The sequence below is a fragment of the Rhinichthys klamathensis genome, unplaced genomic scaffold, assembly GCF_029890125.1.
Source record: "Rhinichthys klamathensis goyatoka isolate OS25496 unplaced genomic scaffold, OSU_Roscu_1.1 h1tg000437l_1, whole genome shotgun sequence".
Lineage (NCBI taxonomy): Eukaryota > Metazoa > Chordata > Actinopteri > Cypriniformes > Leuciscidae > Rhinichthys > Rhinichthys klamathensis.
Genome location: NW_026606933.1, coordinates 689,739 through 827,500, shown reverse-complemented (window position 1 = coordinate 827,500; position 137,762 = coordinate 689,739). Strand labels below are relative to the sequence as shown.

Sequence of the window (137,762 nt, the reverse complement as noted above, 5' to 3'; positions counted from 1 at the left end):
TGGCGAGACGCAGCACAGCGTACTTTTGGAGCGAGGTCAGTAACGTTACCAGCACCAAAGCGCAAACAAAGGCGATCGCTATCTGCCCCGAACTATTCATTATCCGCGTGCTGCTGTTGTTGTTGTCTTTGGATACAGGAAGAAGAATCGGAAATGACGCATATTGCGTCTTAAGGTTGTCCGTACGTCCAGACGCTAACCGCGCGTCGCGTTTACATCGGGATATTGCAATTCCATGTATACAGGAGTAACTCTCTCTGCTCACGCATGTAAACGGGTTATCCCTAATGTTTCAGAAACCCGAATAGTGACCTTAACCCGACCATAACCCGAAATTTGGCTGCATGTAAACGTAGTCAGTGACATTTTACTCTACCTCAGTCGTCAGCATTTATGCGCTTGTCTCGTGCTCTGCCCACTAACCAAGGAAGAACAGTAAAAAAAGTATTTGCCTCTCGCTCAGAGATCTAGTTGGTCTGATGAAAAAAAAAACCCAGCTTCATCAGTTATAGTAACGCGCCGCATTTTTTGGCAGTAACGGGAACGGCGTTATTAAGATGAGAAGAGTAATCAATTAGATTACTCGTTACTGGAAAAAGTAATGCCGTTAGTAACGGCGTTATTTATAACGCCGTTATTCCCATCACTGCTAATCATATAACACACTAGTATACTATATACTAATCATATAACACACTAGTTTACTATATACTAATCATATAACACACTAGTTTACTATCAATCAATCAATCAATCAATCAACGTTTATTTCTATAGCGCTTTACACAGCCGTCAGGAATCCAAAGTGCTTCACATCATAAAAACAATAAAACATATACATATAACAAAAAAGGAAAGAAAAAGTCAACATAGACAAAAAAAGAATAATTGTCCCACCACTACTGCGTATTAAAAGCCATTCTAAATAAGTGGGTTTTAAGTTTAGATCTAAACGTAGTTTCATCTGTAATTGTGCGAATATCAGGGGGTAGCTTGTTCCAGAGTCTCGGCGCAGCAACAGCAAATGCCTGATCACCCCATCGCCTATACTTCGCCCTTGGGACTTCCAACACCATTTGTTTTGAAGACCGTAACAACCTGCTATGCTCACGCAGGGTTAACATCTCAGATAAGTACTCCGGGGCCAAACCATTTAGGGCCTTGAAAACAAACAGCACAATCTTAAAATCTATATACTATATACTAATCATATAACACACTAGTTTACTATATACTATATACTAATCATATAACACACTAGTTTACTATATACTATATACTAATCATATAACACACTAGTATACTATATACTATATACTAATCATATAACACACTAGTATACTATATACTATATACTAATCATATAACACACTAGTATACTATATACTATATACTAATCATAGGCCTACTATACACTAGTATACTATATACTATATACTAATCATAGGCCTACTATACACTAGTAGGGCAGCTCAACAAGAAATACATGTTAATGTATGTGTCTTATTTTGTGTAATTATTCTGCTGTCTGTCTTTTGCCAGGACACTCTTTTAAAATAGTTTTTTGGGGGATTTTCATCGTTTTATATTATCAGTAAGGGACAATTTTACACCATCATCCCTATCACCATGATGTTCTATTGATCATTGAAAACATGGTATTTGTAGAAAAAAGAAATCAGCATTAACTTTCTTACAAACAGCTTGAAGTGACCTCTAGCACAAGCCTTTATTTCTAAGCTCCTGTAAGACGTTTGCATCGTCAAGATCATGGGTTGGATTCAGGGAATGCATGAACTGATAACATTTCAATGCGATGTAAGTTGCTGTGGATAAAAGTGTTTGCATAATGCATACACTGAGATGGACACAATGCTATTCGTTAACACTTAGTTTACTCTGATAGAACAGTTTATGTACAGAAATATAAAAAGAAAACGAACTGGAAAAGCACTTTTCCATAGAAAGAGCCGGTCGTATTTGAACATGGTTCTCCTTGACAGCTCAAGTCTCGAACTGCTGTCTCTGCATGGCTTGTTGGTTTGATGGGTCTTGTGTAAAGTGTCTTTGTGCTGGACTGAGTCCCGACCCCCCCTCGGCCTAATAAGAGCGTGAGCAGGAACGGGTCATGAACGCCCGTAAGAAAGGAGTGAACATATGGAGGATCCTCAGCTGGCCTGGCAGATGGACGAGTGTTTCTCTCGCTTTACTTCATCCAGCACGCAATAATGGACATTTCACAGCAGGATTCATGATACGTTTATTGGTCTTAAATGAAAAGTACTGAAAAAGCAAGAAATACTCTTTTATTTTACTTTATTCATCCATGTATCAATGTTCCAAACCACTTGTCCGTACGTTATTCATAGCTCAAACCCTCATAATGGGTTTGGTATGCTTGATCAAATGTATTCAAAAGCATCAAACACAAGGGCTATGACTGGGCTAAGAAGGAGAGGCACACTGGGAGACAGTCAAACCAGCATCAGACGGACTGTAAAACTGCCACAGGAAACCAAGAGAACAAACTCAGAGTCCATTTGGCCGATGCATTTATCTAAAGAGGCTTTGGTGTTGTTTCAAACCTGTGTAAATTTCTTTCACCAGTGGAGCACAAAATGGGTTGAGTTTCAGGGAATAACGCTGTCGTATGTCTTCAGAAGAGCTGAGGGTTATATAATGCACATGTCGTATGCTGTGAAACTGGGCAGAGATTTGGTGTTTTTGTATTTTTGAGCTTGACAGACGTGTTCATAATATTGTCGTTTTTTTATATATATATTTTTTAATCACTTTTTAGGTAACACTTTACTTGAAGGGGTGTGCATAAGACTGACATGACACCTTCATAATCATGACAGGACACATGTCATGAATATGAAGGAGGTTTCATGCATGTTTATGACAACTGTCATTAAGTGTCAATCGCTCAATTATGACATTTTTAATGCAAATATGACATTGTTTGAGATGTCTTTGTTATGAAAACTTGACATTACTAAGACAACACAACCTAAATATGTCATAAATATGACATAGCAGATTAATTATCAAACTTAAGAAACTTCAGCTTTATGGGTTAACATTACATTAAACTGTCATATGGTTGGTTTTGACATTGGCTGTCATAAGGCCATTATAACTGTGTCATGAATATGTTTCTTGACCTCGACTACAGTGGTACACATCGAATTTGTCATTAAAATGTTATAATGGCCTCATGACAGCCAATGTCAAAACCAACCACATGACAGTTTAATGTAATGTTAACCCATAAAGCTAAAGTTTCTTAAGTTTGATAATTAATCTGCTATGTCATGTTTATGACATATTTATGACAGGTTGTGTTGTCTTAGTAATGTCAAGGTGTCATAACAATGTCATATTTGCATTAAAAATGTCATAATTGAGCGAATGACACTTAATGACAGTTGTCATAAACATGGATGAAACCTCCTTCATATTCATGACATGTGTCCTGGGATGATTATGAAGGTGTCATGTCAGTCTTATGCACACCCCTTCAAGTAAAGTGTTACCGGTTTATGTTTTAATGCACTATAATGACCCTGAAGTGTAGCGGTGTAAGAGGAAGGTTCCTCAGACGTTCTCCTCGTGTGTTCCTCCACAGGTTTGTGTCAGTACATGATGACAGATCTTTCATTTTCGGGGGAACTCGTTCAGTGTGAGTGTCCCTATCATGGTGAACTCCACTAAGCCGATGCAGCTTTTTACCATTCCCAACATTTTTTTACATCAACAATTCAATTTTCACCAGTTAAAAGGATGAATTTCTGATATGTAAAACTAGAATTTCAACTAGTAAGAAATTAATTATTGATTTATTTGCATTTGAATGGCAGATCATTGTGATATTTAACTTGTGATACAATTGTAGATGTCAAGAATCACATTTTATACTAGTTGAAATTCAATTTTTGATATCAATAATTCATATTTTACTAGTGGAAATGTAATTACTATGGAAGCTTGTTTCCGCCACAGAATGAAAAATATAAAAGGTAATTGCAACTTTTTATCTCACAATTCTGACTTTTTTTTTCTCACAATTGCGAGTTTACATCTCGCAATTCTGACTTTATTTCTCAGAATTGCGAGATATAAAGTCAGAATTTATTGATATAAAGTCGCAATTGCGTGTTATAAAGTCAGAATTGCGTGATATAAAGTCGCAATTGCGTGTTATAAAGTCAGAATTGCGTGATATAAAGACGCAATTGCGTGTTGTAAAGTCTGAATTGCGTGATATAAAGACGCAATTGCGTGTTGTAAAGTCTGAATTGTGAGATATAAACTATTCTGAGGGGAAAAAAGTTAGTATTTTTCCCCCTTAGAATTGGCCTGATAACTCGCAATTGCGAGTTTATATCTCACAATTCTGAGAAAACGTGTCAGAATTTCGAGATATAAACTCGCATTTATGTGTTATAAAGTTAGAATTGCGAGATGTAAACTCGCAATTGTGAGAAAAAAGTCAGAATTGTGAGATAAAAAGTCGCAATTCTGTCTTTTTTTCTCGCAATTGCAACTTTATTTCTCATAATTGCGACTTTATATCTCGCAATTGCGACTTTATTTCTCAGAATTGCGACTTTATATTTCGCAATTGCGACTTTATTTCTCATAATTGCGACTTTATATCTCGCAATTGCGACTTTATTTCTCAGAATTGCGACTTTACTTCTCAGAATTGCGACTTTATATCTCGCAATTGCGACTTTATTTCTCACAATTCTGACTTCATATCTCGCAATTGTGATATAAAAAGTCGCAATTATTATTTTTTATTTTTTTATTCAGTGGCGGAAACAAGCTTCCATAAATTACTGATATCAGAAATAGTAAAAACAAATAATTTTCGCTATCAAGCGAGAGAAAATCAAGAGTGATTACATTCTTTATTTCCAGATATCAAGAATGACCATTGTTACGAGTACAAATTTCATTCCTGACATCATGAATGATCAATTTAACTCTTTCCCTTCCAGCGTTTTTTATCATTTTCACAAAAGTTTCATGGCCTCCAGAATATTTTGTTGTATGAATATCTGAACGTGCAATATCATGGATATCAAAATAAAGAACAGACCCTCTGCTTTTAAACAAAGTCTAGCTTTCTTTTCACTTATTTTTTATCAACACTTCAATGTGGGAAAGTTTCATTAAAAAAGCAACATTTTGGGCAAAAAGCTGAGAAAATCATGTTTTTGTGAAAGACTCGAGTCTATCAACTCCCCCAAAGCTTCACATTTAATTCAGTAACGTTAGGCAGTTTTGATTTATATGCTGTTTAATGCTGATGATCGCGTTACTTTACATATGCATATGATTACATATGATCACTTGTTTCTGCTTCTTCTTCTCCTGTGTTTTGATCAGGAGATTCAGTTCTCTTTCAGAAGATGTGTGATAGCGCCCCCTACCGTATTACCAGAGCCCGTCTACGGAGAGCCTGGCCACTCCTTATTAAGTCCTATTGTACCGAATTGTGGTTGTAGTTCCACCAGAGTTCCACTGGGGGCGATCGCCCGAGTGCATGAGTGAATGGGAGTCTATGGAGCTAGACGGCTAAATGTGTCTTTCACCCGATTGCCGTTGAGAAATCTCAGATTTGATTGTAGGTTTTGCAAGTTCAACATGGGTTATAGGTCGAAAGTTGAATGAACGAGTACTTATGTCCTTTCGATTTCTTACAGGTTGAGTTGTTGTTGCCCATAACACGCTAGCATTCTGCTAATGGACGCTGGTTGGTCAGTGAAGGACTGATTACGACCAGAGACACCGCTTGATGGCATCCGAAGCGGGACCAGAATGTTAAGAACTTTAGTTTTACAAAAACTCAAGCGGTGTCCGCTGTGTTGTCGATGTCTCGAGAGAAAAGAAAGAGCAGAGCGCGAACGCACCAAAGTGACTGAAGGATTGCCGTTAAGCAGAATCTCTGGTTGTACGATGTGTATGACGTCATTGACATTTTAAAAGACTTTTTAAAGCAAATAAGTGACTCTAACACCCAACAATGTGTAATTTCTTTGCCTCTCGTTTCGAATACAACATTCAAATTACTAGACAAAAAATGATATCCTGAGAAAAGTGGATTCTGAGGGGTGTATCTCCATAGACTCGTCCTGTGAGCGCCCTCATGTGGAGCCAGAGTGGAACTGCAACCAGTCCAGGAGCCGTAAGTTCACTGAGAGTGGAGGTTCTCCCCTTATTAGACATTCTCTGCTATTACAGTGTAAACACGGAAAGCCTGAAATCTCAGTCAATACCGTGGAAGCGTTTTCTCACAAATGACGGAAATCTCCAACCAATGGCGTGGAAAGAGTTAACTAGTGAAAACTGTTGCTATCAAAAAATCCAATCCAGGGAATTATTAAAAATCTAAATGGTGTGTGAGTGTGTCGGGTGCCCTGGAGTCTCCCCGACCCCTGACCTTCCCTGCCGCCCGAGGACATCTCCCAGCAAAGACCCGTTCAGATTCAGATAAGCCCATTTCTTTTCTTGCAGCATCTCTTTAATGTCAGGCCTGAAATATGAAGTCATTAGGCGATATTAAAACAGTGCTGACAAACTAATTAACAGAAGACATTATACGGGATGGGCTCGATTAATCCGCTTTAATTGCTCTTTTAAATGGAGGCCCCAATTAAAATTAATAAAGATTTACCGGTGATCACACAAACCCACGGCGAGGAGTTTGCGTGTGAAGGTTAGGCAGAAGTCAGGAGTCTGTGAGCTCAAGTTCTGCTCTCTGAGCCCTCGCCGATCCACTCGGAGATCAGTGTCATCCTCGACACCACACACACTTCTGGAGGACAGTAACGTCAGCGGGAAGCGGAAGCTCGGCAGTCTTTTCTTCCCGTATATCGAGTGAAACATAGATATCCATAATAAAGGCAAGATGTCTTACGGCGGAGTCTCTATCGTCATCACCGGCGGCCATCTTGTCACAGGCAAGCTTTCTGGCGGGCTCTGTGGTGCCTGATGTAAGATGAGTGATCAGCACGAACACAAATACTCTTATCTCGTTGAAATCTTGACGGATTTACAAACGGTTTGGTTTCTTACAAACGTTATTAACGTGGCTATAATTCTGGATGATTATTTATTTATACACTTTTTATTCATAAGTATGCACTGCAGTGTCATAACTACATCTCTGACGTTTATAACAAACCAAACCGTTTGAAAATCGGTAGAAAATCGAGCAAGTTATGGTTATTTAAAAAGTACATGCACCATTAAAACACAATGTTACGAGTGAGCGAGCTGCCTGTGGCAAGATGGCCGCCAGTGTGGACGTCGACCTCCATTGGCCAGCAGCGCGGACGAGACATCTAGCCTTTATTATGGATATCTATGGAGTGAAACGCTTTTGGAACAAGAGCACATGTGGGCGGGGCTTGATTGTGTCTGTGGGGAGTTGATTGGATGGTTGTGGTTTGCTATTGGCTGATCTCATGTGAGTGACAGGTTATAGCCCCGCCCTCGTCATCAGAGAAGAGAAGAGATGCTGCAACTTATTCTCATTCAAGATTATTAACACAATAATGATGTGCACCGATAAATCATTAAGAATAAATCCTATAATATTCCATAAAGAAATAAGAATGGTCCATTGTGATTTCATGGTGAGTTTAAACACGGCCAGGTTGAGTGCATTGGCTGCATGTAAACATAAGTTAAACTCGTGTTGCCATATTATAGTTTTACATTCAGTGAATCCAATAAACTGATGTGTCAAATCATTCAGATCAACTTTCTGGTGATCCTGCACATCCACAGCGAACTCACAGTCCAGGGTTTCCCTCTTGTGGTCAGAGTTATGAAGCACAAGTTTATCTGGATCATTCATATGCTGATATTTCAATTGTCCCCTTTATAGGGTGAACCGTCCTGAACGTGAATATATCAAAACTACATTTAATGTTGATTCTATGCGTTGCATTTCACTTCAATGATTTGTTTTCAGGTGAGGAGGAAAAATGTATTTATGTTTTACATTGCTGAAATTTAATAACTAGGCCTACAAAAAAACTTTGTTGAATCCTGTGAAAAGGGAAAAAAAAAGATCATTAATAGAATTCCAGGTGATTTTTCATTGTTTCTTTCTCAAATCTAAAACCTGTGTTTTTTGTTTTTTTGGTCATATGTTTTTCTATCGTCAATATCAAGGGTTAGGGTTATAGGGTAACAAACAAAAGCCTCATGACGTCATCCTGCAGGAAATGAGGTCATTTTGGAGGGAAACCAGTGAGATGAATTCTGTGATTTCCTTCATGTTTTATCATATGGTTGATGTTATTAACATTTCGAAAGATGGTTAAAATTAATTTCAAGTTGACGTCCTCGTGTAAGAATAGTAAAGCTCGACCACACGTTTGGTAAACCCTTATAAAATAATTGAATGAGTCGGACACATTCTAACCGGAGGCAGAAGTTTTTATATTTTATTCTGGTCAAAATGTTCATCTGGCTTTCTGTCCTGATAGATACTCACATGGTTATATGTGTGTGTGTGTGTGTGTGTGTGTGTGTGATTCACATGATGGCGCTGTTTCATCACACTCTAAAAAATGCTGGATTGTTTTAACCCAATTTTGGGTCAAATATGTACAAACCCAAACGTTGGGTTAAAAATGTAATTAAAAAAATGTAACCCAACGGCTGGGTTTGTCCATATTTGACCCAAAATTGGGTTAAAACAACCCAGCATTTTTTTAGTCTCTGTTCTGTACATGTGTGTGTTCTTCATCCTATAACCTTTGAACCCTGTTGTTCTAGACACACACACACACACACACCTGGTTTCCCTCCTGTACAGTCATTGATGTCAATATCTGCCATGGTTTCAGGAACATGATGCTGGATAAAAGCTGTAATGGTTTCCATTCAAAACACGTCGCATGGTTTTCATGCAATTTTCACTCAGAAATTGCTAGTGAATTTCACAAATCATTACTAAGAAACAGCAACACAGCGAATTAAACTTGAAATTTTATTTTAAAAAATTATTTACTTGAAAATGATTTTTACAGGACTGAATATCTCCTCTTATTCTTCACTGGACAGAAGCAGACCTGTTCCTCGAGTTGTTCTTTATGTGAAAGATATGATTCATATGTGCATATGTTTGGTGATCAGTTATGAGCCTGAAACGCTCTTGTGTTTCGAGAGTCAGAGAACGTCTGCAGAAAGAAGAGAAGCGTATGAACTCATCAGAGAAACGTCTTGCACTTCACAAAATAAGTCACAACAAATTAATCCCAGAGACACACCTTGACACAACTGTGTGTACATTTTAATTGGAAACAAATCAATTAATGTGTAGTAGATTGATCTAATTGGAAGAGAACGCTGCTTACATAATTACTACGTTTGTATTTTGTACTCTTCCTCGCAAAGCAATTAAACTAATGTTTTAATTTCTTTAATTTTATCATTTCAGAAGTAATTGCTGCTTGAGTGCCTCACAGGGCCTCGGGTTTAATGTGTTCACTGCCGACATGAGTGAAACATCCATGCAAAACACGTAAGCATTAATAAACTGGCTTCTTCTGAATCTGCACACTTATTCCATATAGACGCCACACTTATTTGGCACTTTCAAATATTTGAATATTTCTCAGGGTTGAGTTTGTCTTTGTGTCACGTTTTGGTTTTGTTTCATGTCTGTCATGTGATCCCCTGTTCTAGTCATGTGATCTGTGTTGTCATTGGTTCATTGTGTCTAGTCATAAGTCAATACAATTGTGTATTTAAGCCATGTGTCCTTGTCAAGTATTGTTTCATGTAACCACTGTTTGTTGAGCTTCATGTCCATGTTTTTGAGTTCATACCATGCTTAGTTATGTTTTATGTTTGCCTTCAGTGGACGTTCATCACACTTTGGAAGTCCAATTTTGTACAGACAGAAACTTTAAAGTCTTGACTAAATATGTTTTTTTAAATAGATCTGCTGATATTGACCAGAAAAGTACAGAAGCGTATTGCATTCACTTGAGGAAAAAAAATCTACTCTGTTTTTCTGAATTAACGAGTTAATTATCTCAGAATTACGAGATACTTTTTCATGGAAAAAAAGTTTGTGCTGTTTTTCTGAGGCCCTGTTTACACGAAAACGATTCCGGGTGAAAACGTAATAATATTTTATCGGATGTGCCTTTCGTTTACACGGAGACGGCGACGGCGTTTTTGGGGCTTAAAAACGCAAAAAAGTGAAACCACCCTCCAAAGTGGAAATCTTAAAAACGCTCCACCGTCGCGTTTCCGTCTAAACGGGTAAAAACGCAAATCTGCTCATGGCGGCTCTCGTCGCGTACGCATTTACGTCACAGGCATGCGCCAGTACAGGAAAATAACAACCAACATGTCGGATTATTTCCATACGTCGGACCTTCAAGTTGCCCTAGCAGCTCTAATAAACGTCCAAGATTCTTTTCAATTTCGCGCTACTAGGGAGAGAAGTAGAAGGAAGGTTGTACGCAGGCGCACGGACTTGTTGTTGTTGTGTGGCAGTGCTTCACATTGCCACCTAGCCGCCTGGAGTGCACACTACATCGCATTTCTAACACTTTTGCGTCTCCATATGCACGCAGATTTCCCACCCATAACGCTCGTCTAAACGCAGAATAAAAAGTGAAAACGAAACGCCACTTTTGCGTTTTCTCTTCAGATCGTTTCCGTGTAAACATGGCCTAAATTAATGACTTAATTATCTCAAAATTATGAGTAACTCATTAATTCATAAAAACAGAGTGAAAAAAAAAATGTTTTTCAAGAAAAATCTATCTCGTAATTCTGAGATAGTTAACTCGTTAATTCAGAAAAAAGAGCAAAAACTTTTTTTCCATGAAAAATTATCTCGTAATTCTGAGATAGTTAACTTGTTAATTCAGAAAAAAGAGCAAAAACTTTTTTCCCATGAAAAATTATCTCGTAATTCTGAGATATTAACTCGTTAATTCAGAAAAAAAGAGCAAAAACTTTTTTTCCATGAAAAAATATCTCGTAATTCTGAGATAATTAACTCGTTAATTCAGAAAAAAGAGCAAAAACTTTTTTTCCATGAAAAAATATCTCGTAATTCTGAGATAATTAACTCGTTAATTCAGAAAAAAAGAGCAAAAACTTTTTTTCCATGAAAAATTATCTCGTAATTCTGAGATAATTAACTCGTTAATTCAGAAAAAAGAGCAAAAACTTTTTTTCCATGAAAAATTATCTCGTAATTCTGAGATAATTAACTCGTTAATTCAGAAAAAAGAGCAAAAACTTTTTTCCCATGAAAAATTATCTCGTAATTCTGACATATTAACTCGTTAATTCAGAAAAAAAGAGCAAAAACTTTTTTTCCATGAAAAAATATCTCGTAATTCTGAGATAATTAACTCGTTAATTCAGAAAAACAGAGTAGATTTTTTTTCCTCAAGTGAATGCAATACGCTTCCGTGGAAAAGAGACATGTTAACCGGGCATGTTGTCGGTAGGTTGTGTTTGGACCGCTCATAATATCTTTTAATCTCTTAAGCCCCTTTTTTGAAAAAACATGAAAATGCACAATCTGAACTTAAATGGTTGTAATTCAAGAATGCTTTGGAATATAGATGTAAGATTGGTCTTGTTTTAAAGAAGACATTTGGCAGATAAATTAAATAAATTAAGAAAGTGAAAGTTATAGAAGTTTGAGTTTCTGAAAATGTAAAATTTAAAAATTTAATTATTCATATTTTATATAAAAATATATATTTTCAAAACCTGGTTGACTCTAAAACTGCAAGAAAATCAAAGCCAAAACTCTGAACAAGTTGTGTTTCAAATTTTAGTTGATATATCTCAGTAAATGAGCTTTCAGTGAGTGCGTGTGTTTGGGCGCAGTACTGAACGCTTCCACTAGGGCACAACCAGACTCCATTACTGCCCACATGCGGACGCCTCCATTTCCATTTGTGTTTTGAGTGATCTGAACCATTATTTCCACAATTTTCATACAATTTATGAAGTAGGCATCCTATTCAGAAGTAGTAAGGGAAGTTTGGCATATTTTTATATGAATTCAACCTCAATAATCACAAACAAAGAACATGCACATGCGTTATAGCTCGCTGCCACATCCCAAATGGTGAATCTATCATTTTTTTCTTTATATTTAAAACATTTTCAGACCTTTTTTTCTAAAAAAAATGACTGGATGTTATCTTTTTAACTATTGGCATGAAAACAAACTGAGGTTTCTACCCTTCTTTCATGATTTTCATGTTCATCACTATTTCAAAATAAAGGTCTAAACACGCCTCGGGAGTATGAAAATATTCTTCTTGCAAATTGATAGATTATTTTGAAAATCAATCACCAAATATGAAAACTACAGATTGTAAGCTTTCAAATGATATATAGTTTGTCAATATTAGTATAGGTTTGGTACAGGATATTACTGTTTTAAATATGTAATGGCTATAACTTAAGGGGTTAAAAGACTCATTTTCAAAAAACGTAAATATCAATTTTCTAAAAATGTCTCTGTTTATTAGGTGCAAATGACTTTAGTGAAGGTTAAACTAAAGACTTAATATCTGCCTATGTAAGTAGAAGTATCATTGCTAAAGAAACTGGGAGTAATACTCTGCTAAGTTTTTCATCAGGATCACAGACTGCCAGATATTAGTTATATGTAATGGTCAAACGACCTTTATGTTAATTATTTATGGAATCACAAATGCACAAAAAAAAGCATATTGGCCCATATCTCCCAATTGATTAAATGACAGTTAAAACGATTAAAAAAGTTTTGTCAAGAGTTTATCCAGATTGTGCGTACCAAATCTTGTGCTAATTGGACAAACGGCCAAGGACGAGTTTGTAAAAGAAGAATAAGTCCGTGCCGAAGAGAATTTCTCATGCAAATGGATAAGAAAAGTATTCTTCTAGCATCATGGTTACAGATTTATTAACCAAAAACATAAATGATCTTATTATACCACCACCTCACCAACTGTAGTCACTGTAGCCTCATGTGGGTGCTTTACATTAAATGCTAAAGTCGTTCACATATTAGCCGCTGGAATGTATCAAGTTTTGTTAAGTTTGAACATTGCATTGACCAGATATAGGCCAGACCGTTTTATTGGCTGAAATCTTCGCAAAAAATATTTTTTAAAATTTTTGTCATGAGGGTCTTGACAAGTGTGCCAATTTTTGTGCAAATTGAAACAACAACCAATATGCAGTTTGAAAAAGTAAGTTATGGTTCTGGAGTTATGAACTATGTAGCAAAAAAACTATTAAAGCGCCACCTAGTGTCCAACAGATGTGTGTGTGTGTGTGTGTGTGTGTGTGTGTGTCTGAGTAATTAAATAATTCACATTTATTTGTATAGCGCTTCTCACAATACACACCGTTCCATGCGTGTCACACACACCTGAAACTGAAATTCCCAATTTAAACTGTCGTAAATGTTGGATGTTTTGGATCACAGACTGAAGTTTGGTCTCTTTTTTTAAAGACGACACTTGACAGATTATTGCTGAAGTGAAAAAAGTTTAAAAAGTAAATAATAATAAAAAGTTACTGATAAATAAATTTTTTTATTTTTTATTTAACTATAAATAAACTATAATCCGACAGAACAACATAAATAAAGTGGTTTTAGAAAAAAACCCGAGCTTCTAACTCCACCTGGAGCTGTTATTTGTTTTGGAAAAATCCACAGCTCCCGGATCATCATGTCCAATCAGCGCAGGGGGGGGTGAGATCTGACTGTCAATCACAGATCGGGCACACGCCACCCCTCGCGCACGCTACAATCACATGCACACGCCTGAAGTTTGCAGAAGTAACGAAGAGTGATGGCGGATGTATCTCGCTTTCAAAACACTAACAAAGTAAGCTCATTTAGAGTATAAATGACGTTAGCAATTGCAATCTATCGGTAGATTAGCCAGGACAGCATACCTCCAAATACTCCATGGTGTTGATGGATGCTGATGAGACGGGCGCGTTCACAGATACCTGGTGCACACGCACTGACGAGCACGAACTCTGTGGGAGGGTATCCGTTGATAGTGGGGGAGGGGCATGAGAGTAAACATTCAAAATTTTGCGTAAGTCCACTCAATCTGCCAGACTTGCCGACTTCAGCTTTAATATTCTAATTTAAAATATTCATTCTCTAACACACGTTTTACTCTAAAACTGAGAAAATCAAAGCCATGAATCTAAACAATTTGTGATCCGCATGTGAGGCTGATCTCTCAGTGAATGAGCGTTCAGTGAGAGTGTGTACGGCTGCAGTACCGAACGCTTCCACTAGAGGACATTAGTGAGGAGCTCAAGTGTGACTGTATTTCAGGACCATTTAGCCTGTTCGAATGATGTCCATGATTTTTTTTTTTTTCACACAGCAAGTGTCAAAACCTTTATCAAGTTTTGTACCGTTCCGATGAAGTAAAAAAAAAAAAAAAACATTTTGCATTTGAAAATTACCAAAGAGCATCAGAGGCCATAACCTTCAGTGCAATTAATAGAAGTTGCACTAGCAACACCAAGGTCATGGGTTCGATCCCCAGGGAATGCATGAACCTATAAAGTATAGACCTTTGGATAAAAGCAAAATGCATAAATTTGACCCTGGACCACAAAACCAGTCACGAGTCGCACGGGTATATTTGTGGCAATAGCCAACAATACATTGTATGGGTCAAAATGATAGATTTTTCTTTTATGCCAAAAATCATTAGGATATTAAGTAAAGATCATGTTCCATGAAGATATTTTGTAAATTTCCTACCGTAAATATATCAAAAAGTTATTTTTGTGAGTGGATGCAGCAAAATCGCGAACATAAATGCACAACTTTAAAGGCGATTTTCTCAATGTTTAGATTTGTTATAGTTGTATCTCGGCCAATCCTAACAAACCATACATCAATGGAAAGCTTTTTTACTCAGCGTTCAGATTATGCATAAATCTCAATTTCCCAAAAATGGCCCTTATGCCTGTTTTGTGGCCCAGGGTCACAGATGCGCATGTTTGCGGTGCTCTACCAGCTGAATCAGATGCTGGTGTCTGGTGTGAATGACAGGAGTGATGAGTCGACTGCACGGGTGCTTGGAGGAGGAGCGCATGGGATTCTGCTGCGCTTGCACATCTCTGCTATGAGCTCATGTTGCACATTACTCATGAGGAGAGAATGCATTGTTGTTGTTTTTAAGACACGGCCGTAGTGAGCGCTCGCGTGTCCCTCACAATGAATGCGGCCTTAGAAATGTGCCTTGAATTGGCCACAGGAAACAATGTGAGCAGCATACTTTCCTGAACAGCCTTTATTTGGTGGATTAGTTGCACCTTAGTGGCCTGGAATCGGGGAAAGATGTTTTGAATGGAGCTGTAGGGATGTCCAGTTAGCAGAACAGGAACACAGCCGTCAGGAGCTTTGAAAGGGGAAAGGAGGCCTAGTGGTATCAGTGTCATTGTGCCAGACACATTTGCTGCTGTTTGTTCGGTTAAACGCTAAAGGAGAATCTTCACGCAGTGACCACAACTGTCCAGACACTGAACACACATTCGTCCTGGAACATCAAGTTCAAATAACCGTATTTATTAAAAAAAACGTATTTATACATCACTCATCATGGAACTGTTTTTCTGAAACGTTTCAGTTGGACTTTCGTCAAACTTTTTTTAAATGTTACAACTTGTTGTTTCGGAATGTTCAGAGAACATTCAAAAGTAACATTCTAATAATGTTTGAGGAATGATGAAACGGAATGTTCAGCAACATTTTCAGCTTGTTGAGCAAATATCTCGTGAATATACGCACTGCGCATGTGCACAAGGAAGGTGTTGATGCAGAAAGCATTTGGATTCAAAGGTTTACATATTATTCACTCAATATTTTAAGATCTACTCCTTTCGATCAGACTGAAATCCGAATCAAGTTTATTCAGATCGTTTTACATGAAGGAGCCATCAGTCCGATTATTAAAGTCCCCCTGTAATCAATCATTTTATCCCGTAAAACTCATCTTTGATCACCAAAATGACATATTTAAATGTTTTCTTTGAAAAAAAAGTGTTTTCATGCCTTAAAATATCTTGAATGTAACTCGATACCCTCGCCTCATTTAGTATACGTGGTTCTATGAATATGCAAATGAGCCCCGCCTCCACTCACTCACTCAGCTCAGAGATCCACTGGTTGACGATCACACGTTGATCTGATTGGTTACAAGGTCGTTTGTGACGTCAGAAACACCAGCGATTTCACACCGTGTTTTTGAGACTGTCTTTGGTTCACTGCAGTTTTAAGCAGAAAATACTCAGCAATGCTGTCGACTTATGAACTTACACATGGTGTGTCTTAAAGCGTATTAAAAACACCACATACACACATAAACAACATTAAAAGCTGGATTTACACCACAGGGGACTTTTACAGATTAGTGTGCATGTAGAAATTGCCAATCATTGTTTGCATTTTGGTACCAAAGCATAAAGGCACCATTTTTAACCTTTTGGTTCTCTTTGCATGGCGGTCAAATATGACCAATTTTTTATTTTTAAATCAGATGAATGTACTATATTTTAATTCGATAATGTTTTTATTTAATATTTTGAATTTGTTATGATACTACATAATATTTATGCTTCATTTTTTCACTTTGTGAGCGTAGACCTGAAACTGAAATTCCCAATTTAAACTGTCGTAAATCTTGGATGTTTTGGATCACAGACTGAAGTTTGGTCTCTTTTTTTAAGACGACACTTGGCAGATTATTGCTGAAGTGAAAAAAGTTACAAAAAAATTAATTAATAAAAAAAAGTTATACAATTTTGTATTTATTGTTATGAAAAATGCACATAAATACTATTTAAAATTTCTTATATGAAATATATATTTTCTAACACATGTTTTACTCTAAATTCTCTCTGATTTCTTTAAGTTGAAAGAAAGCGTTTAGAGAACCCTCAAACAATCAGAACCCTCAAAAAATTAACCCCATATTAACTGCAGCAATATGAATCTTTTATTATTAAATTAAAAACCACACACTCCTAGATAATCATAAACAAGAATACATGATATTGGCAAATTTTGAGGGAAATGCCTCTTACATGCAATATGATTAATCTGGGGTCCCACATAAACAGCAATATTCCACCTTTACTCATATCATACAGCTAAATTATACTTATTTACACCTTTTTTTTTATAATTATTACAGATGCTTCATGAGACGCTTCACTGAAGAAACAGATGCACATTAAAAACACAAATCATAACTGCTTTTCCATTTCATTACCAGGACTACAGAACACACCACACATTTGTCTACAGTGGCATTATAAAAGCAAAATATATTACATTGAAAAACCAAATTCTCCAAACTATTATTATTTTTAAACAAGCCTATTCCACAGACAAAATGAAACAAACTCGCTGGCAGTCAACAGCAAAATATTTAGAATATATATTTTGATTTGTCTATAAAGCTTGACGATTCACTTATAAAAAGAAACATGTGTGATTGACACTCATGATAAATACAGCGTCCTGTAGGGGGCGCTCTGGGTTCACAGGTAGGAGGAAGATTTGAAGTCCTCGGGGACGTCACTGTCCAGTTTGCAGATGACCTTGTAGATGGCTTTCTTCCAGGAGGGGTCGGAGTCTTTGGAGAGGGAAACGGCGCTGAAGAACTCCTGAAGTGTGATTTCAGCGACCTCCAGGAATCTGTCAGGAACCTGAGGAATAAACGTTCGAAACACACCTCAGTTAAACACTGATTACACACTCAACAGACCCTGTTTGACAAACGTCACACTGTTTACTAACTGAAAAGCGGCCTATAATGCAGTGAGTGAACCCTCACTAGTGCTACTGTGATCGGACTGAGTGTGTAAGTGCAACTGTCATCATGAGTGATTCTTCAAATTATGTGTTAATGAGAACAGCAAACCAGATAGCCTTAGAAACACCTTAGTTACCAGCCAGAAACACAATGCCAGCACCTAGCAACAACTCAGGACACACTAGCAACAACATAATAAGCATCCAGAATACCCCAGCAACAACCTAAAATGCCTTAGCAACCACTTAGAGCATCCTAGCAACCACCTAACAACCACCCAAAATACCCCAGCAACAACCTAAAATGCCTTAGCCTGTTAAGCTTCAAGCCCATTTTTGAAAAATCCCCAGATATGGCATTCCCAAACTGAAACAGATACAGTTCATGAACCCTTTGTACTAAAAGCACAAGTAAGATCTCATTTGAAAGCTGACACCTGGAAGTTTATTGTAAATGTAGAATTAATTATTGTCATAATGAAAAAAAATAGTTATAAATAGCTTCAAAGTTTTGTAAAGTTATTATACATGTATTTTTATGAAACATCTTCATGAAAATAAAATTGAAGTTGGCATTGTAGCAATCTAGAAATGCACTGCAGCTAAAGCCACATGTCTAACCATGTTATATTTAAAATCTGAAGATGATAAGTCTAAAACTCTGTATTTAGTTCAATGTTTTTCAAGATCATGTCATATGACTTTATTTTGATTAGACTGGTGTTTATTGTCATCTTATAAGCATCTATTCAGTCTATTGCCTCTATTGTTTTGTGATGCAAAAACGAGTCCCATTCAGTCTCAGGCTCCCCTGCACATATTCACACCTCTCCAGCCTGTTTATTGCTCTAAATATGCTTTTCTTTTGTCTGCATTATAATCACTAACGACTAGCAATTCACACTGTTTCAATCCCTCATTTATTTTATAAAAGTTCTCACTTCACAGTGAAACTGTATCAAATGCCCTTTTTGAAAAACGAAACATTTCAGTAAGCATTCTTATTTAGAAAAAAAATCATAAAAATTACATCGAAGTTAGGTAGCAGGTGCTCAGTACTAGCTAGCATGTTAGCTTAGCACACCCTCAATACACGACAATTTATGAGAATAAAACTATGTTTGTGCTCCAACTTACTTTATAGCGCAAGTCGAGTGTTTTAAATAACTTTCTGTAATCTGATTTGGCTTCAGATAAAAAAATCAGATAGAAAATATATTATTTTATTGTATTCTGCACAATTTGAAAGTCTATCTCGATTAGCATTACATTATACATATAATCTATTATTATGAAAATACCTGACATGACTCGAAGAACACAGGTAAATCAAATATCATTGCAATCATGTTTATTGTCTTCAAAACATCTTTATCTGCACTTTACAGCGATCTCGGATAGCTTTGTTTATGAATCACGACTTCCTGAATGTCACATGATTATGGCTCTTCTTCATGTGATCCATATATGGACTTTACTGTGCAACAGCGCCCCAGACTTCAGTATGAATGGATAACACAGTAAATCAGAGTATACAGCGCTCAAAATGATTACATCGACGCATTTGGGTATAAATTCAATAAATATTATTCCTGTCTATAGAAGTCTGATGTAAACCTATGAGAATCTATCAATATTTCTCCAAATCTGCACATGTTTGAGCTAAAAGCCCTGAGGGACGTTGTTTTGTGAATCGCTGTCATGACGATCGCAGGGGAGTTTTTTTCTGAATGAGAGCAGCTGACGCTCATAATTCATATTAAAGGTAACGACTCATTTTTTTATTTCATAACTCCTGACACAAATTAAGACATAACTGTCACTATAAGTTTCACAGAATACAATAGTGGTCAAATACTGAAACTTGAGTCTTATATCGTTTTAATGATGTATAGTTTGTCAAGTTAATCACATTAAATATGATAGTAACTTTGAACTATTTAAAAAAAAAACGCTTCAGAGCGCCCACGCACTGGTGACGGTTAACAGGTTAGCAACCACTCAGAACACACATGCCTAGAAACCACTTAACAATGCCTTAGCAACAACTATTTTAAATTTCAGCGATCTCCAGGAATCTGTCAGGAACCTGAGGAATAAACGTTTGAAACAGACCTCACTCAGAGACTGATTACACACTCAATAGACCCTTTTTGAAAAAACGTCACAATGTTTACTAACTGAAAAGGACAATACTGCAGAGTGAACCCTCACTAGTGCTACTGTGATCAGACTGAGTGTGTAAGTGCAGTGCAAGTGTGTTGATGAGGACAGCAAACCAGATCACCTTAGAAACGCCTTAGTAACCAGCCAGAATGCCATGGCAACCACCCAGAACACACTAGGCTTGAAACCACCTAGTGATGTCCTAGCAACCACCAAGAACCACAATGCTAGCTCCTAGCAACCACCCAGCACACCCCACCAACTACTTAACAAGCATTCATAATGCTCCAGCGACCACCCAGAACACAACACCCTAAAAATAACCTTAGCAACCCTTAGTAATCTCTAGTAATGCCTTAGCTACCACTCAGAACACCCTATCCTATAAACCATCTAACATCAACCCAAAATACCCTAGCAACAACCTAAAATGCCTTAGCAACCACACAGAACACACATGCCTAGAAACCACTATGCTAATGCTAATGCCTTAGCAACCTTAAACATGCCTTAAAACACTTAACCAACCAGAATGGCCTAGCAACCACCTTACAACCACCGTAAATACCCCAACAACAACCTAAAATGCCTTAGCAATCACCCAGAACACACTAAGTTTGAAACCACCTAGCAATGCCTTAGCAACCACCCAGAATGGCATAGCAACTACCTAACAACCATCCAAAATACCCTAGCATTGACCTAAAATGCATCAGCAACCACCCAGAACACACTAGGCTTGAAACCACCTAGCAATGCCTTAGCAACCACCCAGAATGCTTTGGCAACCACCCAGAACCACAATGCCAGCACCTAGCAACCACTTAACAACAACCAGAATACCCTAGTAACAACATAAAGTGCCATAGCAACCACCCAGAACGCCCTATCCTATAAACCACCTAACAATAACCCAAAATACCTTAGTAACAACCTAAAATGCAACCATCCAGAACACATATCCAGAAACCACTTAACAATACCTTAGCAACCACCCAGAATGCCCAAGCAACCTCCATAACACCCATGCAACCACCTAGCAAACACCTAACAACCAACAAGAACACCATAGCAACAACTAGAAGTGCCTTAGCCACCACCTAGAACACCCTAGCCTATAAACCCCCTAACAACCACCCCAAATACCCCAGCAACAACCTAAAATGTCTTAGCAACCAATCAGAACCAAAATGCAAGCCCCTAGCAAAAACCCAGAACACCCTAGCCCATAATTTATTTAATGTATACAGCGCTTTTAACAATATAGCAGCTCAAAGCAGCTTTACAGTGATAATAGGAGATTACAGTAACAGAGATTGTTTAGGCTTTACAGCAGCTCTAGAATAAAGTTATTGTCCAGCTAAAGTTAGTTTTGATTGATTCACTTCCGTTGTAAAGATCATTAGTTATTAACTTACCGGCCGCTCAACGCAAAACGCAAACTGTGAAACAGGTTCAAAGGTGCAAGCTTTGAAAAATTGTGAAAAACGTTATCGTCTCCGTGTAAACTTCAAAAACGTGAATCTGAAAACGGTGACGGCGTGCACATTTTGTCTGTTGTCTTCCGGTTTGTATTTTCACTGCGATCTTATGTATTTATGAATGAACGGCTCATTTTAAAATCTTCCCGATGTACTGACATTTGTTAAGACATCTACTTTAAACATTACAATGCTCATGATAACTTTCGTTAACTCTACAATAAGTAAACCCCTTCACCAGCTAATCACTCCTCGACAGTGACGCCATAGAGATACACAGAGCGACCGCAACAACGCTAGTTCAAGGACAATATTCTAAAGTCTTGTTTCTCTGGCGCATACGGTCTATAGGTATAAGGTCTATAGGTATAAGGTATAGGTATAAGGTCTATAGGTATAAGGTATAGGTATAAGGTCTATAGGTATAAGGTCTATAGTTATAAGGTATAGGTATAAGGTCTATAGGTATAAGGTCTAGGTATAAGGTCTATAGGTATAAGGTATAGGTATAAGGTCTATAGGTATAAGGTCTATAGGTATAATGTCTATAGTTATAAGGTATAGGTATAAGATCAATAGGTATAAGGTCTATAGGTATAATGTCTATAGGTATAAGGTCTATAGTTATAAGGTATAGGTATAAGGTCTATAGGTATAAGATCTATAAGTATAAGGTCTATAGGTATAAGGTATAGGTATAAGGTCTATAGGTATAAGGTATAGGTATAAGGTCTATAGGTATAATGTCTATAGGTATAAGGTCTATAGTTATAAGGTATAGGTATAAGGTGTAGGTATAAGGTTTATAGGTATAAGGTCTATAGGTATAAGGTATAGGTATAAGGTATAGGTATAAGGTTTATAGGTATAAGGTCTATAGGTATAAGGTCTATAGTTATAAGGTATAGGTATAATGTCTATAGGTATAAGGTCTATAGTTATAAGGTATAGGTATAAGGTCTATAGGTATAAGGTATAGGTATAAGGTATAGGTATAAGGTTTATAGCTATGAGGTCTATAGGTATAAGGTCTATAGGTATAAGGTATAGGTATAAGGTCTATAGGTATAAGGTCTATAGGTATAAGACCTATTGGTATAAGGTATAGGTATAAGGTCTATAGGTATAAGGTTTATAGGTATAAGGTCTATAGGTATAAGGTATAGGTATAAGGTCTATAGGTATAAGGTCTATAGGTATAAGGCCTATTGGTATAAGGTATAGGCATAAGGTATAGGTATAAGGTATAGGTATAAGGTCTATAGGTATAAAGTCTTAGGTATAAGGTCTATAGGTATAAGGCCTATTGGTATAAGGTATAAGTTATAGGTATAAGGTATAGGTATAGAGTCTTAGGTATAAGGTCTATAGGTATAAGGTCTATAGGTATAAGGTATAGGTATAAAGTCTTAGGTGTAAGGTCTATAGGTATAAGGCCTATTGGTATAAGGTATAAGGTATAGGTATAAGGTATAGGTATAAGGTATAAGGTATAGGTATAAGGTCTATAGGTATAAAGTCTTAGGTATAAAGTCTGATCTTTACGCAGCATCTTTAATGTTCTCGTTTTAAACCAAATACAGTGTCAGAGTCATTAGCTGAGCAGCGTGGATGGACGCTTTGATTGTTGCTTCGAACTTAACTGCTCGGAAAATGCATGAAAGGACTGGGTTCCCATCGCAGGAATCCAGGCGGCTCGTCGCTTTGAAGGACTCGGGCTTGTGTGTGTGTGTGTGAGGGTGGGAAGAAGGTGGATCTATCCGGTGGCATTATTTCCCGGAGAGTAGCTCCGCTTCGCTGTTGACAGTTTTGTTTCTCGTGCATCTCCAGACACAAAAGCGGGCCCTGGGAAAGGAATGTCTTGGTGCTGAGGTAAAGACAACTGTCTCGGCTCGTTCCCATCGGCCGGCCCGGCACTCTTGGGATTTCTGGCTTCTTTCGCATCAGTAGCAATCCGAACGGCAGTCAGGCGTGGCCAGGGCATAATCTCAAGTTGTTTTAGCAGATGCTGCAGCTTCCTCTTCCCACAGTTTGGATCTGAGATCTGGGATCATGCGCAGATACAGGTGCGGATCCACTCACGGGTCAGAACGAGGACACCCGACTGAGAGAACCGGCTCGGACCAGCCTCAATCTCTCCGAGGCTTCGTCTACGCTAATCCGGAGACATTTCAAAACGCCGTTTTCGCTTAAAAACGCTCTGTCCACACTGCGTTTTCAGGCGTTTCAGTGCGGATGAGAAACTTTTGGAAAACGCCTGAAAACGCTAAATTCCCCTTTACTGCGCATGCGTAAACCCTCACGGAAGCTCACTGAGATGATACAGACGGGAAAATAAATAATAAAGTTATCGCGTAATTCTTCTGGCAGGATAATTTTATTTAGCAGAATATCTCAGCATTCACTGAAGCGTCCGGTCGCTCTCACTCACCGTTATATGTTTGGTCTAAAACACTAAAACTGCTCATGTTTAGCAAATGCGAGTGAATTCTGTCATCTGTGCAGGACTGTGATATGAAGAGTGTGTGAAGTAACATATTTTAGCGACTGTGTGAAAGTGAACCGCACATAACAGGCACAACACCGCTATAAACATGAATATCTATGGGTACAGTATGTGTCACATGACTAAACTTACATCATCGTTTTCCAATACCTCAGTTTTGACGTTCCACACTACAACACGTAGTGTTTTCAAATGTGTCCACTTTGGAGAGCGTTTTCAAAAAGCGTAGTTTTCATTAATAAAAAGGCCGGACGGAAGAACAAAGCGGTCGACTGAAAGAACCAGCCCGAATCTCTCTGAATCTGGTTTATGATGCAGATCAACATGCTATACGCTGAGATCCAGTCTTGATATATATGGGTTTAAATATGTGACCCTGGACCACAAAACCAGTCATAAGTCGCATGCGTATATTTGTGGCAATAGCCAACAATACATTGTATGGGTCAAAATTATCGCCAAAAATCATTAGGATATTAAGTAAAGATCATGTTCCAGGAAGATATTTTGTTATAAAAAAAAATATTTGTGTGAGTGAATGCAGCAAAATCGCAAACATAATTGGCCAACTTTAAAGGCGATTTTCTCAATGTTTAGATTTTTTTTGCACCCTCAGATTCCCGATTTTCTCTGTTGTATCTATGTATAAATCTCAATTTAAAATATTGACCCTTGTGACTGGTTTTGTGGTCCAGGGTTACATTTATCCTCTATTCTTACTAGAGGGTTTGTTTAATGAGGTTTAAATATGTAAGGTATATATTTAAGTGTAAATATGGAAGGGGTATTGTTTGTACAATCATTTAATTTTCTTTTTTCTTTCACCTTTTTTCAGATTGATTTATTGGAGTGCTGAGCCATAATAATAATAGTAACTTCCTTTTTCTTTTTTCCTTTCTCTGTGTTGTTCTCTTATTCAATTTTAGGTTATGTTTGTAATGCTTGAAAATTAATAAACACATTTAAAAACAAACAAAAAAAAAACATGCTATACGCTGGAGAGCAGTAACACACAACCCTCACCAAATCCTGATGTGCATTTAAACAGTAACTGAACTTTATCTAGCAAATAATCATTGTACTTATGTCATTTATTAACAAAATAGCGCATAAAAGTACTGATGGGAGTGGAAAGTTATGCGCGTGATCTACTGACGACACGCAAATTAAAGAACAAGATAATTTCCATAATGACCAACACAATCTACCAGGAGCAGCGCAAATTACTGTCTTGCTTTTAAATAATTGCACAAATACCAGTAAATTGACGAGCGCAAACTTTAGTAAATCACCCTGCATGATTCATTTAAATACTCTCCTCCCATAAATACGTCTGAAAGGGAGACAAATGCAATAAAGTCGGCCGCTAAAATAACCCAGTCCACGTCTTTTCAGCACTAATTTTGCACTGTGTGTCTTCAGTAAATCCTGACAGCAGTTTTTAACGCCAAAAGAGGGTTTGCGCTGAAAGCTGTTAGTAAATCAAGTAAGCTCAAGTTGAGCTCAATCGACAGCATTCATGGTATGATGTTGATTACTGCTAAAAATATTATTTTGGTTTGATCTTTTTCTTAAAAAAAAGCACACACGTGGCACTTACAACGATGCCAATCTGTAAACATTAAAGTCCCCCTGTAGTCAATAATATTATTCCTTAAAACTCATCTTTGATAACCAAGTCCCCTGTGGTGTAAATCCAGCTTTTAATGTTGTTTATGTGTGTATGTGGTGTTTTTAATATGCTTTAAGACAAACCATGTGTAAATTCATAAGTCGACAGCATTGCTGAGTATTTTCTGCTTAAACTGCAGTGAACTGGCCTGGGAAAACACAGACAACTTCCGGCAAATTTAGATTTGCTCTGAAAGTTAGTCTGGCAAAGCTCATTCAAGCCCATTTCCAATCCGCCGAAATCGCGGCACCAATCAGAAACGTCGGGGCGGGCTTTACACGATGACGACAGCGCTGGGATTTTGAAGCAGATTTTGTAGCCTACATTACAAAGATGGATGCCGCCGTCGAACATCACTCGTTCCAATCAGCTATCGCGTCTGTTTTAAGCCATTTGAACGTTTCCTTTTAGTTAAAAACCGAGCAAAGAACAACACTCGGAGATGTTTCTCCGCCGCTCTGCATACGTCATCTCCTTCATCGCTCTGATTGGGTTTAGGTCTATCCGCGACGTCCGTTGGTGACGCCCCTCTGGAAATGATTTGTCTATGACGCTTTGCCAGTTACAACTGAGAATGGTCTGGTTTTAACCAGGCTAGCAGTGAACCAAAGACAGTCTCAAAAACACGGTTTGAAATCGCTGGTGTTTCTGACATCACAAACGACCTTGTAACCAATCAGATCAACGTGTGATCGTCAACCAGTGGACCAGTGAGTGAGTGGAGGCAGGGCTCATTTGCATATTCATAGAACCACGCATACTAAAAAAGAAAAACATTTAAATATGTCATTTTGGTGATCAAAGATGAGTTTTAAGGGATAAAATGATTGACTAAAGCGGGACTTTAACAGATTTTACCATATTTACATGCATTCCACCTAAAACCAGTGCAGTATCTGCTTGAACTGGTCTATTTAGTTTGTAAAGATGTAAAGGCGTGAGTACCTGGAAGTCGTTGGCTTTGTTGTAGTGCATGTTGAGGGCGCGGAAGAGCTCGGACTCTCTGGTGATGGAGATGTCTTTCACATCGGTCACGCCGTCTATGATGGCCTGGCGAGCAAACTTCTCCATCTGGATGTAGTAGAACTCCCTGAAGTTGCTGAACCACTTGATCAGCTGGGACGTGATGCAGCGATTGAACTAAAAACATTCAAAAATGATAAGAGGGATTGAGAGGGACAATAAATCCAATCCAACTTTATTTGTAAAGCACATTTAAAACAACCAGGTTGACCAAAGTGCTGGACATTGACATGATTTCGGACAGATTATAAACACATGAGTAACACAAACAAACCTTTAAAACAAGGGACAAACTAAAAAATAAAAATGCAGAATACAACTCTCAAGCAGGTTTAAAGACCAATGAATAAAAGTGAGTTTTTATTGTGTGATATCTTTATATTGTATATTGTATATTGTATATTTATATATTATATTGATATTGTGTGACTCTTATAAGCAGTTTGCATCAATGTAATACATTTTTTATCATTGGTCTGACAGCGCTCGTCAATGTCAGAATGATTGAGCTGACCAATCATAAAGAAGGGGGGCTTTACTCTTCACAAAACTCAAACATGTATTCCAGCGCGACTCGTATCTAAACTCGTATCTAAACATTTAAAATCTGTTTGCGATTCAAACTACTCTACTTTTTTTTCCTATTTTGCCATTTTGAATTTAAAATATAGATGTGACAAGAGAAGAAACCTTAACTTAGTCGTTTCCGCATATTGGGCTTATGATAAAGAGTGAATGGTGCGTATTTTAAACATAAAACATACGATCAGCAAGGGTGTGAAAGTTGAACGGGGTCATTTCTGTGAATTCAGTCCTTTATTCTGTCTTGTGGACGATAGAAACTGAAAATCTGTTACGTGAAATAGCTTATTCAGGGCAGTGCTATATATAAACAACAACATGCAATTAATGATCCATCTTAGTTTTTTTTAATGATTGACATTTTGCAGATTCTGCGAGGTGTGTGTCTTCAACAACACATAAGGCTATTTAAAAGAGTGCATTTGATAGAATATTTTAGAGCTGAGCAAAAACTACTTCACTGGAAACATCACTGGAAATCACAATTTTAAAATTGCCTCAAGTTTCGAGGTTGACCATGTTTCAACGCTTTGACTATAGAGACTATAAAGCTGTCATGTGCTCAAATGATGACGTCCTGAGAAGCGATCGGAAAAACATGGGAAAACTGGATGGAGAGCAGGAGAAAACCCGTAAGGAACAAGCGTGGCACTACTTCTTTCATAAATGTTTGTTGGGTGACACTTTATAATAACGGTCCGTCATTAATAAGTAACTATGCAGGACGAATGAGTAGTCATACATTAACACTTCAGCTACTACTATTAACTACTATAGAAACACGCTCAGTTTTAAATCAAATTTAGGAGATTCCTTATTAGGTAATCAATGATTACTTGATGGGATTTGCCTTATTAATAGCTATTAACTAAATGACAAATTATAAAGAACATTATCGTGTGTCTGAGACGTAATCAGTCATCATGTTTACTCTGATTATAGTTATAAAATGCATCACTAATTACTCAAGTGTACCTATTTTACTTTATTTATACATCTTTTTCACTTTAAAATAAACTTGAGTAATTAGTGATGCATTTTATGACCTCGTTGAGAGTAAAAAAAAGACAATTGCTAACGTCTCAGACACGTTAATGTTGTGATTAGTAATTAAATAATAATTCTTATGATTATAATTCTTATAATGCCAATCTCATTAAGTAATCATTGATTACCTAATAAGGAACTATCTTAGTCCTAAATTTGATATTACTTACTGATTAGTTGAGCGTGTTTCTATAGTAGTTAATAGTAGTAGCTGAAGTGTTAATGTATCGCATTAGTCCTGCATAGTTACTTATTAATGACGGACCGTTATTATAAAGTTGTTTGTTGTTGTTGTTGTTGTTGTTGTTATTCTAGCGCTGGCTTTCCACACTATTTTCACATTTAATCGGCTGTAGTCACTCCTCGTCTTTCCCAGGCGATGTCTTGCACACAGAATAGCATCTATCCAAACAGCAGATGAAACTGCCATTCACATCAGCCCTGTTATTACAGCACTGATCCGATCTCAGAGCTCGAGCTGCCCAAGGCCCAGAGACGCTTCTTCTGGTGGAGTGTGAGAAAGGGGTCAGGAGGAGAGTGGCTTCGGCTGACGGGAATGGGATCGGGCACTGGGATTAGTCCAGGCTTTGTGTGCTGTGACTTCCCACAGGACAGCGAGGAGTTCGCCGGGACTCTCCTTGCTCCTTGATTCCAGTTCACATTGATACGCGGAAGAAAAAAATCTGTATAATTCATTTTTAAGGCCAGACAAGTAATTTGGTGAGGTCAATTTGTAGAGCAAGAGTACACGCCTGCGCACATATATAATCAAACGCGCATGTACACGCTGTCAGCGCTTTCACAGATCAGCGTTTTTGAAGTTTACACGGAGATGATAACGTTTTTCAACGCTTGCACCGTGAAACCTGTTTAGGGTTTGCGCCGAACACTGTTGTGTGAATGAGCGGCCGGAGCCGTTAAAGGGATAGTTCACTTTGGAATTCATTTTTGGTATGTTTTAGCTTACCTCAAGGGCATCCAAGATGTTTAAACCGTCGTAAAAGAAAAGAATTAAAAATAAAAACAATTGTATGAGTGACGTACACAAGCGAGAGATCACTTCCGGCGCTTGCCGGAAAAGACCGAAGCACCGGCGCCCTCAGATCACTTGGACGTGGCTGTGTTTACAAGAGGTAAAACGATATAAATACTGTTCGTTTTCTCACACAAACCGCTCGTTTCGTGTCTTAGGCCCCTAAGTTAAAGTCCCACTCCGATCATATTTTGAGCTATTTTAAAACATTCCCAGTGGTCTTTAAATTATGATTATGCCATTTTTAGCCAAAATCACAAAACCTGTGCCGTTTTCTGGGACTTCGCTTCAGCAGAGCGGCAGTTGCTCATTAGCAATTCGCCTCTGCGTTGTGGGCGGAGCCGTTGGCACGGAGACGCCCCTCCCCCTGCCCGTTGCTGAGAGCTCTGTCTCTCCCGCTAGCTTACACCCCCAATACCGGTGGGGCAACAGTATTATATACACGTTAATTATTATTATCCGAAGTTAATCAAAGTTATCACCGATCATTATTTCACTCCAAGACGCCGCGTGTGGAGACGCCCAGTGGAGTTAATACGTCACAACTCCAGTCTATTTTAGCCGGCATTTTAGCGTCTGCTACTGATTCACAGCCATTTGAATGTAGAAATACTCAGAAATACAACTTTGAGCTTATTTTTCTCAAGATATGTCCTCTAACATCGGAAAAATGCCACAAGAACATGTTAACACCTAGAAAAACATTATTTTCATCGGAGTGGGTCTTTAATAACTAATGATCTTTGAATCAAGTGAATCAATTAAAACTAACTTTAGCTGGACAATAACTTTATTCTAGAGCTGCTGAGAAGCCTAAACTATCTCTGTTACTGTAATCTCCTATTATCACTGTAAAGCTGCTGTGAAACAGTCTGTGTTGTTAAAAGCGCTGTATAAATGAAGCTGACTTGACTTGCTGACGATCAGTGGAAAGCTCCTCATCTTTTACAGTGAACTTAATTCTCTGAGCCATTTTTCTGCTTTCTGTGTGTATCATTTGCTTCCTTAAAGTCCCCATGAAATCAAAATTGTAATCTTGAATCAGAATAACTTCCTTTTTAGAATAACCAGAATAACTTTTTTATTTATTTATATATATTAGTATTTTTTCTAAATGATTTATAGGTGCACATCATCATTATTGTATTAATAATCTTGAATGAGAATAAGTTGCAGCATCTCTTCTCTTCTCTGATGACGAGGGCGGGGCTATAACCTGTCACTCACATGAGATCAGCCAATAGCAAACCACAACCATCCAATCAATCCCTCACAGACACAATCAAGCCCCGCCCCGCTCTTGTTCGAGAAGCGTTTCACTCGATATACGACACAATAGAGGAGAATAGACTTCAGTTTCCGTCATGGATTTGTCACATACTGTTGTGGTCATATTTGTTGGGTGAAGAAACATCCTCATGACTGATTACTGATATAACCAAGCCTTCATGAAACATCACTTTCAAAACCAATATTATCAGACAAGCTTTTGTGCTTTTCTAATATTAGTCTGTGGAGAATCTGTGATGTAAAACAGCATTTAATAGAAATTATCTAAATACACAGTAACACTTTATTTGAAGGTGATGTAGTTACACGTTACTACATGTACTTACAATAGTAATAACAGAAGATTATGCATAATTACAAGTAACTAACGCTAAACCAAACCCTAATGTAACTCTATAGTTAGTACATGGTTAATTAATATTAGTACTTACGTCACCTTAAAATAACGTGTAGCCAAATACACTTCCGCCTTTAAAAATAACATCTCTATCTAGCTGACATTATATCTTTAACATCATCAAATCTGTTCGTCCACATGATTCAGACTAAAACAGTTTCTCTCATCTCTCGTCAGTATTTTATGTTCCTCAACCTCACCAATATTGGTGTGACGAGGTTTAGTATAAATTGTGACTTTCAACAATGAAACAGGGTTTTACAAAGAGATTTTTCTTCAATAATGTGCAATTTATTATAAAGAACAAAACAAAACTGAATCTTATTTAAATAATATATAATATAGTTCTATGTAATATATAATGTTTCACTTCAGGGTTTGGCTTGTGGATAGTAATTGTAGATAGCCTTAGAAAGGCTGTAAGCACATATTTAAGACTGTGGATAATAGTTTAATCTGTTAACTGTAAAATTAACTGTAAAAAGTTGATATCACAAAAAATTAGGTTCCTGTGAAATTTAGTTTAGGCGCTGTACCAAAAATAGCCACTGGGTGACGGCCACAGTTTATTGAATTTTGTTTAGGCAGCGGCTAAGTGAAAATAGCGATAGATTCTAAAAATAGCAGTATTTTCTTTGCAATAAGTAGTAGTTAGATGCTATTTATACTTATAAATAGTGGCAGATAATATTTGCAACTCAGTGTTGTTGTACATTAAACGGTATGCAATAATAACATAGAGAGTCAATTATTATATTCATTAAAATCATTAAATGGATGCGCTTCCTACACCTACCCCTAACCTTAAACACTTTATTATTAAACACGTGTTAGACACTTTATTATTTACACTTTTTGAATATTTTCTTAATTTTTATTGAAAATAAATGCCTATCTGATCTGATATGTGATGGGAAAAGCGAGTAAGTGGGTCAGTGGGCGGAGTTAGTGTAAATAAAATTAAAATATTATGATATTATTATAATATTAATGATATTATTTCTGTCACAATATCACTTCTATCAAAACAGCAACCGATATGCAACCTTGAGTCTCCGCCCTTTCCGACCATACATGTTTTGTCAAGATTAGAAAAAGATTTGGTTATAAAATAGTGAAATAAATGTTGTAATATGAAACTTGACACCGCCCACAAGGGGGAGGAGCTTAATCAAAGTTATTAAAGTACCAATTTCAAAATGTTTTTCACAGGATGATTTATGATGAGTACTGAAATATGTGATGGGGAAAATTGACAGTTAACAGGTTACGAATCGTCCATTTAAAAACACATTTTTCGAAGGATGAAAAATATATTTAACAAAATTATTCGTTTTTTTGTTTTTTTTTTTGAAATATTCAAGCATGACACTGATGAAGGGTTGAACCCGAAAACGTTTTGCACTCTTGCACTTTATTTGTGGCCTCAGGACAATAAAATCCCGTGGGCTTTTTGGCCTATATTGATGTGCCGATCTCTTGTTTCCTATTTTTGATTTACTTTTGGATCTACGCACCGCGAGAAGATATCACTCATCAGTTTGGGACTAATGCTTGACGCTACGCCTTTCCATCCTCTTGAAATATTTAATCACAAATGTTACGGTTTTCTGACTGAATATACACTTAACAAAATTATACTGCACATTTTAGAGTGGCCTTTTATTGTGGGCAGCCCTAAGGCACACCTGTGCAATAATCCTGCTGTCTAATTAGCATCTTGATATGCCACACCTGTGAGGTGGATGGATTACCTCGGCAAAGGATGCTCACTAACACAGATTTAGACAGATTTGTGAACAATATTTGAGAGAAATAGGCCTTTTGTATAAAACGTCAGCTCGTGAAAAATGGGGGCAAATACAAAAGTGTTGCGTTTATAATTTAGTTCGGTGTGTGTAGTGTCTTAAACTGTAGGGTTCATTGATGTGCCGTCTGATTGAGAACCAACGAGAGAGTCATGGAATAACACACAAGCTTTTCCCTGTTGTGTTGACTCATCACAACACTTGTGCCTCAGGACACGTTACACACTCACAGGATATGCCGCTAGACACACACACACACACACACACACAGCTCAGCGCTCTGCTATTGTAGTCTGGTGAAAGCTGGCGGGCTGAAGGGTTAACGCTGAATAGAGGAGGTTGTGCTCCTCTCCACAGACTCTTTTGTCTCCTTTTGCTGACTTGAGAAACTCTTCTTTTAACTTTGTCAGAGTTAAACCAGCAGTTCGGGAATTGCCACCCCAACACACACGAATATTTGCTCAAGCGTCTAATTTTGTGTTATTTTTCTGTATTTCTGCTAAAGCAATTGAACGTTCTTTTCTGAATTCACAATCCATCACTCAATGTGAATTTATTTTATGTTTAACTGATTATTAGGATAAATATAGATTAAGATACAAAGAGATAAAAGTAATAATGTTTTACTTATAATTAGGGCTGTCAAATGATTAATCGTGATTAATCACATCCAAAATAAAAGTTTTTTTTACATAATATATGTGGGTGCACTGTGTATAATTATTTTGTATATATATAAATACACACACATGCATGTATATTTAAGAAAAAAATATTATTTATATATAAAATATTTATATTTATATATAATATAAATTATATATAAATCTATATACAGTATATACATGAAAATATTTCTTAAATATATACAAGCATGTGTGTGTATTTATATATATAAAATAATTATACACAGTGCACCCACATATATTATGTAAAAAAAAACTTTTATTTTGGATGTGATTAATCACGATTAATCATTTGACAGCCCTACTTATAATATAAATATAAATAATTGGTTTACTGGACACAGGTTCTATATGGAACCATAAGGCTCTTCATATAAACAACCTTCCATCATGGGATCATTTTATGGATCAGTTTTAATATGGTCCTATGATGACGATGCAGAAAACACGGACGAAATCGCGTAATTTACTGTATAATTTAACGGAATTTGTCAGATTTTTGATGTATAAATAAAAAGCAGGTCAGTACACTTAAATCACGATATAGACTAATGTCTGTGAATATTAAACTTCAAAAATACTATTTCAAAATGAATCCTGCATGTTCTGCGTGTCACTGAATGGTTTCATTTCAACACGTCAAAATAAAAGTTCGGTTTAACTTGAAGAAATTGTGACAGAAAAACATTACTGGTGTACAGTAGCTTTTAGCTACGTCTCAATGTAATAATAATACGAACACTAATTATTATTAAAACTTTATTTTTTAATAATGTTGTCCATTTGTTTGACAAAAAAGTTTGTTTAATTTCATATGATTAAATTATAAATTAAATTAATGTTTGATTGCCAGAAAAAGGCACAAAAAAATCATAGAAATGAAAAGAAAAGTAAAAAATAAAAATAATTGTTTTTGTGAATTCAATTTATTAGACATGCTTTTTTGATTATTTCAATTTAATTAAACCAGTAAAATGGAATCCACAGAATTTAGTAAAAAATAAATAAACGGAATTAGAGAAAAAAATAAAATAAAACCCTACACAATGTAATTTTTGTTAAACTTTTTTTTTATAAATTGTTGTTAAATTGTATACGTTTCATGATTTCAATTAATCAGACATGCTTTTTGATCTCTAAAATTTAACTAAATCACTAAAATGGAACGGAATTTGAAAAAAAACTAATAAAACTGATTTAATAGGGCCATAAATTATATTTTTTATGAATTTTTAATAAAACATTTTTTTTTTAATTAAGCAGCTCATAAACATACTTTATCACTAGAAAAAACATGAAATTATTATGCAAGACATTCCTCCTTAACCTTTTTGGCATAAATGGTTCTTCAAAATTGAGTCGAGATTCTATAAAGAGTTCTGATATAAAACCCTACTTTTCTAATAGTGATCACAATATAGTAAATAGGAGAAGCAATACTGACCCATAATTTGATAACACAAGTGCTCATGTAAATGACTGTGCATTGTCCCTTTGGAAATAAAGTAAAGATAAACGTATGAGCCATGATTGTGTGAAACACAGTGACATACCTTGACATCGGGGAAGAAGTTCTTGAGTAAGTTTGAGCTCGGGTAGCGTGTGTAGAAGAACATCAGTTTGGCTTTCTTCAAATGGTTTGGGGTTAGACCTTCCTGAATGTGAAGAGCGTCAAGGCCTCAAAAACCTCACGATAAATAAAGATCTGGCGAATATGACCTCGATTCAGCGTTGCGCATTAACACACACTCCCAAACAAACACGCATCAATTTGTCCAATTCATCGGCCCAAATGAATTAACAGCTCTGTGTTGACCAGAGAACCGATTAAGACACGGCAGCAGAAAAGACAAAATAATTAGATTAAGGGCATCCAATACAAGCCGTTTGCTCCATATCTGCCTGTAATAATTGCTTTGCTGCAAAACACACAGATGATTTTCCTCAGTGAGGATGAAGAGGATCAGCTTACGTCGTTTCACACAGTGAAATAATCCAGAGTTTCTTTTTAAAATACATTGTTTAGCTCAAAGAGACAACGTAAAAGACAAACAGCTGCTATTATTAAACAATCAATCACTTTGAAATAGGAGCCACAATATTGAAATCATAACCAAAGTGCATTATACAAATCTAATGATGTTTAAAAGCGAAGCATCCTGCAATATTGTCACATATGTGTGTGTATATACAGTCAAACCCAAATGTATTCAGACTCCTTCAACATCTCTCACATTATCACAGTTTATTCGCTATAGTTTAGAAAATGGTGATAAATATGAGCAGAACTCAGTGGATATTTGACTGGTTTTGTCCGTCCTTCTGTTAGACTCTCACACATGAATTATGTTGAATATCTGTCAGCTGTTAAATTTAACTACACAATTAGATAATACCAGTTTAGCTCAACCAGTGACCAAGCAATGCTTCATGTTGTTCAGTCTGTGTGTAAAAAGAGCATTAGCAATTACAGAAAACATGATCAGCTCAAAGTGTCTTAATCTTTTTAGCTCCCAAGTGTGTATAAATGTAACCGGTAGTCACTGTATGAAGAATATTTGGGTGTAATATGTCACAGTTTACTTTATTTTGCTCTCCTCACTTACATAAATGAACTATACTGTCCTGCACACACTAGTAGAAAAATATCAAAAATTACATCTGGTGTCTGTATAATTTCTGGTTTGACTGTATATCTATATGTGACTCTGGCCATTGATGCTGGTGTATAATGATGGCTGAGAGCTTGCTTTTCACAAACAACCAAAAGTGACCTCTCTCATCCACTCCGATCGCATTGAGAGTGCAGAAACATATCCCGCACCTTTTCAAGTCCGAGGGGGGAAAAAATCAGAGAATTTCCAGAAGAGAAACTGTTGCTTTTTCTGCCTTTGAAAATTGGCTTTTGTTCCTAACAATTCTTATCAAAGCCTTGTATTCCTTTTTATTTGTCTTTTCCTGGACTTAAAGTCATTACTGAGCCCAGATTAAAGAAGATGCTACAATTTTCTTTGGGGTTACCGAGATCAAAGCAGAAATTCTCCTTGAAGTCTGCGTCGGTGGAACGGCTCACCGCTGCACTCAATCCTGCGATTGTTCGCCGAGCTCGAGAGCTGGTCGTTTGTTCAGCGCTATCTCAATGTTAACTACTAGATATTAAATAAAAACAGTCAACTAAACAAAGGGGGGGCTTTTTCAAAAGCAGCTCAAGCTAAACAAAGAACATCATCCGCGGATAAAACCCTCTCCTGAAACATGGAGCGTGTTTCTTTCTTGCAAACAACTTAATGAAACTATGAAAAGGAAAACCAGCAGTGAGATTTCTTTAATAAATCTCAGTGGCAGCAATATGGCTAAATAGAGGCTTTTCTCTGTCATCTGAGATGTTTCTCCTGAGAAAAAATAATAATCAATAAGATTTGCAGATTTGCAGAAAACACTTGAACTCTAAAGACTGTGACCTCAATATATAAACGCATTTCTCATCTGCTATCCACGTTCAACACTCCCACTTTTGACTCACTACATTAAGGTTTCACTTGTCATGAGTCTACAGCCTTTATAAATTATCTTAATTTTAACATTTACTGATATGTTTTTAAAGTTGTAACATTTGTTAATGCACGGTGAACTAACACAAACAACTGATTTTCTATTATCTGGCATTAACCAATATTAATAAATGCTTTAAAAATATATTGCTTGTACTTATTGCATGTTAGATAATGCATGTTGACAAAATAGACCTTATTGTAGTGTTGCCATTTTATTAATATTATATTATTTATATTTTATATTTTATATATTTTATTATAATAGTAATATTTATATTACTATATTTATTAATAATATAATTAGAATTTCAGGAGAGAGAAAAACCATACTTCAAAAAAACATCAATCTCCTTCTGGGCGATATTTCCACTCTATTTCAGAACTGTAAAAGGCGCTTCTTATACGGAATTATTTAGAGTTATTTAGAACTTTAGAGTTCCATTTAGAACCCTAAGAGACACTTTCAGCTTAGATGAGAGAGATTTAACTTTACTCAATCACTTTTGATATCATTTATTGTTCTGTTTGGGCATTAAAGGAAAAGACTAGAGATGCACCGATATGAACATTTTGGCCGATACCGATAACCGATAATTCTTTATATTTGAAAGCCAATAACCGATAATTTTGGCCGATAAATCCAAATTTGTTTATAATTTTTGAGAGCCTGATTATAAAAACAAAAGTCTCATAATGTCCCAATCACACAATTATAATAATGTTCTCAATATAATTGTATGTAGCCTATATGACAGACTTGTGTTGTACTTTACTGTATTTTCTTTTTTTGAAGTGATTCCAATCATATTTCAAGCAATTCAAAAGCATCATGTTGAACAGTGCGCATCTGAAGTGTCTCAGCTGAAGGAAATAATACATTATTTATCGGCTTTAATATATCAGCTAAATTTTCTTATCAGGGCGATAATGGTAACATTAAAAATGATCATATATCGGTGGATACCGATATATCCGCCGATATATTGTGCATCCCTAAAAAATACTTTTTTTCTTCTGAGCTGAACCCTAAGATATATTTTCAGCTTAGTTGAGAGAAATTTAATTGTACTCAATCACTTTTGATATCATTTATTGTTCTGTTTGGGCATTAAAGGAAAAGACTAGGGATGCACCGAGTAGATAACCGATAATTATTTATATTTGAAAGCCGATAACCGATATATCGGCCGATAAATCTTAATCCAAATTTTTAGATAATTTTTGAGAGCCTGATAAAAAAAAAAAAAGTCTCATAATGTCCCAATCACACAATTATAATAATGTTCTTCGATAAAAATAACATTAAAAAAATTATCATAAATCGGCCGATACCGATATGGTGGCCATTATATTGGCCATCAACACGCACCAATGCTATATTTTCTAAATGTCACAATCATTTGTTAACAAACAAGTATTCATTACTTCAATGAGCTCATCGTTTCTGCATTAAATTATTACATTGTTTAAATTAACACAATTTTAGCTAACTGTGACTTTGTACATTTCTGAAATACTTAACTTAGACAGTTCCCTCTGATAACAGATCACTAAATTGTAATGTGGACTCTTGCACTTTCTGTAAAGCTGCTTTGAAATGAAGCGCTATACAAATAAACGTGAATTGAATTGAATATATCATGCATCCCTAAAAAAGACTTTTTTCTGATGTTTTGAAGATTGTTGGTTTTTGGTCGGACTAATACAGAAAACACTGAAGAATAATAAAGTGTTACAGGTTGAAAGGATATATTGAGCGCCATTTAAAAATGATTGGTCAAGTCACCTTCATTTATATACGCTTTTAACAACACAGACTGTTTCAAAGCAGCTTTACAGTGATAATAGGAGATTACAGTAACAGAGATTGTTTTGGCTTTACAGCAGCTCTAGAATAAAGTTATTGCCCAGCTAAAGTTAGACTGGAAACACTTTACAATAAGGTTCATTAATTAACATTAGTTATTGCATTAACTAACATGAAGTAACAATGAGCAATACATTAGTTACAGTTTTTATTAATCTTTGTTAATGTTAGTTAATAAATATCCAGGTCTTCATGTTAGTTCAAAGTGCATTAACTAATGGTAAATCCAACCTTTGATTTCAATAACGTATTAGTAAATGTTGACATTAATATTAACTAAGATTAATAAATGCTGTAGAAGTATTGTTCATTCTTAGTTCATGTTAACTAATTAACCTTATTGTAAAGTGTTACCAAATGATCATATATTGGCCGATACCGATATGGTGGCCGATATATCGTGCATCCCTAAAAAAGACTTTCTTTCTTCTGATGATGTTTGGAAGGTTGTTGGTACTCAAACCCTTTTACAAAATACAAAAACACTGAAGAATAATAAAGTGTTACGGGTTGAAATAAGACGGGTTGAAAAACCAATAACCGATATATCGGCCGATAAATCTAAATCCAAATTTTTATATAATTTTTGAGAGCCTGATTACAAAAACAAAAGTCTCACCATTTAAATCCACATCCCAATCACACAATTATGATGTTCTCATTATAATTGTATGTAGCCGATATGACAGACTTGCGCTGCACATGTTGCACTTTACTGTATTTTCCTTTTTTGAAGTGATTTCAATCATATTTCAAGCAATTTCAAGCAGTGCGCATCTGAAGCGTCTCAGATGAAGGAAATAATACATTATTTATCGGCTTTAATATATCGGCCAAATGTTCTTATCGGGCCGATAACAATAACATTAAATATTATCATATATCAGCCGATACCGATATGAAACCTAAGAGACACTTTCAACTTAGATGAGATAGATTTAATTGTACTCAATAACTTTTGATAACATTTATTGTTCTGTTTGGGCATTAAAGGAAAAGACTTTCTTTCTTCTAAGCTGATGTTTTAAAGATTGTCGGTATGGTATTGTAAAGTGTACCGATACCGATATATTGTGCATCCCTAAAAAAGACTTTCTTTCTTCTGAGCTGATATTTGGAAGGTTGTTGGTACTCAAACCCTTTTGATACAAAAACACTGAAGAATAATAAAGTGTTACGGGTTGAAAGGATAAGACCAAAAAGCCGATAACCGATATATCGGCCGATAAATCTAAATCAAAATTTTTATATCATTTTCGAGAGCCTGATTATAAAAGCAAAAGTCTCATAAGCTCCCAATCACCTGAACCTTATTGTAAAGTGTTACCAAATTATCATATATCAGCCGATACCGATATATCGTACATCCCTAAAAAAGACTAAACTGATGTTTTCCAAACCCTTTAGGTCGGACTGATACAAAAAACACTGAAGATTAGCCTAATAAAGTGTTATTTATTATTGAAAGGATATATTGAGGGCCATGAAGGAGCTCCTCTCCATGCTCTGCAGATCCGCACACTCCATCTTCACATGCGGGAGACAGAGCGAGTCCACCGGGACCAGTCCTGCGGGATGATGGTGGTGCTGACCCAGATGATGAGCCTTGGACCTCATGGCCACGCTTTCCCAGGAATGCTCCATGGAGTCCGGAGACGCCCTCTCCAGGGAAGCGGGAACACAGGGGAGCCCGGAGAAGGCCGAGTGCGGGCCGTACTTCAGGAGGTGCTCGAGGATCTGGCTGTCGTGTAAGGGAGTGTTGTAGCCGAACTGGAAAGGGGTTTGGTGGAGCGGGAATGGTCGCTTAACTCCCGGGATCATCTGGGATTGGGAAGGCTTACGGACTACTAAGGATAACGCTTCGGTTTGGCTGTCGCTTTCAAAGTGCTCCCTGCCGACCTCCTCCGAGTCGGATATCTCGGAGCGGGAGTCGTCCTGGCTCGGCTTGTACTCCGGACTCGTGCTCGGCTTCATCGCGAGCTTCTTGAAGACTGAATCGATGCTTTCGCTCACGGTCCGGGTCAACTCGCACTTTAGAGTCTCCTGGAGGTTTTTGGCGGTGGATTCGCGGCTCAGTCCCGGTTTGGGCTCGCCCTCGGAGTCGTACACGTGCGAGATCTTCTCCTGGAGCTGATGCAGGAGTCTCTGCATGCTCTGAAGCTGCTCCTTGAGCTTGTGGCACTCCTCGTCTTTGCTCGTCTTGGGTTTGGCGTCGGGCTCCTGGTGGAGCGGCAGCTTCTGCTTGCGTTTGTCTCGTCGGGAGCGAACGGATTCGCAGTCTCGTTCCGGATCCCCGTGTGATCCCGCCATTCCTCGGATTATGTTTTCCACGCGTGCACGCTTGGCTTGTAGATGTTGCTCGACATCCGCCGACAGATCCTCGCCCCCGCTCTGCTCCTCGTCCGTCGCACCGGACTCGTTCGCGCAGTAAAGCATGTCGAGCGAGCTCAGCTTGCTGTGGATGGTCTTCCGCAGGAGGTGGGATATGACGGAGCCGTTGTAGGGAGCGAGAGGCTCGTCGTACGCGCTCCTGCGGAAACAAGGGAGCATCTGCTCGGATCGGTTGCCCTCCGCACACCCGTCGCTCTGCTCTGCTGGACTCAGATTCATGCTTGTCACAGTCCGTCTGAGCCTTAAAAATCTGTATTAGAAGTAAATAAAATCAGAAATACATTAGGCATTGCAATAACTTAGCATTCTGCACCACACACACGGCTGTCTTATCCTTTAATGCACATGAAAAATTGTTTTATTAAACATATTCATTGAATTGTGAGAATTGTTTAATATATATATAAAATAATTCGGTTCATCTTTTTTTAGTAGTGCATAAAATCAGAAATACATTAGGCATTGCAATAACTCTGCATTCTGCTGTTGGTTTTCTTACTGCATTATAAACATATAACGACACCTTAAAATGAAGTGTAACCAATATGTTTAATAAAAAATAGTTTTGCGTGCATTTAAGGATGAGATGCCGTTTGAGCCTTAAAAATCTGTAATAGTAGTAAATAAAATCAGAAATACATTAGGCATTGCAATAACTCTGTTGGTTTTGCATTATGAATATATAATTACACTGTTACAATGACACCTTAAAATAAAGTGTAACCAATATGTTTCATAAAAAAAATGGTTTTGTGAGCATTTAAGGATAAGATGCTGCTAATATGCAATGCTTATATATATATATTAATGCTGATAATATCTCTGCTGGACTCAGATTCATGCTTGTCACAGTCCGTTTGACCCTTAAAAATCTGTAATAGTAATAAATAAAATCAGAAATACATTAGGCATTGCAATAACTCTGCATTCTGTACCATGCATCTTATTCTTAAATGCACACACAACTATTTTTTATTAAACATTGAATTGTGAGTATTGTTTATTATATATGTTTTACTTTTTTGAGCTGATTCATGTTATTCAAACAGAACAGAGAAATAACACAATATTATATTACATTAAAATAACATACAATAACATTATATCATAAGATAGTTACAAGAGCAAAAAAATAATGTTTTTTTCATTTATATTTAAAGTGCGTTTCATATCAGTTAGACTTTCTAATTATCTCTATATATGTCAATCTGAATACATACTCTATACATACTTTGAACGTTAATATTCAATGTAAACACGAGTTATATATATATGTTTCATATCTAAATATGAAACATAGCCTACATTTTCGACTACGTGTCTTTATGAAACTAATTATGTTCAACTTTTTTGAGCTGATTCCTATGTTATTCAAACAGAACAGAGAGATAACATAATATTATAATATTACATTAAAATAACATTATTTCATAAGATAGTTACGAGAGAGAAAAAAATCATGTATTTTCATATAAGTGCATTTCATATCAGTTTGGATTCATCCACAGATTTTCTTCTAAATCCCTCTATATATGTCGATCTGAATAAATATCTATACACACTTTAGCACTCTTTACACACTTTGAACGTTAATATTCAATGTAAAAACACGTGTGAAACAAAGCCTACATAAACGACTACGTGTGTCTTATGCCTGTGACTGCATATGCGTTTCGTTATATCAGTGCTATAATAAAGAATTACAACCTTCATATCGCAAAGTATGTTTTTGCTCACAGAAAAAGACGTAAAAAACAAAGTTAAGCCAATCAAATCTGCAGTTTTATGAGAGAAACTTCAGCACATGATGAGAGAGAGCGCGCGCTTACCTGTTGCTCTGGAGACGCTTGACTGACAGTGAGCGCTCGCGGCGGCGCGCACTCTGATCTCGGTCTTTTGCTGTGGGCGTGGCCAGAGCCTTCCGTCATTAACATGCCAGCCAATCAGAGACCAGACACACAGCCGAGCGTTAAACAACTCGGTCACTTAAGTCGTTTCGTGGATTTTATTTTAACTTTTATGTGAACAATTCATTCATTTATTCATTTATTTTATAAAAATGTGATATACACATGCTGCAATGAAAAGATGAAATTCGTAATAGTATACATGATGATACACAATAACCTTTAACAAGCATGCACTGTCTATAATGTGTTATTATAAGTATGCTAAGTTTTATTATTAATAGAAACAAATTAATAATAAATAGTATAAAACAGTAGACAATATGTATACTTCACAACAGTAACTATCTATTGCGCATAGAGTCGTTTCGTGGATTTTATTTGAACTTTTATTTGAACAATAATTCATTCATTCGTTCGTTCATTCATTCATTCATTCATTCATTCATTCTATTATCGGAATAACATATTTTTTGTTAATCATTATTGCTGGAATTGCTGAAATGACTGGCTATTTGACTTTGATATACTTTGATATGGATGAGGTTGATGATACAAAATAAAAATGATAAAAATGGGGACAAATAAATATAGTAATTCCCCATTTATGAGTATAGTGGAGTTAACTTTACTTGAGATTACTTAACATAATAAAATACTACATTACACACAGTCATGGACATGGGCAGGACGGTATTTATGAAAATGTGTTATACACATGACATGTTGCAACGAAAAGAGAAAATTCATAAAACTATACATTATATAAACATGATGATACACAATAACCTTTAACAAGCATACATGATCATGCATTACATTGTGTTAGTATTACCATTTTGTATGCTAATTGAAACAAATTAATAATAAATAGTATAAAACAGTACACAATATGTATGGGTCACAAAATTATCTATTGCGCATTTAGTGTTACAAATGCAGATTGAATTTTAAACAATTACAATTATCTTTACATTAATGCTACGCTATTGAATTGAAATAAGAGTAACAAATCAATGGTACATTCCATTCGCGCTCCCCCCTCTCTGATTCGTGATGGTATGATCCGGACTGCTTCCGGTTTGCGGCGGCGCTGTTTCCGGTGCTGTGCTGTGTGAGAACTGCAGTGCGCGCGGTTCACCCCGACGACATGTTGTCCCATTCCCGCTGTCTCTCCCGGAGCCTCGGGCGCTCGATCACCGCCCTGCGGCAGGTACGTGTGTCTCTGCCCGTGTGTGTCCCGCGGAAAGACCGACCGGTGATGAGCCGTGAGCGTAACGACCGTTGGTGATGACGACAGCGGTAGGCCGCGCGCAGGCCCAAGGGCAGCAGGACACTCGCGCACAAACTCATATCTTTACATTATATTAATGACACTTACACGAGCTTTTTATGATTTATATGATGCGTTCATCAAACTGTAAATACATGATGTAGATCGATAAGATCATTTGAGAAACGTCTGCTGTCAAAGGCCTCATGTGATCAAGCTGTCACCTCTATAATAACACGACACGCGCAAAACGTGTTAATATTTTTTAATATTTATGTTTGTTGTCATGTGTTATGCTAATGCATTAGTAGTTTTGTGTGTGTGCTGCTGTCAGACGCGTGCGTCAGTCTCTGCTGTTTCAGGGCGTCACTTTCTCATTATCTTCTAAAGTGACTGTATTAAATAAAACGTTATTTTCGTTATTACTAATTATTAGTGATATATGCCGTAATTTGGTCATAAAGATTACTGACTAATACTATAGCTGCATTTAGCACTGCTTCCCACCCAAATTAACAGTAGTCAATCTACTGTGGGTCAGTTTCAAACACACATACATTTATAATTATTTATTGTAGTAACATTTGAGGAAAAATAAGTGTTTAATTTCAGTTTATGCAAACATCTTATTTACAGTAATTAAAATGTACTATGTATCTATATATAAATCAGTGTTTTAAGGTCATGAATCAGAAGTTAAGATGTTCCTCTGGAACAAGAACACATGTGGGCGGGGCTTGATTGTGTCTGTGGGGAATTGACTGGATGGTTGTGGTTTGCTATTGGCTGATCTCATGTGAGTGACAGGTTATAGCCCCGCCCTCGTCATCAGAGAAGAGATACTGCAACTTTTTTTGATTCAAGATTAAAACAATAATGATGTGCACCCATAAATAATTTAGTCTAAACACTGTAATATTCCATACAAAACAAGATTTGTTATTTCAAGGTGACTTTGACAGTGGCAAGATTTACTGAGATGTTATGAGAAAGAGGAAAATCCCCAATATAAGTCCGTAATTTACCAAAACTTTAAACGCATATTGATAACCTTTTTACTTTAGTAGATATGAGTCCTTCCCGGTGACCCTGTGACACGCACAGATCACATGACTCGCACAGATCACATGACTCGCATGTGTGCCTGACTGTCACTCTTCACATGCCGACACATGGATGTTTAACGGCCTGTCAAATGCTCCTGTTTTCCCACTGATTTATTAGATAACGATGTAAGATTAACTATAGAACAATATGACGTTATAGTATTACATTGAATATTACTTTTTCAGATATAAAATGGCAATGCAGTTTTTGCAACTTCACAGGTCCTGTTTTTCTGCACATGATTATTTAATGCAGACATTTGCTTAGTTTTCCATGTGTATTTGATAAGTATGAAATATTAAGGTGTTCATAAGTCACGTGCAGCTTTAAATTAACATATTTTGGTCAAAAATAGTCTTTGATGACAGACGAACACGGTCATCCACACACACACACACACACACTGCAAAGTTCCCGACTCCATGTCTGGTACTGAAAATAAATGCTCAAACCATTTGTAATATTATCAACTTATCCTGTTTATTCATTAAATAAAAAATAAGTCAGAATAGATCATAAAACAAAGTGCTTAGAAGTATATTAAAATCTGAGTGACTAATTGAAAACTTAGTGATAAAATGAACAGTAAAGGTTATTTTGCATTCACACTCATTTACACAGATAATTTGACATCCAGTATCAGATTGTTTGTTCCATCCATTGCTATTGTTTACACTGTTAATCGGATTCAATTGCGCATTTAAATAGTCGTCAATCTAGAAACTTTGCAGCGTAAGTGTAGTTAGCGTAGTTATGTTATATATATATATATATAGCTGTCAATCACAACGCGAGGTACACAAAGCTGCGGAAAGTCCTGTTATATCAACGAAGCTGTGCACTGAATCTCTTATTGACATCGTGTTGGTTATAATGAAAGGATTCGCGCTGAACAAAAACTGCCGTGTTTAGCGGATTCTGAACTTAAACGCTTCTGATTGGCCGTTGGGTTCATGCGCTCAACAGATATGTCTGTGATTGGCTATAAAAGCTCAAAGACGGTGTAAATAGAAACCGTTGATGCTCTTCAGAGAGCGCTTGCACACAAACACTCACTCAGATGGCGATTAGTGGGTACCGGCGCTGTATCAATTATCTAATAAATCTTTGGCAGGAGGACTAAGGTGGATTTTGACATCCGCCAAAATATTTTCAATGTAAGAAAAACCCATGCTCAAGAAGACTGAAGTTCAGTTATGACAGGCGAACCCGATGTTAAAGTCCCCCTGTGGTGAAAATCCAGCTTTTAATGTTGTTTATGTGTATATGTGGTGTTTTTAATATGCTTTAAGACACACCATGTGTAAGTTCATAAGTCGACAGCATTGCTGAGTATTTTCTGCTTAAAACTGCAGTGAACCAAAGACAGTCTCAAAAACACGGTTTGAAATCGCTGGTGTTTCTGACGTCACAAACGACCTTGTAACCAATCAGATCAACGTGTGATCGTCAACCAGTGGATCTCTGAGCTGAGGGAGTGAGTGGAGGCGGGGCTCATTTGCATATTCATAGAACCGCGTGTACTAAATGAGGCAAGGGTGTCGAGTTACGGTCAAGATATTTTAAGGCATGAAGGAAAAACATTTAAATATGTAATTTTGATGATCAAAGATGAGATAAAACTATTGACTACAGGGGGACTTTAAGTTGTTTGTCAAAGTCTGGCTAGATGAGATTATCTTGTTTGTTGAACATTGCTCTTTGATCGGTACAGTGAGGACTGACTCAGTCCAGTGCTGTTAGCGCTCGCTGATGGACTTGTTTCATTTTGTTCTTCCAGGGAAACGGTGTTCTTGCTAGACGGGCTACTTCAGGTGAGTCCTGCTGATGTTTCCTCTGTTTTGCATGACATGTGGAGTTTTCTTAAAGGAACACTCCGACTTTTTGGGACTTTAGAGAGATGAAAAAGGTATGTATGGACTTATCTAACTCCGGGGGATACGGTGAATAAGCTAAAGTCCCAAAAAGTCGGCGTGTTCCTTTTAAGGTTTTAACACTCTTGTATCTTTCTTGTTCTGCAAACAAACATGATTAGATGTTCCTGTGTCTCCTTTTTCCTCCAGGTATATCATCAGCTAGTCAGTGCGTCTCCTTCAAGAACAGCCCGTAAGTATCACTGCAGTCCGACTTTTCACTGATCCCAGAGGGTTTGTTTGGAAAGGCAGATCCTCGGTGACGGTGTGACACACAGATGCCAAATAAAAGATCTCACTGGATTGTGCTGTTGATTTCTAGGAGGAGTGAGACCCGGTCAAGCGTCTATCAGATCAGATACTTCAACACCACAGCCGCTCACAGTACGTATCAGCTCATGCTCTGGGTCTGGAAACTGAGGGTAAAGCTGCTAAAGTGTTGCACGGCATCATTAGCTGTGTTTCATCCACATATTTTTATGCCCATTTTTGGGAATGCCCGAGATATGCATAAACGCACAAACAAAAGATGCACGAAATCAAGGCGGATAATTTATCCTTTATAACTATAATGGAAACACATTTACGTAAAAAATCCCTCGATGCACAACAATAAAGTCACGTGACTTTGACCTGAGACTGTGATTGGATAACTGGAGTAGCCAGTGGACCAATGGCATCGCAGCGTCTGGTGTTTCTGAAACGCCGGAGTCGAAGTGTGTGAATAGGATTTGGTTTAATTCCCTCCAAAGGTTTGGGGAAAATACATGCATGCAAAACGTTTTCGAACAGTCATGGAAATTTGTAAATTTCACAAATATCTGTATATTGGAAAAAATATTTTTGACACATTTATGTAACCATCTTACTGGCGTGTCGGCGTTATTTAGATGCATGTTTATTTTGTATTAAATCGCGTAGCTTATTAATTTTAGTTAAGTTGTGCTGTGGTCAATTTGAACATGTATTTTTACTCTTATTTTAGAGTTATGACGTTTCATGGAATGGTTGGTCATGAATATTTGCCTCAAAAGTCATGGAAATGTATTGGTAAACGTGTGTGAATCCCAAATTATACATTTAAGTAATTAATTATATTAATTAATTTAGGAATAAGGTTTGGTTTAGGGTCAGATGTATGTGATTATGCATAATTTACTGTTACTATAGTAACAAGGACACTGTACAATAGCGTGACCCTGAGCTCCTCATACGTGGTTTTCACTGTTAATTACTATTGCTGAAATAACTAAGTTAAAGGTGACCTATAATTCAAAATTGAATTTACCTTGGTATAGTCAAATAACAAGAGTTCAGTGCATGGACATGACATAGAGTGAATCTCAAACTGGACTGTTTTGGCGTTCTCATTTAATTCACGTTTATGAAAAACACCCCTGAAAAACGGTCGGTTCTCCACACAATACCGACTGTGACGCAATAGTCGGGATCACTAATATGTACGTCTCCAAATATTTGCATAATGCCAGCCCTCAATGCCAGGCGGAACTGCGCAGCCGAAGCATGGCAGTTGCTCAGTGTGGATGTACACATGAACACAAAAGTATTTTTTAGTTCCTTCATCTGAGCCTCTGAAGAAACAATGGGTTAATTTTATTTTCTCTGGAAATTTCCAAACATTTCACCGACTGTTTCCTCAACTTGGGCCAATACAGAGCTGGCCTCGGATCGAGCTACCAAGCAACACTTTCTGATGTGTAATTGTTCAAGTTCAGACAGGTAATCTTTCTCTCAAAATCGTTCAATACTGTTTATGCATCAGTAAGTCAAGCCAGTGACTAAAATATCAGCTTCACATCGTTTCTTTTAGTAGGATGAAAATAATCGTATTTAAATTGTGAACAAATTATATACAGAAAGCGATCAAAGAACAATCTTTCCACACAGCGCGAGTTTATCTGGACACTTGCCAGACTCGTTATGAAATCAATGACGCACGTTACTGCACAACGAAGCTCTTACTGTATTTACATCATCGTGTTTGCATTGGTGAAAGCAGAGAGAGTGCAGAAACTGCTTTGCAATGATAAGATCTTCATTCTCGCGATCAACACACCGTCATCTGCTCAATGCTCATCACGGCAACATTTTATGTGATGGGAATAGATCTAAATACTTTAAAAACATCTCACGATTCGTTAATCTCGATAGCTGTTATAGTAAAAACGTATAATAGCAGTAGTAAAAGTATTCGGGAGAGAGTTTCACATGTAATGCGTAGCTATTTCATATGCAAGCATGTCAGCCAATCACAGCAGTGGCCGCGGTTACACTGAATCCCACAGCAGACACGCCCCTTCAAACAGAGTGTTCAAATCAGAGGCTCAAAGCAGGCTAGGAAAAATGCCATTTATTTCTAAATTATGATTATTTTTTATCTAAAAAACATACTAACATTATAAGGGTAACCCAGGAAACATTATAAAATAATAAAAAAAAACATTCTAGGGCACCTTTAAAAAAAAATAACAACGAGATAACGAAATAAATAACGAGTCTGGAGGTTATTTCAAGGTCAGTTTTAGATTCAGATTTTTTAAAATAGACTACAAAATTTATTAATTGAACAATAATAACATTTATTGCATTTCAAAAACTTTAAAATACTGTAAAAATACAGTCTATTTAATTAATTAATATGAATTAATACTTTTAAAAACGGTTCAATGCATAAATGATTCAATGACTCACTCATAAATACTTGTTTCATTTTGAAAAAATCTCTTGGATGAATTATTAAATGACAAATACGTTGTTTAACAGCCACTTGTCGGTGCAACGGTGAAATCAATATCATCATTTGAAGCATCAAGTTACTTTCAAATGATGATTGACTCCATTTTGATTGCTTCCATACACATCAGTGTCAATATCTGGCCTGTAGACTTGAATTGTAAGACAGAAATAATGATACTGTGTGACATCAGCAGCGCAAACGCAGATTTAAATGTTGGTGTTTGAATCGAGATGGCAATCTTTTAATGATTAATCGTGCAGCTCTAGTCTGACTTTTGTTTTGTGAAATGACTGAATGAAATGACAGATTCACTCTCTGACAGTAGATGGCGCTTATAGAACAGCAATAAAGCGTGTCCTAGTTTACACAGTCTTATAACACTGCTGTAAACAGCTGAAGAGGACAAGAAAAGGTCATTTTCTGAAGGCGGATCCCTTCACAAGCCGCGTTTCCATTACAGATTTGCGCAAAACTTTAACGATATTTTCTAAATGTCGATAAAGAACGATTGCGAAACGACGACGTTTCCATTAACCGATGTTATGCGATAGGAGCGTATTTTTCCCCTCTCGCGTTAAGTCGTTTCAGACATCATGGCAACAGATGTTGGTAGGTGTGTGTATATCCCAGCCGCCGCACTAGACATGTTTAATGGAAGGAGGCGGAGACGTGTATTCAAGCATTAAGGCCCTTTCACACCGGACGCGTAACGGAAAAGCGAAACGGAAAAGCGAATAGTTCGCGTCAAAACCATTCACATCAGCCGCGACGCGAATTTGCGACGTTCAGAGCTTCAACATTCCAAAACTTTCGCGCCGACAGCTGAGAAAACACACTTCATCATCATCATCATCATCCAGTGAAGACGAGCTTTTCGTTTTCTTTAAGACAGAAACGAAGGTTTTGTGTGCACCCAATCTTAAAGAACAGAGAGCCTGAAGGGGAGTGTGCTAATCTTGTAAAGTAGCTAAAACTTTGCCACAAAGAACCGGCCAAAGTAAGGATTAAGCATTAAACATTTGAATTGTTTATTAATAAAGTGTTTTCTGTCAGTTTTCGGTATGAGACGCGCTCCAGTTCACGCGCCGGCGCCTCCGTGTCCTAATTATATTGTCTACTATATTTGCTTCTTATTCCTATTAATCCAGGCAATTTGTTGATGAAACATTGATTAAAATTAAGATACAATTTATACAAAACGAAATTCACTTTAAAGAAAGGCTTTCTACAAAACAAAACTTAATAAGTGGCCAAAATTATGTCTGACCCATTCCAAATGCTTTCGATATATATCTTAACTGGTCCCTATAAGCAAACAACGTCATGTTATGAATGATAGGGTATGCGTGCGTTGAGATGTGGAATAGGCAATATAAAAATGCTGTCATTATAAAAGGTTTCTAGTTTTAACGTATTGCTTGTTTTTAGTTTACATTTCATGTTGTGACTCTTCTCTTCTCTCGCACATAATGCTGCCACGTCAGAGCGGCCAAAGCGTCAACAAGCTTCGGCTTTGTTTCCTTGTATGTGATTGGCTGAAGCCTTTTCTGTCGCCGCAAAAGTAAAAAAAAAATCGACATCGAAGCGAAAAAAATAAAAGCGTTTTTTCGCCGCAGCACATTCGCGTTCGGTGTGGAAGCACTCATCACACAAACAGCTGATCAAAAAATAAAACTATCGCGCAAATTATTCGTGCGTCAAAATCGCGTCCAGTGTGAAAGGACCTTTAACGGCAAGGAAAGAGCCGTATGCTCTATGAGTGTTTCTGGGTGTTTCTCCCTCATATCTGCTTTAAGGTCTTTTGATAAATTGTGGCATTTCCTAGTGGTTTAGAGTCCAAGCAGTTTGTGTGCAAGTAGTTTTTAAATAAAATTGATTCATCACCCGTGCTTTAAATATAAAATGTATTTTTACATTTATACATCCATTTTTATAAATGTATATTTATACAAATGGAAGCAGCCTTTCAACTTCTTATCAGCCGTAGGATGGGGTCTCAAATATTTTTGAGATATTTCTCATTATTGCACATCTCCGTAATACTTGATTCTAATTCGTTAATCTCAGCATTCAGGGACATTTATTATTTTCTCATTTGTCTTGGCTGAAAGCTGCTTGTTTTCTCGCAAAAACTGAGCTAATAAAAGATTTAACGTTAATTAACTCAAATCAATATTTTGTGTAAAGTAATAAGCGGGATAATATACAGGCACAGCGTTGCCATGGATGCTGATAAATATTTCAAATGTGAGGAATCATGTTGCGTATATGAAGCTAGAATACAAATCACAACACCTGGAAAAACCTGAAATGTTCTGAGTTGCACTTTAATTCATTTGGTGATGTTTATGGAGTTATTAGCGCTATTAATTATTTACCTTACATGTAATAAACTCTGCTCAGTGCTAATGCAGACGTACTTACAGCGTTTCTTATGATTGTGTTGCTGAAGTGTTTGTGTCCACTGCACTGTAATCCTCTGAGGTGTAAGGGCATTTTTTCACTTCGATTTTACATATCTTATTAAATTCACCTTTTAAAGGCAATTACATAGCATAATCCCATGTGTTTTATATCAAAATGTGCAGTGGAAAACCAGCTCTCTTACTGATGGGCTGACCATTTGTCCTAGAGAGAGGGATAATTTGGCTCTAAAAGGTTTTTTGAAATTCTTACCAACATACCATTACTCATGTGGATGAATTATTTTGGTCCTTGAAATGGGTTTCCCAAAGTCTTAGGGTCACAAAAGTAGTGTAATATATTAGGGCTGACTTCTAATAGTCGAGGATTCGACGATTCGATTCGGAGAGGTCTGATTCGACTATGAACCTCATAGTCGAATAGTAGGCAAGTCTTATGAGGGGTGTGACGTTATTATATAACCGTGAGACCGACGGTTATAGTTGAACACCATCAATAGAACTCTATAACCGCCAAAACCGTGCTATTAAAATATTTTTTACAAACATTTTTTATCATAGAGAATGTTTAAATACTAATATCATCTTACGAGGGAAACGGAGGTGGAGTTAGTGGTGCGATCGGAGGCTGCTACTGCTGGAGATGATTCGGGAGAGGTCTGTGCACCTTTACCGATAAGAGCGCGCGCTGACACGGAGTAAAGCCAAACATTCTCTGGTAAAGCCTTGTTTATGCTCCACGCGTCCGCACGAGCGCGAAGGTGCGGATGGCAAAAAAATGACGCGTTGGGTGCGCAAGACCGGCAAGACCCCATTTCGCTTGGCTGTGTGCACAGCTTTTTTTGTAACAGCGCGCGCGACGCCGCATCCGAGGATGAACGACTTCAAGCCGAATCAGCATGTAGGCTACGTCTCACCGCACCGGCACGCAGTTTGCGCGTCTAAATTGCAAAGTTCATTGCAAAGTTTTTTTGTTAAGGTTTTGTTTACTGTGTGTGATTTATTTAAAACAAAGCACGTTCATTGCAACGTTTTTTGTGTGTTAAGGATTCATTTAATGGAAAGCACATTCACTTGTCTTGCTGTTCATTTTAAATAAACGTAGAGCGAGTTGTCCTATAACAGACGAACAGTTATTCAACCGAACGTCTAGCTGCTATCAAAAAAAAAAAAAAAAAAAGGTTCGACTATCAGTCGACTACGGCAAAATCTAACGAATCAGATTCGACTATGAAAATCCTTAGTCGAAAACAGCCCTATAATATATGAATAAAATAGTAGATAATGAATAATAATTGTCTAAAGTGACTCGTTTTTTAGTGTAAGTTTGGTCTGTGACTCTACCTTCACCAAATATTAGATAAAATAGGACTAAAATCACTTCCTACTACATATCAAGCTTTATGGGATGTGTGCAAATGAAAAAGTTGCACTACAACAGGTCTTTCTTTCAAGCAAAACATGTACTTTGTGAAAAAAAACTTTTTTTTGCCATGTTTTTCTTTCGAAGACTTTTTTACTCTTTCTCTATCCATGTCAGCTTGGTATTTTCCTCACTGTGAGGAGATGGGAGAGGGTACTTAGGGATTTCAACCCCATCTATTGGTCGGTTTCACACAAAATGCAGACAGGAAAGCTAGCCCACCCATCACGCAAGGTGAACGGCCATCTTGTCTTCCCTCTTGCTCTCTGTCAGTGTGTGAGTCACGTACGATCTCGTGAGAATAAGGACGTTGAAGCTGAGAATCTATCGATTACGGCAAAATCAGACCCATTTATGTGTGTTGCACAATCGCGGAGATATTAAAGGATAATTCCGGTATTTAACACTTTGAGTCTATTTTGTAGTTTGTTTTGGATGATCTAGAGTGGTGGACTTAGAAATGTTGACGATGGGTCCTGTCTCGACTTTTTGACTATTTTAGAATCGCCTCTGAGCGCTTCAGAGTGGCTGTCTATGGGCATGCTCAAACATGTCCTTAAAACAACCCTTAACGTTCGTTTTCAAAACTGTGCAACTCACCGAGTGGTTAGTGGTGTTCGTTGATGATTAAAAACAAATATAGCGGCGCAATGTATGCTTTCAATCCGTGTTATTTGCTATACTGGAACTATTTTTTCAGATACCTCACAACCGCGTATAAACTTCCGCTCGATATTTGAGTCTGAAGCGTTAGCACACCCCCGACCACTTGATGGCGACAACCACTTTGCCGCAGCTGCTCAGCTCACGCTAGCCTTCTGAGAGACGGAGAACCGAGCGAAAAGACTACAACCAAATGTAAACAGACCCCTTTCCGTTTCCGGTAGCGCAGTAATATCAACGAGCACTGAGTCCTCCAGCAGACATCAATTCGATTTAAAAAAATGGCAAATAAAACTCGACAGAAACTGTATTTCGCTACGCTACTTGTTTTGGAACATCAACGAACACCACTAACCACTCGGTGAGTTGCACAGTTTTGAAAACCAACGTTAAGGGTTGTTTTAAGGACATGTTTGAGCATGCCCATAGACATCCACTCTGAAGCGCTCAGAGGCGATTCTAAAATATTAAAAAAGTCGAGACAGGACCCATCGTCAACATTTCTAAGTCCACCACTCTAGTTCATCCAAAACAAACTAGAAAATAGACTCAAAGTGTTAAATACCGGAATTATCCTTTAATAGAAACATTTAGTGAACATTGAGGTGTCGCGCCGCCGCGTCATCCGACCTCAGGGGGTTAATCCAATTGACTCAATTTCACTTTGTTTGTTTTAAATTTGAGGCAAGCTTTTCTTTCTGTGCAATCACGTCTTCAGAGGTGTGAACCGAATGGAAAGATCTCTATTGGTTAACACATTTCTACGGTTGCACACCACATTAAATGTCTCGTGTGATTGCAGGGAATGAAGTTATCACGGTAAAAACCCCAGCGTTTGCGGAGTCTGTCACAGAGGGAGACGTCAGGTGGGAGAAAGGTAAGATGTGTGTAAGATCAGGTGTGTGTTACACACGGTTGGACCTCGCTCACCCTGTGTGTGTCTCCTTTAGCTGTCGGAGACTCGGTCTCTGAGGATGAAGTCGTCTGTGAGATTGAGACTGATAAGGTAAGGAGCTCTTGCTCTTGTTTTGTCTGTTTTAGGGGATTTTAGGGATAAGTTTTTAGTGTGATTTTGAAACTTCATGGGTTGCAACTAAGAACCGTTCTAATAATGGATATCATATTTGTCACGCCAGTGCACTCAAACTATGTGCACAATGAAAGTCTGTATGGTACAAAATTATTAAAATCATTATACAAGAAAATAATACAAGCTGATCAAAAAAAGCTCTCAGTCTGAATTCAGCAGAAGAGTTGCAAACCACAGACCAAGAAGTGGTTTTGCAGGAACACGTTTACTGCTGTGAACTCAGTCAGTACTCCTGCAGTTATAGTGCAGAAACAATCATCACTTTCATATGTCAATTTTCAATTATGGTCAGTTTTAAGTCTAGATTTGATGTTAAACATTAAATGTTTTGATTAAAATGTTTACGCTCCTTTTCTTCTGATTGAGGTTCTGACCGTTTGTTAGTATTTTTTAAAGGGGTCCTATAATGCCCTTTTCACAAGATGTAAAATAAGTCTCTGATGTCCCCAGAGTGTGTGTGTGAAGTTTTAGCTCGAAATACCCCACAGATATTGTTATATAGCATGTTAAAATTGTCACTTTTTGAGGGTGAGCAAAAACACACCGTTTTTGTGTGTGTGTCCCTTTAAATGCAAATGAGCTGCTGCTCCCAGCACAGAGGGCGGAGCTACAAGAGCTTGTGTCCATTTATCACACACACACACACACATGCACTGAACATTTCAAAAGTTCATGTAGTTCCTACCAGCCGTTTGTTGTAGTCCTTATGAAGCAATTTCTTTAAAATAAAATATCTCCCTTTGCTTTGAACTGTGAGCGTCGTAACTTTGCAGATGTTGTTTATGCTCAAACAGCAACATTACACACTAACTAAAGCTAGAAAAGTGAAATCATAATCAACCACCCCTTTAATAAGTTGTAGGGCTAGATAAATCCTTAACCTATGTGCAAACCTAACTGGCATAATGTAGCATGTTCATAATATTCTGCGTTTGTTCCCATTATACATGTAGTGTACATTATGTCAAGTCAGCTTAATTTCTACAGCGCTTGTATTCAAAGCAGCTTTACATGGATAAACAGGGAAAAAGTGATCAACGATGCTGACAGAATCAGTGTTAAGAATCATTTTTGTCCACAACATTTTTTCACTGATGGAAACAAGACGATATCTAAATAAAAACCAGTTATCCATTACAAAAACTTTGACAAAAATCTGTTGACTTTTTTTGTCGGTGAATAAAAACGAGGCTAAAATCTTAAATCTGAGAGCTGGATCACTCCTCCATAGGCTTCTAAGGGATCGAAACTGGCCGGCCCAGAAAAGTTAAAGACATCGTTAAAATAGTCCAATGTTGATTCAGTTTCATCAATGAAACGAGTTGAGTTCAGCTCTACAGAAGACAGTAGTGTGGTGGGTGAGCGTGTGTGAGGGCCTGAAGTGTGTGTGCCTGAAGTGTGTGTTGTGCCGCTGCAGACGTCGGTGCAGGTTCCCTCTCCAGCTGCCGGAGTCATCGAGGAGCTGCTGGTTCCCGACGGAGGGAAAGTGGAAGGAGGAACGCCTCTCTTCAGACTCAAGAAAGGAGGTCAGACACAAAACATAATAATAGTCGTATATTAAAGGAATGTTCTGGACTAAATACATCTCATATTTTATCCTTTTATTGTACTCCGTTAAATCACGGGCTATAATCATTGCCTGACATGTTCGTCGTGTTATGATGTTAACGATCCACATAACTTTATGTATATTACTGCCAAATGGACATTACTTTGACTCTTCCGTCTCTGATTTTAACATTGAAGCATTTTCTGTGATGCTGTTTTGAGATAATATATTGTTTAGAAGTAAAGTTGTATTCAAGTAAACTAACTTTTGACATCTTTATTAGGGCAAAGTATATATGTATACCCACATTAAAAATTTCCATCTTCATTAACCACAGCTATAAATAAAGTATCGGGTCATCGTGTCCTAGGAAGTGGTTATGATTGTAAGAGAGTGCTGTTCTGCGTCAGTGGTGTGAGCTGTGAGTGTGCCATGTTTCAGCTGTAGCTGCTAAGACGACGGCGGCGGCGGCTCCTCCTCCTCCAGCAGAGACGCCTGCGCCTGCGCCTGCTCCTCCGGGTCCGGGTCCTGCGGGCCCCATGCCCTCCAGCATGCCCCCCGTGCCCCCTGTGCCGGCCCAGCCCATCCAGGCCACGCCAGGTTAGCTTTACCCTGCTGACATAATCAAACCTCATCGGTGATTTCAAACGTCATTTCTTTTGCTATGTGGTGCTTATAGAGCCCTATGAAATCTGTTTTATTTTTTTCCCCAAATTCTATTTTATTTTTTCCCATGTTCCATTTTATTTTTCCCCAAATCTCTTTGTATTTTCTTTTTTTTAATTCTTTTTTTTTTACCAAATTCAGTTTTTTTCTGTTTTAAGTTTTCTGGATTAAATCTTAATGGTTTGATTAAATTGCCCTATGAAACCTGTTTTTCCCAAAATACATTTTATTTTGTTCCCAAATTCCATTTTATTTTTTTACTAAATAATTTTTTTTAGGTTTTCTGGATTCAATTTCAATGGTTTAATTAAATTGTAATATTCAAAAAGCTTGCTAATTAATTGAATTCATAAAAACAACAGTTTATTTTATAATTTTTTATGAAATGACGTCGTCGTCTTTTTTTTTTCTTCAGAAATTCCATGTTGTCTATTTAAAATGTTCCGGTTATCAAATGAAGGAATGAAACAATTTAATTTATCTTTTAATCATATGAAATTTAACTTTTTTTTTTTTTTTTTTTAAACAAAGTGCTGCACAACAGAGCTTTACTGTTCAAATTAAAACATGGAAGAAAATGTTATTATTCCTTAAAAAATAGTTTTAATTTATTATTATTATTAATGCTAGTATTATTATTACATTGAGATGTAGCTAAATGCTACTGTACAACAGTAATAATACATTTCTGTCACAATTTCTTCAAGTTAAACTGAACTTATTTTGCAGTGAAGAACTTTGAGTTTCTGTGTGTTATAATGTAATGATAGTTTTTCTCAAATGAAGCAGTAAAATGCTGATAAAGTTACTCTCAGAGCGGCTCTGGAGATGAAGTTCATGTAGAGGCTGAATACACTGCGGGCGGGTGTGTGTGTGTGACACGCAGAACATGCAGGATTCATTTTGAAATAGTCTTTTTCCGGTTTAATATTCACAGACACTAGTCTATATCGCGATTTGATTTAAGTGTACTGCCCTGCTTTTTATTTATTCATCAAAAAGTTTACAAATTTTGTGAAATTATACATTATCCGTATTTATGACTGGATTCCGCAGTTCCGTCCACATTTTCCGCATTGCAGAAATCATAGGGCCCTATTATTGTGATGTTAACTTCGGTTGGTAAATCTAGCACTAATACCCTGTGGGTCCTTTAAGTCTTAAATTAAGTTTTATCAAATTTAAGGCCATAAAAAGTCTTAAAATCTATAAGAAAAGTCTTAATTATTTCAAGAGGTGCTTTATTTCACAGATGCTTAACACACAGGGTTTACCAGGGTAACCGCTATATTCCTGTTGTTAGGGTTTGGAACTGTGAAGTTGTTTAAATTATCGTTTTATGGTTTAGGATGTTACAATAGATATTGCTCTACACTCACCCATCCATTTTGTATAAATTTTTTTATTCTGCAGGTCTTAAAAAGCCTTAAATTTGATATCCAGCTTTTGTTACTGAACATTGCAGGACTGAACGGCCCTAAATCTCTCTTCTGTTGTGTCTGTCGACAGTTTCAGCCATTAAGCCCACTGCTGCTGCTGCTCCTGCAGATACTGGGGCCAAAGCCACCCGATCAGAGCACAGGGTAAGACACCCGTTAGCACGGATAACCTGCCGTCTGCAGGAACACAGTGCAGCTCATACACAGCTCAAGTTTTGCATACTGCTATAGACTGTTTTAATAGCCCAGTTTGACGGCCCTTGCTGCGTGCGACCCTAAAGTGCTCATTCTGTTAGGATCTTTATTGGGTGATATTTAGGGATGCACGATATATCGGCCACCATATCGGTATCGGACGATATATGTCCATTTTTTTATGTTATCGTTATCTTCCCCATAAGACATTTTGGCTGATATATTAAAGCCGATAAATAATGTATTATATCCTTCAGCTGAGACGCTTCAGAGGCGCACTGTTCAACATGATGGTTTTGAATTGCTTGAAATATGATTGGAATCACTTAAAAAAAAAAAGAAAATACAGTAAAGTACAACATGTGCAGCGCAAGTCTGTCATATCGGCTTCGTAAAATTATATTGAGAACATCATAATTGTGTGTTTGGGACGTGGCTTTTAATGGTGAGACTTTTTTTTTGTAATCAGGCTCTCAAAAATAATATAAAATGTGGATTTAGATTTTTCGGCCGATATATCGGTTATCGGCTTTCAAATATAACGAATTATCGTATCGGACAAGATTTTCATATCCGTGCATCCCTAGTAATATTGGACCAATTACATCAAAGAAGACTGACTAATTTAGGGCTAATTAGACTGTGCCACAACATTTGATTACTTCAGTCACCTGTGCAGTTGTTGTATATTAGCATGATCATGTTAGACCACAAAATGTCAACGCCTTCAGTTTCACCTGTGACTGTGATGTGGCTCAAATTATCTTATCAAATTATCTCGACACTCTTCATCTCTGATGATATTCAGAAAGTTTATATTTGATCTGAAATCACTTAAAAGTAGGGATGCACCGATATGAAAATTTTGGCCCATACCAATCATTCTTTATATTTGAAAGCCAATAACCGATATATCGGCCGATAAATCTAAATACACATTTTTGTTTAAATAATTTTTGAGAGCCTGATTACAAAAACGAAAGTCTCACCATTAAAATCCATGTCCCAAACACACAATTATAATAATGTTATCATTATAATTGTATGTAGCCGATATGACAGACTTGCGCTGCACATGTTGCACTGAACATTATTTTCCTTTTTCAAAGTGATTTCAATCATATTTCAAGCAATTCAAAAGCATCATGTTGAACAGTGCGCCTCTGAAGCGTCTCAGCTGAAGAAAATAATCATTATTTATCGGCTTTAATATATCGGCCTAATTGTCTTATTGGGCTGGTGACGATAACATTAAAAATGAACATATATCGGCCGATACCGATATGGTGGCCGATATATCGTGCATCCCAACTTAAAAGGGTGAATTTTTTATTATTTTATTTTTTGTTATTATTATATATAAATCATCTCCCAAATCAGTAGATCATGTTGAGCTGTTGCCATTTGATTGATAATGTTTAATGCAAGATAATGAAATATGACCAATGCGTCTTATACACCAAATAAAATGCACTATTTACATGTGCAACATGTTAAATGCCATTGGGAGATTTCTGTTAACATTTTGAGTCATGCAAAATTGTTGAAACGATTAATTGAAACAGACAGTTTACAAGAAATAATTCCCAATTCAACTCGATCATCCTTTTTTTTCACTGTGGTTTTAATCCGTTTCTGTTATAATAACTCTGTCTTTGCTCTTAAAAAATTCTATAGCCAAATTAAAATCATTGTTATATTTACATATGAATGTTATATCACAGATGAAACAACTGAAAGTAGCATAAATTCTGTGTGTAAATGCTTGGCTGTGCTGTGGTTTTGTTGCAGGTGAAGATGAACCGCATGAGACTGCGAATCGCTCAGCGGCTGAAGGAAGCGCAGAGCACCTGTGCCATGTTGACAACCTTCAATGAAGTGGATATGAGGTTGGTTCCTGTAACATCAGACTACGACTCGAGATTAAAGGGTCATTGGTTCTTTTAAATGTGTTTTTAATGCCCCACCAGTCAAAAGTTTGTGCACACCTACTCGTCAGGGGATAACAGCACTTATATTTGAGCTGCTTCTTTGACTAGATGTCTGCTCCAGCTCAATGCATTTAAACAAACAAAAACATGTACAGGTATGTTTGTTAGAGATGCACGATATATATCGGCCACCATATCGGTATCGGGCGATATATGGGCATTTTTATCGTTATCGGCCCGATAAGACAATTAGGCCGATATATTAAAGCCGATAAATAATGTGTTATTTCCTTCAGCTGAGACACTTCAGATGCGCTCTGTTCAACATGATGCTTTTGAATTGCTTGAAATATGATTGAAATCACTTCGAAAAAGGAAAACACAGTAAAGTGCAACATGTGCAGCGCAAGTCTGTCATATCGGCTACATAAAATTATAATGAGAACATCAATATAACTGTTTGGGACGTGGATTTAAATGGTGAGACTTTTGTTTTTGTAATCAGGCTCTCAAAAATTGTATTCAGATTTATCGGCCGATATATCGGTTATCGGCTATATCAGATATAATATATATTCAAATATAACGAATTATCGGTATCGGCCAAAATGTTAATTTCAGAGCATCCCTAATGTTTTTGTATCGAAGAGTCTTAAATTAATCTCTGTCTATATTTGTTCTTTATGCTTGTAAGTGTTAGATCCCCACTTGTACTAAAGTCTTTCAAACACTTTCTTAGAAAAACTAAAATCTGGAAGTTTATTGTACTGAAATATGTCACTAGCATTATAATTTTATATTTGTGTACAGAACTGATTTCAAGCGTTCGGGCAAGTGTGTCCAGACACTGACACATAGGAAATCTGTCGATGGCCTGTGAAAATGTTGCTTATTGCCCAAACCTGATTAGAAGCTCCGCAATGCCCGTCCAAATGGTTATAGATTGGAATCTGGCCTACAGGAAGAGATTTCTGAAACCCAATCGCCACTTAAAGCGCGGAATGTAAATATTTGGTCCTAATGTTGGTCAAAACAAAGATAAGAAGGGTAAAATGGGCTTTATTAATTTACAAGGAAACGTTAATGTCCACAGCCTCCCTCGCTCGCCCCTGAAGATGACACTTTGAGGATTTCTCCCCAGCGCAAATGGCCGTATTGCCTTTCAGCTGCTCGGGGTTCGTGTTCGTGCGCTAATCTCGTTGGCATTGATGGGATGGAGGAAGACTGTGCCGGTCTGGAGTCGAAGGAGCGCGCTAGTCTGCGGCCTGCTAGCATCTGCGCGGGACGTCCCCTGGGACGGGCCTTCGGAGGGAGCGTGCGAGGCAACCCGGACCGTTATGGGCTATTATGACAAGCCAATAAGATTTGAAGGCTTTGGAAAGTGAAGATTTTTATCGCGTCTTCTCTCCTTTCTCTGAGAGCGCGTGTCTTGGGACGGTCCTAATTCCGTTAGCGGAGAAACCGGAGAGGCTAAACGGCGTTAGAGACAGGAAAATGGAGAATTACCGTCTCGGCGCTTTTCACTCAAAACCTGGGCAGACTGTCGTCCACAACATCCTTGATTGGGGTTTTAGGAGGGAAAGTTAACCTGAAACGGCACTGGCCTCGCAGACAGAGGTTTCTGACTGTTGTGGATCATCGCTGAAGAGTTATTAGTGGGGTTATTTGTGTCCGATTGGATTGTGCTTTTATGTTTCAAGGAATTTTAAATCAAAATTAGGGATGCTCGTTTCTGTGGTGTGTGCATGTCGTCGTGGCGACCGTTTAACGATAATCAAAATGTACTTAAATTACATGGCATCGTTTTTCATTTTTTGGATATTCCAATCATATTCAGTAATGTCGGCATTGCCTTTTTAGCTGTTGATTAAAAATGAGGAGGAAAATATCACATGGATTAGATTATTAAAATATATAATCAGTGTTTTTGTAAATGTAAATATTTCAATTATGATTTTAATACATTATTGCCGTTTGGTATGCATGAGCTGAAGCTGAATGAACACGGGTACACTGAAGTGAATACGAGATGAGATTTATCAATCAAAAATCACAGCCAATCAGAAGGGAGTGTGGGCGGAGTCTCTGCTAGCGCACTGCATTAAATCAGCCAATCAGAAGAGTGTGGGCGGAGTCTCTGCCAACGCACTGCATTTGCAGATAAATCAATCAAAGATCACAGCCAATCAGAAGAGCCCATTTGTCATAGAATACACTTGTTTGTTCACAGTTAAACGTTCAGGTGAATTTGATCATTGTATCTTCCAGTACGGCTATAAAGCTCACACAGAAAATTATTATTCAAACTCGCATTAAATTCTTAAAACATTAAATAAAGCACATAATCAGTGGCTGCGATGTCACAGAAAGAGAAACCATTTCTAAAATAAAATCGTTGTGTATCGCCATCGCGGCTGCTTAGTACAGAAACTCTCATTAACATGGAAAAGATGCTTTTGATCACGTGTCGCGTTTAGTTAAACTACGGTGTAATTTACAACATGTATCTATCTACACAAAATTACACTAATTAGCATGTGCTCTTATTTATTTTCCTCATTATCAAAGTGCTGATCTTAACTAACTAATCAGACCTCAAGGTACTGTCCAAAATGCCGCCATAACCAGAAAAGCAAATTAAAAATAATTAATTGGATGGTAAAGAGCAGCGTGAACATTCTGCTAAACATCTGCTTCAGGGTTTCATGGTTGAAACTCATGCCGGTTTGGGCTGACACAAGGTTGAGTAACGGTTCCTTGTTAAGTGTCTTACGTGTTTCTTTATTCCTCCATGACAGCAACATTACAGAGATGAGGAAACTATATAAAGATGCTTTCCTGAAGAAACACAGTATCAAACTGGGCTTCATGTCTGCGTTTGTGAAAGCTGCTGCTTACGCTTTGACAGACCAGCCTGCCGTCAACGCTGGTATGTGTCTCCACACACACACACACACACACACACACACACTTCAGATTAAGCCACTGTGTGGTTATGTGGTTGTCTGTTCGCGTCTAAAGAACATGTTTTACAGATTACCTTTCAGTCGCCCCCTCCTCTCTTTCCTTCTAAACCTCATTGGCTTGGCCTACATAGACGTCCACGTTTAACACGGTTTCATCAGGCCAGTGTGTGTCTATATTTGCCCAGAGACACACCATTGCCTGTTCTTCATCGGATGCTTGCATGTCCCTGCTGGTGTCTGACTGAAACAGATCACGATCCGGGTTATCACTGTCCACTGAAACTCTGAAACGAACCAAACTTTAACTGAAATAAAATGTTAAAATTTGTCATTCAGTTTAACTTGATGTACTAAAGTAACTAAAACAGAAATAAAAATTAATTAGACTAATAAACTAATAAAACATACAAAAACGCAACAAAATTACCAACAATTAAAATGAAAACAGAAAATATAACAAAAAATTTAATTACTATTTTGAATTATTAATTTAAATAAAATATAAGAAAACATTGTTTAACTTGGATTACTAGTATAACTAAAAATGTTTTTAAAAATCTAATAAAAAGGACCAATTAACAACAAAATTACTAACAATTACAATGAAATCAGAAAATATAAAAAATAAAATTGTCAAAATATTAATAATATAAAGTAACATAATAGTTGAACTTGCTTTACTAACATTTTCTTAATAAAACTGAAATAAAAATTTATAAAAACCCACAACAAAATTACAAAAATCTAATAATTAAAAATGCTAATAAAAACTATAGTAGTATCTCAGTCACACCAACACTTCAGTAGTCCAGTGAAACATTTCCACTCATTAACACACAATACACTAATATGCTTAAGGATTTAAAAAGGCAATTATTCATGTGTGAGAAATAACAAACTAGTGACATTTCTTCAAAGGAAGTCCAGTGTTTTTCAAGTAATTAATTGAGTCATATATATATATATATATATATATAAAGCTGTTCTTCTATCTTTATCTGTGCAGTCATTGATGACACAACCAAAGAGATTGTGTATCGGGATTATGTGGACATCAGTGTGGCCGTCGCGACACCAAAGGTAATTCCTACAGATTCATTCCTCTTATAAAGACTCTGAAACGCTGAATCTCATGAGAACATGTCCATTTATACATTTATATTGCGCTTTTTACAATACAGTAAAGCTTTCAAATACGCTTTACAGAGAGAATAGGAAAATAATGCAGCAAAGTGTGTTTCTGCTGCACAGCTTAAGTTCGTTCAGTGACGGTTCACCAGCGGATCAGTAAGATAAAAAAAATTGGTAACACTTTATTTTAGTGTCCTTGTTACATGTACTTACCGTAGTCATAACAGTAAATTATGCATAATTACATGCAACTAACCCTCAACCAAACCCTAACCCTATAGTCAGTACATGTAGTTCATTAATATTACTCAGTACTTAAATATATAATTACACTGTAACAATGACACCTTAAAATAGTGTAATTTATAGTGCTAATATAAGTTTAATATAAAGACATTTATATTCTTTTTCAAATAAATGCTGTTCTTTTGAAGTTTACATTCATCTAAGAATCCTGAAAAATAAAATGTATGACGGTTTCCTCAAAAATATGAACTAAACAAAAATGTTCCACATTGATAATAACCATAAATGTTTCTTGAGCAGCAAAACCTCATATTAGAGTGATTTCTGAAGGATCATGTGACACTGAAGACTGGAGTAATGATGCTGGAAATTCAGCTTTGATCACAGGAATAAATGAAACTTTACTATATATTCACATAGAAAACAGCTGATTACACTGTAATAATATTTCAAGTGTTTATGATCAAATAAATGAAGCTTTGGTGAGACTTCTTACAAGAACATAAACAAATCTTAACATTAAAGAGCCCCAAATGTGACATAATTCTCATGGCGATGAAGATATTCTGCTTCTTCTCTGTGTTCTGAGTCTTAGTGTTATTGTCCCAGTGCATCCGAGCTTCATCTCTCTTCTCTTCCTCGTCTCTCAGGGTCTGGTGGTTCCGGTGATCAGAGGAGTGGAGGGAATGAACTTCGCAGACATTGAGAAAACCATCAACGAGCTGGGAGAGAAGGTGAGGCCGACGGGAGCCGAGCGCTCGATCTGAAGACATGCTTGTTTATCTGCAACTGGAGCAACTCACCAGAAATCTTTATTTAGGCAAATGTTACATGACCTAAAAAAACAGCGGTGGTGGAGCTGATGTCAAGTGAAGGGAAAAATCAAACCATGTAATTTCTGAAAAACGCTGCGGTTTATTCCTCTGACTCGGGCCGGTACCAGAGCACCTTTCACATGTGTGTTTTTAGCACAGGGGTTTCAAAGGGGTCGGCGAAATGACTCGCTAGACCGTATTTACGAACTTCAACTTTTTTTATTATCTGAAATGTGCTAAGATATACAGTCAAAACTAAATGTGTTCCCACTAGGGATGTCCCGATCAGGTTTTTTTGCCCTCGAGTCCGAGTCATTTGATTTTGAGTATCTACCGATACCGAGTCCCGATCCGATACTTATATAATACATAAAAAAAGAATAAAGAAGAGAGAAAAAACAGATCCAGGATGTTCCTTATTTTTTATTTAATTCACCTTATTTTAACATTCAACAATTCTGTTAACAAACAGAGCACTTCTGTGAGGTAGCTTCAACAATCAAGTAATAAATAACATAAAATCTTCACTTTTGGACTTTAGTGCAACAGTAAATATAGAAAAAGTCTAATATAAAAACAAATAGCACCTCAACTTAAAATACCCGGCAGGCATGTAAAAAAAAAAAAAAAATGTTTTAAAAGTGTATAAAAAGATAATGAGCATATATATATATACATTAGGGGTGTAACAGTTCACAAAATGTGCGGTTCGATACGATACAGCAAAAAGAAAGAAATGCCAGAGAAATTTCCTATTTATTAAAAGAAAACCTTTAAATAAGTTTGAGTTTTCCTACATCTTGAAACTTTCAGGTTTATAAATGGGGGTAATCTTTGAAGGATGAACAAATAATGTTTTGGTAATCACATTAAAAATAACATTTAAATATTTGAGTTTTGAAGTGCAACATTAAATCCATGTTTCTCCTGGTTCCCACGTCAGCGCTGTTTGATCTAATAGAGATCTACGGTTAATAACGGAGAAATGTGAATGCTTCTCACTAGATCTCGCAGCGATGTTATTACTTCAGTGGCGAACTCAAATGTTTTCTTCACTGGATCTCTCAGCACAGTGTCGCTTGATCTCACGCTGCACAGATGTTGCTGGTCCGGACTGATAAATGGTCCGTTAAGCACAATATAATGAGTAGCGAAGATTCGTTCCGCTTTCATTACGTTTGCCATTTGATGTTGCGCAACGATGTGGTGATCGCGCCAGCGCGGATTTTGTCTGCAGGAAAAATGGTCCAAGGAATCGTTCGGTTTGTATGTGTACCGAACCGGAAGCCTCGTACCGAAACGGTTCAATAATTACGAATACATGTACCGTTACACCCCTAATTTACATATATCCGAGTCCTGATCGGGAGGTAACATCCGATTCCGATCGAGTCTGAAACCACGTGATCGGGCCCGATCGGGACATCCCTAGTTCAGACACCTTCAACATCTCTCACATTATCTCAGTTTATTCCCTATAGTTTAGAAAATGCTGATAAATATGAGCAGAACTCAGTGGATATTTGACTGGTTTTGTCCGTCTTTCTGTTAGACTCTCACACATGAATTATGTTGAATATCTGTCAGCTGTTAAATTTAACTACACACTTAGATAATACCAGTTTAGCTCAACCAGTGACCAAGCAATGCTTCATGTTGTTCAGTCTGTGTGTGAAAAGAGCATTAGCAATTACAGAAAACACACTGAAGAAAACATGATCAGCTCAAAGTGGAGGAATCATGTTTGCTCCCAAATGTGTATAAATGTAACCGGTAGTCACTGTATGAAGAATATTTGGGTGTAATATGTCACAGTTTACTTTAGTTTGCTCTCTTCACTTACATAAATGAACTATACTGTCCTGATCACACACTAGTAGAACAATATAACAAATTACATTTTAATTGTTGGTTTGACTGTATATAGTGCAAAGTGAATTACTCACTTAGTCTCCGATAGCTCCTATTGTCTCCTATTAATCTCTGGGAAAGCCAAGCTAAGCTACAGCAACATGGCAACAGTAGTGGACTACATCCAAGCTACTTTCTAAAATGTCTTTTTTATATTGAACCAACTTCATTCCAAGTCAATTCATTCTCAGTGATCAATAAAGCTGTCAGTCAAACACACAGACAGGCATAATTGTCCAGTTCAATTGATTATTCAACAACTGTTCCAACAAAAACACAAAACATGTGATCCACATAATAACAAAATCAGTGTGTGTGTGTGTGTGTGTGTGCGTATGAGTTTGCTCAATTTAGACTTGGGCACGTTTGCAGGACAAAGTGTGACTTAATTTAGTTAAGTGAACAAACTTAATTTATCTTAAGTTACTTAATATTAAATGAGCAAATTACAGTAGCATAACAATTAAGACCTGCTCCAAAAAGTAAAAAACATGTCCTCTAAATAAGTGTGTGTGTGTCTCCGCCACAAAGAGGAGGGGGGATTGCTGCTATAGTGACGAACAATTTGTTGTGTGTGTAGTGGATATCTAAAAAAAAAGTATCGTGTAAGTGGACTTTTTTTGTAATCGCGGCTTTGAACGATTACGTAATCATAATGGCCATTAGAAATTGGATAATTGAGCAGCGCTAGAGTTTGTTAATGTTTTGTTTTATTTACCAGTAGTTTACATTATTTTTGAATCTAATAATAAAAAACACTTATCTGTGTTTTTCCCTCCACTATAAATGTTCCTGCCTCCAAAAAAGTTAAAAAAATCCAAATTTATCCAAAGCGACTCACAAAAGAGGAACAAAAAGCAAATTAACCACAGTATTAGGAATATGCAATGCCAGGTTTAATAGCCGAGTAGAAGTGTTGTGTAAGCTTGTGCTCTCGGCTCCCGCAGGCTCGTAAGAATGAGCTGGCTGTGGAGGACATGGACGGCGGGACGTTCACCATCAGCAACGGAGGAGTGTTCGGCTCCATGTTCGGGACGCCCATCATCAACCCGCCGCAGTCGGCCATCCTGGGCATGCATGGCATCTTCGACCGGCCCGTGGCCATCGCTGGGAAGGTCAGATGTCCTAAAACTACTCTCATTATTTATTATTAACAATAACTTCTCAAGACAGGCGAGGTCAGAGGTTGTTAACCGAATGTTAAAGCCGTCCATTCACATTCTTTTTTAAATAATCATGTTTAACAGTGGACTTTGGGCTGAAAACTACATTACCCATGATGCTGTACAGAAGATTCAGTGCAGTGAGCAGATGAGCACTTTAGCTCTATAATTGCAACAGTAAACCTCTGTTGCTACACTTGTTTGCCAAATAAATGAAAGGGCTTGTTTAATTTTCATTTGAATAAAAGATAAGATTAATGTTTCATGCCTTCATTTCATTACCAGAAAAATGTAAATGCACAACAAAGAATATATATATAAAAAAAAAATTCATAGGGCCCTATTATTGTATACAAATTAATAAATTAAGTTGTTTTGTGAATTAAATATTAGATATTTTATGTTTTTGATTTAACTGGAATATAGATTAAATAAAATGGAAAGAACAGAACTGGGGAAAAAAGAAAATGGAATTAAAAAGAAAAACATTAAGAATGTAATTTCTGTTCAAATGTTAATAAATTTAACAAGTTTCATGATTTGAATTACTTCATAATGCTTTTTGATTAATATAATTTTATTTAACCATCCAGAAAAATTAAAACGGGAAGAAAAAAAAATTAAATCCGGAAAAAAATTAAAATGTGAAAAACAGAATCAACTGGCATGAAACTCTGCGTCCTGTGAAGTGTGCTGGTCTCGGTCGGCTGCCTCACCCCTTCAGCTTTCCCTCCTCAGTAATATTACAGCCTCCGTTATAACACGATGTGTGTGTGTGTGTGTGTGTTCAGGTGGAGATCAGGCCGATGATGTACGTGGCTCTGACGTACGACCACCGCTTGATTGACGGCAGAGAGGCGGTGACCTTCCTCCGAAAGATCAAGTCTGTGGTGGAGGACCCTCGGGTGCTGCTGCTGGACATGTGATCACACACACACTGATACGTCACACACCGATACGCCACACACACACCGATACGCCACACACACCGATACACCACACACACACACACACACACACCGATACGCCACACACACACACAAACACCGATACGTCACACACACACCGATACACAACACAAACACTCATACGCCACACACACACCGATACGCCACACACACACCGATACGTCACACACGCACTAAACACCAATACGTCACACACACACCGATATGCAACACACACACAAACACCGATACGTCACACACACACCGATACACAACACAAACACTCATACGCCACACACACACTTATATGCCACACGCACACACTGATAGGCCACAGACGAGTGAGCGATGGCAGCGGGGACTGGAGTGGGATCCGCATTGATTATCTTCATCTCGACTTGTTCTGCCATGTAAATGTGTTTCAGATGATGGAGTTTGTTGCCCTCGCAGAACCTGCTGTTCTGTGTACAACTCCGCACACAAACATGACCTGTGCAATTATGTTTCTAAATGATAGTAATATACAGTATGTTGTATTTAATCTCTTCTGTGTAATGAACACTATGTTCCAGAAGTGTGTCGCGGGTGTTTTGTCTTTCACACCACGACGTGTCCCGCACAACTCCAGACCTTCAGATTCTGCCCTGTAAAGAACCAAAACTCAGATTTTAAACAATAAAATGGAATGAAATGCTCCAGCTGTGTGTGTCTGGCTCTTCTCTACAGCAAACACAAGCGAACTCACTCCAGCTTCTGACGGCCTTCAGTGATTAAAGTCCTCCTGTGGTGTAAATCAAGCTTTTAATGTTGTTTATATATGTGTATGTGGTGTTATTAATACGCTTTAAGACACACCATGTGTAAGTTCATAAGTCGACAGCATTGCTGAGTATTTTCTGCTTAAAACTGCAGTGAACCAAAGCCAGTCTCAAAAACACGGTTTGAAATCGCTGGTGTTTCTGACGTCACAAACGACCTTGTAACCAATCAGATCAACGTGTGATCGTCAACCAGTGGATCTCTGAGCTGAGTGAGTGAGTGGAGGCGGGGCTCATTTGCATATTCATAGAACCGCACATACTAAATGGCGCAAGGGTGTCGAGTTACGGTCAAGATATTTTAAGTCATGAAAAACATTTAAATGTGTCATTTTGGTGATCAAAGATGAGTTTAAAAGGGTAAAATGATTGACTAAAGCGGGATTGTAAGATTATTCACACCAAGAACGACAATAACAATAAAGATATTGTTCTAAAAATAGCTCTTAAGTGTAACAGAATAGCAGAGCCATAACGGCGATACCAACACAGGAACGATGTCGTTGGAATCGCTTTCAGAACGATTTTTTTTTTCCAGCTGATGAACGATAAAAACGTTGACAGCCAATCAGAATCCATCCTGCTTTCAGAGCTCGAGCATTTAAAGTGACAGGCGCCGAAACTGAGCGATATTGTCCGCTGGTGTGGATGCTAATATAGTAATGGTTCTCAAACCTTCACTGACAGTCACAGTACCTGTGGAGATGAAGCAGGGCTGTTCATTCATTAAACTGTGTTCACGTTACATCGCTCCATCTTAAGCTAAATACATTTAAATAGTTTGGACAAAACCGGTTCCTTCATAAACCGAACAGATTTACAGTGTAATTTGATCATTTGAATAATTCTGATATTTGTGCAAAAACCCACTTTCAATAATTTGATAATTATGGTATAATAGGGCTGACACACACAGAGAATAAAGAGACCTTGGAAGGCTTCACTTCCTGAAAAGAATGGGTTTATTATTAATATTCTATATATATAACAATATATAGATAGTAGGGCTGTCAAATGATTAATCGTGATTAATCACATCCAAAATAAAAGTTTTTGTTTACATAATATATGTGGGTGCACTGTGTATAATTATTTTATATATATAAATACACACACATGCTTGTATATATTTAAGAAATATTTTCATGTATATACTGTATATAGATTTATATATAATTTATATTATTTATAATATATAAATATTTTATATATAAATAATATTTTTTTCTGAAATATACATGCATGTGTGTGTATTTATATATATACAAAATAATTATACACAGTGCACCCACATATATTATGTAAACAAAAACTTTTATTTTGGATGTGATTAATCGTGATTAATCATTTGACAGCCCTAATAGATAGTAGTATTATTATTGGAATATTTTTAACTCCATTGACAGAATTTTCCGGTGATGTTGCATTTTTATGAAACTTGCCCACATTCAAGTGTTGATATAAAAGTAATGCATGAAGCCAGAATAAGACAGGCTTGTTTGTTTAAGAGCACAGGGTCTGTTCGTTCTTATGATATATTGCATATTCAGATCTAAAGAAAATATTCTGGGGGGCGTGAAACTTTTGTGAAAATGATCAAAAATGCTGGCGGTGGCTGGCAACTTATTAACTAATGCTGGGAAAGAGTTAAGAGGGGAAATATGAGCTTGTCAGGTTTGATGCATGACTTGGTTATTTTGGTATCATTGATATACTATTATAGTTTTTGTTAATATTTTGTATTGGATTTTAACTTTAAATTTTCTGATTTCATTTTAATTGTATAGTTTTACTAATTTGTTGTGTTTGTCATTTTTATTCTTGTTTTTCTTCTCCTAAATGTGTCGTTTTATTAATTTTTAGTTTTAGGAGGCGGATTTTGATGAGCACAGAACCTCCTAATGTCAGATAAATTGAGGTGCATATTTAAAAATTTTAGGATATGATATTTATTACCTTTTTTTTAATTATTATTAAAATAAGGAACTTTTGCTAATAGCGGACAAAGGAAAAAAATCTTAACAGGAAAAAAAAACGTATAAGCTTGATTCTGCCAGAGAATAAAAATAAAAAAAATGATTTTTTTTATCTCATAATTGCGCCTTTTTTTATCTAAGAAATTGCGTGATATAAAGTCGTAATTGTTATAAAGTCAGAATTAAATGATATAAAGTAGCAATTATGTTATAAAGTAATTATGTTAAGTCAGAATTGTAAGATATAAAGTCGCAATTGTGTTATAAAGTCAGAATTGCGTGATAGTTGCAATTATGTTATAAAGTCAGAATTGCGTGATAGTTGCAATTATGTTATAAAGTCAGAATTGCGAGATATAAAGTCGCAATTGTGTTATAAAGTCAGAATTGCGTGATTGTTGCAATTGTGTTAAAGTCAGAATTCCGTGATAAAGTCGCAATTGTGTTATAAAGTCAGAATTGCGTGATAGTTGCAATTGTGTTATAAAGTCAGAATTGCGTGATAAAGTCGCAATTGTGTTATAAAGTCAGAATTGCGAAATATAAAGTCAGAATTGTGTTATAAAGTCAGAATTGCGTGATAGTTGCAATTATGTTATAAAGTCAGAATTGCGAGATATAAAGTCGCAATTGTGTTATAAAGTCAGAATTGCGAAATATAAAGTCGCAATTGTGTTATAAAGTCAGAATTGCGTGATAGTTGCAATTGTGTTATAAAGTCAGAATTGCGTGATAGTTGCAATTGTGTTAAAGTCAGTATTGCGTGATAAAGTCGCAATTGTGTTATAAAGTCAGAATTTCGTGATAGTTGCAATTGTGTTATAAAGTCAGAATTGCGTGATAGTTGCAATTATGTTATAAAGTCAGAATTGTGAGATATAAAGTCGCAATTGTGTTATAAAGTCAGAATTGCGTGATAGTTGCAATTATGTTATAAAGTCAGAATTGCGAGATATAAAGTCGCAATTGTGTTATAAAGTCAGAATTGCGAGATATAAAGTCGCAATTGTGTTATAAAGTCAGAATTGCGTGATAGTTGCAATTGTGTTAAAGTCAGAATTGCGTGATAAAGGCGCAATTATGTTATAAAGTCAGAATTGCGAGATAGTTGCAATTGTGTTATAAAGTCAGAATTGCATGATAGTTGCAATTGTGTTAAAGTCAGAATTGCATGATAGTTGCAATTGTGTTAAAGTCAGAATTGCGTGATAGTTGCAATTGTGTTATAAAGTCAGAATTGCGAGATATAAAGTCGCAATTGTGTTATAAAGTCAGAATTGCGTGATAAAGGCGCAATTATGTTATAAAGTCAGAATTGCGAGATAGTTGCAATTGTGTTATAAAGTCAGAATTGCATGATAGTTGCAATTGTGTTAAAGTCAGAATTGCATGATAGTTGCAATTGTGTTAAAGTCAGAATTGCGTGATAGTTGCAATTGTGTTATAAAGTCAGAATTGCGAGATATAAAGTCGCAATTGTGTTATAAAGTCAGAATTGCGTGATAAAGGCGCAATTATGTTATAAAGTCAGAATTGCGTGATAGTTGCAATTGTGTTATAAAGTCAGAATTGCATGATAGTTGCAATTGTGTTAAAGTCAGAATTGCGTGATAAAGTCGCAATTGTGTTATAAAGTCAGAATTGCGTGATAGTTGCAATTATGTTATAAAATCAGAATTGCAAGATATAAAGTCGCAATTGTGTTATAAAGTCAGAATTGCGTGATAAAGGCGCAATTATGTTATAAAGTCAGAATTGCGTGATAGTTGCAATTGTGTTAAAGTCAGAATTGCGTGATAGTTGCAATTGTGTTATAAAGTCAGAATTGCGAGATATAAAGTCGCAATTGTGTTATAAAGTAAGAATTGCGTGATAAAGGCGCAATTATGTTATAAAGTCAGAATTGCGTGATAGTTGCAATTGTGTTATAAAGTCAGAATTGCATGATAGTTGCAATTGTGTTAAAGTCAGAATTGCGTGATAAAGTCGCAATTGTGTTATAAAGTCAGAATTGCGTGATAGTTGCAATTATGTTATAAAATCAGAATTGCAAGATATAAAGTCGCAATTGTGTTATAAAGTCAGAATTGCGTGATAAAGGCGCAATTATGTTATAAAGTCAGAATTGCGTGATAGTTGCAATTGTGTTAAAGTCAGAATTGCGTGATAAAGTCGCAATTGTGTTATAAAGTCAGAATTGCGTGATAGTTGCAATTGTGTTAAAGTCAGAATTGCGTGATAAAGTCGCAATTGTGTTATAAAGTCAGAATTGCGTGATAGTTGCAATTGTGTTATAAAGTCAGAATTGCGTGATAGTTGCAATTGTGTTATAAAGTCAGAATTGCGTGATAGTTGCAATTGTGTTAAAGTCAGAATTGCGTGATAAAGTCGCAATTGTGTTATAAAGTCAGAATTGCGTGATAGTTGCAATTGTGTTATAAAGTCAGAATTGCGTGATAGTTGCAATTGTGTTATAAAGTCAGAATTGCGTGATAGTTGCAATTATCTTATAAAGTCAGAATTGCGAGATATAAAGTCGCAATTATGTTATAAAGTCAGAATTGCGTGATAGTTGCAATTATGTTATAAAGTCAGAATTGCGAGATATAAAGTCGCAATTATGTTATAAAGTCAGAATTGCGTGATAGTTGCAATTATGTTATAAAGTCAGAATTGCGTGATAGTTGCAATTGTGTTATAAAGTCAGAATTGCGTGATAGTTGCAATTGTGTTATAAAGTCAGAATTGCGTGATAGTTGCAATTGTGTTATAAAGTCAGAATTGTGAGATATAAAGTCGCAATTATGTTATAAAGTCAGAATTGCGTGATAGTTGCAATTATGTTATAAAGTCAGAATTGCGAGATATAAAGTCGCAATTGTGTTATAAAGTCAGAATTGTGAGATATAAAGTCGCAATTATGTTATAAAGTCAGAATTGCGTGATAGTTGCAATTATGTTATAAAGTCAGAATTGCGTGATAGTTGCAATTGTGTTATAAAGTCAGAATTGCGAGATATAAAGTCGCAATTATGTTATAAAGTCAGAATTGCGTGATAGTTGCAATTATGTTATAAAGTCAGAATTGCGTGATAGTTGCAATTATGTTATAAAGTCAGAATTGCGAGATATAAAGTCGCAATTATGTTATAAAGTCAGAATTGCGTGATAGTTGCAATTATGTTATAAAGTCAGAATTGCGAGATATAAAGTCGCAATTATGTTATAAAGTCAGAATTGCGTGATAGTTGCAATTTTGTTATAAAGTCAGAATTGCGTGATAGTTGCAATTGTGTTATAAAGTCAGAATTGCGTGATAGTTGCAATTGTGTTATAAAGTCAGAATTGTGAGATATAAAGTCGCAATTATGTTATAAAGTCAGAATTGCGTGATAGTTGCAATTATGTTATAAAGTCAGAATTGCGAGATATAAAGTCGCAATTGTGTTATAAAGTCAGAATTGTGAGATATAAAGTCGCAATTATGTTATAAAGTCAGAATTGCGTAATAGTTGCAATTATGTTATAAAGTCAGAATTGCGTGATAGTTGCAATTGTGTTATAAAGTCAGAATTGTGAGATATAAAGTCGCAATTATGTTATAAACTCAGAATTGCGTGATAGTTGCAATTATGTTATAAAGTCAGAATTGCGAGAAATAAAGTCGCAATTGTGTTATAAAGTCAGAATTGCGAGATATAAAGTCGCAATTGTGTTATAAAGTCAGAATTGCGTGATAGTTGCAATTGTGTTATAAAGTCAGAATTGCGTGATAGTTGCAATTGTGTTATAAAGTCAGAATTGCGTGATAGTTGCAATTGTGTTATAAAGTCAGAATTGTGAGATATAAAGTCGCAATTATGTTATAAAGTCAGAATTGCGTGATAGTTGCAATTATCTTATAAAGTCAGAATTGCGAGATATAAAGTCGCAATTATGTTATAAAGTCAGAATTGCGTGATAGTTGCAATTATGTTATAAAGTCAGAATTGCGAGATATAAAGTCGCAATTATGTTATAAAGTCAGAATTGCGTGATAGTTGCAATTATGTTATAAAGTCAGAATTGCGTGATAGTTGCAATTGTGTTATAAAGTCAGAATTGCGTGATAGTTGCAATTGTGTTATAAAGTCAGAATTGTGTGATAGTTGCAATTGTGTTATAAAGTCAGAATTGTGAGATATAAAGTCGCAATTATGTTATAAAGTCAGAATTGCGTGATAGTTGCAATTATGTTATAAAGTCAGAATTGCGAGATATAAAGTCGCAATTGTGTTATAAAGTCAGAATTGTGAGATATAAAGTCGCAATTATGTTATAAAGTCAGAATTGCGTGATAGTTGCAATTATGTTATAAAGTCAGAATTGCGTGATAGTTGCAATTGTGTTATAAAGTCAGAATTGCGAGATATAAAGTCGCAATTATGTTATAAAGTCAGAATTGCGTGATAGTTGCAATTATGTTATAAAGTCAGAATTGCGTGATAGTTGCAATTATGTTATAAAGTCAGAATTGCGAGATATAAAGTCGCAATTATGTTATAAAGTCAGAATTGCGTGATAGTTGCAATTATGTTATAAAGTCAGAATTGCGAGATATAAAGTCGCAATTATGTTATAAAGTCAGAATTGCGTGATAGTTGCAATTGTGTTATAAAGTCAGAATTGCGTGATAGTTGCAATTGTGTTATAAAGTCAGAATTGCGTGATAGTTGCAATTGTGTTATAAAGTCAGAATTGCGAGATATAAAGTCGCAATTATGTTATAAAGTCAGAATTGCGTGATAGTTGCAATTATGTTATAAAGTCAGAATTGCGAGATATAAAGTCGCAATTATGTTATAAAGTCAGAATTGCGTGATAGTTGCAATTGTGTTATAAAGTCAGAATTGCGTGATAGTTGCAATTGTGTTATAAAGTCAGAATTGCGTGATAGTTGCAATTGTGTTATAAAGTCAGAATTGCGTGATAGTTGCAATTGTGTTATAAAGTCAGAATTGCGTGATAGTCGCAATTATGTTATAAAGTCAGAATTGCGTGATAGTTGCAATTATGTTATAAAGTCAGAATTGCGAGATATAAAGTCGCAATTATGTTATAAAGTCAGAATTGCGTGATAGTTGCAATTGTGTTATAAAGTCAGAATTGTGAGATATAAAGTCGCAATTATGTTATAAAGTCAGAATTGCGTAATAGTTGCAATTATGTTATAAAGTCAGAATTGCGTGATAGTTGCAATTGTGTTATAAAGTCAGAATTGTGAGATATAAAGTCGCAATTATGTTATAAACTCAGAATTGCGTGATAGTTGCAATTATGTTATAAAGTCAGAATTGCGAGAAATAAAGTCGCAATTGTGTTATAAAGTCAGAATTGCGAGATATAAAGTCGCAATTGTGTTATAAAGTCAGAATTGCGTGATAGTTGCAATTGTGTTATAAAGTCAGAATTGCGTGATAAAGTCGCAATTGTGTTATAAAGTCAGAATTGCGTGATAGTTGCAATTATGTTATAAAATCAGAATTGCGAGATATAAAGTCGCAATTGTGTTATAAAGTCAGAATTGCGAGAAATAAAGTCGCAATTGTGTTATAAAGTCAGAATTGCGAGATATAAAGTCGCAATTGTGTTATAAAGTCAGAATTGCGTGATAGTTGCAATTGTGTTATAAAGTCAGAATTGCGTGATAGTTGCAATTGTGTTATAAAGTCAGAATTGCGTGATAGTTGCAATTGTGTTATAAAGTCAGAATTGCGTGATAAAGTCGCAATTGTGTTATAAAGTCAGAATTGCGTGATAGTTGCAATTATGTTATAAAATCAGAATTGCGAGATATAAAGTCGCAATTATGTTATAAAGTCAGAATTGCATGATAGTTGCAATTGTGTTAAAGTCAGAATTGCGTGATAAAGTCGCAATTGTGTTAAAAAGTCAGAATTGCGTGATAAAGTCGCAATTGTGTTATAAAGTCAGAATTGCGAGATATAAAGTCGCAATTATGTTATAAAGTCAGAATTGCATGATAGTTGCAATTGTGTTAAAGTCAGAATTGCGTGATAAAGTCGCAATTGTGTTAAAAAGTCAGAATTGCGTGATAAAGTCGCAATTGTGTTATAAAGTCAGAATTGCGTGATAGTTGCAATTATGTTATAAAATCAGAATTGCGTGATAAAGTCGCAATTGTGTTATAAAGTCAGAATTGCGTGATAAAGTCGCAATTGTGTTATAAAGTCAGAATTGCGTGATAAAGTCGCAATTGTGTTATAAAGTCAGAATTGCGTGATAGTTGCAATTGTGTTATAAAGTCAGAATTGCGTGATAGTTGCAATTGTGTTATAAAGTCAGAATTGCGTGATAAAGTCGCAATTGTGTTATAAAGTCAGAATTGCGTGATAGTTGCAATTATGTTATAAAATCAGAATTGCGAGATATAAAGTCGCAATTATGTTATAAAGTCAGAATTGCATGATAGTTGCAATTGTGTTAAAGTCAGAATTGCGTGATAAAGTCGCAATTGTGTTAAAAAGTCAGAATTGCGTGATAAAGTCGCAATTGTGTTATAAAGTCAGAATTGCGTGATAGTTGCAATTATGTTATAAAATCAGAATTGCGTGATAAAGTCGCAATTGTGTTATAAAGTCAGAATTGCGTGATAAAGTCGCAATTGTGTTATAAAGTCAGAATTGCGTGATAAAGTCGCAATTGTGTTATAAAGTCAGAATTGCGTGATAGTTGCAATTGTGTTATAAAGTCAGAATTGCGTGATAGTTGCAATTGTGTTATAAAGTCAGAATTGCGTGATAAAGTCGCAATTGTGTTATAAAATGTTTTGTTCTGTGGCGGAAACGAGCTTAGTAACGTGTTCACGTTTTTGTGAATTGTTTTTTGCACATGTATTAAGGAGCTCGAGATGCTGCTGCACTGGGACTCCAGACGGACACACATATCATGAGATGAGGTTTCCCTCAGAGCGTGTGTGTGTGTGTGTGTGTGTGGTTGTGTTCAGCACGCGCACAAGACTTCTGGAGAATATGAAAGTAAGGTACAGTGCAGGTCTGGTGTGTGGTGAGAGGCTCACATGCTGAAGATGCTTTGAGGTCACTTGGTTTTTTATTCTCACGCCTGGAAAGATTACAAAGCACACACACACACACACACCTGCTTTACACTTCCACAAACATGAGATCAGCGGGGCTTTTTAAAAAATAATCTCAAAGATCACATTATGCTTCTAATCAGATTCACACTTGCTAATATATTTGCTCTGACAGATATGCTTCTGTGTTTGTCTTTCAGAATAATTCACAACAACTAGTAAGAAATGAGTGGTTTTATTGAATGCAATCACGTAAGATCAAGAAAAGACATTCATTTGAAAATGGAGAGGATTAAACACGTGTTTGGTGTTCGGTAATATTGCATTTGATCTGCAGAACAGCAAGTGCAAAGTTTGAATGCCCCGAATCGACCTTCAGACCATTTATGTCACATAAAGAAAAAAGTCATGCCGTGGCAAATCTAATAAAAAGTCATAATTATAACGTACAGGCCTGGTTTCACAGACAGGGTTTAGATTAAGCCAGGATTAGGCCTTACATATATGCAGCTTTTATAAATGTGCCTTAAAAACATTACTGATGTGAATCTAGAGATGAATCAATGGCACTGACATATTTTAAGAAATGCTTTTCATATCAAACAGCTCAAAGATGCATTATAGTCTGAGACTCGATTAAGCCTGGTCTGTGACACCGGGGGAGAAAGTCATAATCATGAGATTAAAAAGTCAAAATTGACATAAATCAAAATTATGACATACTAACCCATAATTTCACATTTTTAAGTTATAATTGATTTTTGCCATAATTTTAACTGTCATAATTTAGACTTTTTATATCATAATGTGACTTTTTGAGTCAGAATTTCAACTTGTCATAATTCTTACTTTTTAAGTCAATGTCGACTTAGTATGTCATAATTTTACTTTTTTAATATCTTAAATGTCATAATTTTGACTTTTTGTCATAATTATGATATAAAAAGTCATAATGACATGTCAAAATTGACATGCTAAGCCATAATTATGAAAGTTAAAAAATTATGAGTCAAATTATGACTGTTATAATTTTGACTTAGTCTTTATTATGACAAATCATAGATCTACTTTTCATCTCATAATTATGACTAATAATTTTGATTTTTCATCTATATTAAATATGACATAATTTTGACTTAGAATGTCAGATTTTCTACTGTCATTATGTCAACGGTGTCAATTTAGATTTTTTTGTCCTAATTTATGACCCTTTAAGTCATACTTCATCTCATGACAATCATTATTTTGACATCTCTTAAATATGACTTAATATTTCATAATTTTGACTTCTCATCTCTTAAATAAGAGTGTCATCATTTGGACTTTTTGACATAATTATGATATAAAAAGTCATAATCACAAAAGTCAAAATTGGCATACTAAGCCACAGTTATGAAAATTACAAAATTCTGAAATAGTCGAAATTATGACTTTGTTACAATATAATTCTTTATCATCATAATTATGATTTTTTAGGTCTTTTATGTCCAAATTTCTACTTTAAGTCAAAGTTGACAGTATGATGTTTGTCATAATTATAACTTCTTAAATCATTATCTGCTTTTTATCTCATAATTATGATTGTCATAATTTCGACTTTTCGTCTATTAAATATGACAGTATGTCATAATTTTGGCTTTTTATGTCAGATTCTTTACTTTTAAGTCATAGTGTTGACTTTTGTTTTTGAATTATGATTTACAAAAGCATGATTTTTCTTCTTCTCTTATCTGGCAGAGAAGGGCTTCCCTGCGATCCAGCTGTTCAGGTCTGTGTGTGATGTAGAAAACTGCTGATGTGGAGAAATATCTCCTGGTTCCACCAGATGGTGGTAAAAGTACACGATGAATCCATAAATCCTCCAGGAATAAAGGCTGTGATCCACTTCAGAGCTCCAGTAAAGATTCACCCACATTCATTGTTTCTGCCGTCTGGTCTAATAAAAGCTTGCCGAGGTGTTTCCACTCTCACCGGGAATGCTGACATATACCAGGGAAACTGACGTATTGATAACCTGACACTTTTAGCTCATGTTTAGAATAGCATACTAGCTCACTACACTTACCATTTCATTAGTGTGCAGTTTTTTATAATGCCTAAAGTATGGTAATTTATTAAATGCAGAAACGCCCAAATATACAGACTGTATATTTGTGAAAATGTGCAGTATAGCACTAACACATGTCAGCTTTTCACATTTATCATTTAGATATTTGCTTGACCTGCCAAAAGTGAAATAATTTAACTATTAAAAATAAAAAGAATAATGCAAGTTTCAGAAACTCAGCCTCAGTGTAATGGATACTGTGCTCAACACACATCTTTAATGTCAGCAGAAACAGATGTAGGGGGTGAATACTTTCACACGGCACTACGGCGTGAGTGTGAGCCACGGGACGGAGGTGAAGAACGGATGGCACTTGATGTCGCTCACGCCACCGCCTCCTGATCCCAGACGATAACACGCTTCACACTGGAGCAACTGCGGGAAACAAGGAGAAACGCTTGCTTTCAGGGAACCGTCAGCGGTGGCTCACAGTTATGCAGAAAATACAAAGACAGAAGAGAAAAGATTGTATATACTAATATGAGAAGCATTAGAAAAAGAGGGTGATACACCACATATGGTACATCCGTACATGCGGATCATTGATTAGTACAGTTTACACACTGCATTCATGTTCTTATATTCCATGCAATATCCATGTATGTTTTAAGGCATATTTATGTACATATGTTTATGATGATTTTAAGTTGCTCGAAGGAAGTCTAGATTCTGACTACTCAGAAACCACTAGTTTAAATAACTTCACTTCAACCGGCTTGAGTGGAGTGACTGGGGAAGTGTTCACAAATTTACACAAAGATACAGCGTGAACTATATTGGACTCGTTTAATAAATATTAGGGCTTCACAATATATAGAAATTAACGAAATATTGCAAATCTCCGCCCGTCCGCCACCAGGAGGTCGACCTCTGCGACAAGCGGACGGAGGGTCTGCGGCGGCCACCACCCAGGCCTCAGGGTGGAGCAAGCCGCAGGATTCGACCACCTCCATCCAGGAGGCAAGCGGAGGTGCAAACGAGCGACCCAGAGGTGGATCAAGTTGCTCTTCAGGAGATGGTGAACGTGCCGCTCTTTCCCCCAGCGAGTGCCAGGTGAAGAATCTTTTGTTTCCTTTTCTTTTTGTTACGCCACTGCCCCCCGGGTACCCACAATTTCAATAAAAGAGCAATTTCTAAGACCTCTGGGTCCCAAGACACTCAGACCCCACTCCGGGCCGCTATGCCGTCAGAGTCAGGTCCCTGCATTCCGCCTCGCTGCCCCACCCCGGGTACGTCTGTGGTGCCGTTGGTCCCGCTTGCACGGTGTCTGGGAGCCTGGCTAGCGCTTCCCAGCCCGTCTCGCTGGCTCATCCGTACTATCAGACTCAGCTATGCGATTCAGTTCGCCCGGCATCCCCCAGCATTCATTGTGCTCAGGGCAGAGATCGCTGTCCTACTGGTGAAGGACGCTGTCGAGCCGGTGTCTCCAGCCGATATGAAGACCGGCTTCTACAGCCTGTACTTCATTGTTCCCAAGAAAGGTGGGTTACGACCAATTTTGGACCTGTGTGTCCTGAACCGGTCCCTTCACAGGCTACCGTTCAAGATGCTTACGTAGAAACACATTTTCAAGTGCATCCGTCCCCAAGATTGGTTTGCAGCGATCGACCTGAAAGATGTGTACTTTCATGTCTCGATTCTCCCTCGAAACAGACTTTGCTTTGCGTTCGAGGGGCGGGCATATCAGTACAAAGTCTTACCCTTCAGGCTGGCCCTGTCACCCCGTGTCTTCACGAAAGTCGCGGAGACTTTCGAAACCATTGCTCCCAACCAGCATGGTGCGAGCATGGTGTTCGTGTCCTCAACTACCTCGACGACTTGCTTATCCTAGCCCAGTCGCGAGAGCAGTTGTGCGAACACAGGGACATGGTGCTCATTCACCTAGGGCTTTGGGTGAACTGGGAAAAGAGTAAACTCACCCCCGGGCAGAAGATCTCTTTTCTCGGTATGGAGCTGGACTCGATCAATATGATATCTCACCGAGGCCCGCGTCCAGTCAGTGTTGAACTGTGTGAGCACGCTCAGACGGAGAACAGCGACACCACTGAAACTTTTTCAGAGGCTCCTGGGGCATATTGCATCTGCAGCCGCGGTAACCCCACTCGGTTTACTTCATATGAGGCCGCTCCAACACTGGCTCCATGATCGAGTCCTGAGATGGGCGTGGCAGAGCGGCTCGTGCTGGGTCCAAGTGACCCTGCATTGTCGCCAAACTCTCAGCTTGTGGTCGGACCCTTCATTCCTGCAGGCTGGTGTTCCCCTACCCTAAAAAGTGTCCAGGCATTCTGTGGTCTACACGGATGCCTCTGCCACCGGCTGGGGGGCCATGTACAACGGGCATGCAGCTTCAGGTCTGTGGGCGGGGCCTCAACTGCGTTGGCACATCAAATGCTTCGAGTTGTTAGCAGTACATCTTGCGCTGGGCCGCTTCAAAACACCGCTACTAGGCAAGCATGTACCGGTCCGTTCGGACAGCACTGCGACCGTTGCGTACATCAACCGCCAAGGTGGTCTACTACGCTCACGTCGCAGGTCACAACTCGCCCGCCATCTCCTCCTCTGGAGTCAGAAGCATCTGAGGTCGCTTCGTGCCGTTTATATTCCGGCCCTGCTCAACCGTGCAGCCGACGAGCTCTCACGGCAGCGGGTGCTACCGGGAGAATGGCGACACCATCCCCAGGTGGTATTGCAATTTTTTTAATCCAATAAGAAGACACTACGATGGAAACACATTTAATGAATAAATCCCTCGAAGCTAACTTTGCGGCAGCAGAGGATGTGATTGGACAACTGGACAAACCAGCGGACCAATCGCGTTGCACAGCATCTCAAATGTTGGTTTTTCGCAAGTAATTTATGATGCAGGAAAAAAGCCAAAGTGGGTTTTACCCGATTGTAGCAACTTTCATTTTACAGTAATTACTGATTTTTCGCGCAAATTTTCCAGGAAGTGACGATTTTTTTCTCTTGAACACATGGAATGGAACCAGTGCTTTATTTGCAAATTATTTATTTTGTGCACAAGTTTTGGATGGAAACATAGCTAATTTGATTAAGTCTCCTAAAAAGAATGACATTTACAAGATCCAAAAAACCTTAGCAGATTTGTCATACGTTAGTGCTTTTTTTAAATGTATTTATTTTTGTAAAATCCAAGTTTTGTCAATTTTATGTGATATTGGACTTGCATTTATATACTGTATATATATATATATATTATTTTCTTTTTGTTTGTAAAATCTATGGTTTGGAATACATTGTTGACTTTGATTTGTTACATATTACATATTATGTTTTTTTTTACATATTATGGTTAAAAATTATAGGTCTAATTATCTTTTGGTGAGATATGTCCTCTCTATTATCTAACAATTTCTTCTCTATTGTGACTATTCTACATTACCTAAATAGGTGGTTGTCACATGACTCAAGCACTGCGCACACTGTCATATCAGTTTGTATTGAGAGAGCAGTTACCTCAGTGAGAAGCGAGGCGGCTGCAGAACTGAGGAACTCTGGGATGTGGAGAGGAGTGTGAGGGTGAACGCCTGAAGGGTGGCACTGCCACAGCGGCTGGAGAGAAACAAAGTTGAACAGATGAAAACAACAGTCTCAACACATTCAAGACCAAGGAGATTTGTTGTTCCTTTTTGAGTTTGGTTCACTCAGCATTTCATCAGTAGCTGACAACGAAGCTTTGTGAGACCTGTTCTTCCTGTGAGAAACCTCTTAAAGGGGTGGTTGATTATGATTTCACTTTTCTAACTTTAGTTAGTGTGTAATGTTGCTGTTTGAGCATAAACAACATTTCTGACTCCGGTTTGAACATAAAAGGCTAAAAGTTTTTTAAATGTTTGTCTGTGTGGGGTAAAAGGACACAAGTTGTTGTAGCTCCGCCCTCTGTGCCGGGAGCAGCAGCTCATTTGCATTTAAAGGGACAGACACAAAAACGGTGCCTTTTTGTTCACCCTCAAAAAGTGACAAATTTAACATGCTATAAAAATATCTGTGAGGTATTTTCAGCTAAAACTTCACATACACACTCTGGGGACATCAGAGATTTATTTTACATCTTGTGAAAAGGGCATTATACCACCTCTTTAAAGACAAGGATCACCACGATTGCTGTGTTTTCTGCCTGGGTCGCACCCACACGGAGACAGCACTGAGTGGCTTGGACTGCCCCCACTGTGAAGGCATGACAGCCCTTTCTCTCCTCCTCGGCTTGCTCTCGTAATGGTAGATGAGGCTCCTGACTCCAATCGACCACTTGAGCCAAGCCGCAGAAGAAGCAGATGTGCCCATTTGCTCAATGCCCTCGGACCCCTCGTCCGTCTGAGCCATCTTCGCCTGTATATTTTATAGAAGCTTGCATTCGCCCCTCTCCTGGAGCCCAAGATGTAGTCTCTTTTGGCACATCTGAGGATGATGAGGATGTGATGTCCACACCGGAGTCAGAGAGAGAGGAGTGGAGCTCCATGATAGAAATGTCGACGCTACAGAAGGATGCAGACAGCAACATAGTGCCGGCCCACATTCAGCCCACATCTGGTACATGTGAATTCCACACGGCGGCTCTAGGTCGGCCGGTCTCTAAGACCTGGCGTGCCTCTCACCTAACGGCATGGCTCACCTTATGGCGTGCCTCATGCTTCCCTCTGGTCGAGGAAGCCGCGGACGCCAAATCCCCGGCAGTTCATCCCTCCAAGCCCTACAGTGCAACCGGCAGCATCGCAGAGAAGGCATTCACTGAAGCTGGCCAAGCACTGCACACACTGTCACAGCTTCAGCCCTCCATACGATAGCTATCCTGCAAGTATATCAAGCAAAGAGGCTGAAAGAGATGGACGAGACCGACCCAGACCTGGACGTCCTCAAGGAACTTCATAGCGCTACTGGCTTGGTGCCGAAAGCAACAAAAACGATGGCCCAGTCTATTGGCTGCACAATGGGGAGCTTAGTGGAGATGGATTGCCATCAATGGCTAACACTCACAGGTTAAAGGACTCAGACAAGGAGGCGCTCCTGGTTGCACCGGTGAGTCCAACGGGTCTGTTTGGGGACAGAGTGGAAGCATTCACTGGGTGTTTCACCGAGGCGCAGAGACAGGCACCAGCGCAATATGGCTGCCGTCGCATCATCCAGGTGGATGCTGCTCATTGGTGGTGGTTGAGGTGATTCCCCCTTCCATGTGTCAAATGCTTTGCGTGCAGAGAAAAGCACTATATAAATGTAACGAATTATTTCCCCATAGCTTAGCTACTGACACAATGTCTCGTTCTCTCCTCTCAGGAAACCAGCGTTATACGAGTAACCAAGGTCACGTTTTGATACGTTATATAATTGTAGTAGATTTTGCTCAAAGGCGACTACAAAAATACCTCAAAAGCCTATACATGACAAAACAGACAAATTTGACTTTCACTAACAAATACATAGTAAAGGTGTCACATCTAACAATCTGAGCCGTTTCCAGTCATTCTTGGGTTAGTTTTAATTCTTTACTTTTAAAGCAGAAAAAGTTTGCTTACCATGCCAGTAAGAAGCTCATATAATAAAGCTCCAAGACTCCACCAATCACATGCCTCTGTGATTTTCGATACGCCTCCAATTTCTGCACCAAATTAGAAAAATAAATAGTCATTACATTTCAAGACAACAGAATGTGTCTTAGAAATGTTGCAGTTTGATGTGATTATGAATAAACAATTGAAATGTCTTACCTGGTGCACAGTACATCTCTTCCATTGCTTTCGGGTTAATTTCAGGCTGAACTTCCGTCCATAGTCCAAAGTACGTAAGACACGCCTCACCTGTGTGCATTTGAACCACTGTTTTAAAATACTAGAATGACGTTCCAAACCTGTTGTCTTTCCTCCGTGAAACACAAAAAGAGATGCTAGACATAATGTCCGAGCAGCTCTTTTCCATCTAATGAAATTGACAATGAAATGACAAAATAGTTCCATAAACAACAATAAGCCATGTATTCCAAATCTTCTGAAGTCATATGATACAAAGCCATCACAATCCAATGATGATGAACCAATTATGTTTGGTAACAATGATGTCTAACCTAGTGTGACGCATTTTATCTGCCATTTTTCCTTCAGATCTTGACAGTAAAAATCACCAATCATTTCTTTATATGGACAAGAGTATGTTCTCGTTTCCTGTGAGTGAATTAATGATGGATAAATGTATTTTTCTGTGAACCTTTCCTTTATTATATCAGATAACTGAAAAAGAGTAAACATACTGTCAATGTGTAGTTCAAGGTTAGCAAATCCTGCTCTTGGAGTTCTACCTTCCTGCAGATTTCAGTTTCAACCTGGTCCAACACCTGCCTGTTATTGTCATGTAATTCTGTGATTTGCATTTCCAGGTGTGTTGGAGCACGTTTGAGCTTAACTCTGCAGGATGGTAGCCATCCAGGAGCAGGATTATATATGTACAATTGTAATGTTAAGATGCATAGGACAGGGCTCTTCAACTCCAGTTCTGGAGGGAAACCGTCATGCAGAATTTTGCTCCAAACCCAATCAGACTCAACAGGCTGTAACTTTCTAGTAATCCCGAAGACCTTAATTACCTTGTTTGAGTGTGTTTAATTAGGGCTAGAGCTAAACTCTGCTGGATAATAGTGATGTTCTTTTAAGCCGGTAACCAGTCGAGCCGGTTCACAGAATTGAACTGAATCTAACTTTATTTCCGGGTTGATGATACCTGTGATTTTTTTTTCCAAACCAGTTCAGCGGAAATCCCACCCTGCAGCCGATTTCATTGGTTTAGGTTACAGTGACAGGTAGGTTTAGGGATCAGTGTTTGTTGTAGTCAATCAGTACAGTGATTGGCATGACCAAATGCTCCTTTGCAGCACCGAATGAGCCAGTGACCATGTCCAGATGGGTTACTGAATCAAAAAAACGATTAAAAATAAATGAATCAAAAAGTACTGACTCGACCCACTGGTTATCCTCTGAGAACTTTGACAGCTCATTCGGGTCTTTTTCCAGTCAGACATGACCGAAAAGGTGACTTTTAACTCTGCCTGTAGTTTTGATTCTTCATTTCTGGACATGCTTACTGGTTTATTCTGTGCTGTGAAAGAAGTGTATGTCCTACTTCGAATGTGCATCTTGCGTCATCAACCTGGAAATAAAGTTTGATTCTGTGAACCGACTCGACCGGTTACTGGCTTACAACAAGGATTTGTTCAATAATCGAACATCACTACTGGACAGTGGCCCTGCAGGATCAGAGTTGAAGACTAAAGACTTGGCAGCAGAAGACATACCACTGCTGCGAAGTAGAACATTTCTTGGGTTTAGGTCCTGGCACATGATGCCCTGCTCATGAAGACTTTCCAATGCCAACAGAATCTGAGCTCCCCACAGTCGCACCTCGTCCTCGGGGAGTCCCTGTCTACCCCCGTTCCATTTGGCACTGAAGTTCTTGGCCTTAATTTGGGCGTGATGGCCCAAGCCGTTCACCTTCATCAGCTGTTCCATATAAGGGTATTCTAGTTTAGTCTCACTCCAACAGGAGCTGTTTGTGGTAGACGCTGATGGGATCATGCCAACTTGAGGTTGTTTATATGAAGGGCTGAAAAAATGCCAGTTCTCCATGTCCTCCGTCCCAACCTCCCTCACCATATCAACAGAGTTCACCCGAGAAGTCATCTTTGTGAAGTCTAAAGAGATACCTTCTTGCTTTTGAGTTGCACATTCAAATGGATAGCGATGAGAACTGACTTTGCTCAACTCAGCCACAAACTGTCCAAGCTGTCCATTTCCACTGGGTTTACAGTTAGTAACACTCTGTTCAAGAGAAAACCCATCATGCGCTTGGTTTCGTGGAGGTACATGTGATGTGTTGGAAACTATCCGAACTCTCTGTGGAAGTACGTCAACTGTGTTGCAAAGGGTTGGTTGTGCGTTTTCACCAAATAAAGAGGCTGGAGTGATCTGAGCTGCACAGCTGAATCCTAGAATATCCGAGTTTGATCCTGGAACAGTGAAACTTTTACAACCCTGAGCAGGTTCTAAAGCAATCCAAGCTTTGTTCAGATCCATGCAAGAGTCAATCCGCTCAATGCGGACATCATTTCCTAGAAGGTCGGAAGTGACATCAAGAGGATCCCGAGTGTCCACAATCACACAGGGATGAACGGGAAGAGGAACATTATCCTGAGGTAAAGAATTAAGAACATTGTGTGGACAGACAGAAGGAAGCGCATTATCTGTCCTAATTGCATACAATCCTGGAGAACCCTGTTGGCGCCCCGTATCTTCACAGTAGGAACGGGTTCTACAGTTCTCAAGACAAAGACCAGCTGGGCTGCCTGGCCTCTCAAGAGGTGTAGTTCTCTCACAATTCTCATTGAGGTAAATATCTTGGTGGATAGCAGGGAGGGTGTAGCTGTTCTTCAGGTAGATCTTGTGCTGGTTGGGGCTGAGGCATTCTGGATACTCCCTGACTGCTTCACTTCTGACCCTGTGAAGTCTGGAAAAGAGTCTTCCACCTGTAGAAAAGCAGAGCTGTCAAACTATATGTCATTGTGAGTAGATGGACCACTATTTCAAATGCCCTCCAACTATACTGACTATGAGGAGCTTATGGCCTACCAACTGTTGAAACAATATAGATAAGGGTCCTTCAAATCAGGACCTTGAGGTCCAGTGTCCTGCAGAGTTTTGGTCCAACCTTGATCAAACACCTGGACAAGTTTATAAAGGTCTTCAGGATTACTAGAAAATTAAATGGCAGTTTACTATGATCAGGGTTGAGGCTAAATTCTCCAGGGCTAGATATAAAGATTCCTGATATAGATTTTTTTTTTTTCAGAGCGTGTGCAACAAATATTCCCATGCATGGATTTTTCTTGACTTTTATCTCCTGACTCTTGCACCATCGATTTCACGATTAGACCTCAGTACTGATGGTGGTATCCAATCCTGATCATAGAGGGCCACTGTCATGCAGACTGTTGCTCCAACCTGTTCCAACACACTTGCCTGGAAGTTTGTAGTGATCCTGCAGACCTTGATTAGCTTGTTCAGGCGTGTTTAATTAGGGTTGGAGCAAACTCTGCAGAGAAGTGGACCCTGAGGGCCAGAGTTTAGAATCCCTGCAGTAGAGTTTAGGGCCAGTGTCATGCAGAGTATAGCTTCAACCTGTTCCAACACACCCGGAAGACCTTGAGCTGGTTAAAGTGTTTGATTAGGGTTGAAGCTGCAGGACAGTGGACCTCCAGGCTAGATTTCAAGATCCTTGATATGGATCTTTTTTTTTTTTCAGTGTACAACATTTTCCCATGTATGAAATTTCCAAAAGCAATGCTAAACATTTTTCCTGACTTTTATCTCCTAATTCTAGCTCCGTCCCTTTCATTAATAGACCACAGTACTGATTTGGATACTGCTGAGCAGGGGTGTCCAATCCTTCTCCTGATGGGCCAGTGTCCTATAGAGCAGGGTTCTCAACTCTGGCCCTTGAGGTCCACTTTCCTGCAGAGTAAGTTCACTTAATATTCAACAATATAATTGATCTGCCTGCATTGACCCCATTGTATGAGAACTGAACTGAGCTGGACAATGACACCACTGTTTTCTCCAGAGCTGCTGTATAGACAAATTAACTAAATTAATAACTTTATTTTACAGAAATTAACCATCACTGAAATTACTTAAGCTGGCCTATGACACTATTTTCTTCTAGATCTGCTGTACAGCCGAAACAAACTTTGTGGCATTTTTTCCTGTTATCACTGCCCAAACAGCAACATAGGTGTGTTCGACATCAGCTGCGGCTGGATGTAACCGAAAAAGGAGACGTGAAGTTGGACACTTTCTGGCTCCCGTAGTGACGCTCGCGCTGTGTTTGCATACTTTACCTCAGCTGAAGTGAAAGAAATGCAATATTTTCCAAATCCACAGATGTTTCAGAGACATTTTCATTCAATACTTTATGTACTGCTTCATACAGCGTCTGTTTGAACAAGAATAAATTTCAACATAAGCCTATAGCTACTGTCAATGAAGTGGAGTCTACGTTTATTAATCAGTTTTATTTTGATAAACATGCCACAATTTAATCGCGACTACATGAAAAGAGTGTTTACTGTTATAAAAAACTAATTTGTGAGCTTTAGTGGAACTAAAGGTGTGAGAATAAACACGAAACACACGTGATCGTTGTCATGCGGTGAATCCGGCCAATCGTGGAACAGTTGTGTCGTCATCAGAGCTCAGGCAGTCGCTCTTGAGAAGCTGCGCTTGGCTGAGTTCTCCGGCTGCTCTCGAATCGCTACCTTCAAATGTAGGTACAGTCACGTGGAGTCGGCGCTGTATCAAGTCGGACAAAATTTCTAACCGGCATGCACTGCCTCAAGTCAAACAAGCCTAGTGTCGGCCCAGATCCGGCCCACATTTGGACCATCTGGAATCCATGTGTAACAGATTGGGCCGGATCAGTGCCGGATCTTTAAAACAATCTGTATTGTTAAAAGCACTATATAAATAAAGGTGACTTGACTTGATCTGCCTATAACTTTCTAGTAATCCTTAAGACACTGATCTTGATTAGATAACACTTTGCACAACAGCAAGAACCTGGGACTGGGAATATTTGTCATTTGAAAGTCACATTACCAATGTTTCTAGAACAGCATTCTGATAAATATTGCTAAGTTACAGAAAAGGCTCTATGTTTATGATTTGTAATGCACTATTGGCTCCATAAACAAGCTTTGTTTTTTTAGATGCAACAATTCAGGTTTAGAAAATTTTATCATCTCTCTCTCTCCTATTTTATCATGTCTGTGGTTTGCATGTCATTTATAAAATGCTTAAGTACTTTAAGTACTGTATTTACAGTACTTAAAATATCTTCTATCAGATGTGACCTTTTGATAGAACTTATAAAATCGAGAGCATGTAGAGGGTCTTATCATATATGGATGCTAAGCTCTGGAATAGCCTTCTGGGTGGTGTTTGAGACACAGACACAGCTTAAGTGTGGACTGAAAACCGTCTGTTCAACAAAGACAAATCTCATTTTCATTGAATATGATGGTTGGGTTCCCCAGCAGGATCTTGGCTCCTGTTGTCTTGTTCACAGGGGATATACTATGTCGAACTGCTTTGGAACAATATACAATGTGAAAAGTGCTACTCACCTTGAACACGTTCTAGATGGAGGAACACAGTGTCTTCACTGACATAGTATTTTAGCAGCTTCACCATGAAGGGCACTCCCTGAGGAATGATGGTCGACCTCTCACGGCTCTCCCAGCTCGACTTCGGTAAACTCTGTCCAGAAAGCAGTATTTTTCGCACCAGAATTAGGCCCTTTCTAGTGAGCTGCCTCTTTAGACAGGCTTTTAGGGCAACATAAATGAGCTCCTGACACAAAGTCTGTTCCAAAAGGAAAGCAGCATTGGCACTGCCTTTTTAGTATGCTGACTTGTAAGAAAGCTGGGTTTAACCCAATTCTAAGGCTTGTTTCATACATACAGCACCATAACTACAAGAACAGGGTCACTTGTGCTTTGATAAAAAAAAAAAAAAAACATAGGGATGCACTGATATGAACATTTTGGCCGATACCGATAACCAATAATTCTTTTTATTTGAAATCCGATAATAGATATATTGGCCGATAAATCTAAATCCACATTTTTATATAATTTTTGAGAGCCTGATTACAAAAACATAAGTCTCACCATTAAAATCCATGTCCCAGGCACACAATTATGATGTTCTCATTATATAATTTTATGTAGTCGATATATGACAGACTTGCGCTGCACATGTTGCACTTTACTGTATTTTCCTTTTTCAAAGTGATTCCAATCATATTTCAAGCAATTTAAAACCATCATGGCAGACAGTGCACATCTGAAGTGTCTCAGCTGAAGAAAATACATTATTTATCGGATTTAATATATCTGCAAAATGTTCTTATTAGGCTGATTACGATAATATTAAAAAATGAACATACATCGGCTGCATAAATGTAACAGACCTGTGGCATTATACAGAAATTAATGTGATTTCTGGATTGCTATGTTGAGTATTTATTTTAATAAAAATAAATAAAAAAAATCTAATTTTCATTGCTGTAATGCAGAAAAATAATGATATATTATTTAAACAGCATTGTAATATTTATTGTATTTCCTTTAGTGTTTGCTGGTTTCAAATGACTTTTTTGTTTTGTCCACCTGTCTCTATAACTGGCCAATTCTAATATCTCAAGTGTCTGGTTTCAGTAACCCGAGACGAGTTTGTACTCAGATTTAGACACAGCCGCTTTTAACAGGATCAATCCAAGCAGACTCGCAGTAATAACAGCCCAGACAGCAACACAGTGTCGGCCCGGATGGCCTGATTCCCGCTCACTTCTGAAAGGAACCCATACACTAGAATACTTCTGTTTCAAATGCCTACCTTAACAATAAATGTCTCCTTGCTTATCAGACTTTCAACCGTCAGCACCTGTGGAAAACACACATTTAGAACTATTATAACTATTGCACTTCCAATGACTTTAATGTCCTGGCATATAGAGAGTAGTTGTAAGCCATGAGAAGCATGAGGAGCAGATATTTCTCACACACTGTACCTTATCAATGATTCCAACGACTTTGCACATCGCCAGATTCTCCACCGGCGAACTTAGATGTCTGATCGACCGAAACCGTAAGCTACTATAACCCTGATGACCAGGAAAATAACATGAATCAGAGAAAAAAACATAGTCAGGATATGAACTAATAGCAAAAATATGGTTCACATTGCAGCTTATTCTGGCCAAGAGCCGCCCACTTAAGACCTGTTCACTACAAGGACGATAACTATAACGATATTTATAAAGATTTAATAATCGCTCTAACTCTAAGAGAAAAGCGAAGTCCACACCACAACTACAACTATAACACCACAGAGGAATGACATCGTTAGAATTACTTTTAGAGTGATTTTGTCCAGCTTAGGAACTATAAAAACATCGACAGCCAATCAGAATCCATCCTGCTTTAAAGAGTTCGAGCATTTAAAGTGGAAATGACAAAACTGCAGCGCTTAAAATAATCAGAACGATATCGGCAGTTGGAGTGGATTTCGTTTTTTTTTTTCTCCCCCAATTAAATTTTTCTGGATTCCATTTAAAATGTACAATTTTATTTTAGTACTCAAAAAGCATGTCTAATTGATTGAAATAATGAAACTTATTGAACAATTAATTAAAAATTAAAATAAATTACATTTTTAGAGCCCCATGAAATTAATTTCATGTTGTCCCGAATTCCATTTGATTATATATAATTTTTGTATATATATATATGTGTGTGTGTGTGTGTGTGTGTATTTAATTACATATTTAAGGCATTTTAGTCATAAAAAACGCATGTCTAATCAATTGAATTATAAAACAAATACATTTTATATTTTATCTTATTAGAAATTGTGTGTTCACTGTTAAAATTATTTTTTTATTACTATTACTGCGAGTATTACTAAGTACATTATACTCTACTGTATAATAGTAATATATTTATGTTACAATTTCTTCAAGTTAAACTTTAGATAAGTGAATAAAGTTACTTATTTAACCCCTTAAGCCCTGAAGGCATTTTTACATTTGTAGAGTTTTAGAGTGACATACACAAAAGTAAGGACTCATAACTCCAAAACTTTTATTTATTTATCAGCAAATAACTCAGCACAACTTAGGAGTTTATCAAATCGAAAAGTTCAGATTCTAAGCTTTCAAATGACACTGATTTTGTGTTGTTCAAGGCAGTAGGTTTGAAAAATATTATTTTATTATTATTATTATACATGGACAGTACGGAGAGTTTCTAAGCTTTAAAATAATATTTTGTGTTATTCAATTCAGTGGTTGCTTAGTAATTTGATTATTCGGGTTAAAGGGGTGAATTGTGGGAGTTTGGCCATAAAAGTAAAAAAACTCAAATCAAAAGAGAAAAATCATGTTCAGCAAGATCTCATCAAGCACATTTGTCACCTACTCCTAAATGTGTGGATCCTTTAGAGATGTTGTCCTGTAAGTAAGAGATGAAGATCTCCTCGGCTCGCTTCAGATATTGAGTGGTCTTCCGCTTCACGGCTTCTCGTCTCTCTTTATTTGGATCCACTGTAAGACACGGAAGACTCTGCATTAGCGTGGAGATCAATGATCGACCCTTTGCTAAACACAGTTTTAATGTTATCCATCCTACCAGACTTTTCCAATCCAAATCATGCAATCATCAAAATTATCAAACAATGTAGTCCCAGAAAGAACAGAGGATGCAAGTGTGTAGGTTTTCCTTTTTCAAAATAGTTCATGCTGTGATGATTTAGATTATGTATCACCCTCATTACAAATTAACCTACGCTTGCTTCTTTTCTCTTTTTCTTTTCATGGGATATTATCACGCGTGGAACGCTTTTCAAAACTCTGGATGGTTTTGAACCAAGTGTGCAAATATAAGTTATATCTTGTCTTTCTTTTCAAACAAATGCTCACAAATTAAACTAACATCTCCAATTCGGATATACAGAGATATAATTCGGTTTGTTTGCGAAGTTGTTTAAATTCTCTACATTTATTTGTAGACTTTAATCTAATTATTTTGGAAATACACAACAATTACCTCATAAATTCGAGGTGTTCAAGTTAAGTTTTTTTTTTTGAGTGATTACCTCTATGTATTGGTATTGCAAAACCACCTTTTTTTTTTTTTTTATTTAACTTGTTTTAAACACAGTGGCTGACCGTCTTTGTGTCATGGCCCACAACAAATGTTGTTTATACTGAAATTTACAGAAACCTCTGTAACACTAAAGTTTCGGGAGTGACATCCCCCCCCAAAAAACTTTGCAATGACTGACATTGTGATAACAACAATAGCAATGAATGGGTGAACAAATCTTGCAGTGCACTTGTTCTGTTACATGCAATGTGTTTCTTATTACTGGTTTTCCACCTTCAAAGCAATATTTGAAGGCAACATGCTGTTTTAAAGTATCTTCGACGGCCCTGTCTGTACGATCTTATTTTGAAGTCTTTGCTTTTCCTGTGGTTTAGCTTCTGTTTTCATGGCTGCCTTGATCTCTAGGTTGTTCTTCACCCTCAGCTACTGATTCTCCACACCTGTGACTTCTCTAGTTCCTCATTTACTCGGTCTATTTGCAGCCCTGTGTTTCAGTTCTCTCTTCTCCATGCATGTCTTTGCTCGTCGTTATGCTTGGGTTTCATATCTGTGTTCGTCATCTTATTTTGGAATATTTCTTATTTAAAATCAGATTTCGCTTCAATTACTCCTTCCTCCACAACCTGACAAATCTATTACTTAGAATTGTATTATCAGTATAAACATTTCATTAAAAAAATTAGGTAACACTTACAATAAGGTTCATTATTTAATATTAGTTAACTACCTTAGTTAACATTATTAATCTTAGTTAATATTAATTTCAACATTTACTAATACATTTTTTAAATCAAAGGTTGTATTAGTTAACATTAGTTAATGCACTGTGAACTAACATGAACAAACAATGAACAGCTGTATTTTTATTAACTAACATTAGCAAAGATTAATAAATACTGTAACACATGTATTGCTCATGGTTAGATCATGTTAGGTAATACATCAACTAATGTTAACTAACGAACCTTATTGTAAAGTGTTACCAAAATTTTTATTTCCAAACATTTAAATAGTTTTTCTATGGTACTGAAATTGATAGATGAAATTTTACTAGGATTGGTAACGATAACTGAAAGTTTGGTGACTGACAACACTAACGATAAGTAAAGAATAATCACTTTTTGACTTCTGTTTACCTTGACTGAACTCAATTAAATTAAACATTAGAAGTGAATCAAGGCAATGAGTTTGCACTTAATAAGTCAACAACGGTTGACAGTCCAAAAATGTGTTTTTCACACTGTCAGTAATAATTTTCAGTCACTATATAATTTGATGAGCTCTTTTAGCTATAAAGCCAGAGGACACAACAGTACCTTGAACTCCATTGAGCAGCAGATCGACTCCATTCTTATAGTAGCTGAACGCCGCCTCATAATCTTCATTGACTTCTCTGTCCAGCGCCATTCGAATCTGCTGGGCTGCATCGAGCAGATAGTCTTTCTTTGCCATGTTTGTCTATCGGTTAGAAAGGGCAAATGTCCACAGGAACCAGAACCAGCCGATGGATCTGTAGTTGTGAAAACACTTCTGAAGTGGCACATTTCTGGTGATTAATAATAATCCTCCAGAAGGCCTCCGGTCTCTCTTGCGTTCACACACATGTGGAGCAAGGCCAGTGTCCACCTGCGCAACACAGAGAACATATATATATAGGTAACACTTTACAATAAGGTTCATTAGGTAACATTAGTTAATGTATTAACTAATATGAACTAACAATGAACAAAACACTTGTTACAGTTTTTATTAATCTTTAAAAAAAAAAAAAAAAATCCAGCTGTTGAACATAACTAATGTTACCAAAGACAACCTTTGATTTTATTAATGTATTAGTGTCACGATTTGGTCTTTGTCATGTTTCATGTCTGTCATGTGATCCCCTGTTCAAAGTCATGTGATCCTGCCATGTGTTCCCTTGTCTGATATGTCATGTTGTATATGTCTGTCATTCTATGTGCTTTGTTTCCTGTTATCACTTATATGTTTGTAAAATCTGACTAAACCGGATACTGTTGTAAATTTTACATTTTAATAAAAAAAAAAAAAAAAATAAAAAAAAAAGATATGTCATGTTGTCATTGGTTCATTGTTCACAGGTGTCCCTTGTCTAGTCATTAGTCTTGTGTATTTAAGCCCTCATGTTTGCCATGTGTTTTGTCAAGTATTGTTTCCTGTGACCACTGTTGTGTAAGTCTATGTCCACGTTTATGTTTCTTGCCATGCCACGCCAGTTTGTGAAATTAAACACAATGGACGACTCACCTTTGCGACCCCTGACTTCTGTCACAGAAAGCAGCCGCGTGTTTCCATCTGATCATGGTGCGGAAGAGGCTTTATCCTGAATAAAACCAAACGCAAAAGTTCATATTCACTTCATACTCTAACAGAGACTGAGAAATACTCAGTGTTTTCTGATGAAGAATGACTGCGATCCTGTAATGTTTATTAACGAAGCACTTTACATCAAGCTGATTTAACAGCTCTTTTAACGATACACAAAGCAACTAAAATATTGCAGTATTAATGTCATGAGTGCACATTAGAACCTAAGTTTAGGGACTAAACCTAATAGTATATCAATAATACCAAAATAACACTGTATATGAAGAGGCATATTTACCAAAATATGACGAGGTGTGGCAAAACTCACATCACTGTTTTAAAAACCTGTTCATTCAGTTTTTGCCCAATGAGAGTCAGAACGGCAAGGGAAAATAACTGAAGTTCCCTCAACATAATTTACCAAGGGCATTCATAATCGTTTCTGCAAAAATACTATAATTACTGCAATATCACAATAAGGCTTGAGACAATTACCACAACTGAAAGACTCGTCTTACACAGGGCGATCCCATATTCCTTTAAATAATTGTGGTATGTTATGGTAATATTGTGTGCACGTTCAGTTAGACACACAGAAACAGCAGGAACACAATAACATGAACGCGTGAAGCTAATCACCATACAGTCTCTCAAACGCGTGTGACGTCACTGCGACCCCCTTATATGACGGTGATCTTTCCCAGCAAATACTATTATATAACATTACAATATTAAACTGCGCCTGTATTTGAAGTAGAATCGTATGTTATTAACGGTTATTATGCGCTGTCATGAGTGATATATTACAAGAGGAACAGAAAACGAACCTTGCGCGAGATCTTCCTCCTCATCCTCAGCATCCGCTCCGCATCATCAACACCAGGAAGCAGAAACAGCAGACGCTTCCTATTGGCGGATCGAGACCCCCCCGGTGACGTCAGCACGCCGCTTGCCCGCCCTGGATGCTGTCACTATAAAATGTTTCACTGGGGGGAAAAAGGAAGAAATTATAAAGTAAGAGTTCTATTCTTTGAGAAGATTGTCTCTGGCCCTCCTACAATCTCATATTGGAATGGACTTTTTGATCATGTAAATTGGAAAAATATATGGTCCATACAACAAAGGGTTTTCGTTTTCCTCACAAACAAAGTAAAAGAAATATCTTTTTAATTAATTCATAATATTTACCCTGTCAAATATTTTTATATCTGATTTTGACACTTTTTTATTATTCTTACACGAGATAAAACATTACTTGATTACAATTTCATCCTCTCTTAACCCAAAAGCACTCAGAACATGTACAATTTGCACGACCTACAAACTTTTTACCTTAATTCATGTTTACATTTCTTTTAATTAAAGTAATTAAAGTAAGCCCTCTTTCTTTCTTTCCCCCCCCCATTCTTGTTTATTTTACTGTCTAGTTCTGTTTTTGTTTTGTGCTATGGTGTTTTTGAAGTGTTTTCTATTCTTTATTATTCATAATAATTATTGTGTTCTAATTGTGTTGTTTCACACTGTAAACTGAATTTTCAAATAAAGCATTAAAAAATGCTGTCACTCACAAACAGCCTGTTATAGAATCTTCTGCGAATGCTGTAAATATTAAAGCTAATTAATAATCTGCATAAGATTACAGCATTTACAACATAAAACTGTGACAACATGCCCCAATCTGGCCTTTATGAAGAATACTCTGGTCCTGAAAAGGCAATTCAAGCTTTCTATGCAAATCTGCCTTCATTATATTGTGACTCTTGTGTAATGTGCTCACACAGATCAGTGTTATTTTATGATCACCGGACTGGAATGCCACTGTCTCTGATGCATTTTGGAGAGGGAACAAACATTCATATATACAGTCACAGTCAACTCCAAAATTATTGGCAAACCTCAAAAAAAAAAAAAAACGACACAATTTTTTATAATATTTCAACTTTTCTCACAATGTTTGGAGAAACTGCGCATATATGTAGAAAAAAAACATTCCTACAAAAGTGGTTTCATTTTTTAAAAAACATATATATATATATAATAGTGTATTCTTTTAAAAACTTATTGGCAACAATTTTTTTATGACCATCCTGTTGTCCAAGGGTATAAATTCGAGGTTGCACATTTTAAAAAATAATTTTCTCATCCATCAACATGGGTAAAGCCATTTGATTCTAGCACTGCACAGATTAGGGAATAGTCATAAAAAATCAGTAGTCAATTAAAATGGGCAATTTGCGCAATTATAAAAAATAAAAAGCATGCGGCAGTTGAAAATTTACCATCTTTTAGTTAAATTTTGGGGTTTTCACATTTCAAAATACACCAAAAAATCCCTTCCTAAGAGCATGCTTGAACTTTGCAAAACATCATTGTAAATTTGACCTGAATTGTGTAATGTGGTCAGATGAGACAAAAATTAAACGTATTGGTCATGCACATATTCGTCATGTTTGGTGGTAAAAAGGCAGTGCATATACAAAGAAAAGCACCTGATTCCCAATACGGTGGTGCGTCATTGATGCTTTGGGGCTGTTTTGCTAATGTCTTGGGACTCAAGATTGAAGCCATAATGAATTCTCTTAAATACCAAGAAATTTTAACCCCAAATCTGGTTGCCTCCACAAGGCTAAAACTTGAACCTCTCAGCAAGATAACGACCCCAAACACGCATCAAAATTCGCACAGAAATGGCTTCAGAAGCACTTGAAAGTTTTGCAATGGCCTTCTCAGTCTCCAGATTTTAACCCTGAATGTAAACGTAAAGAAACTGGAAATATCCTGCAAAGCATAGTTAAATATTCCTCAACAGGTTTTCTCCAACCTTGTTAGAAATAATCTCAGTGCTGTTATTCTTGTCAGAGGAAGATTTAGCAAATATCAATAATGGGGGTGGCAATTTGTGTGAAATCAGTGCTTTTAATTGAGTTACCACAGAAAACATTATTTTGTTCCAAAAAGCTGTGTAAAAAAAAGATATGCAGTGCATCCTTTAACTTAAGCACAAAATATAATTTATTGCATGTGTTGTTTTTGAAAACTGTTAATTTTAGATAATTTTCGTTAAGGGTGCCAATAATTTTGCAGTAGCTATACTGAGTCTGTATGTGTGTGTGTGTGTGTGTGTGTGTGTGAAGCAGGGCCATAACCATGTCTTGATGTCTAATTCAAAAAATAAATAAAACGTAGCCTATTTTATTTTAAAATATGCACAGATTCACTCTTATTCATGTCAAAAATGCAAAACGTTTCTTGTCTCGTAACATTCACATATGAATTACAGTGGTTACAGCCCTGGTGGAAAGTAAAGGAGACAGACAGTGATGAAACAAAATAAATTTAGTATTTATACTTCCCATTTTTAAATAGATCTGTAGCCAAGTACTCGTCATGCTCCCACTTTTAGCTACTACATTTTGTACTATTAGGCTACATTTATGAAATCTAGTTCAAAACCACCTGATGATTTGGTTGTATCACGTGATAGGCCCTAATGTAAAATATATGAATTGATTTATTTTATACCACAAGACAAAGCTCATCAACAACATCATCAACCATTATACATCAATTTCCAATCAGGCACTGACTCAGACTCCGTCGTTCTGGGGTCCTTGAGGGGAGCGCGCCCGCGGCTCCGCGAGTTCAGCAGAGCAGATTTAGCGGGACAAACAACGGACGAGGTGGGTTCAACATACCTGTAAATTACTGTAATGAGAAAAGCATACAGCATATGTGAAATCAGTTACCAGACTGTAAGTTGAAAACGCCAGTCACTGTCACGCACTGCGGGAAGTAGCTTTTTGTTATGAAGTATTTAGTGACTTTTACTACATTGGTGCAGCCTTGTGTATAATAACGTGGATCGAAGAGTACTATTTCGTATACTTAAAACTTAAAGATTGTCTTGTTTCTGTCATCAGAAACTGTAAAGACTTATCTGATGATAAATGTGATTTAAATCGGCGGTGTTTTGGGGTCTTAGGGTGGAGGACTGAATTTGGCGCGAAGAACTCTGATAATCTGTTATTGGATTAAAATCTTGCCAACCGTTCCTTATAATGCCACCGAGAGACCATATCACATTCTACATTGAGATTCGCTATTTTTGGACAAATTATTGTTTGATTGGCGAAGATAGTCCTTCGAGGAAGGCTTTAGAGAGAGCAGAATCCTCTGCCGCCTGATCGCTCCCAAATCACTGCAAGATATCCCTCCGCGTAAGTAATTATTAAAGGGATAGTTCACCCAAAAATGAACATTATTCCATGGTTTACTCACCCTCAAGTCATCCTAGGTGTATATGACTACCGGTATCTTCTTTCAGACAAACACAATTGGCGTTATATTAAAACATATAATTGCTCTCTCAAGCTTTATAATGGAAATATATGGCTCTCCTGATTTTGAAGTAAAAAAAAGTGCATCCATTCATCATAAAAATAATCCATACAACTCTGGGAGGTTAATAAAGGCCTTCTGAAGCAAAGCAATGGGTTTTTGTAAGATAAACATCCATATGAAAAAACTATTTAGCTTCCGGCAGACGGGCAAGTCAACTTATGCCAAAAGAGTAACTTGTGACGCATGTATGATGTAGGAGTAGTGTAAGCTTTTAAGCCTCTCGCGGTTCAAACAAATAATAAGGCTGGGCAACAAACTCAAGCTCCTCTTCTCTTATATCGAAATCCAAAATGATTATTTGAAAATTCTGGTTTTAGACATCTAATTCGTGTCTGGTGGTTTCTTTTGCCTCTGCGCTTCCGCGTTCATCAATGCGTCATGCGTGGGGTCAGAGGTCACTGTGGGGTCAGAGGTCACTCTTCCACTGTAAATCAATGCCTACGGCCATCTGTCAGAAGCTAGTTATTTTAGTTTATTATCATTAATTCAAACCGTTTTTTAAAATAATTAATTCCAATTAGTTCAGTTCAACATTTTAAATAGACTGTAATAATAAACATTTTGTCAGAAATTCTAGCAAATTATGTTTTGTTTGGTTGTCTGTTCAGAATCGTGGGAGAATCGTGATCTCAGTTTGAAACAAAAAAAAATAAACGTGATTCTCAATTTAACCAGAATCAAGCAGCTCTAATGTCTGCGATCGCGTCAGGGATCAGCCACATTTCTGTGTACATAGTCAAAAGTGCTACGGTGAATATTTGAAATTAGTCAAATGTGCCTTTTACCCCGGTGCGCCTTTAGCCTCATTGTAGTTATTTTATGAATTATATTGTACATAAGCAAAACAAGTCTTACTTGTGTTACATTCTACTGAAGAAAGTCATACTGGTTTTAGGTGAACAACCCAGCAAACATAAAATTATTTCACAATGTTTTATTTTGCTTGCAATTAGTTAATGTTGCAGCACAGCTTTTTAAAAACAAATTACAAATTTGTCAGACACAAGCCAATTGAAATCTTTTGTAATTATATATAGACCAGGGTTGTTAGTAATCCTGAAGAACTTGATTAGCTTGTTCAACTTCACTCTCTAAAAAAAACTAAATTAGTTTCAAAGTGCATTTAAAGGAATGGCTCATCTGTATGTTTTTACAGGTATGGCAGAGTTTGCGATGCACATTGAGGTGAAGCGCTTTATTGAGAGTGGTGGCCTTTACCATGTGGACACAATCAAAAGAGGCAAAAACAGGAAGAGAGCTGTCAGACGAGCGTCAAAACACTTCATTATGGAAGGTAGGAAATGACGCATTAAGCTTGATGTCGACTAGTCGCTGGTCATGTGATTTTTTTGACACTACAAAAACATGGCTGCCTTGCAGAAGACAACAGGCAGAAGTCCTTCAAACTGTTCTGACTTCTAACTGATCAGATTTTCCCCAAAATCCCATAGATTTACTTTGGCTGTAATACTAATGCTGATCTATAGAGGGGGCCGCAGGATAAGAAATCTTTGAAGCTCCGTTTCCATCAGTTAAAATGACAAATAAATGCATAGCCTACTCTGAGAGCGCTCCACAAGTTATGTTTGTTTGTACCATCTGGATACTCAATATTGATCAGGTGAATGCACGTTTTACGCCGTTTATTGTACAGGTAAGTTAATCGCCGTTCCTACTTAAAGGAGAACTCCGGCGCAAAATGAACCTCGGGTGTAATAACACATTGGTACAGACTAAATCGTTCCCTGAGATTTGTTTTCATGATAATCGAATATAAAGAGTTTTATCTCTAAAAACAGTTAAGCTTAAAACACTAGTATATTGGGCATCGAGTAAGCAAAAAGAGATCGCTAGTTAATACCATTAACAAGGCTCAAATTAGCCCCACACTAACACGGCAGCATAATGAGTGTCCTTACATGCAAACCGAAGCATTGAGAACTTTGTAAGTGTATAGACAGTTTAATAAGAAGATACTTTACACAGACAGTACAGTTAGCGCATACAGACAGCAGCCATCTTGGAAAGCAGCCTCGATCAATCGAACCACGAAGGTGAGCGAACAGTACGTGTAGATATTGAAGATAAGATAAATTATATGTATTTTTTTATTTTCTCTGTTGCGTTCAGTGCTTCTCTTATGCGCTCAGTGCTTTCTTCCGGAAACAACGGACCATATGAGATTCCAAGTCACAGTTCAGCTCACGTATCACCGTGTTCGTGGTTTGACTGATCGAGGCTGTTTTCCAAGATGGCTGCTGTCTGTATGCGCTAGCTGTACTGTCTGTGTAAAGTATCTTCTTATTAAACTGTCTATACACTTACAAAGTTCTCAATGCTTCGGTTTGCATGTAAGGACACTCATTATGCTGCCGTGTTAGTGTGGGGCTAATTTGAGCCTTGTTAATGGTATTAACTAGCGATCTCTTTTTGCTTACTCGATGCCCAATATACTAGCGTTATAAGCTAAACTGTTTTTAGAGATAAAACTCTTTACATTCGATTATCATGAAAACAAATCTCAGGGAACGATTTAGTCTGTACCAATGTGTTATTACACCCGAGGTTCATTTTGCACCGGAGTTGTCCTTTAATGCGCTGCTGTAACACACACACACACACACACACACACACACACACACACACACACACACACACACCAGGGATGGAAATTAACTTTTTTGTCCACCTGCCACTGTGGCTGGTGGATTCCAAAATCTACCAGCCACTCAACGTTTTTACCAGCCACTTTCTTGTTTTTAACCGACGATGTGTAACTGCGTGTGAAAATGAATACTACAAGATCTACAATACTTAAGCCGTTTATTCCATAGGGTAAAGTCTCAAGGTGTGCCTCCTCTAAAAGTGGCCGGGTGAAACAGCATGCTACTTTTATTTACCCGCCACAGTGGCTGGTAGGTGAAGTGAGTTTACCAGCCACAACACAAAATCACCAGCATTTGGCTGGTGCTAATTTCCATCCCTGACACACATACACACACACACACACACACACACACAGACAGTAGCGCGCACATCATGTGCAGATCACGCACACTGAAACATTCATAGCACAGAAATGTGTTGTTAACACTCTTCTGTGATTTATCAATAAAATAGCTTAGAAACTGAAAAGTTCTAGCTAGGGATGGCGAAAACTAAAAAAATTCTTGACCGACCACCGAGCCTCATTAACCGGTTGAAACCGGTTAATCGATTAGTTTAAAATATGCTACGGTATTTGAAATAACAGCCATTTCGAGCCGCGCCTGCAATTTCACTACTCGGTCGCAACTCTGTCGGGATGTGTGTGTGTATGTGTGTCATCTCCGGTTGAGTGGACGCTGGTGCGTTTTGCAGCCGCTGCTCTCGGATAACTATTTTAAGTTATTTTAACGTTCTTACGGATTACTGGGCCGTGTATTTACACTCAAGCGGGAGCAAAAGCCTTCGCCTTCGCTTGGAACGTTTTTACTTTAGTTATCCTGATGTTTTGGTGTCTGAGTGTGGTAAACTAACCTCATTCTCCACCTCATTCTCCACTTGTCTTCTCGACTCCACGCGGCTGCTGCTGCTGGCTAGCTTCCCGCTGCCGTTCATAATGTGGGCTTGCAATGTGGGACTATCCTCTCTTGGCATCTCACACACCCCTCTTGATTGGTTCCGCTCATATCTCTCCGACCGCACTCAGTTTATTCGACTCAAATCTTTCACATCCCACCCTTCCCCTGTCACTACTGGTGTCCCTCAAGGTTCAGTTCTTGGCCCCCTTCTTTTCATCACCTACCTACTGCCCCTTGGCAATATTTTCCGCAAATTCAATATTCATTTTCATTGTTACGCTGATGACACCCAGCTCTATTTATCCAGCAAACCCACTTCCTCGCTCCCCCCCCTGTCCTTTACCAACTGCTTATTTGAAATTAAAGACTGGTTCACCGCAAACTTCCATAAACTTAACAGTGATAAATCTTAACTCCATTTCCAAAATCAATAGTTTTACACTACCCATTGATAATTCCTTGGTCTCCCCCTCCCCTCAGGTCAAGAGTCTGGGCGTAATCCTCGATTCCTCCCTATCCTTTCAGTCACACATAAATAATGTTAGCCGGTTTGCATACTTCCACCTCCGCAACATTAACCGCCTCCGACCCTCCCTTACCACTCACACTGCCTCCATCCTTATCCACAGCCTCATCACCTCCCGCCTTGATTACTGCAACTCCCTTCTTTTTGGCCTCCCTCAGAAATCTCTTCATAAACTCTAACTTCTCCAGAACTCAGCAGCTCGTGTCATCACCAGAACCCCCTCTTTAACCCCTGTCCTTCAGCAGCTCCATTGGCTCCCGGTTCAATTCAGAATACAATTTAAAATCCTTCTGTATACTTTCAAAGCTATCCATAACCTTGCTCCTCCATATCTATCTGCCCTCCTTCACATCGCCACCTCCTCCCGCTCTCTCAGATCCTCCTCCTCTATTCACCTCACTGTACCCCCTGCTCGACTTGTCACAATGGGGAGCAGAGCCTTTAGCCGCTCTGCTTCCCAGCTTTGGAACTCCCACCCCATTATCGACTCTCTACCCCTGTTCAAAACCAGGCTCAAAACCCACCTGTTCCAGCTTGCTTATTTGTAAATGCACTGTTCTTGTCCTTTTTCATAATTGTTTGTTTATACTTTTTTGTTCCCTGTACCTGTTTTATTATCTGTAAAGCGACCTTGAGTGCTTAGAAAGGCGCTGTTAAATAAAATGTATTATTAATATTATTATTATCTCTGCCGCTCTGCCTCCCGCTCACACACACACTATAATTACCCGCGTTTCCATTACCCTTTAAATTGCGCAAATTGAAATTGCGCAAATTGAAATTGCGAATTGAAAATACGCACAATGGAAACACACGTCCATTTCGCAAAAACTCTCGTTTATCTCAAAAAAGTTTTTACGCTCACATGAGGTGGTTTTTCAGGCAATTCGAAAAAGGAATATTCCGCAAAACTGCAATGGAAACAGTTTTTGCGCATTTACAGTCACCTGACTTGGAAGATGCTGTGTGTTTAGGGTCCGTGTCTGCAAATAATGATCACATTATTTTAACATTTATTAGGCTACATATTTAGAAGACGATTTTATCCAAAAAAGGAACAAAGCAATTCGTCACGTCATTCGTGTTTGTGCGGAGTGTGGAGCGCGACTGCATGGCAGGGATGCGCGGGCACGGACACTTGAATTTTCCTATCAACAGTGGAAACAACTTAAAATACTCTATCATTTCTGGTCATACAGAAAATAATAATACATTATTTGCAACTACTTTTATTTGTGTAAACTCACAATAACAAGAAAACGTGCTTTTGTAAAATAAAACAATCAGGCGCGGTTTCATGATCTCCGTGAACTGGAGCGCGAGAACTGAAACAAAGTATAGCCTGTGTAGGCTTAAGCTTGAAATGTCCACTTTAAAACGAACAAATTCGAATCGAAAGCTAATACCTTCTGATAATGTAATCCGTATGAAAGGTGCATTTCTCTCTAAAGGCGCATCCGCCTTACAGCGGAGATGGAGATATGTTTTTAGCCGACACTGATTTAGAAAACAATAGTTTATTAATAAACAATTAAAATGCCTTGTTATTTTTTCAGACATTTATTATAGCCTATAACTCACCTATAAATCACCTTTCTGTAGGCTGTGGTTATGGCTCTTCTCATTCAGCACTGCGGGAAAAATATCATTTCCAGGTTCTAATTTGGCCTTAGAAAACCAGTAAAATCAACAAAAAAAATTCATAATAATTTGTGAATATTTTAAATGTTTAATAAAGGGGCAAAAAGTCATAAACAAAAATCTGAAATTTCGTTGATTTATTAATTTTTTTGCGCAGCATTTGATGTGTACAGTTCAAATTAAAATTTTTGGTGTTCAACTTTGCGTTTTAAAAATACAACAACCGTTAATTTTTCGTTTTGCAATTACGGGTTAAATAAGGTAAAACGAATGGACACAAAAGTACACTGACCGTTTGGACATAATATGAGACATAGTTCTTTATTAAATTCATAAAATAAATAATTACGGGAATACTGGATTCTAAACCTCAACTTTTACTTTTCGCAAGTTACCTTGTGAGTGCGCGAACCCAAACGCTGTGACCTCGCGCCAAATGTTTTTATTGGTTTATTAAAGGGATACTTCAGGATTTAGCATTAAGCTTTGTATTAGTAGAAAACTTGTATTCTTTCAAATTACCGTGCTTTCCACCCTCATATCCCCCTGAGACGAGAGATTTATGTATTTTTTGTCTGGAAAAAATCCTCTGATGACGCAAAAAATCGTCATTTTGCGTCATCTGAGGATTTTTTGGCCAGAGGCTAAAGACTGCAGTCAGTAGTAACGGCTATCCCGCATGTTCTCAACCCGCCCATAGAGGGTGGGATCTCACTAGTGATCGACCGATATATCGGCCGGCCGATATATCGGGCCGATATTTGCGTTTTTTACGTGTATCGGAATCGGCCGATACGCGGCTGCTGCGTTCGCCGATAGTTTTTTCCCGGCATTATTTATAGACAGGCGTCCACAGGCAGCTCTGTGCTGCTGGAGACACTGCAGTTCACGTGCAGACCCTGCACTGCCCCTCCCCCACTAGCAGAGTGCAACCTGCGCTTCAAGATAACGGTAACTTTTAAACTTTCAAAGCATCTTTTAACTGTTTGACTGCTGAAATATTGTCAAACACTTTGAAAATGGAAACACGTTGCTCTATAACTGTTATGTGGTTGCAACTATATAGCTAAGCAAGTTTGTGGGTCCAAATGGAAAACGCGAATGACTCGTCTATAAAACTGCTTGCTTGCCATTGTATTTAGGGAGCTGCAAATAGCTGTAGGCTATCCGTTCAGTATGCATTAGGGCTGTCAATGAATATTCTAAATACGAATATATATTTGACTAGTTTAAAAAAAACTGAATTTTGAAGGTGAAAATTAATATTCGAATGTGGAAAAACACGCCCGCGGTAGCAGACTAACGTTACCAGCACAGCTCGCTCAGTGTCGGTTCTATGTACTGTGAAACTTCAATTAATGTATTTGTTTCAATCACTGAATGAAGCCTGCTATATACCTTAAATTGCTTGCACAAAACTCTTGATCAGCACTCAACATTTGTTTGTTGTTGTTCATTTAAACCGGTATGCGCGGAGAGCGTGAGGGTGAGGGTGAGTGCGAGAGAGAGAGAGAGAGAGAGAGAGAGAGAGAGAGAGAGAGAGAGAGAGAGAGAGAGAGAGAGAGAGAGAGAGAGAGAGAGAGAGAGAGAGAGAGAGAGAGAGAGAGAGAGAGAGAGAGAGAGAGAGAGAGAGAGAGAGCGCCTGCGAGTCCGGGCGAGCCAGAGTGAGCTCTGCGGTCTTGGCCATTAGTTGATTTACTCGGTTTTTTTTGTAGTAATACGTTGTCAAATATGTTTCAACTCAAATAAGCTACTTAATACTAGTAGTTATGTCTCTTTGTATTAATTTGTCCTGTTATTGACGTAATGCGCGTCATTGACCAAATGCACGACGATATGTTCAAATATGTTTTTTTGAAGGGAATATACAAACGCCATTTGAGCAATTTTGACAGCCCTAGTATGCGTACGGTAGCTGTTACGAACACTGGTCATAGGATTAAGTAATACCAACGTTGTTCCGTGCTTTTTGTGGAAGATTTATTCAGCGACCACCTGGCTGAGGTTTGGACGCGTGTGGTGTGTGTCTCCCTCGCCATCGCAGTGATATTAGAGACTAGACATGCTCATTTTATTTTATGTAGAAAAATTTAAACCATGGCAGTAAATAGTTTGTTACTTTTAAAATGAAGTACAGTGTGCACTGTGCACTTTATTATGCTGGTTGCTACTGTGTGCAATAATGTAATTATTTTATTTATGCTTAAATATTTATTTTCAGCAGTGAACTTTTTTTTGTTCTACCTCATGTTTTTAATATTTGTTAAATATAGTTTATCTACTTGTTCTTGTTCTACCTCACATGTTTTTACTATTTGTTAAATATTGTTTTTTTACGTTAAATAAATGTTACTTTTATTAAATTGAGACCTGTAACATTTGTGACAATGACATGATGTAAATTGAGGGAGCAAAATGTATCGGCTCCAAATATCGGCTCAAGAAAATCGGCAGCCCGTATCGGTCATCGGCTAAGGCTGATGGGAAAAAAATCGGTATCGGCACTAAAAAATCCATATCGGTCGATCCCTAGATCTCACTCACAGAATGTACACACAGTGTCAGCCATCTTTTTTTGGAAGCTAAGCTAGCAGGCTCTTGTTCTGTGGAGAAAGTTGAGTAATAGGAGAAAGCTGAGTAGTAGGGTTTACCATCGACTTTTTCCCGGACATGTCCGGCCGTCGAGATCGTTCAAAATGTCCGGGATTCAGCTTTTGCTTTCTGCAGTCGCCATTCATTGTTTACATGCACACCTTTTGTTTCAATCTAACTGAATTCATTCCGATTGGTGAATCTGAATGTAGTGTTTACATGAATGCTAACAAGTGATCGGTTGATGTGCGTTTTAACATTGCTAAGAAAATTCCCGCTCCTTCCGTGAGAGATACGAGACCGGTGCGTCTCACAGGTGTCGCTCATCAGTAATCATGCTACCGGCCTCGCGCTGTTCTCCCGCCGCCCTCACTCGTCCTACTCGCCACAGTAAACATGATGAATGACGACTGTAGTAAGCAAAAGCCGAATCCCGGACATTTTGGGCGATCTCGAAATCCCGGGCAGACTCATCACGGAGACTCAATAGTAGTAGCCTAGCCTTGTTGTTTAACTACTGCGCTTGTTACCGGTAGGCGTGGCCTCCTAGGGCAGCGAAGCAAGTGCATTCTGGGAGTTGTTGTCTTTCATCCACATACGCCAAAAATACATTTTCTGGCTTTTCTCAGTCTAGAAAGCTCCAAATTCAAAAATAATTTCACATTTCTTCTTAATAAATGACCCATTTTAAATGCACATTCATCTTTCCAGAGGTGAAGTATCCCTTTAAGTACAAACAGGCGAGTTGTGAAAAATTTAGCGTGAGGGATTTGTTCACTTCACACAAAAATATCGTTTAGTCCACTGTCTATAATAGCCTAATTTAGAGATAATTTTTTTTTTTAACCGACTACCAACAACTTTGATCGGTTAACGTTGATACGGTCAACCATCGGTCAAACGGTAATCGGTTAACATCCCTAGTTCTAGCATATATTTCTATATAGGTAGGATTAATTCACACATGCAATGGCTCTCTCACTAATGCGTTCAAATAAATGCACTCTTACTGTGCTACTTTATCTGTATCTGATTTAGAACGAGCAGAAATGTAAGAAATATAACAACCCATGGACTAAATAACTATAAAGCTATAAAAATAAGCTGTCATGTAGGCGCAATAGACATTTAGCATTCCCATCTCTTGTGTTTTTACTAATCATCTGCGATTAGTCAATGTGAACTCGACTAAAATCACATAACTAAGTATCAACTTTAAGAAATGACTTACGAATGACTCACTGCGAGTTCAAGATATGAGGACAAAAATGGCAGTGTGGGTTTTTGTTTATATTTACTATATATCATATTGTTAAGCCATATCAAACAAGTAAGAGTGCCATTTTTCTTGAATAACTGCATGGTTGCAAATATGAAATTGATTTTATTAAACAAGTTAAAGGGATAGTTAACCCGAAAATAAAAATTGTCTCAACAATACATCTCAATAATAATTAACTGATCCTCATGTCGTTCCAAACCTGTAAGACTTTCGTTTGTATTCAAAACACAAATAAATATATTTTAATGAAACCTGAGAGATTTCTGTCCCTCCATGAACAGTCTACGCTACGCAACTACCACTTTGACTTTTTAAAAAGTTCATGAAGAGATCGTAAAACAAATCATAGGAATTGAGCGTTTTAGTCCAACATTTTCTGAGGAGACACGATTGCTGTTTATATGATGAACAGATTGAATTTAGGCTTTTATTCAAAACATTTATCAACGTACACAACAGATATGGTAAATGGAAGCTCAAGCATGCTCGCTTTGACGTTCGAGAACCAATGAGGTTCTTTCTCGTGTGTTACGCAACACCAGAGCCGTAGAAAAACTACGTAGTTACGACGCTCCCATAGACTTCCATACACTGAATAGTTCCAGCATTGAATCCCATTCATTTCAGTGTTTCTCAAGCACACTCGCTGGTAGTTGGATAAAATGAATGCATTTTTTTTTTTAAATTAACGAATTCGTTGACCTCTCATAAATCAAGCCAGTAGTGGTATTTTATTTAGCGCGGTGTCGTTAATGTTAATCGTTATAATCGATAGTTAGATGCACTCTTTTTTAACAGTTTTTAGTCTTTCTGCAATATTTCTCTCCCTGTATGAGGTTCAATTAGTTTCTTTGAAGACTGGGCATTCAAGGAATAATTAATCTAGTACCTCACTGGATATGTTATACAATAAAGAGTTTCATTGAATGCAATTGGTTGCCTTGTTTTTTAAAAACTATTTTAAATTCAGTATTTTTTTTTTTCATTCATTATATTCACTTACTGTGTATGCTTCTAAACTTGTAAAAATCTAAACTAATAAAAAATCTCATGTTTGATAATGTCTAAATGCAAAACCTAAAAAAATAAGCAAGTAATCTTGACTGACAATACTCTTGAGCAACTACTAAAGCTATATAGATGTATATTTATTTAAGAGCCATACAGGCATCTAGTAGTTAATAGGGGTGGAACGGATCGCAGTTGATCCGTGATCCGTACGGACCAGGCCCCACGGTTCGGCACGCATGTGATTCGCAGATTACTAACTGCTAAAGTTAACCATCATAGAGTGAAAGTTTATAATTTGGACATGTTTTGTCTTGCCAATTTAAATATTCAAACCATTTTAAACGCAGAAGAGGAGGCGAAAATCGAGACTCGCGCGTTATCTGTCCACCAGAAGCGCACGCAGAGAGACGTGCGTTTCATTTCCATCTCTGTGAGCTTCGAGGGAGTTTACGTAGTGTAATTGCGCAGCGCTTCTGTGTTGTACGTCACACGTAGGCTCACTATTGGCCGATGCTGGTCATGTGTGTGATGCGTGTGACGTACAACACAAGCATTGCGCAATTACACTACGTGAACTCACTCGAGGCCCACCGAGATGGAAATGAATACTTGAATGAAGTCTTTATTTTTGTTTGTTTTTTGCGCACAAAAAGTATTCTCGTCGCTTGATAAACTTAAGATTGAGCCACTGTCGTCACTCGGGCTATTTTAACGATTTCTTTAATAACTTTTCTGGGCCGGCAAGTTTCAATCCATTAGAAGCCTATGGAGGAGTGATCCAGCTCTCAGATTTAATCAAAAATATCTTAATTTGTGTTCCGAAGATGAACGAAAGTCTTACGGGGTTGGAACAACATGAGGGCGAGTAATTACTGACAGTTTTTTCATTTTGGGGGTGAACTAACCCTTTAATTGCTACACTGATTATAATATAAATAATAAACATATTACAATTTATTTTGGCAGTTCAATTATCATAATTATTGTACAAATATAATATAATACCAAAAAGTATTTTATTACTGACCTAAAATATACTAGTACAATTATTTAAGTTACACAGAAGGTGTCCAGTCACTTTTGACCACCAAGGAGTATGTGTGTGACCCAGGTAAGGAATACCTGAGGGTTAAAAAACAAAACAAAAAAACATATCAATATTGTCTCATCACTCCCCAGAATAAAATGCTATTGTACATGTTGTCAGAGTAGTAATTAATGCACATTATTCCTTAATATTTACCATAAAACATCCTGCTTAAACCCATTCAAACAGATTGACAGCGCAGAGTTGTACTATTGAGAGCTACATGAACCATGTTGTCGCAACTCTTTTTATATGGCTCTGCTCAGCACAATGAGGTTTACGCAAGAACCAGTGAGGTTTGTTCTCATGCGTCAAGCAAGTAGAGCTTCTGTTTATGTTCGCTGATCAATGTTTATTGGAGGGCAGTCTAGAGCTTTCTGAGGCTGAAGACTCGGCTGAGGCGGATACTGAGATGGTGACCATGCTAGCCACGCCATGGCTATCCTGCAGGTCCACAAAGCCAAAGCGCTGAGAGATCTGCACAAGGGTGGTCCTGACCCAGAGAATATGCAGGCTCGGCGACCGACTATGCCCTCCGTGCTACGGTGGTCAACAACTGTCCTCTGAAGGTGGCACCGCCAGCTTGTCAACAGGCTACTAAGAACCCCTCGAAAGGCTTCGAAATGGACCTGAGACGAAGAACCCAGGGACAGAAATGGGGCCTTTGTATTGGGGATGAGCCTCACTCCTGGTGTAGGGACAAGAGGAGAGCATTTATTTCCTTTGACTAGATGCCATGAGGTAGACGGCTACCACACGGTTAGCAAAAGATCAATTTCTCCCTAGATCAATCTCTCCCTAGGTCACACAGACTATGCTTATGGCTCTCGTTGTCACGATGGCCAGGCATCGAACACTGGCAACAGACCCTGGATGGATGCAGACACTTTGCCGCCTCATGTTCTGCTGCAGCAGGTCCACTCTCAGGATCAGGTAAGTGTGATGAGCCACGACGAGGCCCATCTTCTTCAATCATCACCGCCCTCTTCTGCAGTGGACCCCCGGAAACAAGGTAAGTACTTCACATTTCGCACCAAAGAAATCATTGACACAAGGTCTCCCAACGCGATAGAGCTTGTCCCTCCAGCCGAGATGAAGGGCTTCTTACAGCCCTTACTTCATCATACCCCAAAGGGGTGGGGGGCTCAGAATGATTCTGGATCTATGAGTACCGAATAGGGCCTTACACTGGCTTCAAGATGCTCATCCACAGACACATGCTTCTATGTGTCAGATACCAGGATTGGTTTGCGGCGATAGACCTAAGAAGATGCGTACTTTCATGTCTCGATACTTTCTCAGCACAGGCTGTTCATGCTGTGCATATCAGTACAAGGTCCTTTCCTTCAGGTTGTCCCTGTCTCCTCTCATCTTTACCAAAGTCGTTGAGGCTGCACTTGCCCCATTGAGGAAAGTGGGCATTCTTGCATCCTCAACTACCTCGACAACTGGCTAAGCCTAGCTCACTCTCAAGTGTTGTTGTGCGCACAGGGACATGGTCCTCAAACACTTAGCCCGATTGGGACTAAGATCAATTGGGAGAAAGAAAGCTCTCCCCCTGTGCAGAGCATCTCTTTTTTCATGTGGAGTTGGACTCGGTTGCAATGACAGCATGTCTTTCAGAAGACCATGCTTGTTCAGGCCTGAACTGCTTGAATTTGTTCTAGTACAAAACGGCAGTCCCTCTCAAATATTTTCAGAGGCTCCTTGGGCATATGGCATCCTTGGCCACATTAATGCAGCTCAGGTTGACTCTAATGAGGCTGCTTCAGCACTGGCTTCATGCCCAAGTCCCTAGATGAGTATGGTGCTGCGGCACACATCGCATGACCATCATGGTGAAGTGTCATTGCACATTCAGCCCTTGGACAGACCTTTCATTTTTATGGGCAGAAGATCCCTTAGAACAAGCGTCCAGATGTGTTTTTTGTGACAACAGACACATCCAAGACAGTCTGGGGCACCGTATGGAATGGGTCCTCAACTGCACTCGAGTTGTTTGCAGTGCTGTTAGCTCTGAGACGGTTTCAACCCTCGATCCAAGGGCAAGCCACGTGTTGATCCTGGCGGACAACACAGAGACAGTGGAATATATCAACCAGCAGGGCGGTATCCGCTCTCGTTGCATGTCACAACTCGCCCGCCTATCTGCCTCCACCTTGAAGGTGTATGTGGCTGCGATAGCAGCGAATCACGACACAGTGGATGGCAGATCTTTAGGAAATCACATCCTGATTCTAAAGAGGTGTGCCGTTTTTGACAACTACAAAAGTGACTGATGGAAAAGGAAAGTCTTGGTTACTATTGTAACACTCGTTCCCTGATGAAGAGAGTGGAGACATTGTGTCCCTCCTGCCACAACTCGGCTGCCAGCTGAATTGGTCGTGACACCGTCGTGGTTCCTCAGCCCAAACCTGAATGAGTGAAGCACGCTGGCCCTCTTTTATACCTGGATGTCCGGGTAGTGGCCAGACAAGCAGATTTCACTTGTCAATTCCATTGGCCTTTTCTGAATACGTCAAAGGTGATAAGGGCTTCCAAGAGCGACCCCTAGTGTTGGTTTTCTACACAATGCCTCTGTTCCCTCCATCAGGGAATGAGGGTTACAATAGTAACTGAGCTGTTTTCTTTTGTCAATTCAAGAACAAGAGCCTCTGTGGTGTCCGAATCACACTCTTCAGCAGTACTAACTGATAACTGATTTGTAATTTAGATGGATTGCTTTTCTACAAGGGCAAAAGCGGTTCAAATCGTCTGGTTGTGATGAATACGATGCAAAAGGAATCCATCCTTCGAGATTCTCATTACAATGCAGAGACGGGTCAACATCAAGGGCAGAACAAGACATATAACAAAGTGTCAGCATCATACTACTGGCATGGCATCACAGAGGACATCATCCAGTGGGTGAGATGATTGTACAGCGCTTGATATTGCTATTGTTTCTAGGGCTTGCATTGAGTAACTGCTAAATGTGAGATTACCAACACAATTTAATAAAGGTATAGTTCACCCCCAAATAAAATTTTTCATAATTTACTCAATCTCAAGTTGTTACAAACCTGTAGGAATTTTTCTTCTCTTTAACAGAAAAGATATGTTGAAGAACATTGGTAACCAAACATGGATTCCATAGTAAATATTATGGAGGTCAATCAATGGGGCCCATCAACTGCTTGGTTACCGACATTCTTTAAAATAATTTCTTTTGTGTTTAGCATAAAAAAGAAACTCATACAGGTTTGGAAAAACTTGAGGGTGAGTAAATTATGACACAATTTAAATTTTTTGGTGAACTATTTAGATCCAGATTAGGGCTGTCAAAATTAAAATTAAAAATAGTTAAAAATATTTATTACAGTTAATGCTGCATTAATTTTTCCCCGTTATCCTTTGGGTAGTGTTACATTATATAATCTTGCTCTTATTAATGCAAATGTTTTTAATCCATTCAAGCGTGACAAGACACAAACTCAGTGCAATACTAGTATCGGTGTGGTTGTCATGACACCGGCCACATTGAGTTCTCTTTCGCGCTTGAACAGAGGAAAAAAGCCACAATGTCCATTTTGTTAAGTATTCTGGTAAGCACAGTCTTAAATTATTTAAATAAAGTCTTAATTGACTAAGGCGTTTTGAAAATGGGATGTGTGTCAGATCCACGTAATGTCTGGCGGGTCTTAAAGTGAATGCAGCCTAATAAACCCACAGCTGTCTGTCACTAACGTTAATCAGAGAACAAAAGAGTAAATCACTCGCTGCTATTTACTGAATAACTTGTATCTTTAATAAAAATTTATCTTTATTTAATTTATATTTTATGCAGTGGAAACTGAAGTGTTTTATAACCATTACATTTCTGTATATTTCTTACCTTTTAGTTCAAACTTTTAAAATATACTGTTATGTTGTTTCTACATTAATTTGGATATTGAATGTGAAATTATTACAATATAAAAAACTAATTTTAGGTGCGATTAATCGTGAATAATTACAGAAAAATGTGTGTTGTTATTTTTTTAACCGATTGACGGCACTAATCAAGATATTTTGTATTTATAGTGTTGTATCTAAATGTGTAACATAGTAACCGTAAAAAAAAAACAACAACTTGTTTTTGATTTTAAATTATCTTTTTAAATTGTGGACAAAATGTTTTATTTATTTTTTAATACAATTTAACATCTTTAACTGGAGTTGTGTATTGTACAAGCAAAAATATCACACTATATTAGGCAAACAAAGTAGCATTTTGATATCGCTCATTGATTGGATGCATTGTTAGATATTATCATTATTGTGACTATTATAATATAATGCAAAAATAATAAACCACATAATCAGAGAAGTATAATTTTCTAAATTTATTCATTTATATTTTTCACATTGTTTGGAGGAGAATTTTGTGGATTTGTTGTTTTTTTGTTTGATTAATTGAATTATCAAGATATTCATTAGTTGCAGCCTTGGTTACCTGTAACATTACTAACATGATTATTCTTTCAGATTACCCATTGTCCTCAATGTCAGAGAAGCAATGATATTGAAACAAAAGCTCCAATGATGCAACCGTACATCGTCAACACACCGTGGACCGTCATAGTCATCGATCTGACGAGTCTCTTTCCAGTCAGTCTTCAAGGGAACAGTCATATACTTACGATGGCTGACCTCTTCACAAAATGGACCATTGCAAAACCCATAAAGAGTCCGAATGCGTATGAGGTGACAAAAGCCATCATCGGAACATTATTTGCATTCGGACAAGTGGAGAGAATAATCACAGACCAGAAGATGGAGTTTGAGGACCAGGTTGTTATTATTAATGCTAATGATAATTGGTATAATCACTGGTGTTTGCTGTTTCTAGTACTAGTGCTGTCTGGGATGTGCTGAAATCGTATTGCAAGTTAGATTTTCACATTATTTATGAATTTATTGTGCTTAGGGCTGCACAATATATCGAAAATAAAATCAATATGATATGACGATTATCAAATTAAATAAAATGAATGAATACATTTAAAGGGATTCACCAAATTTTCCTCACTTTTCGGCCTCATGTTCCCTGAGTTTCTTTATGCTGCTGAGCACAAAAAAATATATTTTGAAGATTGTTGTAACCAGACAGTTGTCGGGACACCCATTGATTTCCATAGTAGTAAACAAAAATACTATGGAAGTCAATGGGGACCAGAAATGTTGGTTACCAAAATTCTTTACAATATCTTCTTTTATGTTCAACAGAAGAAAGAAACTCATACAGGTTTGGAACAACATGAGGGTAAAAAAGTTTTTATTTTGGGTGAACTACCCCCTTTAATTAAAATATATATCGTGTATAAATACAATATATATTCAGTTTCTTATTTTACAGTACAATTATTACAGTAAAACAATATATGTCTTATTTTGTTTAATATAAAAATTAATAATCACAAAAAAATCAATTTTTACGGAATTGTTTAAAAGTGAGAATGTGCCCTATGCAAACTCCGTTTTTTTAAACTGTTAATTTAATGGTGGTTATATGAAAGCTCGTTTCTGCCATGGAATAAAAAAGATAAGAATGTAATTGCGACTTTATCACTCAATTCTGACTTTTTCCCTCACAATTGTGAGATATAAACTTGCAGTTATAGTATGAATTGTGAGGAAATAAATGTCAATAACCTTTTAAAAAAAAATTTTTTGTGGCGAAAAAAGCTTCCATATTACTGTAAGAGTTGTGAATGTTCTTGCAAAGAGTCATTTTAGGTTGAGAGTAGACGGGGGGAAAATTTAACCATGTACCTTTTTTTTTTATCTGTATCTGTTCTTACAGCGAAAAGATTTTATTAGATTTTTAAAATGTTTGCTTAAAAAAAAATATATATATATATTAGTGATGCACCGATTTAGATTTTTATGGCTAATTCCATTTTCTTTTCACAAGCAAATTGGCCGATTCTGATATCGGTTTTATTTATTTTTTAATTAAATGTTAAATGTATTTGTTGTGCATTTGCTCTAGAACAGGTCAAACTGGCCTCAAACAAAAAATATGTGTAGCCATTTGATAACTGTGCGTTCACACCGCCGCCGGCGAGAGCGGCAGAATTCGCTCTCGCCGCCCTGCCAACGACGCCGTGGAAAGATTCGTGGACGCTCTGACGTAGATCGAATACTTGGTCTTTTTTAAAACTGTATTTAAAGGGGCCGCAAAGCAAACAAGCATGTCGATTGTTATTTTTGCAGATTGACAAAGTAGGGTATAATGCCGGGCGTACACCAAAGGATTTTCACAGTCCCAGACTAAAGACCGGCAGTCTTTAGGAATCTTACTGGAGTCTTGGCGCGCTCCCGTCGTCTCGATCGTTAAATGTGAGGTGATAATCTGCAGTCGGCGACCCGATTTATGCCAGTCTTTCTCTAGTCTTTCATATCAAACATGTTTGATATTATCGCAAGTCCTAGCGTAGTCATAGTGACGTAAAACAATCAACAACCAATAAAATCGTTCTCAGAAAACCGGAAACAGGAAGCCAAGCCATCAGTCACAACAAAGAAACATGTCGACGGACGTGGAAACACAACGAGCGCCAAGTAGGCGAAAATGGACCGTGGATAAAGAGAGAGTGTTAAAGACTCTCGAAAGCGCGGGGGACGGCGAATGAATTGAAGTGTATAGCCCTGCTTTATTGTGCTCAGTACCCATTCTGAAATCCCTGGGATAGTTCCACGCAGCTATGTGAGTCGCTAGGGGGCGAATGGCCTCCGGGTTCAGATCGCCGCCATTTGCGGGCTTGTGAAACTGAACCGGAGCCGAAAGCGCGGCGCGCACGCTCGGTTCTGGGGAATGGCTGCTCGCTGAAAACCGAAACCGTCTGATTTATGTGAGATGTCCCAATCATAAGGGATGGGGAACATTTTCTTTTCACTTTTTGACGTGCGAGCAGCGCTCTGGGCGGAAAACCTTCCTGTAAGCGTGAGCGCGTGTGCGCGGGCACGAGACTTACAAGTGTATTTGACGCCCCGATCGTAATGGATGGGGAGCGTCTTATTAATGCCCTGCATTTTGTGATAACACTTAAATGCGCGGGCGGCGCCCGGGGGGAGGTGTGTGTAGCGTGAACGCTCTCTGGCGTCACATGTGGGAGGAATTTGGTGGGAATAAAAAGCTAAAATAATCTAGTTGTAGTCTTGTAAATAGTGTCACTACAAGATTCAGTGTTTGTAAAATCTTTAGTCTGAGACTAAAAACTGTGAACCCAAGTCTTTAGATGTGAGCTGATAATCTTATAAAGTCTTTTCTAAATCTTTTCAAAGTCTTTAGGTGTACAGAAAGCATAAGTTAACCTCATTGAATCTTTTAAATGTGAAAGTAATACACTGATCGATGGAAAGAACTTAACAATTATAGTGACATGTTTGCTAACTAAATAAACCAATTAAAAGCCATTTGTGTGGTGTGGTGTGGCGTTTGTGTTCATGGTTAAGTGCTAATCTAATTTGCATTCCCGCTGAAAAACACTCTTAACACGAAAATCTTGCCTTTAAATAGTGTTACGCGCCTTCTTATCGAATTCAAATGATCATGCTCTCGTCTATTTTGCTTGGGAACTAATGTGGTCGGAACCAAAGTTTACAGGATTGCGTTCCCTGGAATACTCTCAAATGGAGCACTTCTAAATTCCGATTGGTTGCCGCCGGTTGTCGCCGAACCGTGTCATAGCTCATTACCATAAAGTTGACCCGACTTAAACTTCTCCTTGCCGCTCTTGCCGTCCAAGACGCGCCGCCCTCGCCGGAGCTCGCCGCCGGCGGCGGTGTGTGAACGCACGATTATAGAGGCAATCACTGTATTTAAATCAAAAACCAAACAAAGATGCTACACACGAGCATAAGCAGTTGTTTTCTTTATTTAAATAAATTAGATTGTATAATTTCAAGATTTATAGGAAAAACAGAATGGTCTGAACTAGGCTTGCTACGGTAGTCGGTGTTACCGGTGTTCACGGTGTTCAGGCGCAACACCGGTTTCATCACTTGTCCAACGGGACACCGCAAAAAAAAAAAATTATATAGGCATATATTTATATATTTAACGCAATTACGCAGTATCCGTTTTTTTCTGTCACCCGTTGACTACCGTTGTATGATCACGCTCTTATTAATGTGAATGATATTAAGTGCGACAAGACTAAAGAGACCAAGCTGTCCTGCCTACACACACACACACACACACACACACAGCTTTGTTTTTGTGATATATGAGGACATTCCATAGGCGTAATGACTTTTATACTGGACAAACTGTATATTCTATCCCCCTACACTGCCCCTATCCCTAAACCTACCCATCACAGGAGACATGCTGCATTTTTACATTAAAAAAAAACATTGTTTTTTATGTTTTTTAAGCTATTTGAAATATGAGGACTCATGCAATGTCCTCATATATCACGTGTAAGTTGTAATACCAGTGTAATATGCATGTCATTATACACATTTGTGTCCTCATATATCACAAAAACAAACACACACACACACACACACACACACACGCACGCGCGTCAGTATCGAGTTCTCTTTCGGGCTTGAACAAACCATAACACACACAAATTATGCCAAAATGTCAGTTATGTCGAGTGTCCTCATAAGAGCAGTCTTAAATGATTTAAATAAAGTCTTAAATTAACGTAGAGATTTGTGAGAAAATGGGACGCGTGTCGATCGCGTCTCTATCAGCAGCTGGTCTTAAAGTGTCATTAAAGTTAATCAAAGAACAAAGGTAAGAGAGTAAACGACTCACTCAGACCCGGAGCCAGGAGGATTATTACACCGGCAGCCTAATAATCATGAATGCACTGCTATCTTTAACACATCTCCGGCGAACGGCTTCTTCACGCAAAAGAAAAACTCTTCATGAAGCGCAGTGAAATTCAGCGACCTGGCGTTTCCTGATGGATCGAGGTTGTTCGTTAACTTAATTTTATACGTGCAACTCACGTAGCCTATAAAGGACACTGACAGACAGGACAGAGCAGGTAATATTTAATATGAAACAAAGTCTCAACTTTCAAATTTGGTCAGTCAAAGAAAATTAAACAATAGGCCTACGGTTTTGTGGCTCTAATGTGTCGTGAGAGATTGCCTCAGTTAAAGACAAGTTCAAATCCACCGACGTTAATCTACTAATCTAGACTAGCCTACTAAACTACTACTCTCCTGACTGCTTTGTCGGACAAAAATGGTGGATTTTGATTTGTCAGAACACATCAAACTCCCTGCGAAGGATGACGCTGATGTATAAGTGAAAGTGAAGTGCACACTGCTGCACCAGATTTTTATAAGCGATGTAAAAAAAATTAGTTTCGTTTTCAAATGAGCGGCAATTCAGCGCACAATAACAAAAGAGTGTTGCTCCGCACAACCACCATTATGCATGCCCGTGCAAACACGCGCATTTTACATGTGCCTTTAAATTAGCGATTTAAAAGCCCCCGCCGGTGATACCGGTGTTGTAACGCGTTGATTAACCGGTGTGAAAAAATCCTCACCGTCACATCCCTATTCTGAACCAATAGTCCAAAGATAGCTATTCAATTAATCAGGTGAACATTCCTGTATTTTTTCATATCGCAATATATATTAAACAAAAAGTCAATATTGCAATGTCAGGTTTTCCCCCCAATATTGTGCAGCCCTAATTGTGCTTTATATACTTACTGAAAACAGGTGAACGAGGTCATATTTAAAGTCTTCGGTGTGTGGAAGTGTCTGTCATCGGGTTACAGCTCTCAGGGGAAAGAGCTAGTAAACCGGACTAATAAAATCATCAAGAGGACATTGCCGAACTATTGCAATGCTGAGCAGAATGACTGGGACCAGCACCTGGGTACAATCATGTACGCCATCAACACCTTAGCACAGGTGTGTTACGCTACAACAGAGTCAGTATTATACAATCATTAGCAGGATTTGTTCACAATTTAAGCAGCATTTTGTGTTTTCAGGGATCTATGAAGGCCACACCATTCTTTCACATGTTTAACCGCCATCCTCTTCTTTACGAAAAAGTCGAAGCAATGCAGGCAGAAATTGTCCTTGAAAATTCAGAGCTCAGCATTGTAACAAAGATTGCTGAGGTGTTGCCAAATAATACTAAGGTAAATCATTTGTGTTTGGGTAGTTGTGATGTTCAGCACTTTGTTTAAATTGGTTTGTGGAGAAAGATGTATATTCTGCAGGGCTCCAGACTAACTTTTCCACTGGTTGCACTGGTGCTACCAACTTTCTCAGTTGGTCGCACCAGCATATGATTTGGTCGCTCCTTTTATTTTTTTTGCTACATGCCATGGGATTAATCAATGCATGCTGATGAATAGTGGTCTTAATGGACCAAGGCTAGCAAAGGCTTTCTGGGTTGCAGAATAAATACCAGTAATATATTATATAAAACACATGTAATATTTGGTAATTATCATTGCCAAATTTCAGGATTTTCATTGATTTTGGACAGTAATTTTAATCTGTAATTTTAAGCATTTTACATTTGAATTCAATCTATCTATTTACATTTGAATTATATTCTATCTATCTACCTATCTATCTACCTATCTATCTACCTATCTATCTACCTATCTATCTACCTATCTACCTATCTACCTATCTATCTATCTATCTATCTATCTATCTATCTATCTATCTATCTATCTATCTATCTCTGTTTGTCTGTCCATTATCATCTTTCTATCAGCATCATCTTATCTTTTAAAAATCATTAAACATTCAAATGTATGCATTACATTTTAAAAGATTAGAGTATTATAATACGCTGATACAGATTTTTCATTATCAAAGTTTATAGTTGTAACAAAAATCAGAAAGCTCACACTCCTCCTTACCTTCTGCATTTTATAATCTTTTCCTTTTCCTCTGTCGAGCGATTACTCTCATCTAACCGCTGAAAAGACGTAGGAAGGGGCTCAGTGTTTCATGACACCCTTTCATTTTTATATGCCTTAATTCGTGAATTGCTAATTGGCGCGTTGACCATCAGTGTGCAATGCGCGTGACGTCTACGTTCGTCAAAAATAAACTGCACGTGTCTTGCGGAAGAACACTGTAGCCGGAGCTCCTTCTCTCCGTTAATGTCTATGGCGAGTCACGCAGGCACTGGGTAACTCCACAACCGAACCGAGCCCGGGATAAAATAGTCAGAATATAAACACTTATTATAGGCGTACCGTAGTGATTCAGGATAAGTCAAAAACACGGTTTGGAAAATGGATTCATGATGTACTCGTTCATTTTGAACAAAAGTTACGTTACTGCAGCAGCTGCTGATACAGCGGCGTTCTGTTGCGCGAGCGTCCACTCACACAAATGTGACCACATAAAATGTTAACTCGCACATTCTCAAAAAATGGTCGCAGCCTGGAACCCTGTTCTGTAACTGGTCACCATTTCTTTTTAGGCTTTAAACAATTTCACTGGGTTTTTCTTCATTCAAATGGTCCTACAGTTAGACAAATGAGCTTTTTAAGAGTACAACTATTCCTTGTCTCTCAGTATGAGCTTGTTGTGGCAAAAATTCATCTCAAACAAACATCACTGCGTAAGAGACACTCAGAGTCAAATTATATAAAATAGAAGTATTTATTCTTGCAAGAATAGGAGCAGTCTAATACACAGTTGTTACCCTGTGCAGAAGAGTGACACACCCCCAGACAGACTGAACTAGCTTTTATCTTAGTTTCAAGGCCTTCTTCCCCCCAGAGCCTTCCTCCCAGTAGTTTTCCATAGACGTCACTAGTTGGCCCACTAAGCTCCCCTGCACTAAGTGGCCTTCTGACATCTAGGTCAGAGGTCCTTGTTCGTCTGTTCTCTGGAGTGTCTCCCTCTTCTGCCTCCCCAGGTACATAAACAGAATCCTCTCTCACTACAAGTGAGAGACACACATGTGACATTCTTTGAATCATCTATATTTAACTAAAGATCAATGAATATCATTAAAATTGCCACCACAACTCCTCACTTTTTATCATTCTGATTACCCATAATCACAATAATAAACAATAAGACAAATTTTAAGTCATATCATCACACTACTCTTCATCTCTGATTTTTTCCATAAATGATCACTCTCCTTGAACCTGTGAAGAAAAGTTTAGAATGAAGAAGCATAAGGCTGTTTTTGTGGGGGAAAGGCCCCGTAATATTTTAGCAAGCAAGTAAACATTTTTACGGTTCCGGGCTAAGCGAGAAATCCCTGTTCCTGCGCTCCTGTAAACAGACCCTCAGTCACACCAGTAAGGAAAAGGTAGTTATAACATAGTAGGGAAACAAACAGATAAAACTATAATAAAAATCACTCAGTTTCAAACCCTATCTTTGTACGCCATCTCGTAACACGGATGACTGCTGCTTTTAACCCTCTTTAAATCTTTTGCCCTTAATCTTTCTCAGAAAATAAACAAATAGAAGAAAAACAAACAGAACATACATTTAACACATATCTCACTGTAGCTCCCGCTACCTGTATCGTCACATAATTTCGTTCATCCTTGGGATAGACTGTCATTTTCACCAATTGAACAGACAGCATGTTTCACCTGTCACTATAATCATATTCCCCCATGAATAACAAAATTATTAGAATAACAATCCTAACTCCTATCATTAAGCCTTTTCCATTAATCTACGCCCATCTCCATATTTCACCTCGGTTTTCCTAACCATATTTTGTTCACTTCTAATTCAATTTAGTAAGCTCTATTTAATGCCATATTTAACAAAATCTAACCAGAGAAGTCTTATAATTTTATCCATTCTTCTAACCAATGCAGTTGTTCAATATTAACTCTAATATTTCCATTACGGACACAATCAATATATTTTCTACATTTACAATCAAATCAATACCTAGTTTGATTCAATCAAACAAAATCATCACAAAAACAGATTCTTCTGTTAAACTTAAACCATCAGTTGTGTTGATCATCTCGTTCGCCCCATGGACTATGGGATGGTTGTGGCCTGTTGGTGTAGGTGAGAGGCTTGGACCCAGGTGTCACACTCTCCAACCATTTTCTGATCCTTATAAGGTTTTCCCTTATATCACGACCGCACCCCCACTGGAGTGAACTGTCACCTGTGAATGGAGACCTTAAGTATTTTGTTAGTGACCGCTTGTCTAGCAGCTCGTCCCCTTTGGTGTGACCTGTGGAATCAACAACCTGAAACATATTATCACCGGATAATTTCTTGCTCACTTAATAGCACTCGGGGTCCTTTTACAACCTGAAAAACACTCAACCCACTTTGCTCATGTCCACACAATATTTATACATTTGGAACAGAATTAGTTCTGTTTGATCCAATCCATCCTGACATTCTGTAAAAGGAAAATTTTAAGTTATGCGCTGCGCAGGTGTAGCACCTTTCTGCCACACAAATAACCCAGGCCAGGACAGTTAGCCAAATTCATCCATAATCATTATTTTATTGGGCACATTTTGCCCTGTCTCCCAATCCTGCATGCTCTCTGTAAAGAGAAACAAATTTCGAGGTTATTGTCAGATAGTAAAGTACGTAGTTTCTTTTGTCTACTGTTCTCCCGTGTCCTTCGATGCCCTGGCGTTTCCTGTTGAAACCATCTTTGTTATTGGTGTGTGCACACTCACAGACATCAATTTTGTTAGGCAGAAAAAATGGCTTCTTTCAGGCCTTTTATCAAATTACCCCTAGTGTTCTCCCAACATTTATTCAGCAACTGTGAACCCCTTAATAAACCATATTTGGCAATTGTTATACCATCTCCCTCTTGATGCACGACACAACTCGAGCATCAATTTGTTCTCCCAACATTTATTCAGCAACTGTGAACCCCTTAATAAACCATATTTGGCAATTGTTATACCATCTCCCTCTTGATGCACGACACAACTCGAGCATCAATTTAACATAACATTTAACATAGTGTTTTTTATAAAGTTTGCCATCAACACTAACCCAAACGTTGTCCTTCAGACAAATTTCTCTGCCTCTGAAACAAAAATATTACATTCTTCACTTAAAGCCACAATCTCATCTTCTTCTCGCAGTATTTGAAAGGCAACGGCCCTCAGTCTCACAGCGAATCTTGCTTTTCAGGCCTGTTGTTTGGTCTCCCAAGTCAGTCATCTACAAACATTTCCAAAGTCATCAATTTTCCCTATCAGGTCAAGTCGTGCTGTACAGACTTGGTCAATGTCAGTCAATCATTTCTCCCCCTTTGTTCACAATAATCATAAATGTGAGGGGCTCTCTTGATAATTTCATTTTGACTTAGCCAATATGTCACTTTGTTGTTTCCCTCAAATCTGCAACATTTTCATTTATCTCAGCCCATGCCAGATGGTGATCTACAACTACACAATTCCAATTTACTTAAACTGATCTTCAAATCTACATTATGTATGACAAAGGTATTACTACCAGACAGAGCTTGATGGCCAATCAACTTAAAGCTTGTCCCATGTTCTGTATTGTCTTTTCATCAGAATTATCAGCTTCTTTAAAAGTTGTCATTTGCCTTAACCCATCTGTAATGATAAACTCATTCCAGAGGTTAATGACGCAATATACACACCATTCAGGCGGAATATTAGTGCCCCAAACTAATACATACAAGACATAAAGTGCTGTCACCATCACACACACTCGTACTAGACACACATATGTTAACTGCTCATTCTCAATGTTCACTTTTCTTTATATTATTGCTAAAAGATTTAAATTTTAAATAAGATTTTAACCTTTCCATTTTTCCTGTAGCTTCTACCTAATTTTACATGGTATCTTAACCACTTTCAAAGCACGTCTGTTCATTATTCATTTGAATTTAACAAGGTCAGCTGGGTTGTTTTGTTTCACTATCATTATTTTGCTTCAGCTTGCTCTAGCAGGCCAATAATGGAAAGACAGACACAGTTACCATCCCTTCCTCTGCTCAAGCAGTCTCTCTCACTAAAAATAAATAATCTTTTTCAACAGCCTTCTAAGGCTGTAACTTAGACAAAATTTGTATTCATTACAATAACCTTTGACGATTCACCTTTGTCATCCAGACTTTCCTTAAATCAAAAGCTGTCTTCGTCTTTAGCCACCACCATGTCTAACGACGTTCAAGAGTTAAAACTATGTCATAGACCTATTAGTTCAAAATCAACACTATGATTTTCCTTGCCCATAAGGCAAACCAGTACATAAAAAGTTTTGCTACTGTCTCCACAACAACTAATGGGAGTCACTTCATGGCCTCAGCTGGCTCTTGAAAGCCCACTCCTGTTAGCCCTTTATCTATAATCTCCATCAGGGTGTTTTCCCCTGGCATATTTGCAGACAATGAAAAAATAAAAAAAACCAAGCCATACAATGAATGCGGTTTCTGGTGATTGGTATTAGAGGAACACTCACGTTTCTGGGTCAGACTGCCTGTAACTCCTCACAGCTCATCCGCCCTAACGATAAAGGATGCTGCTGGCCTCACAGTCATCCGCTCCACTCTCATACCTTTCTCACATAAACACCTCCATCTTGAGATGCCAGTGACTTTACGTGATCCACTCTGGCTTGGGTTGCCCCCTGTCTGGCCAATAGAAGGTCTTACCCGTCATAGAGATGGTCACTCGTGCCCACTGGTGACCGCTCTTTCCCATCACAGGCTGTTTGCTTCAACAGAACTCAGCTGTTTTCTAGAGCTTAGGAAAGGCACGTTCAAGAGTCACCAGAGCCATCCTGATTGCCTAATAGTGTTCACACAGGGAGACAGGTCAATAACAACAGTATTTAATCACTTAAATCCATTAACCATCTTAAAAGCAGAAACCTAGCTGCTTGGATTATACTCAGTGAATTTAGATCACAACCGTACATTCAGTGTACTTCATCTGTAGCCGGAGCCATCGGTCCTGAATGGTGGAGACTAAATGAGACAAAGAAGTTACTGGTCCTAAAATAAGCTAATCAAAATGTTATCTCTATCTGTATTATTATTTTAAATACTTCTTTAAAGTCATTCAGTTTTATTTTTAAAACATCTCTGTGTCTATGATCTTCAACTGAAACACTGTGCTCTACTTATTATCACAGATACCAGCTTTTAGCTGACTCATTGAATTAGAGAGACTCTGAGACTCTATTGGATGGTACACTGCTCTCTCATATACTTCTAACATCAAACTTTTATCTATCATCTTTTAACTCTATCCCAGCTTAAGGCATCTTTGCCAGAAATTACATACGGTTTCAAATAAACATATTATTTATATTTGTCTTTTGCCCATCTCAGGGAATTTAGACATTACACATTTCCACTCAGATTGAGTCTCTGTCGCACTGGCAGTTTCAGGCACAGCACACATCAGATTTTAGATAAGCGAGCTGTTTCATTACAGCCAATAACAAACTTATCTTTTGGAAGCAAAACATCAGCTTCTAGTTCTTTCATGGTCAACTTTTCAAGCTGTTTGTTTAATCAGATGCCTTTCAACACATTTTACATTTAGCAACTGTTAATTCAGTAGCCTACTGCTTCTGCTTATTTGTTCTTACATAATGGTAATTATTCTAGTTCTCAATAACGTTTCACATTTCTCAATCTCAATTTTAGTTGTCAAGTTCTCAATTACCATAACTTAATATCTGACTTCAAAAGTTTTCTCTTCTAGGAGTTTATCAGTCTCCAATCAGGATTCACACTAACTTTGACAAGGCTACTCTGCATCTTTTGCAGTTATTATAAATCATCTTTGAGATCTGTCTCTCTATATTACCTTTACATATTTTGCAACTCACATTTGTTGGAGTCACAAAAGGATTCACTTTAAGACTTCAATCTTTTGACCTTGTTTTTTATCTCTTATTTCTCAGACCAAAAATTGTCACTGTCGTCATTTAAACACTGATCTATTTTCAAACATCACATTTTTAAACACCTTCTCGGTGGTCATTTACAGTTACCTATTAAATTGTCCTGATGACCACCATTAAAACACTCTCTGTCATCTAGTGAATTTGTTTCAGCCTCAACTTCAGCATCAGACACCTGTCCTTGACTATAGTTTGATCACTGTGAGCTTGCAAACGGCTCCAACTAACTGCACGCCCTTGAAGCAGTGTGTGTCCCATTTCAGGAATGTAAACAGACCCACTGATAAGCAGTTCTCTGTATTCCTTTGACCCTCCACCAATGGCGGATTCAATCACAATAGCCAAATCATACTCTTCATCATTATTATTGGCAGAACATAATTTCATGAGCAGCACAAAAAATGCTCAAAATATTCGAATTTGTTTTCTGTCTTTACCTTACTAATTTGGTATTATCATCAACAACACTAATTACAAGTACTGTTGCTGTTATCCCAGCTTATCTTTTACAAAACATCATCTGCAAATCTCTTCAAAGTGAGATCTTCAGAGCAGAGCTGTTTACAGCATTTGCTCTCTTCTGTCTCACTATTTATTTATTTATTTATTTATTTTTTCTCCAGGACTGTTCAGTTACTCTTCATAAACTGTAACAATTTGTACATCATTATTTTCATTACAACTGGTTTGAAGCCTTTTTTCCTCCATTACATGGTTAGTCTGCAGATTCAACTTAATATTATCATTATTGTCTCAGTCTTATCTCTACTGTTTCTCCAAAACAGATTATATTACTCAGTCCGTAAATTACACAGACAACCATTATAGCTACTTGCTTCAATACCCTTATTTTCTTAACATTAATAAAATAAAGCAGATATATCATCATTTCAATCATTATTTTATCAAAATCTAGAATTATTCCCCATTCTGCTTAAAACATTCTTCATATCATGTTAATCCCTGTCAATCATACAATGCCTTATTTTATTCTAAAACTTTTCATATCATTTAAACAGTTAATTTGACTTCCATAAATTCTGTCAGACCATTTCTATTTTCATCACATATAGTTTTCTACTATATTTCTCCTTTCTTTTCCCTACATGCCAGTTCCTTCATTATCCTCTCCTTTCTTTTCTCAAACATGCCAGTTCCTTCATTATCTAAACAGTACATGATTGTTTGAACAATCCCCACACACACGTCTCACACACCAACCTTTTTGTTTTTTTCACTTCCCTCTTCCACCAAGTCTCACTTACAGTTCCCTCTATTTCACACAGACAGCCTTATTGCTTCTTGCTACTTCAATCCTTGTCATATAAATTTAAGTTCTATAGACATCTAATGTCATGCATCCATTTACAATCCATTATCTGTTCACATTTTTTACACACGTTGAACGCAGCCACAACAACCTTTTGTCCCGCTGCCCTGTTCCACTGATTCTCGCACACTCTTAGTCTATTTGTGCTCAGTGTTTCCTCCCTGGGGAAATCATGGTATTTTCTTAGTTTTTTCAATATCTAAAACATACATTTCCCCCCATACTTTCCTAGTTCTACAGAAAACCGGTGTATCAAATTTCGCAAGCTTGCTTTTGAGACATCCCCATACTGGCTGTTTTCTGTTCTCTGTGGATTTCTCTTCAACGCGCGTTTTCTTTAATCTGTTAGGCGTCCCTAAACAAATCCGATTCTTTCTTTTAACCCAAATCGGTCGGGTTGCACTATTAGTGCCCTCCTAATTACGGTTTACCAAAAACTGTTCTGGTTCCCCCTAATTAGCCTTAGTACCTAAAAACAATTTGCTCCGTCGTGGAACAACTAATTTTCAGGGTACCTATCTGTTTGAAATCTCTTGATCTGTTACAGTTCTCACTTAATCCCAGATTATTTATCTGCTTGAAATTTCTTGTTCTGTTACAGACCTCAATTAATCTCAGATCATTTTCCCTCGTATCTGTTTGAAATTTCTTGATCTATATAGATCTCAATTAATCTCAGATTACGTACCACAGAAACAGCCTTCAGCCAATATGGTTCAATTTCACTCTTCTCCCCAATTAAACTGAATTTAATTAACTTACCCAAAAGAAAATAAATTGAACTGTCTCTTACCAGAGATGCTTCTGTTGCCACCTGCGGGTTCTTTAGATTCCAGTGGTCGATTCTCCCGGCCCTGATATCGGTCGGCCCCTCTCTCTCAAGTTTACGAGGTAGAGCTGGAACTTACTTAGTCCAGGTGGCCAAACACCGTCCGATCTCAGGTCCAGGAGGCACGTCCAAGGAATCCCACTTCTGACACCAAAACTGTTGTGGCAAAAATTCATCTCAAACAAACATCACTGCGTAAGAGACACTCAGAGTCAAATTATATAAAATAGAAGTATTTATTCTTGCAAGAATAGGAGCAGTCTAATACACAGTTGTTACCCTGTGCAGAAGAGTGACACACCCCCAGACAGACTGAACTAGCTTTTATCTTAGTTTCAAGGCCTTCTTCCCCCCAGAGCCTTCCTCCCAGTAGTTTTCCATAGACGTCACTAGTTGGCCCACTAAGCTCCCCTGCACTAAGTGGCCTTCTGACATCTAGGTCAGAGGTCCTTGTTCGTCTGTTCTCTGGAGTGTCTCCCTCTTCTGCCTCCCCAGGTACATAAACAGAATCCTCTCTCACTACAAGTGAGAGACACACATGTGACATTCTTTGAATCATCTATATTTAACTAAAGATCAATGAATATCATTAAAATTGCCACCACAAGCTCATAAAAACCACACAATAATTACAATGCAGTACAATAGAGTGTATGCGTGTGATGTCACCACTGGCAGGAGTGACTGCGGTCACACACACTGAGTGGCAGCATTTGTTTTCAGCCGCAAAAAAACACAAAACTCATCTAAAACGGGAAAGCTTTGAGGTTTACTGTACAAATAGATTTGACAAGAAATCTGAGGTATATTTTTACAGACTGCTGAAAGCTACAGGACGGAGAATAAAAATTGCTGTTATTTGGGACTTTTTTTTTACAAAACACAAGCAGAAAGAATCTTCATAAATCATCCATTCATATGTAAACGGCCCCATTTCAATTGAATGTGAAACAGGGATGGAAATTAGCACCCGCCACCAGCCAAATGTGGGTGATTTTGTGTTGTGGCGGGTAAACTCGCTTCACCTACCGGCCACCGTGGCGGGTAAATAAAAATAGCATACTGTTTCACCCGGACGGCGGACACTTTTAGAGGAGGCACACCTTCAAACAAAAATGTGGCGTTACATCGCAGGCGTAGAGGTCTGCAGAGAAAACATCATGGTGCGTTCACACCAGACGAGACTAGAGCGTCTGGCGCGAGTGATTTCATTGTTAAGTCAATGCAAAGACGCGTTACGCGCGTAAAAAATTCCTGCGGCGCGAATGAGGTGTAGAGCGCGCCGTGGTAGATGCGAATACGCCTCATTCGCGCGGCAAGTTCGAGCGTCTGACGCGTTCCGCGCGCATGATTTTATTGAGTGCTTTTGTGCATTCACGCGTTTGACGCGAATTCGCGTCTGCCGCCCGAGTTGAAAAATCTGAACTTTGGCGTCAATTCGCGCCGCGTTAACCAATCAGGAGCCTAGCTGCTGTCACGTGGTGAAGTATCTGGATGCTTCAATAAATTATTTTGTACTAAATGCCTGATGTGGTTCTAATGCACAACAAAGCAAATATTTTATCACATAAAACTTGATTTCAATATATGAGACATATTCATTTTGTATTGAATGCTATTTATTCCATTTCATATCTGGATTATATTAAATATTATTCTAATGTAAAGGCAACCAACATACTATAGCTCATACATCCGTGTCTGGAGAGTGTTGTGTGAGAGAAAAAAAATCACAGGACAGGTTAATTACTTTTGGAGGCTGGCTCAAATTATCATCAAAACAAAAATAAATGACAGATTAGGTGGATGAGGCCGAGGGTGAGAGAAAGAGAAAATGTCAGTATTTCATTGAGACTTGATATTAAATAAACTGCTTAAGTATTCTTGTAGTATTAATTTTCACATGCAGTTACACATTGTCGGTTAAAAACAAGAAAGTGGCTGGTAAAAACATTGAGTGGCTGGTAGATTTTGAAATCCACCAGCCACAGTGGCCGGTGGACAAAAAAGTTAATTTCCATCCCTGATGTGAAAGGTTACGAAACCTTGGGTGTATAGACAATTTGCACATAAATTTGTTCTGCTCATGTTTTATGAATAAGCCAATGGCTTCCAGCAGATAGACTTATCCATATGAATAAAACTTTAACTTATTTTATGCTTATTAATGCTGAAAAGCTCTCTCTCATGTGGAGGTGTCACAGCACATGACTGAATAAATGAACATTTAGGTCACAAATGTAATTCCTAGTAATAATACCTCTTCCTAAATTCACTTCACTAATAATATATAACTAATGACAATTAATGGTGTCCTGGTTTTGCATTGCACTTAGTGAATTAATCCGCAGTAATTTGAGAAAATAGATATAATTAAATATATTTCAACGTAGTTCATTTTAATGCATTTGTGCATTTCACATGATGTGTTAAACAGAGCTGCTTGTTTGTGTGAAGTTAGCATTTGTTGTGTATAAATAAATATATAAAACTTTAGTGATTAATGACATTGGGCTATATAAACAAATTTGACTTAATGTTAAGCAAGCGGTGTTACGTTTCTGCAGTCTGCCATTTTTGGCAAATAAAGAATATGTTTGTCTAAAAATATTTCTTGCTAAGGTTTATATTTCGTGTGCCCTGTTTTGAACATTAATGTCCTTTGTCACTCT

General features: G+C 37.7%; 3 protein-coding genes across 3 annotated transcripts; 1 reads left to right on the top strand and 2 right to left on the bottom strand.

Moving 5' to 3' along the window:
* Positions 1-17,108: 17,108 nt before the first annotated feature.
* Positions 17,109-43,255, bottom strand: prox2 (prospero homeobox 2). The gene is made up of 5 exons (XM_056236072.1): positions 43,199-43,255; positions 40,452-41,619; positions 35,111-35,218; positions 26,637-26,831; positions 17,109-17,760 (listed from the first exon to the last, which is right to left on the bottom strand). Exons 2-5 carry the CDS (start codon positions 41,586-41,588, stop codon positions 17,593-17,595), a joined length of 1,608 nt encoding a protein of 535 aa, XP_056092047.1. The 5' UTR covers positions 41,589-41,619; positions 43,199-43,255; the 3' UTR covers positions 17,109-17,592.
* A 1,077-nt stretch (positions 43,256-44,332) lies between these two features.
* On the top strand, positions 44,333-70,885 carry dlst (dihydrolipoamide S-succinyltransferase). Its single transcript, XM_056236073.1, has 15 exons — positions 44,333-44,489; positions 47,437-47,470; positions 47,720-47,762; positions 47,892-47,953; positions 55,639-55,713; positions 55,787-55,842; positions 57,344-57,452; positions 57,917-58,075; positions 59,651-59,724; positions 61,567-61,664; positions 64,505-64,635; positions 65,679-65,752; positions 66,700-66,783; positions 69,723-69,890; positions 70,730-70,885. Exons 1-15 carry the CDS (start codon positions 44,427-44,429, stop codon positions 70,862-70,864), a joined length of 1,365 nt encoding a protein of 454 aa, XP_056092048.1. The 5' UTR covers positions 44,333-44,426; the 3' UTR covers positions 70,865-70,885.
* A 12,192-nt stretch (positions 70,886-83,077) lies between these two features.
* On the bottom strand, positions 83,078-100,852 carry rps6kl1 (ribosomal protein S6 kinase-like 1). Its single transcript, XM_056236075.1, has 12 exons — positions 100,757-100,852; positions 99,870-99,945; positions 98,921-99,230; positions 96,918-97,042; positions 95,510-95,602; positions 95,335-95,382; positions 94,062-94,194; positions 90,180-91,406; positions 88,606-88,695; positions 88,414-88,496; positions 86,360-86,455; positions 83,078-83,257 (listed from the first exon to the last, which is right to left on the bottom strand). The coding sequence occupies exons 3-12, from the start codon at positions 99,054-99,056 to the stop codon at positions 83,147-83,149; spliced, it is 2,142 nt and encodes a 713-aa protein (XP_056092050.1). The 5' UTR covers positions 99,057-99,230; positions 99,870-99,945; positions 100,757-100,852; the 3' UTR covers positions 83,078-83,146.
* Positions 100,853-137,762: the final 36,910 nt, after the last annotated feature.

Bases quoted from the DNA above. Each gene is read 5' to 3' on its own strand.
- dlst (XM_056236073.1), top strand. From the start codon at position 44,427: ATGTTGTCCCATTCCCGCTGTCTCTCCCGGAGCCTCGGGCGCTCGATC. The intron at 57,453-57,916 runs GTCAGACACAAA...GCCATGTTTCAG, and splicing joins CTTCAGACTCAAGAAAGGAG to CTGTAGCTGCTAAGACGACG. The intron at 66,784-69,722 runs GTGAGGCCGACG...CGGCTCCCGCAG, and splicing joins TCAACGAGCTGGGAGAGAAG to GCTCGTAAGAATGAGCTGGC.
- rps6kl1 (XM_056236075.1), bottom strand. From the start codon at position 99,056: ATGGCAAAGAAAGACTATCTGCTCGATGCAGCCCAGCAGATTCGAATG. The intron at 88,696-90,179 runs GTATGTCTTCTG...AAATGCACACAG, and splicing joins TGTTCTACTTCGCAGCAGTG to GTGAGGCGTGTCTTACGTAC. The intron at 83,258-86,359 runs GTAACTGCTCTC...TGTTTCCCGCAG, and splicing joins CCGCCTCGCTTCTCACTGAG to TTGCTCCAGTGTGAAGCGTG.
- prox2 (XM_056236072.1), bottom strand. From the start codon at position 41,588: ATGAATCTGAGTCCAGCAGAGCAGAGCGACGGGTGTGCGGAGGGCAAC. The intron at 35,219-40,451 runs ATATCCTTTCAA...GACGCTCTTCAC, and splicing joins GCTCCTTCATGGCCCTCAAT to ATTCAGGAAGGTCTAACCCC. The intron at 17,761-26,636 runs GTACTCACGCCT...TTTATTCCTCAG, and splicing joins ACAAAGCCAACGACTTCCAG to GTTCCTGACAGATTCCTGGA.